Source organism: Pleuronectes platessa, chromosome 17 (genome assembly GCF_947347685.1).
Source record: "Pleuronectes platessa chromosome 17, fPlePla1.1, whole genome shotgun sequence".
NCBI classification, from domain to species: domain Eukaryota; kingdom Metazoa; phylum Chordata; class Actinopteri; order Pleuronectiformes; family Pleuronectidae; genus Pleuronectes; species Pleuronectes platessa.
The window spans coordinates 11,669,821-11,787,458 of NC_070642.1; the positions used below are offsets into that span (position 1 = coordinate 11,669,821).

The 117,638-nt window shown below is 41.8% G+C and overlaps 3 protein-coding genes and 1 long non-coding RNA gene across 10 annotated transcripts; 3 read left to right on the forward strand and 1 right to left on the reverse strand.

Annotated features, from left to right (window-relative positions):
* Positions 1–1,719: 1,719 nt before the first annotated feature.
* Positions 1,720–6,742, forward strand: LOC128460664 (uncharacterized). The gene is made up of 3 exons (XR_008342230.1): positions 1,720–2,306; positions 3,658–3,845; positions 6,031–6,742. It is a non-coding gene; the product is annotated as an uncharacterized LOC128460664 (long non-coding RNA).
* Positions 6,743–8,345: 1,603 nt separating this feature from the next.
* epb41l2 (erythrocyte membrane protein band 4.1 like 2) lies at positions 8,346–55,002 on the reverse strand. 5 transcript variants are annotated; one of them, XM_053445907.1, is made up of 23 exons: positions 54,833–55,002; positions 39,417–39,640; positions 39,059–39,244; positions 37,858–38,115; positions 34,437–34,541; positions 34,257–34,299; positions 29,983–30,058; positions 28,528–28,624; positions 28,296–28,420; positions 28,022–28,109; positions 25,723–25,875; positions 25,259–25,356; positions 24,685–24,857; positions 23,508–23,593; positions 18,947–19,006; positions 16,721–16,888; positions 14,835–14,903; positions 13,812–14,456; positions 12,455–12,583; positions 12,087–12,185; positions 11,690–11,770; positions 10,208–10,322; positions 8,346–9,870 (listed from the first exon to the last, which is right to left on the reverse strand). In XM_053445907.1, exons 2-22 carry the CDS (start codon positions 39,624–39,626, stop codon positions 10,218–10,220), a joined length of 3,054 nt encoding a protein of 1,017 aa, XP_053301882.1. In that variant the 5' UTR covers positions 39,627–39,640; positions 54,833–55,002; the 3' UTR covers positions 8,346–9,870; positions 10,208–10,217. The 5 variants fall into 5 exon arrangements, with proteins under 5 accessions (XP_053301882.1, XP_053301883.1, XP_053301884.1 ...); XM_053445908.1 differs by lacking the exon at positions 18,947–19,006 and adding an exon at positions 19,717–19,749; XM_053445909.1 differs by lacking the exon at positions 18,947–19,006.
* An 8,257-nt stretch (positions 55,003–63,259) lies between these two features.
* On the forward strand, positions 63,260–91,344 carry itpkb (inositol-trisphosphate 3-kinase B). 2 transcript variants are annotated; one of them, XM_053444848.1, is made up of 12 exons: positions 63,260–63,861; positions 68,219–68,417; positions 68,792–68,939; positions 69,274–69,558; positions 70,718–71,662; positions 82,034–82,133; positions 82,253–82,290; positions 82,437–82,612; positions 83,906–84,110; positions 86,027–86,128; positions 86,674–86,745; positions 87,994–91,344. In XM_053444848.1, exons 2-12 carry the CDS (start codon positions 68,371–68,373, stop codon positions 88,201–88,203), a joined length of 2,328 nt encoding a protein of 775 aa, XP_053300823.1. In that variant the 5' UTR covers positions 63,260–63,861; positions 68,219–68,370; the 3' UTR covers positions 88,204–91,344. The 2 variants fall into 2 exon arrangements, with proteins under 2 accessions (XP_053300823.1, XP_053300822.1); XM_053444847.1 differs by having other exon boundaries at positions 63,261–63,861; positions 68,789–68,939.
* Positions 91,345–96,079: 4,735 nt separating this feature from the next.
* coq8aa (coenzyme Q8A, genome duplicate a) lies at positions 96,080–111,655 on the forward strand. Of its 2 annotated transcripts, none has more exons than XM_053445207.1 (17): positions 96,080–96,314; positions 99,710–99,809; positions 101,008–101,090; positions 101,190–101,443; positions 101,549–101,744; positions 101,860–101,926; positions 104,333–104,407; positions 105,382–105,510; positions 107,456–107,541; positions 107,726–107,866; positions 108,147–108,228; positions 108,323–108,416; positions 108,660–108,801; positions 109,439–109,546; positions 109,630–109,695; positions 109,881–109,967; positions 110,117–111,655. In XM_053445207.1, the coding sequence occupies exons 2-17, from the start codon at positions 99,713–99,715 to the stop codon at positions 110,411–110,413; spliced, it is 2,004 nt and encodes a 667-aa protein (XP_053301182.1). In that variant the 5' UTR covers positions 96,080–96,314; positions 99,710–99,712; the 3' UTR covers positions 110,414–111,655. The 2 variants fall into 2 exon arrangements, with proteins under 2 accessions (XP_053301182.1, XP_053301183.1); XM_053445208.1 differs by lacking the exon at positions 96,080–96,314 and adding an exon at positions 99,398–99,542.
* Positions 111,656–117,638: the final 5,983 nt, after the last annotated feature.

The window sequence follows — 117,638 nt, forward strand, 5'->3', positions numbered from 1 at the left end:
TTGACAGCATCACTCAATTAGCGGGCACTTCCCACCAACCGGAGCCAAAGTAGGTCTGTGATTTTATCACCCAAAGCCGTCTTCTTTTCCTCCCGTGAGAAAACACGGCTGGTGCGTCTAAATGAGTCTCCGCCTGACGAGAGATGTTGAGATCTGAGTAAGCAAGAGTCGAACTGCACAGGAGACACGGATACTTCCAACTCGGCCAATTAGGAACAAACGTGTTGGCTTCAAAAGAATAACAACAACAGCCTCCCGATGATGCTGTGGTGATGATGTCCAACAGCGAAGCCAGAGCAAAGATGACCTGCCTTTGGGTTAAAGCTTGTTAGGATCCATCATTTGGTTTGACCAGTGGCTGCTGTGGCAGCATCTGGAGACACTATGAGCTTCATTTCATCTTCTCAGACCATTGTTGTCAGTTTTGTTCCACAAAAACTACTTAATAGATTTCCATGAAACTTGGTGGAAGGATGGGACAAGGGCCAAGACATGACCCATTAAGTGTTAGCACAGAATTCATCTCTTTCTTTGACTTAACATTCAACCAATTTCCCAGGGGCTAATTCTCTGGTCTTGATGAAACCAGATCTATGGGTGTGGGCAGCTTTGGGCAGCTTGATTTAATTTGAAGCAGGGGTACTGTTACTTTGGGCGAGTTCTGTTAGTGTAGTTCCAGTTATTATACAGCAAAAACAAAACTACCTTTTTTTCAGATCTCTCTATTACTGCTTTTATAAATGCGGCCGATGATTAGGTGAAAACACATTTTGTACTCCAGTCTCAACCCTTTAGTCTGCACATTTTGAAAGGAGACACTTTATGAACTGAAATTGAAACAAAAACAGAAGAGTTGGGATAAAAATAAACCAAAAACTGAATTTTACATCAGTGTTCATAAACTTCCCTGAGGTAAAAGCTCAGTTTTTATATAAACATTAGAATAATTGGCCAGGTGTAATGAGAAAAAAATTACTCATACATCCATGAGCAGTTTCTGCAGTTAGGCTCATCTCTCCATGTTTGCCCCACTATTCCCATTACTTTGGCAACATAGCAGGCAGCTGTTTTCAATGGGAAGGCTCTAAAACCCATTGTGCTAATAGCTGTACTAAACAAATGGAAGACTAACTGGTGAACATTAAGCGAGTAAAGACAGACATTTCCCTCAGGGGCTGGTGAAGACCAAACACTGGTAAAAATGAGAGTGTATATCTGATTAAGTTAACAAGTGGGTGAGAAACTCAGATGTAAATGTTGCTTCATATCTGCTGGAATGAAATAATCAACTGCTTATCGAACTAAAAACCTGGATGTGTGTCCTTCCAACAGGGGCCACACGACACACTGGGGATTTCAGCATCGATACTTCCCTTTGTAGTCATTCTTCAATTAGTCGTGACAACACATTCAGGGTTATCAGTTCCTGATTAACCTGATCAGCACCGCCAGTGATCGAAGGCAGACAGAGACAGAAGAGACAGAGAGAAAAGACAGCGGGAGATAACACAAAGTAGAAACCGGCTGAGTAAAAGACAGTGTGTGTGTCTCTGTGTGTGTGTGTGTGTGTTGTGACACAGTGACACAGGTCTAAGGTTCAACAGTCGTGACATTACTGGAGCCCCAAAGTACACACTCGCAGGATGAAAAGGTATTACCACATTTTCATGTTTCAAATACCCTGAAACCTGCAGTAAACCCTCACACACTACACTATATCTCATTGTGACACATAAAACACACACACACACACACACACACACACACACACACACACACACACACACACACACACACACACACACACACACACACACACACACACACACACACACACACACACACACACACACACACAAGGCCAGTGTAGCTAATCTTCTTAGTAATCACAAGGTTTGACTGTTGGAACAGAACAAAGTTCACATCGTCAACAACAACTAAGGTGGTACGTCGACCAATAGGAGAGAGCGACAGAGAGAGAAAACACAAAGGGAAAGATAGAAATGAAAGACAGACACAGATGAAGAGACAGAGACTTTGACTTCTGGGCTGAAACGACCGTCTTTTCTCACGGAGGAATTGTTCTTTGGATTATTTCCCTGCGTGGACACGTGATGGGATTGAACTCGAAACTAAATGTGAAGTTTATGTGACGGTCACCTTTGACTGCTGCTTCAATCCGAAAGACAATCCAGCGTCTAGGAGGACGACTGTTGGGGCGACGATGCAAGTAGCTCAGTGAGAACGTCCAGCAGCTGTCTCCACATATGTTCAGTCATATCTGCATTTAAGGGAACCTGGAAACTGTGAGTAGACATTTTGAAATATCTCCCTGTTCATGTGATCTCTGACACATCAAGTTCGAACTTCAGGCTGCAAGTTGTTGTCCGACTTTTCTGCAAATGCAAGCATGTTCTCACCTTTTGGCCTCGTGGCTTGTGATTTAACCAACTGTTTTTAATCCTATTATAATGTTCTTATTTAGTTTTTTGCTCTTTTGCTGTCTGTAACAATTTTTTTCTTATATTTGTGCCCTAATGTTGTTTAACCCTGTTTTTATTTGTTTAAACCCGTGAAACACCTTGTAGCTGTTTTTTGAAAAGTGCTTTTTAGATGTTTCGACTTTTTTTTATAAAATTCATTATTATATAAGTATTATTATACTTGGTAGTGTGGATAACTTTGTTTCAGAGCTAAAAAAAACAAACAAACATATTTCTTCAACCAGGGCTGGGCCACAAAACAAGAATAATAATTATTACAATTCCAACACGAAAGTTCAAAATATAATAATGAATTGGTGATGCAGAGTGGTGAGTCTTTAAAGGTCCAGTGTGTAAGATATAGGTGACAGGGATCTATTGGCAGAAATTGAATATAAACAAATCTAACGCACACTGTCATTATGTTCTGCATTTTTTATCGACTGGCCACAGGATCCAAGATGAGCCAGTGTGAACATTACAGCATGTTTCTTTTTAATTTGTAAAAATAAAACGGGCCATCTCTCTTCTTGGTGCCAATCGATAGTAATTAAAGGATTTTTCCTTCCTCTATTGAAATCACATCAATTATTTAACATAGTTTCGAACAATGTGAAAAACACCGGGCTTATTAGTAAAACATGGGCTTCAGATAAATCAACCCAGTCGACCCATGACTTAAAAGCCTGGAAATCCCAGTCATTTGGTGGTTCGAAGAAATAACGGACATTTGCCATGTTATTGGTATTTCACCGTATTCTCAAAAGACTGTTTTTTAATGAGCTACCTCTCGCTCCGCAGCCCCTTTTACAAAGAGATCCAGCTCTACTGACATTAAGATGACCCTTCGTTCCACACCAAACTAGCTTCAATAACGCCCCCCCCCCCCCCCAGTGTGTGACTGTCAGTAGCTGGTGTTCCAGAATCAGATGCGTGGAGTGTAACACGACAGCATCCCTCCACACTGGCTCTATATTTTACACAGCCATTAATCTGGCTCTGTGACCACCTTGGCTGTTCCCGGCATAGAGGGGGCAATGCCTCCCCATTCATGTTCATGCCATTAATGTAGAAGTTCAAGGTTGAACCTGCTCATGTCCTGCAAATACCTGCTATAACATGTCGTTTTGAAATATGGTCATTTCCTGACTTCCTCCTGCTTTCTCCCGTGCAGGAGCAGCATGGAGGTGCTGAGCGGCCCCTGGGCTGATCTGGCTCTGCTCCTGCGACAGACCCTCATGCACACAGACAGAGCCACAGACAGCTTTGTTCCTCTGTGGCTCTTCGGCCTGCTGCTGTTCCTGTCCGTCTCTCTGCTGCTGCTGCAACTGATTATCTATTTCAGCTGGAAGCTCAGACAGGGTACGCAACGCTATTAGCTTTTCATGTCCAGCCCATGTCCAGACAACTTGGCTGTGTTCTGTTTACTATGCGGCCGTGTAGCTGAGTGGACGCATTGAGGAGGAGTCACTCTGCAGGGCTGCACGCACCATCATACTAAATACACAAAACGTAGCACTTCATAAGCTGTACTACAAAGGGGAAAAAAAGGGAGAGAACGTTTTTGTTCCATATTTATAGAAGATAAAACACGAGGTCCACCTGGCATCTGCAAACACACGCACAGACAACCAGCTGTGTCTCGTCAGCTCATGTTGTTCCCGAATAGAAAAGAAATGTCCACGGGCTTTGAAACTAAGGTTCACTCTAAATAATGAAAAACATCCAAAATAGACTAAACAAGAAAAAAGTTGGCAAAAGGATATTTGAAGTCTCAAGTGTGGGTGAGCGTGACAGTGTGTGTGTTCGGGAGGGCTACAGCAGCTACTTCATCTGTCTCCCTCTGTTTGTGTGTGTGTGTGTGTGTGTGTGTGTGTGTGTGTGTGTGTGTGTGTTCTTAAAGCTCGCCCCTTTGCTCTTTACATTGACATCAAATCCTGAAAAGGTCACAGCTCCGCTTATATCACCTGCTCCCTCTCTCACAGCATAAGTGAAAATAAAAATTTGTTATGGAGACTTTATTTAGTAAAGTTCACATTTCGGATTAAAAAGAAAACCATAAATAATAACATTATAATATATAACAAATCCCAGCCTGATTAACATCACAGTTTGTTCTGATATCTGATTATGATTGTGTCACCATCAAGACCAGTCGGATCTTTAAATCCAAACTGAACATGTCCAGGGATTTTCATTTCAACTTTTGATACATCCAATTAAAAACCAATAACAAATGGATCCCACTAATAACAAGGGATTATCTGTGTCTGAAATAGCTCTTTCCCTTTTGCCACAAACCACCATTGTCGTCCAAACACTCCTAAAAACAGACACTGGGGCTGTTTGGTCATTTGTTCCCTCATTAGCACAAACCAAAGTTTATTTTCAGTCACTCCCACACACTGACATAAATAGAAGAAAAGAAAAAAAAATGTGCACTAATCCACATCTGAAAGAAATCACCAGCAAATGATCCTGTTTGCTCAGAACTACAGTGTTTGACTGTTTTAGTAAATTATTTAACATTGTTTTTGAAGATCTGTGACTTCAGTCAAATTAATGAGCTGGGGGTAGCCTTTGTGTGTGTGTGTGTGTGTGTGTGTGTGTGTGTGGGTGCATCATCTGCTGTTTCTGAGGCCAATTACAATCAGTTACAGCTAATCTCACACCTGCAGTTCAGTGTGTCATTTGTAAACTAAACACAAACACACTGTGTATCATAGTAATGCTTCTGACAGCACAAGCACACAGGAGCTGAAGGTGCATCTGCTGGGGCCGACTGCTGTGGATGTACGAGTGTGCTGCATATGAACAGATCTTAGATCAGGAGCTGTAAGTGTCATCTGAACAACCTTGAGATCCAGGCAGGAGGATGGTGTAGGAGTCGGTGAAGAGCTGCTGGGCTTTTCATAGTGTCCCAACAGATTCAACCTTAAACTGAGATAATGTCCCATTTACAAGCTCTAAATTCACCGAGTGACAATGATCACCTGAAACTTTAATTACTTAAAAGGTTCAGTGTGTAAGATCTAGGTGAATTTGATCTATTGAATTTACAATGATCCTGGGATGTTTTTAATAGCGTTTCATCTTAATTGTACAACTTGTTTTCTTTACACTAGAATGGGCCCTTTATATTGAAATACTATATTTACATTGGGACCGGGTCATCTTTATGGAAGTTAGTCTTTATGACAACTGAAGCTACCACAAGTTCTCTTTCATGTTTGGAAGGAGAGGTTGAGGTGAGGGGTTATTCAGCTGCAACATGCAACTTCACCACTAGATGTCACTAAATTCCACACACTGCACCTTTAAAACAGTGCCTCATCAATGAAGAAACACACTGCATCCCTTCCCACAATTTATATTTCCATGCTGCCTTTATTCCCAAACCTAGACCACCTGAATAACTGAAAAAAGAACAACAAAAAAAATAACTTTGGTAATAAGTGTATGACTGTCAATGAGCTACTCCACATGTGGTTTGTACTTAACGACCCATATTATGTTTTCTCACTCTTCCTCTCTCTCCTCCCCTCAGTTGAGGATGATCAGTCGGGATTTCCGCAGAACAGAAGCGCCATCCACAGGCAGATGGACGGAGCTACAAACCTGAGGAGCAGGAGCGCTGGCTCCCACTGTCACACCTGACCGGACAGACTCTTTTAGAGATATGGACCCTTCACTACATTTCAGTAATACAAAACTGAATGAGCTGCCTTAAACAGTATGGAAGCTGAAGGTGTTTGGATGTCAGATGATGTGTGGAAACGTCTTGAAACACTCAGGGAAATCTGTGTTGAGAAAATGTGTTTACAACTTTTCTACAATTTGGGAAAACAACTTTATCGGCTATTTTTGTTAAACCAAACTCACTGTTCTGGAGTGAAAGCTCAAACTTACAAGTTTTAATATCAACCAATGAAAAGAGTGAACGACAGAGGACCAATGAGAGTATAACAATCCTTTATTCAAACAGTGTTACACGGGGGAGGAGTGGCTGTGTGGGGAGACAAGACAGTTAAGCTGCTAGATAGAAAAAACCCTACCAGTGATCATTGGTTGTGCTACGGGAGCGCAAGGTGGGAGCGGGTTGCTTTTTCCAAAATTTGTTTCTTTATAAAGTTTTGTTGAAAGTGAGTTTTTTTTACTTTGTTAAAAATACAAAATGATGCTGGTTTTAACGGACTGTAAATTTATCTCATTTGTCCAAACTGTTCAATAAAGCCTGAGATTGAAAGTAAAGAACAGACGCCAATTGTGAAACGCGTGTTTCATCGGACCACACAACGCGCTCCATGATGACAGTTTAAAAATCAGCTGGCGTAGAATCATCGGTTTCTTATCCACGAGTTTCATTGTGGCATTGCCGTGGTAACTACTGTCTGATGCAGCCTTTTTTTTTTCTTGCGTTAAAATGACTCGTGCAAACATTTTAGAAAAAACAACCTCGCGGCCCCACAGCCCCTGTGACCAGACAGACGAGAGCCCAGACGCCCGAGAGGAGGCTCAATCTGTGGCTCAAAGCAAAACAGAAAGAAAGAACAGGAAATGGTGGCAGAACATTTGATTTGTAATGGTGCTCCTTCAGTGATCCCAATAAAACACGATGTGACAATCTCATAAATATCCCGCCTTTCAACATCTAGATCAGTTTCACAGAAAAAAAGAAAAATGATGAGAAAAAGCTGCTGATGTTTAAACAGTGAAAGCTTACAAAGCTGCCCAGCGTTACACGTTTATTTCTTCCTCTGCCACTTTGGCTCTTTGCAAGAGGGCTCCAGGTTAAAGGTTCGCCCTCATGTAGAATGTCATTGAACTGCAAATCAGAGGTCAAACGGGTGTTTCCCGGCCTAGACCATCTTCACCGCTCCGCCATCTGGAGGAAGTTTGAAAGGTTTTCAAATTGAGAGGTACGCGCTACTTCAAATGTCAATATGTCTTCATTTAAAAGGAGATCCTGTTGAATCTAATGTGAAATGCCACTATATCCAGAATGGAGGGTTCAGAGAGATCTAGGCGGGTCCAGGTGGAATGTTTTTGTAAATCTGTACCACTTCTTTGTTCACAAATCGATCAGGTTTTTTGCAGAATCCTTTCGCTGCTCACACAAATCCGGGTCGAAACTAAACGCAGCAGAGCAGGTTTCTCGGTTAAACCCATTTAATGCCACCAATATTTATAACACGGTCACATTTTTTTGTGGAATTCAGATGCACATGTGGGTGAAAAGGACACAGGAAATGAATAAAACATCATGAGATTCCATTCAGAAGGTTTCAAGAACACTTCAACCCCTCTGGTACCCTCTTCCCCTTCAGCTGCGTTTTACTGTTTGTGCTGTAACTGTTTCCGCGTGTATCCGTTTGTGTAGTGCACCGGGAGATACGGAGGGTTGCTCGTGTGGGAGACAAATGTAAGTCTTGAAATTGAAACGTATATAAAAATCACATTACCACGGCAGAATGATTTGGTTGCAGTGAAACAGTTACTACACAGCGAGCACCACGTCGAAAATAATCGGATCTAGACTTGCTGTATGAGCCGAGATAATCTGTTAACTACACACTCTCAAACCAGTCGACACAGTGGCCTCTATCTAAACTCGCTCAAAGTTAAAAACATGAAGAGATGCCAATTCCAATTCCAGATGTTGCAACGTTTTTGCAGATTTTGTCGGTACGAAAAGAACCCGGGAGTGAAATGAAGTGCAGAGTTAACAAACTGGTAGAAATTTTCTGGGTTATTCTGGATTGGGCACAGACACTGGTTTCAAGTTGTTCCTGCTGCATGTCCTCATTTTGGTACCTCTGCTGGCAGTAGCACAAAACTCCTTTTGAATTATTTAAATGTGTATTAAGCATCGTCCCAAGAATATTAAAACAGCTTTAACTCACTGCAGAATGCAAAAAAATAAATAAAAAGAGGCCGACATGCACCAGTAATCAAATTATTTTGTATTCTCATGTAGACGATGCGCGGCGCCTCTTCTATCTCCCAATTTCCCCTCTGTTCACTGGTCCTCTCTCTCTCCCAATCAAGCGTCAGTCTGCTCCCTCGCTCCCCTGAGGCCCAGCAGGAATGGTCAATGTCGTACAGTGGGCGGGCCCAGGGATAGCGTTGAGCTAATTCAAATCTGGATTACGGCTCCCATTGTTAAACCTTCATTAAGTTTTACTGTACAGAAAGTTGCATACACCGGCGTTTCAGTCAGTTCACTTTCGGTTCTAATTTCCTTTCAGTAAAAATGTATTATAAACGTCCAACAGCTCAATTAAGATTCATTCACCTGCTGTAAATGTAAAAACGTCTCGGTGAAAGTGAACTCACTCAGCCGCTGGGCGACACACAAGGAATGTGGATGAATTAGAACTATACTTACAGAACAAGAGACAGAATAAAAAAAGAAAAGAAAATTACTGGTTGATTGTTTTGTGGCTGCGATATTTTACCTAACAGCTCCCTAGTTTCTGTCATCATTAGTAACAAAAGGTGATAATGTGACACAGTTGATTTCTTTAATCTGACTCTGACCATGATTGTGTTACAGTGAGTGATACAGTTTGTTTGTGTTATGTTTTGATAAAGAGTTTCAAACCAAGTTGTGTCTCCGTGATTCTTGCAGTTGTAGTTGTTACTGTAAAGTCTTTAGAAAGGACTGAGTTACATTGAGTTACTCACCGATTAAAGACGTGAGGGAGGGAGCTGTGAAATATCAAATAACCTTTTGTCTTGTTTAGGAATGCACCAAAACCACTTTAACTCTGATACAGATTCCAAGCTAAGAACCTCAGTGTCAATTTACTTTTCAGGAAAATACAAATTAAGATAACGATTAAAAAAAACCTGTCTCCATTCGACAGCTTCCTGTTTGTAGAAATATCTAAAAATTTGCTTTGAATCTTGCAGCTTCGTTGACGGTCACTGGTACTGGTGAAATATTCAGTACATGATACAGTATATTAGCTGTGTGTCACCAGAACTGGTTATCAGTGCATCCCTAAAAATCCTAGTTTTCGCAATATATGACAAACTCATTATCTTCTCTCTATTTGTAAAACAAATCAGTTAAAAAAAAAAAAAAAGGCTCTATTAAAAAATAAAAACACGCTACAAATGTTAATCTAACAAAGTGGTTTCGTTTTTGTTCCCTCGGGAAGAGTGAAGAGATGATTTTTTTTCCTTTTACTTGGTTTTTGGAGTGAGGGATTTAGATGCACCACAGAAATGTTAGAAAAGACTGGTGACTTCTCTCCGTCCATCTTTCTCTTCTTCATGTTCTTCAGCTCCTCCTCATCGGTCAGTCAAGGTCGGTCGTCGTCGGGTGATGAAGGTCGTTCAACGTCAACAGAGGAGAACAGTCATGATGGGCCCTTCAGCTCTGGGACAATAAGAGTTGAAGACAATCAGAGTCTATGCTGTGATGACCAGCGCTCAACGCTACTGTAATTTCCAATTCTAAATATTTTTTCTTGATCTAAAAACACACAAACACAGTCACCATCTAAATGAAATATCTCCTCCTCTTCCTCGATTTCCTGTTTGATGATTGGCTGATGGGTTTAGCAGCTTCACGTGTGGTCGATTCCGTTTCTTTACATTTTTATCTTTAGCAAATAACACCCTAATGGCACTTACACACTTGAATATCTATAATATCACCTTCACCTTGAATAATAATAATAATAATAATAATTAGCTACTATTATTATTATTACCTGAGTTCAGTCAATCCTCCTCCTCCGCCAGTTCAGTTTCTTTATGAACCACCACTCTGGTAACAGACATGTCAGGATGTTGCTCTTTGGCCTCCTTAATGGCCTGGGCCAGTGCCTGCAGTACCAAGAGGCAGCCACATGGGAGCAGCACCGAGCACAGCAAGCAGTGAGGGGGAGGTGGGGGGGGGGGAGAGGAGATGATTGAGTTAAATGAAAAATTAACAAAAAGAAGCATTACAAAAATAACAAAAATGCTGGATTCACAATTAATGTGCATCATTTTACTTCTGGAGGTTAAACTGGGATGTAAATCGTATGTAAGTAAAATGACTTCAGATGGAGCAGTGACATCAAGTGGAAAAAAGAATAATCATTTCCAACTCGATGTGACACAAATCTGTTGGTCTTGTGTGAATCCAGCAAATAAGAACAGACATGCAACTTAAAACAGCGGATGAGGGATCATGCGGATCCAAACCGGGGCAAAAATAGATAAAACAGAATACCTTTTCAAATATTTGAAATATTCTGATGGTGCTACATGAAACCTGGTACCTTGAACCTCATGTTGTACAGGTTACAAGATCATATCATCTCTCATTAGTCCCACAACGGGGAAGAGAGTTTGTGGCATGAGTCAAAGTCTCATTAGGGAAATAAATATAAATTGATAATCCCTTTCAAATATCTGAAAGGTGTAGAAATGTGTTTTATCACATCAGGAGACCGATATTTCAATGAAGGCCAGAACAGGCTGTACGTATATGGACAATGTGACACTTTGTTTAGTGTTCACATTCATATTAGTGGAACATGGATGACTAGAGGAACTTATCAGAATGTAAACATCCTCAAAAGCTGAAAGTCTGCACTTAGACCTCACGGTCACTGTTTCATATCAAATCCTCCCAGCGTGTTGGGCTGCACTAACTCAGCTGTCGTCTCCTCCATGTAGCTTTAGCATGTAGCAGTTTTATCACATCAGCAAATATTTGATTTCCTCACAGGTAAAGACAGAATATCAAATTAACCAAAAACAAGCAACAAAATGAGACACCGCAGCAAAGAAAGGTCACGGCAGTTCTCTCGACGTATGGATGTGATGGAGGTGAAGAGACTGATGAAGCAGCCAATGAGTTATGACTTGCAGGCATTTCTTTGTTAAGTGGATAATAAATTAAATTGTGCACTCAGACTTCAAGCAACATGTTCAACATGTCACCAGATGTGCATTTGTTCCCTTCAATCTAGTCAACCAGATAACAACCTCTGTAAAGCACAATAAAATAGACTGACTGCAGCCACCTTCCTCGTTTCCCTATCACCATTTTTATTCTAAGAAAAGAAATCCCACATTGAAGCTTCAGAATCTGAAGGAGCAGCTGATTCCACACCACACATACACATCTGGACAGAATACAGGGACCCATAGACCCAGCTGCTGAAACAGCTGGATGATCAGCTGTGTGACTGAGATCTGACCTGGTCGTGGTCGATGTCGCAGTCGCCAGTGATGACTATGCGTTTCTCAATCCTCGTCTCTGATAGGCCACCCTTTAACGTCTGGAAGATAAATGTAAAGCAATACTTTGATATGTGATATGATGGATTCTTCAGGAACAGTCAAGGGCTGACCTGAGTGCAGTTGAGACACAGCTGAGGCCAGTATTGACTAAACAGTCCAACAAGTCAAATCAGATTAACCAATTATCGGATGTGAGCACCACTGCTTAACCAAGATAAATGAGGGCACAGAACACAAAGCATGAACACTGTATTAGGGTACTGTTACACAGCATGCACAGTTGCCATGGAGATCTAGGCTGTAGAGTTTCATGAACATGATTTAAAGTGAGTAAATGTCTGTAGTTGTGAGTACCTTGGTAATGTGTGTGGTTGTAGTAGTACACAGAGATTCAGAGGTGATCGTCTGAGCAGTCATCAACACTCCGGGCTCACCGTCGCCGTTCCCATCCAACTGATGACAGGGAGACAGAGAGGAATAATCAGCTGAGGATACACACCAGGAAATCCCTCCTACGTCTTTGAGGAATGAATGATGGCGGCATGCACTGTTGCTAGAAAAGAAGGACTTAGGAACATTATCATTAATACGCTTTTAAAATATAACAAGGTCTAAATGATTCACACAAGTACAACATGGACTCTGAATGCTAAAACACAAACACACACACACAAATGAGAATAAAAGAAAATAAAAGCTCCCTGTGGCTCGTAAGTGTGCACCTGTGCGGCTTCGTAAGTGATGGTCTTGGTTTCCGTGTGTACGATGGGCACTTCTTTTGTGGCTATCTCAGTTTTCTGGGCTGCGAACGTGTCTGATATAGTCACCATTTCTGTCTTTACCACAGGTGGCTGGGGAGGGAGGAGAGAGAGACGTGAGGGGGGGGGGGGGAGAGAGGGTTAATACATTAGAGCTGAGACAGTTAGGGAAACACACAAACAGGTCTAGGTCTATGAATTTAGCTCGAAATGTGTATTTAATCATCATCAAATTAACTGTAGCTGTCAGATACATTAGAATTCATTGTTTTGAAAGAGAGGTGCCATGTGCCAGTGGTACACAGCATTAGATGTGGATGTATAAACACAGCGTATGCAAGTGAATGCAGCAAACGTCATGCAAGAAAACAGGAGCTCCCCAACTCGCACATCGAAACTCACAACAGGACAACGGCTATTTAACGCCAGGTGAGAGCAACAGCTACAACAGCAGCACAACTACATCAACAAAGATCTTTGGTGTCGACATGCAGCTCGGAGGACGACACGGCACGAACACGCATACAACATGAGCCGGCAACACAAACGACACTCGAGTGGCTGGCAAACAGGCCGGCAATTAAAATGTAAACAACAACATGCACGAGATGACATTCAAATGGGGGGGTTGGTATTTCAAAAGTGTTTGGCAATGACGATTTCCTACAGTGCTGTTGCCGCGGTGACTGCGACAAGCCAATTAAAACGCCAACAAAGATAAGAGAAGCGTCACCGCCAAAGCACACGGAGGAAACACACACACACACAAACACACACACGCATGCAAACACACCAAAAAGGTGAAATACAGCATGCATAAGAAGATTTTACAATCTAAAAGCAACATGCATTTCCCAGCTTAGGCCCCATTTACTTCACAACACTGAATTACAATGGAGAGTAGGAGGCGGTCACACTGTGCACAGCAGGAGTGGACTAGTCATGTTGGTTGTGATATGAAGGATGATGATAGTAGTTGACAGAAACTTTAAAATATATGAATATGGTGAAAATCAAAATAAAGACAAATCAATTATATAACGTGTGATATCTTGACACAGACCGTGGTGGTAAATTGTGTGTTTACGATTATCTTTTGTCTGATTTACTGGGATTGGACTGTGACTCCTAAAGAGGTTTCATTTTCACAGGACAAAGATGAGTGTGAGGATGTACATGGGGCTTAAATATTCACACAAGCAGGAAGGAAACCGGCACTGTGGAAAGCAGGAGGAAGGAAAAAGAAGTGGGTGTTTCTACAGTTGGCAGGAGAGGGTCAAGGCCCAGGGAAGCTCCAAAGCCGGCCCAGTGAAGACTTTACCTCAGAGCAACAAATAACATGTGGCCGGGGTTCTGCTTCAGCCAATGAGGCTTGTCCGTTCATTTTGGGTTCCACCTCCTCGTCTGGGTGGGTGGCCAACCCGCTCACGGCCTCCTCAGCTGGGTTGAGGCCATTAGGAGCTTCGTCTGGTGCCGTCATCAGATCGTTGGTGCTTTCCTCCCTCTCACCTTCTTTCTCCTCCTCTGCGTTCTTGTCCCCTGCCTCTGACTCCTCTACCGCTCGGCTGGTTTCTTCTGCAGAATGAAGGACTTCAGCTGGCGGGAAGGAAACTTCTGGAGTGTCCTGCTCCGTTGTCTTGTCTTCCTGTTGGTCAACCTGGTCTTCCTCCTCCTCCTCTTCTTCTTTCTCCTCCAGTATTTGTGTATGAGAGATGGACACAGGGACATTTGGGTGGTACTCGGCTTCTTCCTCGCTCTCGCTTTCAGATGAAACGCTCGCCTGCTTCGCCGCTTTAGCTTCCTCTGTCACCACTACTTTTTCCTCAACCTTCACTTCCTGTTCTCTTGTTTCCTGCTCTGTGGTTGGGACAGCAGGAGAAGTGGCTGTAACTGTGACAAATCCCGGTTTGGTTGCTTTGGAAACCTCTTCCACGACAACGATTTCTTCAATTTCGACTTCGGCCGTCTATACACAAGCACGCATGTACACATAGTGCACAACCACACACGCACACAGATTTAAGTGCGCACACATACACAACAAACGCATGGAGACAAAAACAAAAAAACAAAACATGATCATTGAACATAAAAAAAATGAGACATCTTAACTCAAAATAAATAAATACGAAGCGAAATCAGAAAGACGATGAAGATGTTCAACTGTTGACAAAAAGACGTGAGAATGTGAGAACATGTTGGAAAACAGATGAAAAGCCAAGGAATGGACGGCTGTAGGAAGAGGAGGAGATCTGAAGCTGAAAGTGACAAATGAATGAAGGAATGAAGAAAACGGTGGATCGATGGACGGCTGGATGGATTAATAGAAGAAAGTTAGGACCACCTTTGCAGGTTCTTTGGTATCAGGGATCGAACTATCAGCCGCGGCCGCTTCCACATCGGGCACACTCACCTGCGTGACAGGGGGGTTACCATGACAATCATCAATCAAACAGCAGCAGTGACATCATCAGTGTTAGCAGTTAGTTATAGGACGATGCTATTTATTGCATCAGGCAATAAAGAGCAGATGAGATAAAGAGCAGAAAGGAGAAAAATAAGATGGATTGAAGTGAATTTCCCATGGAGGAACAGAAAAACTCATCTTCACTCATATAGAAGCAGTATTGAAGTTAGCAATGTGTTTGAATGGCAGCAAAACATGTCATGATGTAATAAATTTAGGTCAAAGTCCACTCTTTACAGTGTCTTCTGAGCTATTTTTAAAGCTCATGTAAACACATTACGTTTCCTAATGATGGAAACTGCTGCTTCAATACCTGCTGCTTTTAGCACTTTAGTTTTTCTTTCCTGAAGTTGCGGATGAAGCAAAGATAAGAGCACAGAGCCGATCGTCACATTTACATTCGGACCACACTCATTGGCCTTCACTGAACAAACACATTAACAAACACCACCATTCACATCTGTGAGTTGTTTTTGAGAAGCATCGTCATGCCCATTCTGCATCTGCAGTTCATTCGGCCTCAGAATAACATTCATCTACAGCAGCCATCGATATAAAGCATCTGTTCAAGCAGCCTCCGTTAACAGAAGCAATGCAGGATGTCAGATTACTTTCAAGGTGATCAATCAACATAAGAAGCAGCTAAAAAGTGAAATGGTGGACTAATGACTGATTGATCAAACAAATGTAAAGTATGTATGGATTGAGAATGAAAGTAAACAGACTCCTAAATGCTCAGCAGCAGCACCTCGGTGGCAGAGAGCGCAGTAGAACATGTGGTAAGAGCAGCATCTAGTGTCAGTTCAGGGGTACTGCCGCAGACAGCGTCAGCAGCTGAGTAAAAGCCAGTGCATGAGTGTCTACTTAGAAGTATAGAAGCTATCTCCTCTTCAAGGCTCTACAGCAAAACACAAACAGACACATACACAAAGAGGGAAAACAAACAAAGAAAAGTAGAAAACACAAGAACACATCGTGTGAAACGCACATACAGACGAGGCTCAGCAGAAATAAAAGAAAGCGCAGCCGTGCACATCTTATGACCACACTAAAGGAAAGAAGTAAGATCTGTTTAGGAGAGCGAAGTGGAGACTCAGCAAAATACACAGGAGAATAAAAACGATATATACTTGAAAAACTACAAAAATAATATGTACCCAGCTGAAAATGGAAGAACAGTAGGTGATGGTAGAAGTTAGGATGGTTTTACAGGAAGAATTCCCACAGAAGATTCAGTCAGTGGTTCTCAACCTTTACGAGTCACGACCCTGCAATATATTCAGGGTAATGCACCCCCCCACCCATACCCGATAACTATTAAGCAGATGTTATGACTTGCCAATCTATAATATGTTTATTTTGATTATATAAATGTTATTTTTTTCAACAACCACCTAGCGACCCCTAGAAATTATCTTGTGACCCCAATGGGGTAATGGGACCCCGAGGTTGGAAACCACTGCATTATGAATCATGATCAACAGGTCTTGGAAACCCACCAAGGCAAAAGCATCAAATGAAAAAGCCCTCTTAAGACTAAGAAAAATAAACTTTTCTCCGCCAAAAGAAATCTAAGGTATGATTCAATCATGTTCAAACTAAATTGATCCTCCCGTTGTACAGACTGCATGCTGCTTTCTTTGCAGCAAGATATGACATCGATTGTGAATCACTGCTAAATATAATTTAACCTGAAACAAGAGCAGCAGGAAAGATGCTGTGTAACTCAAGTTGCCGAGACATGATCATTCAGGCGGACATACCACTTGTTGCTGTTGAACACGTATTGTTGTGGCGGGGGAGGAGGTGAGACGTTTCTCCCACTGGTTGAGCTGAGGAGGAGAGGGAGGTGGCGCCTCCATAAAGGAGCGTTTTAGCTGGCTAATGCTAGCTTGATGTTTCAGAACCTCGTCTTGGGTCTTATCATGGTCCTGATGGGTAGGGGGATGAATAAGAGGGGAGGTGGGGTAAGGGAGATGAGGAAGGGGAAAGAGAGGGAATGAGATGAGTACGGTTGAATAAGGGAGGGGTGGGGGTGAAGATGGGATAGAAATGAGAGGTGTGGGGCAGAGATGGGGAGGGGAAGAAGGTAGGACCAGGTGGTAGATAAAGGAGAAGAAAAGAATGATGGGTAAGAAATGAGCAGAGACGAGAGGGTTGGAAGTATGGATGGGAGCATGAAATAAGAGAAAAGAGAGAAAGAAATGGTAAAATGAATACAGAAATGATGGATGTGGGGAGGGAGGGAGAAAAAAACAGAGGGAAGGAGAGAAGGAGAAGGGGGAGGGGAAAACTTTGGTTCAACAGGAGACAGGAACATTAGTCTGTCAATCACAAGGGGAACAAGAAAGATGCCCTGTCTCAATGCAGCCTCCAATTAACTCTTAGATTAGACCGTTAACATGTATTGTGTTGAAGTGTGTGTGTGTGTGTGTGTGTGTGTGTGTGTGTGTGTGTAAACAGGCTGCAGTGAAGCAGGGCGTCGCCATCTTGTTGAGGTGCTTTTCCTTCAGTAGGTCAAAACATGGGGTTGATAGTGGTGAACACCTGCTCTCTCACTCTGACTGTTGACTGCAGTATAGGTCATAAACCCTGTTACCTCCATGTGAGAGGATGGGATTTGGATCAAAGTAAAAGTCAAAATACAAATCAGTTAATTTTTCTCCAACAGAGTTTCTTGCATTTAGGTTCTTATCACACTGATGTATGTTAAGAAGCTATTCCTCTAAAAATGTGTTATTCTTGTAATGCTCTCTTTAATTAACTATACTGGGTTTAGTAATCTAAACTCAGTGAGTACTACAGAGTACTACATGCCATGTAGGCTTCTGTTCTCCTACAAATACCACCTGGCAAAGCATCACTATCAGTCCCATGTTGCACACAATTTAATTTTGTTGTTGTTTTAGTGAGTTATCAAACCACATGTCACACGACGCTAGCAGCCAATCACCAGAAAAGAGGAACAGAGCTCCTCATACATGTTAGGGAGGCCGGATTAGTCAGGTTAGATGCAGCTGCCTGGAAATAATCAAACTCTTTGAAACCAGTCAAGGATTGGAAACACATCGAGATCAAACTGTCACGAAACAGCATTCGACATGCAAAAAGCATGCATGAAAGACACACACACACACCACTGAACCTATTCACAAAGCAGCCACTCTGAACACCAAGGCAGGGAAATATCCTGGAGGAGCTATAGTCTATCTTTTACTGTTGTGAAAAAGATTAACAACAAATATGTGATTTGAATTTCACAGACTCAATGCAGAAAATATCTTAGTTGTTCACATGGTTAAGGGTTAAGTGCTCCCACCCCTCAGGAAACTTTGGTTATAAACATAACCTCCAGTTAACGTTCCTGATCAAATCAATTAAAATGTAATATGCATTATTTGTATGTTTAGCGATATAAACGCAGAACTCCAAAACAAGCTAAAAACCGTCTGACATATTAAGACCTTGGAAAGTTGGTAAAGTTAACATTCTAAAAAGTTAAATCCAACATTCATTATCCCCTGGCTCTTTTTTCTATTTTTATATCTACAACTCCAGAGGGAAAAGTCTTCGCCTGCAAAATGTCCCACTATGATTGATTTAGCGCTGGGTGGTATGCTGTGTTCAAATCTCAGGGCTATTTTAAACATTGATTGGTTGAGCTTTAAATAACACATGATTTATATTTTATAACATCTTCGTAAAATGTTCTAGCCCACCTGTGCAGAATGGCTGCCACGTGAATGTGAATTGATCAAAACACATTTTTTTTAAATAACAAACGACAAGAACAATTTCCAATAGCTGGAATGAAGGTCGACCTGATGGACAAACATCCACACGCATAAACCAACACATGCATGCACACAGAGCTTGAGAGTGCGAGAGGGCAGCAGTCTTGTACAGAGGAACTTGTAGTTCTGATGGCGTCAGAGTACAAAGAGACATGTAGTTCTTATTTCCAGCCATCAGACGACGCCAGTACCAACCTCCAACATTAAATTACTGTGCCTCACATAAATATTGGCCCCATGCACTCTCAATGGACTCTGGAAAGGCAGACATACAGCAAAAAATGAAATGGAGAAAATTAATTTTATAATTGTAATAAAGTTTATCACTGCTTTTAAACTGTACAGATTAAAAAAACTAAAGTTATAATAAATTAATTCTAAATACTTTCATAAACAAAAGTTTAAACATGTGGTGACCAGGCTGGAGGTACAAACACCATGATAAACATTTTGGGTTTTCTAATGGTAATAAAATGGGATTAGCACTCACACTCATGTTAAGAATTCAAAGCATTCAAAACACAAACATTAACACAGACCCCAAAGTGCTTGCAGTGATCACCATTATACATTTCAAGCAGAACCACAGAAACGGACCAGAAAATAAACTCAATCGGTGAAACCAGAAGCCGTGGCGGTTGCAAACGAAAGTGCAGATTTTAGGTGAAAGTGCCCGTTCAGAATCAGTTTTTATTCTCAGACCCAATCTGAAATCCACATGTAACGAATAAGGCTTATAACTTAACAGTCTTACATTTTTGCATGTTTTAAATGTTGTTTAATGCAACATATTCCAGATTGGGTCTTTAGTAAGTGAGAAATTGAAAAACTGACTCAATGTCTTCGCATTAGGGCAACTCCCCCCTGTAAGAGTGAACCACACCAACAGACCAACCAACACAGGCAGAGCAAATGATTGACAGACCAAATACGCACAATCAAATAACCAATAGCTTTGTATGAACCTGGGAGGGGGTAACCTCATCGGCTCCAAGCGACTGCGGGTGGGTTAAAGTTAGGGAGGGAGAGAGCAAGGACAGGTTAGGTTTGCTACACATGGGTGCTCCACTATTCACCACCATCTTTACACTCCTATATTTTATTACCGTTACATTATTTTTCTGAAGAATTTGAAAAGCATGCTGGGAGAAGACAGGCCCTACCGACCTGGGCAGATGTGGCTTCAACATCACCAGGGCTTAAGTCCACCTCCTTAACCTTCAATGTGGCAGCCATGGAGGTGGTAGTCATGACAAAATGGATATAGGGGCCCACAGAAAGAAAGACATGTGAAATGGATAATGGAAACGTTCTTCTCCCAGCAACCTCGGCGTTAGGGACGCCTGCTGGTCATGTGGCTTTAGCACCACACCAACAAACCCATTTAACATGGCAGGAGCACTGGAGGGTCTGTAACAGGAGACAGCTACTGACTGCTATTGCACAATATCTAAAAAGATCGTTTTTAAAGTCTATTTTAAAGTCTATTCTTATCCTATGATACAAATTTAGAACATATTAAAAACCAGGTAACATTGATTGTATGCATTCCAAAGTAAAATGCAACGACAGCTCCTGTGCAGCTCTTTAGGACACCAGATCATGGAGCAATCTTCTTGGAGCTAAGTGCAACGAAATTTTTTGTCAAAGATACGGCTTTCATTTAGAGAGACTTCTACTTAGTAACTCTGACAATGAGAAAAATGGGCCTGTATTCTTTGACATGTGCCCGCCTCATAAATGCCACTATACATTTACTTAAAACAAAGCAAACAGGGGTTGGGAGAGAGGCCTGAACCACGGGGATTAGAGTGTAACACTGTTTACTCTTAATATTCATTAGCAACAATATACAAATTCAATACGCCTCACGGGTGTTTAGGGTATTTATCTGTATGTACAGTTGCAACATCTAATATACAACTAATCTTTTCTCTACACGACAAAGGCCAAATGCAGTAACTGATTAATTTTGTTTAAAAATAAGCATTTTACCAGTAAATACCATTATGTTACATCATTTGATGAGCGCAATATTAATCTGCAGCACTGAGGCGGGATACCTTTTAAGCATGAAAGCGGAAACTTCTCCCAAAATATGTTCTCCACAACATTGCATGTTGTTGTATTTAGCGTTTGTAACTTAAATTTGAAATCTCTCATTCACATTCTCTGTATGATATTTACATTTCTTGATATACTTTTCTTATATAGCTATATTAACAACATAAACATAGTTTCTCTATTTCATTATTAATCATATTATATTAACTCTTAATCTTGCGTATTTTATTCTATACTCTTCATTATAAACACCACAGTGGGGCTGGGAGGGCGGACAGGTGAGAAAAATAAATTCAAGTCAGGTAAAGGACGTGTTGGTGACAGATATAAAGTTAAGACATTCAAACATAGAAGAGGAGTGGGAGAGGGTGGTGGGTGAGATATCAGGTTGTATGAGTGGGCGTGTTTATGCGGCGGGATCGCACATCTCTTGCGTCCAGGTGGAACTTGTGTGAGCGTGGTGCCTGATGCGAGGAGGCGTGTGCGTCTGCGTCAGAGGAGACGCCTGCCTGCCGAAACCAGAGCTTAACTGATCGTCAGCCTGATCATTCGACCGTTCAGTGACCAACCTGGGCAAAACAGCCCTCCGCTGACTGGAGACCATGTTCTCTAGGTAACAGAGGGTCAGGCCGAGGGGCGCGGCTAAGATCAGGGCCAAGACCAACGACTGGCTCGCTGTCAGCATCACAACCAAGAGGAAGACGACTAACAGGCAAGGGAGGAGCAGAGGGGACGGGTTTAAAAGGTAGCGATGCACCGATGCTGTTAGCTTAGAGCGAGAGAAGGTGGACAGGAGGGAGAACAGGTAGGAAGTGAAGGACAGAGAAGAGAGGGGGGATACGGAAGAGACAGCTAGAGGACAGGGGAGAGAAGACACTAAGGGCAAACGCAGCTGTGTTGGGTACAAAGGACAAGCCGGCACCAAACTAATGAACTTAGCAGGGAACTGATTTGTAACAAGGGTCATGAAATGATTACTTTTTGTTGCCATACCGTTAAGAATTTGGTGTAATCGGGACGTCGTTATTCGGGGGAGACTAAGGGTGAAAATCTTTAGTTTCTCTGCAGACTGGTACATCACCTTAGACACAGACAGGGTCAAAAATCGCAATTTCTTTAGTAATCCTGAAAATAGCTTTGTGGGATGAAACATGTTTACGTTCTTTCTCGACACGGAGAGAAAACACAGGACGAACGAAACATAATTCACCACCCCTCGCAGAGAGAACCACATTCGCCAATTTGATGTTGCTCTGGTTTCGGCCTGGCAGCTCTCCTCAACTCCTGAAACCTCAGTAGTGCATGTTTGGGAGTTGGTGAGTGGGCTAAAGGCTTGAGGGTTTAGTGCAAGATGTTTAGAATCAGCCAATTGCTGTTCGGACGCGATGGAAACGCAAGACGGAGGGGCCAAGGGTGTGTGTGAGGCGGCCGTGTCGTCGGTATGGTCCTCGTCTTCGGAGATGTCTGACAGGCCGTTGTCGAGCTCAGAGATGGAGTCGAGGGATGGGGGCATGGAGGAGAGTGAGGACGATGAGGAGAAGGAGAGAGGAAACATGAAGATTGACTGGAGGAGGAGGAAGAAGAAGGAAAAAGAGGGGAAGAAGGATTCAACGAGACAGGGGAAGAGATAAAAAAAAAACAGCCAGGAGACATGGGAAAAGACGAGAGACCCGTGCAGACACACACCCACGAAGTGAAGCAAGCAGCAGCGAAGTGAAATACGTTAAAAAGAAAACACCCGATGTTCCATTTTCATGAAATGGTGGCAAAAATGACGGCATGCAAGAGGGGAGTGAACAAAAGCAAAAATAAAATGTGTGAAGGAAAAAAGAGAGAGGGGAAGAGACATAACATTAGTCAGTGCACAGCACAACACAGTAGGTTAAAAGTGAACACAGCATAGTGCAGAGTACAGTCGTGTGCAGAAACGGTGTCAACAGGGGGCCGCCACTACAGGAAGGTTCAGATAGAGATCCACAGTGCACAGGTGCTGGGGTGTGAGCGAGGGTGGGGAGGGGAAAGGGCAGGTGGGGGACAGGAGGCATGCATCGCAAACTGTTGTAATCCACATTATAGTCCTGCGCTGGGCAGAGACTGGATTAGTTCAGGACTGGACACTGATCCTCAGTACAGGAATTAAGAGTAGATCTAGAGGTTTGCAGCCTAGGGGTTGTGATGAATTGCTACTTTAGCTGCTGTAGTAAAAACCAAAGTTTGAAATACTAAGATATGTTCTCGGTCAGTCTAGTAAGTCTGTGCTCCCTCTTTGTTTATGTATGTATTCACATATTAAAAAGACAAACACGGAGGGTGGCTAGGTATTCCACCTAATAGAGGAGAATCAGGAGAAAACAGAAATGACTGAAGCACATGACTCTTATTGTCCACACCCTCAGACCAGAGGGCATCAGTGTATCACATAACAGAACTTTAAGTCTATTTGATACAAGTTCTGCATCAAAACAAATACAGATCGTCTCTCTGACATAAAAAGACCTGAGTAGAACCTGTGGGAAAATGTGAAGTCACTGTAATGACAACAAATAGACAAATAAAAAAGACTTGATCTACAACTTTCTTACTGGTCATGTTGTCCTGACACGCTAATATTTACCCACACCTTTTATCCACCCTTTATGTACGCACACACACACATATACAAACCCACATTTGCACACACACGCCCACACACCTTTGAATCAGAGTGGAGCTCCAGGTGCGGCTCACGTCCGTTCTCAGCTGTGTCCCTTCCAGCCTCAGTTATGCTGATCATTGGGGCTGAAGGAAAAATAAATACACAAACAAAATCATATTTTAATAAAGACCGCAAATGTTGCCTGATTCTTGCACACACACAGGTCTGATCTTTGACCACTTATTCATCATTGGCATAAAACCAGTAGTATGCATGGGGGTCAGAGTCAGCTGTCAATTTAATCCCAATACAAGGGCAAATAGCAATGACAACAGAAGTTTGAATTGAGGTTATAGCCATGATACTTCAAAAACTAAATATGGGAATTTCCTGGATTTTATTCCATAACAATGATGATGCTTTGTAATGGAGTAAAGTGTCCAGCAGGGGGCATTGTCAGTCAGTGGAATATATCATCAGATCACATAGGAAACAGAGGCACAGCTTCATGAGGGGCGCTGTTACTCGAATCCGGAACACCCCGCCCCCCAAAAAAGACAATCAAATATGTGTTTGATATAACGAGAACACTGATTTTAAGCACTATGAAATATATAAAGTATAATGATTCTGTAGAAATATAGACAGAATTAGTCCCAGGTATTTTGACAGCACATGAGATCACTTCACAGTTTGGAGTCATTGTGTACTTCTCAATTTTTGTGTTGGAGTTTGTGATCCGTGCTTATCTCCCCCATGTTTTTCATCATGAAATGTGTGTGTGTCACAGAATGAACTGCTGTGTATCTACATGAGGCATTTCTTTCATTACAGGGGCCTCTTTCTTTGACAAACACATGACATGCTCTCTTTTCATTTCTTTCTTTCTCCTTCTGTCTCTCTTTGTGTGACAGGAAACATATGCTGCAGCTATTTCCTGTATCTGGTCAGACTGAGCATTTTACACACACACACACACACACACACACACACACACACACACACACACACACACACACACACACACACACACACACACACACACACACACACACACACACACACACACACACACACACACACACACACACACACACACACACACACGACCCTGCTTCCACTTGCCCATCATTCCTTCCATTCCTCTTTCCGTCCCTCTGTCCATTCATTAAATATTGTTCAGAGTGAAGCTGGTGGAATGCAGTGTTTTGAGTGTTGTGCGAGTCTGTGTTACCTCCGTCCAGACTGCGGCTGATGCGTTTCGATGAGGTGCGTTCAAAGTTGGGTGCGGGTCGGTCTATGAGGGAGCTGGCCACGCGGGTCTGGGCCTGGGTGCGTCCGCTGTAGCGGAACTTGGAGCCCAGGGTCAAGAAGCGGGCCTTGGTAGGAGGCTCTGGTGCGTTTAACCTACAGGGACGAGAAACAGATGGAGGAAGGAAAACAGAGACGAGGGAATACACCAGAGGTGAATACATTGGAAATCATATTCAGTCATTTACTTGGCAATAAAACTAAATGGCTGCAGTTATGTATCCATGTGGAAGAGAAACAAAATATTTCCAGGCAACGCATCCTGCAACAGGATATTAAAGCTTATTCCTCTCGCTCTTCCAAACACGCAGACGGAGCACACACTACAAACACAGCAACACAGCACTTTTTTCATTTTTGTGCATTATTGTGTATGTTTTGCTCCAGAGCATTAGACTTGTTTCGATACGACAAACACAATAGGTAAATCTCTGAAGTCCATGTCCATATACAATACATGTGCTCTTCATATTGTGTGTGTGTGTTTGCACTTCTACCTGAAGAAACTGTGATTCTCAACGCAGACTTTCCACAGCTTTTTGGCAGATCGATGGTTCTGGAGTTTGAATCCCACCGTGCTCTCGAACTGCTCCGTCTATCGAAGACAAAAATGAGAAGCCACAATCAAGATATTTTAACCACCACGGGAAGAAAATCACATTTCCACCACACAACAGACACTGCGTGGTATTCTTTTTCAAAACTGAAAAAATTTAATAATACATTAGACATGCCCCGTCTCCGGCATGTTTTACACAGGCGCCACTCCTCCTGTAATCAAATAGCACTTCTAGTCTTGATGCACACTCAAAGTGCTTTACGGCACAGTTTAAATAACCTGCCCAAGGACACTCTAGCATTCGGACTGGGGAAGACAGGGATCGAAACCGCTGACCTCCTGGTTAGAGGTCGACCGCTCTAACCCCTGAGCCACAGCATGTGTATGTGTCTGGTCACACACCTCTCCTGGTCTGATCTTGATGTAGAAGTTGTTCCTCTTGTATGAAATCTTCAGTATTTTGGGCCAAGCGAAACGATTTATCCGAAGCCTGTCTTTGTAAACCAGGAGTCCGTTGGCACACACACCAAGCATGATGTCCACACCCTCAGAATCCTGAGAAAAAACACACAGATCAAATGTACTTTAAAGTTATTTCATTATCAAATTCTTGAGTAGTTACGTAATCAGATCACACCGTACATCAATTGATTTCTAAAGCAGTCTGCTTATAGTCAACAAACTCAATTGCACCACACACGCGCACGCACACAGTTGTACAGCACAGTAACACAGCAGACTAGCTCACTTACAAAGCTTTTAAGTCCAAAGCCATCTGGTAATGGTAAGGGGGGTATTGATTATAGTGGTGAATGAACAGAGGAAAAATCTGTTGGCCTAATGGTGGAGGCAATATGTTGATAATGGACTGTTTTACTGGGACACACACACACATGTCACATGGCCTCGCCATGCTATTAGCCGCTCATCGATCTCTGTCCTGGAGCTTTCACTACAGACACATTTCAGCACTCAGACTGGGACACACTGACATGTTACATGGAGTAGTAAACTGTTTTCCATTTGCTTTCTGTTGTTTCAGTGAATAAACATTGACTCTTCAGTGTCTGCAGGAAGTAACATGTTGTGTTTGAAGCTGAGTTTACTGGTGATCACTATCACTGGGTCGCTCACTTTGGAGGAGAGTGCCTCAGTTTTTAAGGTTTTGCCAACAATCTGCTATAGACGTCCATTTGTCCAATATAACTCAACATTTTATAGCCAAAAAAAGGTGGCCGCCATCAATTATTGTCGCGATAAAGGTTGACTTTGAATAAATACTTAAAACTAATGCAGAAAGTGCGTTCAATGATCCTGTAAAAAACATTAATCAAGTTTCTTTATAATCTGTCATCTACAATCAGGTCTTTTGTCCCTGCTGTCAGTATATTTAAACTACTGTTTTCAACAGACCAAAAACAACTGCTGAAATTGAATGCACTAATCAACTGTTACCTTCTTCACTAATACTACTCGGCTTGTATTTCTGACAAGGCAATTTGGATTTGAATTCAATTCCATTCCCTGAAGAGTCATTTTTGTATTTCATTTGTTTTTAAGTCCCTTGTTGCAATTTCTGTCTAAAAAAAACTGTAAACAATTACTATTAAATGTTAACGTCTATAAAATAATTTTAAGGTTTTCTTTTGAGCCTTTCCCATTGTGGGTTGAATAAAGTTCATATATACTTTTTTTTAGCTTTGTTGACAATGCAAATAAGTCATATATAAATGAATAATACAAATGATATTGCCCTTTTATATTGTTTAACATCAACAATAAATCAAGTTTTTATTTCTAATTCTGATGGACTGACACAAAATGTAGCATTCACCATTCTACCATACTAAGCTCCACAATTATTCTGTTGATAGAGGGAAACTATCAAACACCACCCTTGAAAAGCCTTGCACACAATAATGAATGGCTGAAATGTGTGACATTTCCCTTTTCATAAAAAAAATAATTAATTTGCGTTTATTCAACGTGATTGGGATAATTCTGTGTTTTTAAAGGGGGTTTCTTTTTGGATTTCACGGAGCAATGAAAATAGCACAAGGAATTAATGGAGCAGGACAGAAATAGATCTGCTGCTTGAATTCCCACAACATTGGTATGCCATAAAAAAAAGATCTTCAACTTTCCAAACGCTCTCTGTGCTGCTGCCTCCACTTTTCCTCTGGTTCTCTGTGCGGCAAACAAGTGGAGCATGTCCTTAAAGGGGACTCGCCACTTTCTGTCTTTAAAGGATCTGTCCCCATCTCACTCCAACTATATCTGTACCCCATTCCTCTGCCTCCTCTCCATGTCTTCAATCCCACATCCTCCCTTTCTATTTAAAGACTCCTCTCCCTTTCTCTCATGCATTTTGACCCATCTTTTCTGCCCATCCTGCACAAAGACACACAAACATTCTCAGACACACATGGAAAAAATGCACACTCTCTGTGGATGACCTGCTATCCCAGTGAGAGAGACAAAATGTTCCCATGGCAATGGCCTGCCTAAGTGTTTGCACAGCTGACACACACACACAGACACACACGTATAAAGATACAGTCACACAGACGTTAAAACACACCAGCAAACGTGTCCCACATCAAAGAAACTCTGTTAATCCTCAGAGGTCAACAATGGAGAGAAGAGGAGAAGAAAAGAGATGAAAGGAAAGGTAGAGGGAGAGGAGAGAACTCTTCCGTACCTTAGCATGGTGTAGGTCCACTCCGTACATGGAGAGTTTCTTGGCATTTTCTAGAAACTGGGCATCAGCCTGTGCAGGTGTCATTCCCCTAAACACACCGAAAGGACACTACATTACTTCAAACACTCTTAGATGAAAAACTTGTTCAGTGGTATAAATCCATAATGGTCAGATTATACAGTAAATCCCTTCACTACAGGGTTTACAGCTTTTAATGAAAAAAAAAGAAGGCATAGGTAACGCTGTTGGATTGCATGGCTGTGTCCTCCCTGACCTGTGAGACTTGTGGAGTTCAAATATCTTCTCCTCCATCTCTTTGTTCTGATTGGGCGCAAAGGTGAGCTGGCCAATGTTGTCCAGAGGGCGAGGCTGCTCTGGTTCATAGTCACCAAATTCTGCCTGAAAAAAACAATTTAAAAAGGACATGTCACCTCAATAATTCTGAGACAAATGAGCAAAGTGAGTCACATCCGGAAACACCCACTTGCACAGACAAAGTATTTTACCTGCAATGTGTATGACCCCAGCAGGGCGTGAGTAACGAATGAGCAAGGCAGTCGACCAGAAGCCACGTCTTCACGGAGCTGCAGGCACAACAGGTACCTGTCAGAGAAAGAATTTAGAAAAAAAGAACTGGATATTAGTTCAATCTGAGTATTCACACGGAGCAGATTAAATATCTTTGTTCGGTGCTGGATTTGTTGTGCACTTTTCTTAGTGTCCTCGCACACTGGTATGTTGGAATAACCTCATGTCTAATCCTCTCCATCACGTACACAAACTCAGTTGCATAACATGTAGATTTGCAGTTAGTGAACTGTTGAACTGCTGATTTTGGACAGAGTAAGCTGTCCTCTACGGAAGAATTGATGATGTGAATGGAGCTTGTGTGAGTGACTAATGCGGACACCTCAAGGTGCTGCTGACTGTCATTCAGAGTCACTTAGGCAGGACGGACACTTCATGGTGACATGGAGGCTTAAACCCCAGGCATCCAGTTACAGGGCTCCTCTTCACTGAAGCCAAACTCAGCCGCAGGACAATAATGCATTCATGTGAGTGAGCATTGTCGTACAGTCTGTGGTATTAGGAGGTCTACTGAAACTTTAAAAAAGAGATGAATAGGCAGAACTATGCCTCTATAATGCTGCAGGACAAACAGAAACCAGTACGTCCTTTGTTGGTACTTGTCTGAGTAATTATATGCGTGTTGGTGAATGCATGTGTTTGTGTGTCCTCAATTAGCCTTTAGCTACAACCATCAGAGAAGTTGTCCGCTCCATTAGACATACACTTCACCCTAAATGGGATGTGCTCTGAGCATGCCCGCGTGTGGGTGTGCATATGTATAAATGGGGCCGGATGAATCAACTGTACAACACCTGCCCAACACCAAGGCAGGCAAAGTTAAAGACAAGCTGATGAACAAACAGTAGAGGAATATGTGGAGAGACTCGGATATTGTTGTCAGATGCTGGTGAAGACCACAAACTAAGTTAAATAGAGACGATGAGGTCTTATTTGTCAAGGGACCAGAAAGACCAGTTAATGCTGATTCCACTGTGCCGGTGTAAATATGAAACTGTGCTAAAACATTTGCTGAACCATTTTAAAAAGGTGATAATATGCCACTGTGTATATAGCTTGTTCCATTTCCCCAATGGCCATAGCAAATAAATGAATGCAGATCTATGTGAACATTAGTACTTCTTGTAATCTTGTAGGGCTGTGTGGGGGTGTGTGTGTATACTTGTACTTATATATTTGTGAGGACCAGTTTAAGTATAGACCTTAGGTAGTGAGGACATTTTTTGAAAATGATGATATTTTGCCGGTCCTCACCTTTTCAGAAACTGGTTTGAGTGTTAAGACCTGGTTTCAAGGTTGGGGTTAAAATTAGCTTTAGTTGTGATGATTTGGTTGGGCTGCTAAATGCATTATGCCAATGAGTGTGTGTGTACCTGGTAATGTCTTCAGTGAGCAGTGAGGGGTCTGGAGGGTAGAACTTGGCATTGAATGAAAACTGCCAGTTGTTACCTAGAGAAAAGGAGATTCATTATTATTTAGTGTAATTTTAAAACACAATAGCATTGTAAATGTATTCAAATTGCACACAAAAATATGAAAAACATGAAACGCAAGATTTCCATCTCAGCATCACGCCAGTCTGCATTGATATGGATTTATCTATACATTTCTCTTTAATGCCATCCATTCCATCTGTCAGTGTGTTTGAGAGACAGAGAAAATCGAGTATGATCGAGGGCAACTAATACAGAGCTGCTTTTAGAAAGCATTAAGCTTGGTACATCACACACACACACACACAAATACAAGTATTACATAACCCCATTTTAGCTTACGTAAATACCGAACTGTAATCTTTATCATCATCATCAGAAACAAAAACATGTTCATCACCAACAACGGCTTCATGATTGCTACTCTCTGTTTCCTTTTGCATCGGACAAATTTCATTACAGTCTCCATTCGGCTCCAATTTCCTATTCTCATCCCTGCAGGACGCCATACTGCCCACCATGCCTGCTGCCCTTTTCTATCTCCACCCTTTCTGTACTGCTGGGCTAAAACATAGATATCGCATCATCTGGAAAATTCAATTGGGGCGAAGCTGACGTCACGTCACGACTACTTCCTCACCCAAGGTCATGACACAGGCATGTATACACACACGTGAACATACAGTGATAAAAGCTCACATGCAGCGATGCAGGCGTCCCTGAGGAGCAGGAAGGACGGCGGACACTGTGGATTCCATTCAGGAAATTTAACAATAACACTCTTTCACTGCAAAATGTGAAGAAGATTTATTGTTTTTTCCGGCTGATAACAATTCAGTCACCTATTGTAAACACATAGTACAACAACATCTGGAGCAGATATTTCTGCTTCCTAATTTTTGTGTGTGTGTGTTGGTGAGTGAATATCGCCATGTGTTAAGTGTTCTGAGGGTCTCTTGTGACCGTTGCTTCCTTCTACACAACTATTACTCCGCACGACCCAAAGAATATATGCACAAACATACAATTTATATTTATACAGTCAGACACACCCAATCCCTTACAACAGGACCACTACACTCTCCCTGGCAGCAATCTCTCCAATCACTTCATATTGACAGTTTCTATTGACCAACCCTAACCCCACCATTTTCAGGGGGTAAGCAATTTCTTTAAAGGAGACATGTTTTTTTTCCATATAGGTTTTTGGTGTATATAAGCGGTGTGCAAACTTAAAATGCTTAAAGTATAGCGAGCTCTTCTCCCCCACAGAAAATATGCATTTTCTGACCATAAGAGCATGTAAAAGGTTTCAAGTAATAACTCAAATTAAAATTATGAGCATAACTGCAGAACTGAACAACTTTCTAGCAATGTTTGTGCAACAGCAGCTAGGGAAGCTCAATTTGAATTTCATCTCAGGTCTTCTCTTCATTACTTATTTGTTAAACCGATAAGAATCAAAGCATCTGTCTATTAGCTCACAACAGAGGAACTGAATTGAATTGGCTGGAAATGTATAATGACAGTGCACTGATAGTATCACAGCAGTGAGACACCCAAAGGTTAGTTTGATTATGTGAAGAACATGAGTGCTGCTGTTCAACATAACATAATGCGCTGCAGAGGGCAACAGACTGGACTGAGGAAATACTTCAACTTTTCCGCTCGGCTTCAAGTGAAATTGGGCATGAAGTGGGACGCAATGTTGTTCCTATTATCGGCAGCAGTGAAATCTAAGAAGCTCACTCAGTACCACAGGTTTTTTTTAACTTTCAGTTTCATTGCTGATGTCCATGCATGGTTTTCATACAATGGAAAGAGTTTTGCCTTCAGATGGATCCGTTTTCAAAGTTTTCCACTCTTGTTTTTCTCAGTTGATCTCAATTGCCGTCACATTCTCCCAACTTTCTTTAAATCGTCCAGCTGGCATGTTTTTGTCCTTCTTTCCCTCCACAAACACTTTAAGAATTTGTCCTAATACAGACGTTTTCAGTATATTTTTGTTGAGCAGATTTCACCCATTACAGTGCCTAGAATCTACTGACATTTATTGAAATACAACAAGCAATCACACCCACACTGCGCTGGTCAAAGTAACCTGCAGGAACCTGAGATGTAGAGCTTCACCATAGATATAACTTCCATTCCAACACCACTAATGAACAGCCCCAAGGAAATCAGTGAGGCAAACTTGATCTTCCAAGTTACTGACCGTTCATATTATGCTTTTTGTGTCTTTTTTACAAGTGACATTCATTCGCAGCACCTCTATTGTAGATTTTACACTTTATTTCAAAGGCTGGACAAGACTTTAAGAACACAACCATCAGCTGCTTAAATTTCACCGCTCGTTGTGCTATGTCCACACTACTACATTTTAGTTATCAAACGCATCACTGTGGCTAAGTTTACGCGTGTTTTGTGTTTTACATCATTTTTAAATTAAAACATAGTAGTACGGATGTAGCCATGTAAACTTCTCAGAATCCCTGTCCAAGTCTTCCATGTAGTGAGGTTAAGTTATGACGGCCAAGTGTAGACTGAAGGTAGTTTAGAGCCAAACAGAGTCAAGTCTGTCATTTGTGCTGCATTTTGTCCACTCACACACAGAGAGACATCCAGCTCACATGATGACAGATGCACATGATCATACAGTCTCTCTTCCTCTGTATAAACATTCACACGCACAGAAAAAATGTAAACCAATGAACACATGCAGCCAGAAGCGCACACACCACTCATCCATGAACCACAGGCGCACACAGCAACACAGCCACAAAAACACAGGCATGTACTCTCACCACAGTCTGAGAGCCTCACACACAGTCCTCACACACCCAGACATAACTACCTCACATGAACTAATTCTAAAATAACCCTTTATGAGCCAAAATTATATGTTTTTTTCCTGAATCTTCCTCTTAAAAGTGTGACTCCACTTTTCAGACTATGTTTTGAAGCCAGTTTTGACCTACAATGAAGGTAAAGGGTGCGAGAACTAAAAGCAATTTTTTGGGGGTTATTTGAAAGTTATGTACATATTCTTCAAAAAGAAAATATTCAGACACTCTGCGACATCCCTCCACTCTTTCCTCAGACTCATATTGATGTTGCTGCTCTATCTGTTCTTCCTCTTCCTTGCATTCCTCAACTTCTCGTGGCTCTTCCTCTGCTCCTGCTGCCACAACATCTTCCCCATCTCTCTTACTGGGTAGACTGGGTGTGAAATTGCTGTGGTCAGTCTAACAATAACTGAAGGTTAACATGTTTGGAAAACATAATGCCCCTAGAGTTGTTCAAGCTAAAGTTAACCGTGTGTGAGGGTTGAATCTTCCTAGTGAACCCAGTTCTTGAACTTGCATGAAGCGCACTTTAATACATGCCTTGAATGACACACAGAGGGGGCCGGTAAAAACTTTAAAAAAAACATTTTGATAGCCCATTGCCAAACTGATGCAACAGCCCACAAGGATGTGTCTTTGGACGCCTCAATGGCCAGTCTGACTATGACACAAAGGAAGGAGAGGTTGGGAGGAGGAGGAGGAGCCAATTTCCTTGTGTCTTATTATAGAGAAGACGCCCCAACTTTCTAGCATTAGCTGCCACTTATTTGTTTGGAGTATGAATTCAACAGTTGGCCAAGTTCTTACAGATTGCTCCTTTAATGACCACAATCTATAGGTAACACCCAATGCTTATTAGATGCAAACCAAATTAATTTGACAGAAGAAATAGTGGCAATAATTAGGTAACCTGAGCTCCATCAACACCTTGTGTTGACTAAAAAACAATTGAGGACGCCTCTTCCACTGCAACAGACAGGGTGCCTGCTTCCAAAGGTCAGTAGAGAAAAGATGGGCTGCCACACCTGGCCCTACATTTATAAATTAACACCGTTAATAAAGAGATTGATGAATAATGAAACAGTGTGATCACACGCTTGTAACTTCGTCCAGGTTGCCATACTGTTGTTCTTTGGCTTCAGATTTCGCTGCTTTTGTTTGAACCGTGACGCAGTTTGTTTCTCTTTTGGTATGAGGATACTTGTTATCTTTTATTAATTGAACATTCATCTATTTATTGTCTTTACTTTTCATGTGAGCCACCTTGTACTGTTGGTGGATGGATGGATGGATGGATGGTCAAACATCCTTTTCTTTGAGTCAGAATCAAAACCCAAGAGTGTGATTTGAGAATAAAATAAAACTTACTACGTATCTGACGCTTGATTTCCTTAGTGGGATCCAACCAACACTGGAAACGGGAGATAAAACACAGAGCAAGAACACAATTTGTGAGACACTCTCCAGACATACAGTACATGTCTGAAGTTTACATTACACACTTACAGACAATACATCCTGTGTGTAAGCTTGTGTGCGGATACATACTCTCTGTTCATGGCTGTCCTTGTAAGTCAGTCCAAAGTAGTCTTTTTCCATTAGATTAAGATGCTCACACACCTTAAAGAATAAGTACTGGCCCTTTGCACGTTTCTGTAAGCGAGAGAGAGATGAACACAAAGATTATAATATGTACATTAAATTTGGATGGCAGAACAATCTTAACAGCAACTACATAACGTTTCCAGTTGTCAAGCTTTTAATTTCATTATAGAACTTGAAAAATGTGACAGAAAGAGTATTCCCTGGAAAAACATATTTAAGTTCCTGTCCATAGCTTTCAACCAAAGCATCTCTCCATTCCTTCTTTGATCAAAATCATTTTTATATTGATCTTTTCTTCAGTCTCTCCGTCTGTGCCTGGGCAACACATTCTTTCATAATCCCAGAAGGGACCCTTGGCCATAAAATCCTCCACACTCAAGTATGACAATGACATTTGGCACACATTCGTGGATGCATACTCGAGCGTGCAAGCGCACAAACGCATAACGGCGCCCTTTGGACAGAAAGAAGGTCAGACAGAGAGAGGGAGGGTGGAAACAACGATGAGAAAGAATGAAATAATTTAATAATGCCAGTTTCTTTTCAGTGGGCCTTCGCAGCCCCGGACTGGCGCTGGTGCACAGACTGTGAGAATGGCATTGCACAGACAGTGTGGTGAAATTGGAATGAGAGGGGGGATGAAAGAGGGCATTTTGCTCCTTGTCCTGGGACAACTGGAAAAATCTGCAGACACATGCGCCGCATAGATGCACTCAGTGTGGCTGCAATTCGGAAAACCCAAACAATGCGACCTTTAAGGGTTTCGCCGTCTGGGCTGATGCACTTCCGAGCAAGGCACTACCTACAGGCAACAGGCTAACATCCTCAGGCAATTACAAAGATCTGGAATTTAAAAAATGCCTCATCCAAACATTTGCCCGTGTCTGTAAGACAAAAAACTGTACAACAATGATTTGAGAGACTTTTACAAATAAGCATAGATGGAATAAAAAAAAAGGTGAAGAAAATACCTCCTATTTGCATAGCTTGTATCCTCAGCAATATACACAAACATATGAATTGTTTTAAGTCAATATGCGCCAAACATCTATTCTGCAAGATTCAGAGGAAAGAACTCATGAATTTAAATGATCAACACCTATGAAACTAGATAATCTATAAAATAATATTTAGTATAAGAGCTATGGTGATGAAATTATTGTTTGAATCTTGTGTTAACATGAGTCAGTAAAGGCGAAACCCACAGCAACCGGGCCTAATATTTAAAAATACCTTTGGTCTCATGTCTGACTAAAACCTAATGGATTCCTACGAAACGCTGCTTAAACCGTGTGACACTAAATCCCTGTTGAAACCAATACTAATGAAATTCTTAGAAACAGCATTAAGACCATGTGACACAGAGGCTCCCCTTTGAAACTCGCCACTGAAAAGAGTTAGGCCAAGGTTCTCATCCAAGGCACGGCAACTAATAAATTATGTATTAAGCTGTGTCATCGTAATAAATTTGATGCAATCAGTTAATAAATAAGACAGATGGATGATGGAAGAATGGACAGGGAGTTAGAGTCTGAGTGTCTCTGTGTGTGTGTGTGCGTGTGTGTTGAAGGCAGACTGGGCAAAAGAGAAAATGTAATCTCTGGAATGCATTGTGCATCTCTCCCTCTCCCAAACTGACTATGCCAGTGTGGGGAGGGAGGTGTGTGTGTGTGTGTGTGTGTGTGTGTGTGTGTGTGTGTGTGTGTGTGATAGAGTACTTTTGGACAATAGCAGCTAGTTGCAGTATCAGCGTTATCTGTTGTCAGACAAAGCAGCTACTGTTCAAACAGACGCAGACACTAACAGGCATGCGGTTGGGCAGTGGCATACAGTAGATTAGGAAGCGGGTTCACCGTGGTAAAGATGCCATTTCAAATTCCCAGATTAAATGTGAAAATGTAGACCTGGAAAACACTCGTTGTTCTGTTGAGGGGCTGATGAACCAGGCACCCACTGGACCTGCACGGTGGTTATTCCGGGCAGTTTCCCACTGACTGTCAGTGAGCGTGGGACTATGAGGAGCAGAACAACTAAAAATGTGTTTGCCACTTGGGAAATACACATTTATGACATTGTGATTCTAACATGGAGAAAAACACACATGTAGAATAACAAATGGAGCCGATTGCATAAAATTATTAAGTCTCTTTATCCAAAATGACAAACATCTAGTCAGAAAAATTACAGCTTCATTACTATTGTAAATCATCTGGTTTCTTTTTTCTTTTAAACAATCTATATTTGCAACAGACCCTGTGACAACAATGTGGGGGATATGTGGTTTTGTGAATACCTAACATATGTACGAGTGTGTGTCAGGGGTTGGAGGGCACGTGTGTTGTTAGAGTAGCAGATGCAGAACAGTAATCTGGTGGGACCCCCATAATCTGCCCGGTTTATGTGTGTGGTGGTGGGGGTGGTTGGGGGTCAGCAGACAAGCCCCCGCAGCGTGCTCTGCATTTATCCTCTCAACCACGGCCCAGCACTGTGAGTGGGTGCTTCTGCCATAACTGCAGTTTGAGTCAGAAAGTTGAATAGCGCCACAAACAACACACACACGATCCTATTAGCCATTACATCATTGCCACACTGCCAAGCACGTGTGGCCTACATGACAAGCAAAGGAACTTAAGACAGACAATGAGCCAAGCCTTTGTCAGTAGCCAGTTAAAACTTCCATCCTATGAAAAGACAACTTGTGGATTTTCACAGTGACGTGTGGGTTGTATGTCAGCGAATCAGTCTCCCATAGAGAATTGCTGGCCGTTCCAGGGACTATTTTTATCTTACACCATCACACGTTTGCAGGAAAGTGGAAACATTATCCACGTTCTGCAATTTTCCCTCCAGGACATTGCGACAGTTGACGAAAGTTTGACCCATCTTCAAAGTTTCCTGTGAGTTTCATCAATTACCCCCCGCGCAAGAATCATGAGTCTCGTGAAGATCCAGATGTGTGAAATGAAGGTCTCAAATTTACAAACAACAAAGTATTGCTTCCATGCAACGCAATTCTTTGATGTTCCACATAAAAGCAATATTGTAGTGGAACACAAACGCATGAATGAAAGTCCCTTTTCTAGCCTGTAAGATCCTGGAGAGATTGAATTACATGACTCATTGGTTTGATCCCGTGTGATCAAAACAGAACTAAAACTCTTGGCACTTGTTTGTTTTATCTAAACAGATGTCAGGGAAATGTGCAGCAGCTGCTCTTACAATTAGCAGCAGCATGACAAAACACTGTGGCATCAATGAAATACACTGACAAACAGAAAGAAAGATTTATCAAAACAGTGTTTGTAAAATACTTAAATGAGCTTAATCGAAATACTCCAATTAAATAAATACTCCAATTCCTTACCTCCACCTCACAAGTGAAGTCAGTCCCGTCCAGTAGGATCACATGACAGACCACCAGTTTCATCTTGGTCTTCCTCACAAGACGAAGAGGTGACTGAAAAATGGAGGTCTGGCCTTCCTCTCCTTCACCTTGCACCTCTCCTTCCTGCTCCTGCTCCTTCTTCTCCTCCTCCTCCTCTGCGCCCTCTCCCTCTGTTGTCTCCTTGGTCTCTTCGGGACTTTTCTCAGCACTCTCGTCCACCTTCTCTTCCTTGGCAGGCTGATGGAGTTTGCAAGGAGCGAGGGGGGAAAATAAAGTTACTTCACAAATGGTCGCAGGGTCTCCCACTGTCGCCCCTTACATAAAAACTACCAGTCCTCCTTGAAAAGTCCCCATTAGTTCAGTAGCATGAGGGAGATCCCCTAAAATCTGCTCGACTGAAGCATGTTAGAGAGAACACTCTGAAGGAGCTGTTAGAAGCTACAGGCGTTTCTTTTGGCCTGATAACTAAAAGGTTGATGTCACTGGGTGGAACCGGGTGGCTTAATGTGATCACTGGATGGAATCGTTTATGTGTGTGTTCATGTGGCTGAGCAGCATTTTTAAACAGTCTGAGTGCACTGCAAACTACTGCAGTATACTTTCACAAGAGGTGATGCTCCTTTGTGTTTAGGGAGTAGTCCAACATTTTAGAAGTATCCTTATCTAACTGTCTTGGCTGAATAAGTTAAGTTAATTGAGAGGATCAATAATGCGGCACTGTTTGCAGGACTGTTTCTTGGCTGGGATCAGTAACATCCTGTCCCAGCAGGTTCCCTGGTCACATCATGCTCACGAAAGGCTCCAGAGTGCCAAGCACTTAATGTCCCAAAACGAAATGTAACCTGTTTTATTTACACTATGGCTTTTGTAAGAGTAAAAAAAAAATTTTTTAGATTTGGTGAATGTGCTGCAAGTTGAATTATTGCTTGGAGTGTGGGTGTTTTTCCACTGTGTGCCTTCCGTTCAGAGGTTCCAAACCCCCAGGCCACAGACTGCTTTTATGTGTGTGCTCTCTATAATCTTCTAATTCATATCAAGGTTCATTTGTATGCTGGCAGAATAACCAAATAGACCTCGGCCTGAGTCGAAAAAACATGTACGTCATCCCACAACCAGACCAATGGAAGACCACCTGCCTACTTCATCTCTCAGAGTGTGTACTGTTACATCTGACCGGTACCTCTGTGTCTGCGCTGGCGTTGGAATGAGATTCTGCTTCTTTTTCTTTCACTTGCTCCGACTTTACTGCCTCCTTCTCTTCCACTTCCTCTGCGTGACCGTTAACTTCTGGGGCAGGCCCCTCCTCTTCCTGATCCACAGTGATATTGGCTTCCTCTGTGGGTGGCACCTCCTTGGTTGGAGAGGTCTTCATGGATCAAGAGGGGGAAAAACCACAGAGAATTAAAAACCCAATATGGATATTCATTAATTTATTCCCAGTTATGATAGGAATACTAAACATTTTCTGCTAAATAATATAAACAGGGTTTTCTACTCTGCCATGACAATATAATTACATCAGTGTGAATTCACTGCACCTGGCTTTGAGACTTCTGCTTCTTAAGCCATGTTGGCAGGTATCGAGATATTCCTTTCCCCTCTTTCTCCTTCTCTTTCTCCTTCTCGTCACCCTCCGCGCTCACTACTTCCTGGGTTTCCTCTGTTGCCTTCTCCGATTGGTCCGGCTGAGCAGCTGACTCCTCTGCTTTCTCCTTCACCTCTGTCTCAGATCCCACTTCTGTTGTCATGGTGACGGGTCAATCTGCAGAGAGAGGGAGAGGCGAGTAATGGAGGAGCGATGGATGAGATTAAGTAAATAAACATTTTAATAGTAAAATGAATGAAGCTGACATTATGAGGATGATAATTACATTTTATCTAGGGAATACTTCATTGGCTCATATGGATACAGTTTCACGTGCACACTGAAAATGATATAACTTGAATAAGACTGCATTTTGTCTTGACTGTGGGTATTTGAGAGCTGGATAAAAACTGACTGCGCCACCGATTTTGGCTCCAACATTAATTTTTGATGGCCCGCAGCTTGGATTTTAGCCTAAGTATCTTTTATAAATGAGCCCGTGGTTGCATGGTTTTTAGCTTTGAGTGCTTTCAATGTTTTCTTAACAATTGGAAATAGACAGAGTAGTACACTTAAAAGAATATCTGAAATCTTTTGGGTACTGTGGCTATGTAATGAAAGCAATAAAACACCAAGACTAAATATATTAGGATTTCATATGTAAGGGAGTCTTGGTCCTTTGTCACACAGATGTTAGCGAATGAGATCATAGATGTTTGAAACATTAGCTCTTGGGCTGGGCAGTCTGCTTTACCAAAGCGCACAAAAACACAAGAGTTTAGGATGTCATTATGTCACAGAGCGAGCTTCATCTGGGTCAACGGCTCAGCAGCTGGATACAAGAAGTTGTGCACATTAGTGCTCACAACTCGACGCGGTGAAGGAAGGCAACTTACTCAATTCTTAATATCTGAGTCACTGGTTTTTACCCTGCAGCTGCGGTCAACACACACGCATGCGCACGCGCACACATACAGGCTCTCTTCAACCCAAATAATCTTTGGCAGCACTGTCTACACACGGCCAATCAACACAACACACATCGTTATTCAGCGTGACACTAATTTGCTGATAACACTAGATGGCCATGACATTGGTCTTGAGGGCAAGTTGAGGGCAGGATGTGCAGTGTACCTGCATAAACAGACACACACATAAACACGACATCCCAACAGGCTTTGTTTGTCTGACTTTTTGTACAGAGCCTTGGGCAGAGGTTCAGGCATGATTCATACACTATTAAGTCATTGTTATCCGCTGTCCTTGTAACTGCTCTGAATCTCTCTAACCCTGTTTTTCTTCATCACCCACACTCTCTGTCTCTGGCCTCCTCCCTCTGATTCTATTATTCATTACATCATCTCGTTTTTACTTCCTGACCATCTCACCAGTTCTCGACTTTCTATTTCCTGCCATGCCACCTTCAATAAGAGAGAACAAACACACGTGCACAGATTTGCAGTTCAGCAGCGGTGTGTTGGGAGAGGCTGGGGGTAAAAATAGAACAGGTCTCCGTATGCATGATAGGCTAATGAGGTAGGGAGGGGAGCAGGAGAGATGGCTACAGATGTGCGTATGTTGCTGTGTGCAAATGTTAGAAAGGTAATACATTTTGTAACAAAAACAAATACCTCTGTTGTATCTCTTATAAATGATCGAATCCAAGTGAAATTACACAGCAAACACACTGGATCAATCATCATATTATGTCCCTATGATTGAGGCAAAAGATTCCATTCATCCTCTATGTCTCTTTCAATTTACCCACCGCTATAGTAGTCCTCAAAATAGGTCCGGTGCAGGAACCTAATAACTGCAGTTCCCTCTGAGACCTATGTTTCTCATTAGACTAGCTCAGGGTGGAGAACCTCAGAGGGTCCCTGCAGATTTGGTATGCTTGTCCAGTCACAGTCAAGGTGAAACACACACAAGCAGCAGTTAAGCTACATCGCTGACAATGATTCATGGCGACTGTATAGAAAAGAAAAATAGACTCATAATGTCGTGCTCTCCGGGAGAAATGGATACATTTATTCGGTTGTTGTTGAAGTAAAAAAACAAAACCAGTGTGCCAGCAGTTAACATGGACAGGCCATAACTGATGAAAAAGGGCCAAGCAAAAGTGTTTAGTAAAAGTTAAATCTAATCAGCAGAGTTTGTGTTCCCAATAAGCAGCTTTATGATCACATTCTGTAACAGACACTATTATACAGGCAAGTCTTTGGGTGAGTGAGCTCATAGCTAAGAAGCCGAAACCTTATTCAGAAGGGGAATTAGTGAAGAAGTGCTTTGTTGCCGCCGTGGAACTTTTGCATTGTGTGCAAACACTACATTTTCCTAATCTGTAAGAACAAGTTTGACACGACATCTAAATATCCTGGGGACTTTGCAAAACTCCCATTAGGCATTTGGCATAGGTTTTCAGGACATGTAAAGTCAACAGAGCTGAACATATTCAATAGGCTGTTAAATGTGGATCCAACTGGGGTGTATTTAAAAACCTACACACAGGATCATTGAGCTGCAAAGCAACAGCGAGATCGAAGCTGCAACAACCTTGCTCTGTTTCAGTTCTACAAACTGTAGGATTTTCAGGTTCTGCTCAAGACTGACTGACCCAAACATGGTAAACCAGCTGTGAGTAGAAACATCATCATCACTACCATTTGACAACCGACGCCTCACCAAAGCAGTTCCACAAAGGTTAGTGTGATATGTGTTTAATAATTTTGTATGGCCTTCGGGGGATGTTATAAAAATTGAAGTGGCCCATGTGAGGAAAAAGGTTCCCCACCGCTGGATTAACTACTAGTTGTGTGAGGATGAATGTGTGTATGTGTGTGTGTGTGTGTGTGTGTGTGTGTGAGAGTTGGCATCACAGAGCAGCTTTTTGTCACGGCCACTTAGCTATGCTTTAAACCTTACCTCTCTCTCTACAACTGTTAAAACACCAGCAACATTGTTCTAACTCTCTTAAAACTTTGTTCATCTCCTACTCATCTCGTCTTCCTCTCTCCCTCTCTCTCAATCCCTTTCTTCCGGGCCCCCTTTCAATCCCCTCCAATCGCCCACTCGCATTATGCCCCCCTAACGCCCCCACCTCTTTCCCTCTTCTTCCCACAGTCCATATAAACAATAGCAGTGACATCATTAAAGCTTCGACTCATAGATGACATATATACACACACACACACACACACACATCATCTACGCAGTGAGCAATTTACGACAGGAACTGCGTCGGTGTTGGAAACCGTATATCTTCACAGTCAAGTATTCAACTTAGCATGATCTGTGACAGAAGAGCCGGGTCAAACATGGGTTGAACGTACTTGCAGCCTCCCTGCGTAACAAACTCACCTCCTGCACCGAGAAACTTTCAAATGTGATCAGATGTTATGTTTTGCAGTTTCATCAAGAGAATAGGTCTTCACACAGAATTTGCCTTGAGGCCAGTACGACAAGTGGTTAAGTTTTATCTGACAATTTCGTTGTCGATTAGTAGTGTTTAACTGACCCAGTTTTACAAACTGGCAAGACAGAAAAGCCTGCGGATCCATGATAAACAAAAACTCAGACACAGCTACCAGCGCCAGTAGAATTAGATGAGGTATTCGTGTGTGAACACACAAGAGGGAAGTTTTTTCTTATTCAGCTTCACCAATCCTTCCCACCATCTCAGTTTCCCTCTAAAACGCACTCAGTATATCTCAACTTACTTCCTCATGTTATCATTATCTATGAGTGTACATGTTTGCTTGCTACTGGCCACTGAAAGTGGCTGTGTCATTATTTGGTTCAGTCATTTTAATCCTATTATTTGAGTCAGTTCCTCCATTCAATACTTTGCTTTTCAGTGGAAAGATGTAGCACATGACCGTTATCGCTGTAGACATGAACCAAAGACAAGTGGACAAGCACAAATGAGCTTGATAAGACCTTTAAAACACCAGTTCTCATATTATACCTGCTCTATATTTAAATGAGTGGTTGAATGAAATGTTAAATGAGCTGATGGACACAACTAAGTGCCTTACCTATTGTTGCTTCTGTCGCTCTCTCTTCACCTGTTACTCCTTTCTTTCTGCCACTCCCCTTTACTTTTTCTCAACTCTTTTTTTCCCCTCCTTTCTCTCACGTTCTTTTTGCTCTTCGATCTCCTGCTGCCTATATCGCTCTGTTCATGTTCCTTTCCTTCACCTTTACAGTTCCCAACCCTTAGCAAACGCCTGTCTTACAAACTGTCATTGCCATCTTCTCTCCTCCATCCCCCATGTCTCCCTCAGAGCTCTGTCTCCCCCCGGGGACGATCGCTCTCGGAAATGAGGGCAGAAAACCAGAGAGAGAGAGAGAGAGAGAGAGAGAGAGAGAGAGAGAGAGAGAGAGAGAGAGAGAGAGAGAGAGAGGAGAGCGTGGCCAGAGAGGCGGAGGAGAGTTGTAACATGGAGGGGTGTAGAAGAAAAGGAGAGAGATAGAGACTCCACCTACTGTGCCTCCCTACTGTGCCAGATTAGTGATGGAGAGCGACACACAGCATTAGAATGGAAATAAAAAAACATAGTCAAATTTTCATGAACATTTCTGGAAGGGCTGACTGTGAGAAAGCAAATGTTGGATATAGTTGATCAGGACATGTTCCACTACATGGAAAATGTCAGACTGATCCCATGTGAGAATATACAGTAGGAATAGGAACATTTACAGTGAGCAAGTGGGTGGGTGTGCCGACGACGTTTCTGACACGCGGCGGATGTAAAAGTGAAAAGAAAAGCGACACAAAGAATACAAATCTCTCAAGATGCAAAAAAGAAGCCATACATAGAAATGAATCAACAAAGATGTCAAGTTGGAGACACCCCCCTTCGCCTCAATTTCACTGTTGATATGTAAATGTATATATACCATCTAAAGCTGAATTTGTCTTATTTGAAAAGGTAACTGTCTGGACTTAATTTTGCTGACATTTACCAGAGTTCGTGTCTGAAAGCAGCATGGGATTCAATCATCTATTAACATCTTTCAATTAATCAGCCGTAAACTATTCAATCTTTCACTTAAGTCTTTAAATTATCAAAATACTAGGTAGGACATAATTCATTATTAAAAATTCTTGGCTTGCAAATCTCAAGTTTACATCCTACAATAACAGAGCAACAATGACCTCATGAAGATGCTGAACCAACAATTAGATTTTATTTCACTAGATTCCCTACAGGATACTCATTTCCACATTTAGTGTTCTGCTGTTTTTATTCTTCACATATTGCAGCTGCCTGAGTGTCACACACACACACGCGCACACACTCCACTTACAACTTTATTGCTGTCTGACTGGGCTTTAGGGTTTGTCGTCATAGCAACAATTTCATGACCTGGTCTGTGGCTAGGAGATAACATTTTATGACAAACAGAGGATTAGTGCAAAATTTAAAAGAGCGAGAGGGGATAGGTTTAACTTTCTGGCTTTGGTGTTTTCATATATTTTTGTTTATTAACAACCCGATATATAAGCAGCTATGACAACACTGATCTAATTGGAATAAGATACAGCATCTCACTCTATGGGGCAGAGTGGGAGTAAAGAGGGGACTACAACAATAAACCCAAATGGAAACAAGAGATTATCACAGCACAAATACAGATTAGTGGACATAAAAGTGACAAAAGAGAATATGACTTTGTCTAAAACCCATTTCAAACCACATCAGATATTACATTGTGAACCAACAGGAACTGCCGCAGCTACTTTTCCCTCGGCTCTCATCACTGAGGCACCACACCCAACAGAAGAGGGTGCTTGGTTCACAGCAGATCTGCATCTCAATTGTTCCATAATTGTGAGGCGCTACTTCAGTACTGTACAGGAGTACTGTGCAGGTGATCCTCTATTTGAAAGAGGGGAACAACTATAAGCACTACATCACTGCAATCCACTCCCCAAGTACCAGAGGGGCCAATATTTTCACAAAGCTAGTGGGCAGAGAACAGCAGAAAATCTAGTCCATCTAATGGGCTCGATGACATTTCAAAATATCACTTAGTAGAGAGCATACCTCTGCCATGGTCGAACAGCAAAACCATATTTAAATTCATTACATTCAGAACACATCCTCTGAACACAAACAGGGCCTCATTTAATATCGGTTTGTTTATAATGTCATGCATTAAGAAGCAGTTGCTGTGTTTCAATTGAGTTACAGAGTTGGTTTCTGACAGCTGGTGTACACAGAGTGCAATGAGTTCAAATAAACAAAGCACTGGAAATCAATTGGCCTTCATACAGCCCAGACTAATGAATAAAAAAAAAAAAACGCGCACATGGGACATCCCAAACGTTGCACACTGATGCGCCGGGCTAAGCTTGTTGCACCAGCGCAGTCCAACAGCTGACAGTTTGGTTTTGAAACAAACCACCACGCCCATCCACAGAGGGCACAATCCTAATCTGTGCTGTCCTCTTGTGCGATCTGTCCATCTGTCACGCAATGAGGCTCCCATACACACACGCTGAGATATACCACACACACACACACACAGATATGTCTGCGCAGATGAGCACACACAAACACACATTGAACAGATTCTTAAACATATGTAAACGTGCACTAACAGATGCACTGATGCACCAGCTATGGGTTTGTGTTTTCAATCATATAGATACACACACACATGCACACGCACACTGCTGGTGTGAAAACTCAGAGCATGTCCGTCGCTTCACACTGCACTCCGAAACGGAGGATTACACAAAGGATAATCCCTGTGTATGTTTGTGTGTCTGTCTGCATGCTATCCATTTATCCCTTCATCTTTCTCTCTGGGTACGGCCACACTAATACGTTTTATACATCTCTTTTCTTTTTTTCTAAGGATGCATTTTCATCTGGCGACCGCAGCTTTTAAAGCCCCTAAAAAAATGATCTTTGGAGAAACTGTTTGCCTCGTTATAAAACTCAAGGGTTGCACCGCTTGGTCTGGACGGGCAGAAACTTCTGAAAAACAATGAAGCAGACACCTACACAGCTTCCTGTTTGTTTCCTATGAGTCACAGCTCCACTACCAGTGCTTAATGTAAAGAGCTACATTCTACAGATAGATGGATATACTTTACTGATCCTTGGGGACATTTAGGAACAGTACCACCTTATCATGAGGTTATGAAAAGACGTCCCTGGTCTTACTTGACACCATTTCTATTCTTTATTTATTATATTATTTGCATTTGAACAACCAACTGCAGAATAGACAATGGTTGCGTGATCTTTACAGGTGTGTTAGTAAGGACAGATCATTCCAGATATAGATTCAATTTGTTTTTATACAAAACCGTATCAGTGTCTCTGCCTCTACTCTGGTCTTCACCTGACAGAAACCTTTCACTGCCCTGTAACCTAACAGAGACTCCAAACTGTCTCTTCACTGCATTAGCTTTGAGCTCAGCGAATGAAAGTCACCTTATAAGTGACCACCACTATATCATTACTTCTGTTACTGTGTTATTACTGTCAGCTCCAAAGTGCCATTGTCAGCAGTAAAACTCTTACTCTTAAACAACACAAGGACCTTCCATTTGATGCTGATGCCCTTTAGCCCAACTTCTCCCAGCCCCAGACCCCTGAAAGTTGGACATTTTGAAACTGTGGTGAGACAAATGAGAATATGGCAGGCCACCACAGCCTAGATAATAATGGGAAACACCACAATTTACAATGCCATTCAACAGATCAAAGCACATATTTGCTTTTGCCATCTTAATTTCAGTTTGTTTGATTTGCATGTTAAATACACAGATCCGGGTAATGATAATTTTCCTCATCAACAAACGGAGAAAGATAAACTATCCTAAGTACTTCAAACTGTTGATGCCAAAAAAAAAATATTAATCGTGAAAACTAAACTAAATTAAATTGAATATAGTTCATGTTCTCTCTCTTTATCCCTGTGTGTGTGAGAATAATGGGTCAGCTCATAACCACTATTGTTGACCGCTCAACTCCCCTATTCAGCGATTAAAGCAGTCAGGCGCAAGCTCCCGTCTGTGTGAAAGTGCGAGTGATTGAGAGACAAAAAGTGAAAGTATGGGTGGGTCACATGAGTGAACGCAAGGAGAAGGGAGATAAAATAAAAGGCAGATGAGAGGGGGGGAAATAAAGCAGGCATTAGCTGGAGGAATAGAATGAAAGGCAAAGAAAGACGGTGAAACCTGCAGTGAAACTTCACAGTTCTCTCTGGTAGCAGTGGGTGTGGTGTTTCTATGGCAACATACATCCCATAGAGGGTGGTAGCAAGCAACAGGTGCTTCGGCAAAACAAATGACTTCATGGGCATTAGGGCTCATTATTACAGCTGCCTGGTGTGGCAACCCGATGCGGACGGAGTGAAAAGCCTCTCATCGTCTGGCACGGAGAAGAAAGAGGATGTGTGGATCATCAAGTATTGATAAGAACAGACTGGAAGCTTTGCAATCTGTTAGCGATTTGCAATTGCACGGTATTTCTCAAATCGTGAGAGTCACTGCCAAAGTCATTCTGGGGCAGCATGATTCAGGGGAAAAGAGAAAAAAATACTTTCTTGCTTCGAGTTGAGAGATCAAACGTTTCTTCTGGTTTCATTTGGGACTTTTAATTCATATTCATCTGTCTTTAAAACACACATCTCTTCGCTTTGCTCTCACTCGATATTTTCACCGCAGGGTTTCTGTCACTCTGCGTCATGTGAGTTCTTGAGTTGTTATTGGCGGAGGTACAAAGCAAAGACTATGTAGCATCATGTGAGGAGATTATACACCGGTGTGTGATCACAAGTCATTCAAAGAGACTTCTCGCCTTCTCTCCTCATAACAGTGATCGCAAAGGGGCGAGTCCACGCGACATCAACACATCAGTAGCTCTGATTAGAGCTGATCGGTAGCACTCATTCTTTGTGATGCAATCATGACACAGCAAAGCTCATCACCAACTCACAGCCATTCATTTTGTAACTACTGACCTTAACCTCTAACACTCAAATTAGGCAGCCCCCCTTGAGAACACCATGTCCTCATTTTTTACAACATCGCTCTGTTTTCACTTTCCTTTGTGTGAAAAATATCAGAGTGGCAACCAGCTCTTCTCCGGCAGTGGCCAATGACATGGCCAGACAAATTATTTAGGCCCCTTGTATCAGTTAATCCCAGACCAGTGACCCCTGACCTCAAACCAGGAAACAGGAAGTTTGGCGATGAGGCCACTTCTCCTTTTTCTCTTAGTTAATCTACCATCTCTTCATCGTTATCTCCATCTCTTATTTTAGTCCCAAAAACCATTTGTGTCTGTCAATATGAAAACCGGAAACAACCATGTAAAGAGCAAATCCACTACCATGCTCTCATTGATCAAAAGGAAAAGTTAAGTGTTTCTCACACGTGGGTTGCATGTCAGAAAGCAGAGAGATGAAGTCTGGCCTCTTCTACTCGCTGGCCTTTGTTTGACTTACTTCTGTAACTTAATATGTTCTCCTCTAAAAGGTTTCTTTATTCAGTCTTTGAGAAAGGAGAGGGTGTGCTCCTTGAGCTTTCCCTACATGCTGCTGGGAGGGAAAAACTTAAGACTCTTGGAAATATCTGCCGTTGTACGCACTTTATTTACAAATGCATGAAAATAACAACTTATTGCTTAGTGTCGGGAATTTTTTCTGAGTGTCTGAATTCTGAAAGTATTAATTTATTGATTCCTAGAACTGTGTCCACAGCCTGTTAACTACCATCAAAAATGTTAAATTAATCTTTTGCTACTCTACAGCACCGACACCAGGTACACAAAGATATATTATTAGTCAGTGACCAAATTCTCAATTTGCCTCCCTGATCCATCTAACTACACAATGTCTTTCATGTTGGGGGTAGTGGATGAGTGAATGAGGGGATTGATTTCAGACACAGCACCTGTTTTAAGTCCCAATACAAGCTAGCTTTGCTGTGCTAAATGTGTTAGTATTAGCTTACCTAAAATACATTGTGACATGGTGTAGCTATATTCGGGTTTGCTATTTTCCTTTGTGATACTTTGCTTTTGAGGAATTACACAGTGATGCCAGTTGTAAACAGCTTTGACATCAGTGGTCTGCGTGGTGTCTGAGCTGCATATGACCACATTGTTTGAGCAGTGTAAACACAAATGTGTCCTCTGTGTTTAGCTGCTGGCGTTTTCTGTTAAGCAAGCCAGCCACTCAGTCCCCTAAGTTGTCCCATTAGCATTGAACACACAGACACCGTTACCACATCCTTAGGGTGGACATGCATGTCTACGCCCAGGTCCTTATCAAAACAAGAAAGCAAAGAAAACTAGAATTCTGGTCCGAAAATGGGGCAATTTTGACCCGGGAAATGGATTTCCAAAATTACTAATATTGATAAATATTGAAAATGTATAATAAGAAATAAAATAAATAAAAACAGTCAAATAAATCACTTTGTCAAACGAGTAGTGACAAAGGAATATCAATTAATTGATAATTTATTATCATTTATTATTTGTTTATAATTATAAAAAAAAAATTTTATTAAATTGTTGGTATTTTGGCGGTCCAGCTCACCGCCCTTGTGCTTTATATTTTTGACCTGTGGGAAAAACCATCTATTGATGGTGCTTTGAATCACAACCTCACACATACACACGGTTCATTGGGTTCTTTACGTTCTTTCCAAAATGTTTTACTAAATACGAAGCCCCTGAAAAGCGATTAATGAGAGCAAGCCAGCAAGTCCACTCTCCCTCTCAACCTTCTTGCCCCAGACACTCCTCTTACTTCCTTTTCCTCCCCTTTGCCTGTGAATCCTCTCTTCTCTTACACATGAGCCTTTCAGACCTTTATCTTGACAGCCTGAATGAATGAACTAATTAACGAAGAGTCCACACATGATGAATGAATTAAATGCTTGGCTAAATAAATGAATGACCGGATGGATGAATCGATAAATCAAAGAATGTGTGACAATAAATAAATTGAAAAACATAATTATCACTTCATTATAGTTTTTGCTTCATGTTGGCTCAACATATATTGGAATTTGCTTTCAAAAGTATTTCCACAATGGATCGGTTTCCTAATTGCTTTCTAGGTCAAACCGATCTAAAGCACTTTTTTTGCTGATCAACCCTCTGTACCAACATTTCCTACAGATACAGCCTCTAAAAGATGAAGGCTTGGCCGTGTTCTGCTCAGCCTCTCTCTGTGAGAATGTGACCCTATGCTGATTAATCTGTTTTTAACTATGTTCGGCCCCCTGCCAAAGCCACAGGGCCACACTCCCCCCCTCTGTTTTTATTCTATCGCTTCTTTCAGAGCAGGACACTTGCTGGGGAAGGCATTTTGCCTCCTCTTGATATAAAGTGTTAGCCTTTTCTTCTTGTCTACCCAAATGGAGCATTGACACTCGACTACACACAATTCAAGACATACAGTCAAACTCGAGGCTAATTGACTTTGTTGCTTCAACACAATTAGGATCACATTTTATTCTTAAAAACAACTACAACAATAACTATTTTTCATTACACCTTTTTTTGTATGAACTTGTTTGAGCCATTCAGCCGAGCTCCTCCATCACACACATCCTCAACATCTCTATCCTCCTTTCTTTTTTCTACCCCTCATTCCCCCCCGTCTCTGTACCAGTAATAAGCTGAGCATTGCATTGCAGTTTCTATTCATCCACGCCTCTCTGATCTTCCCTGTGTGAATCTGAATCCTGCTGGCCAAGCTGCCCACAAAGCAACAGGCTAATACTCAGCGGTCACGGCTGATCGCTACACTGTAGAATATGTCCACTTTGGTAATTCTTGTGACCATCCCAATCTTACAACAATGGGGGAGATATTAAAGCCTTGAAGTGAGCTTTGTGCTTATATGAGACCACTTTCACAGCCCGGGACAAAGCGGAGAAACTGTGAAAAACTGCATTTGTGGCTTTGTGCCTTGTAGGATGGATTTTTAATCCCGTACACACCACTTTTCTGAAAACACAGTCCCCGCCGGTCATTCACACTGATGTGGGACAGTAGGACTATGTCTGTGACCCTGAGCTGATGTGACACTTTTTGCTCCTGTTGAACTCACAGGGTCAGGATGAAAATACACACACACACACAGGGATGTTCCCATAGCCTTTCCGAATGATTAAGCAATATCTCTCACCCTCTCTGTCGCTCTAACTCACTCTCTGTTTCACTCGTGCTGGCTTCCTCTCCATTTGTTTCTGCCTTCCTCTCTCTTTCTCCTTTGATCAATTTATCTCAACTTTCCCAATTTCCTATTTTTGCCTATGTAGTGGTTTGAAACAGATGTGGCAACACATACCAAACTGCTACGTGATAAAACATTTAACGGTTATTTTAATTCGTTGAAAAAACGAATTCAAGCTACCTTCTTTTCATTTTAATTTACAGTGCTCTGACACCAAAGTGTAAGACAAACATTTAGACTGGGAAGAACCAAACCAAACCATCAAACCATTAAAAAATACAAAAGATTCACAGATCCACACATGAACCGATACGTTGATGACAATGTTGAGGAAAAACACTTGATTGTACTCTGATTCTAGCAAACCCAGGGTTAATCCAGCTACGATTAATGAGCGGATTCTCCCACCAGAACAAGCAATTAAGGCTTCTCATTAGCGGGTTCCACAGAGCTGCCACTGTTCTGCTCATCCCCGGAGTCTGAGAATAAACATGGCACTGAAGATCACAGATTAACTATACACACAGAGAGAGATAGAGACAAGCCTAACAGGAAAAATACACCAGAGTGATACGATGTACCGCAAGCTTCACCTAACCCTTTATACTACATGACAATGCACAAAGATAGGTGTAACCTGTATGGAAGTGGATTTTCTTTCTTGACTTAGAGTGCACTCACATGTGCTGCTGCTGTACTAACCTGAACCTGTAACACAATATGAAATAAAATACAAAGCCCATGTGAGGCAAATCATGTTAGTTGCTAATGAGACTGTGCAAGAAGAAGCATTAAATAAACCGCGTGGTAACTGGCTGTTCCACATTCTGTGCTGTTGTTGCATTTACTGCATTATATTGTACAGGTATTAGGATTTAGGATCCATGTTTCAACAATTTCTCACTCTGTACTTTCGTCTCTATGGTCAAACGTGATAACACTTTTGTAATGTCAACATACTTGAGTAAATACTCCCACAGAAATAGTAGAAGTGTGGCCATGTTTGACACATGCCCATGTCAATAATCCTCACAAACGGAAAACGATAAGACAAGCGAAAACTGGCGTTAATGTAGTTCGTTGGCTGGGCGGCCATCTGGATGATGGCTCCCTTATATAATTCGGTCAGATCCACAAGGCTCCAAACTCGGTCTTTTAGGGTCATAGCATAACCCATGGGATAAGCCTGATGCAGAGGGTTTATAGTCCCATACTTCATATCCAATGTCCAACCATCACGACAGAAAATAAACCACAAGCAGACGCTTTATCTCAAAGTCTCTCAAACTGTGCTCCACCATCGTTCCTACTCTCGTGTCCTTTATATCTATCTAACCTACCTTCCCTTCTCTCAAGGGAAGACAAGAAGGCCAACAGGCAGCAACAGGCTGAGCTGCACTGATTAAGGTGATGAGTACTTAGCCACACAGCCATATAATTAGAGGAAGATATAAATGCATGGCTAGGTGCCCCAATATTAGTCTGCCTGTGTCAGCCTCAGTAATGCTATGGCACACATCGAACACCTGTTGGGATAGTTATTATTAAAGTTCAAAAAGAGAAACTGCTACCAAAGTATCAGACTGCATAAAGACTGACAGTGGCACCATGCAGTGTATTGATTCAATGCATTAGAGGGAAATTAGTTAATGCAATCAATATGTTTTTACACACATCAGCACAACCTCAGCTCAAACAAGTTTGCCGATAGTTAGTTGGTCCAACTGCCTGTGAAGCACTTGAGGCCTTGGCTTCTGTCAATATATGACTTCTATGTATGTGTGTGTGTGTGTGGGAAACCCACATATGTTGAGTACTCGATGTACTGTATGTCAGCAGGCAAATAGTATGATGTGCGCACAGAAACTGGGAAGCGGACAGGGGAGGACCCCTCAAAGCTGAAACAATATTTACTGTAGAAAAAACATGCATTATATGGTAAACATCATCCTTTACATGCATGGGCAGTTAAGTGGCTTCGAGAGTTTATAAGGTTTCTGGTTAAAACTTGAAAAAGAAGTTGCTTCACACTCAAAATCTGTGATGTGGTAATAATCACATTTTATTTGCAAGTGACTTAAAAAAGGCCAAAAAGTTTCTGATCACAAACCCGAGAGAAAAGAAGAAGTTGCTTCTCCCTTCTTTCTGTTTTGTGTCTTTATAAATAGAAATCTACTTTTCTGGATGGTGGTCAGCCTGCACAGCTCATCACAGAATTTCTGAATTCTCTTAGTACGAGAAACGTCCTCAGTCTCTTAGACATATGTTGATTATGAAACTGACACCCAACACATGCTGTTTTTCCCCTTCATTCTAATGGGAGCTCTCTTTTGCCCTCGGGCCATGTTGTTGTAACCAGCACATCGCCTTGTGAAACTAAACCTTCCGAGACTCTAATCAAACAGGACTGCATTTCCCGGCCATCTATGTAAACACTCCTCCAACCACACTAAACCATAAGAAAACGAACACCACTGGTTTATACGTAGTAAAAACAACGTGCCCTGGTTCGGCTGCAGCTGCACGACGCTCTGCACGCAAACGTGAAAAGAAGTAAAATCAAACGTTGAAAGTCCCAAAACCATATAGAGAAAAAACTACTGTTTGTTTACTTAAACGAGCTAAATGAATGGCCCCGCACGAAGCGTGGACGTGCGTTCGACTCGAAACGGAACTACCGCGTTGGCGTGGTGAAGGAAAACAACCGGTGGAATTCACCTACACCAGGAAATGCAGCGTAAGGCAACACCGCGATGTTTAAAAACAAGAATACCGTTGAAAACACGCTCGTTTCAGAAAAGAGCTAGCTCGCGTTCCGTGATGCTAACCACATGAAAGCGAACCCCGAGCGAGGGAGCGGAGCTGAGGTGATCATAACCGGGATAACGTGGGAGAAGAGAGGCGCCATGAAGGCATGACCACAACCTGGGGAGTAACGGGTGCCACGGGGAACCATTGTGTTAGCGTTGCCGCTCCACGAACCCGCCCCGAGTCGGGGTGGTTGTCGGCGCAGGTTCGAGCACCTACCTACCTGAGATTTGAAAAAAAAATACTCTTCACGCAAAAAAACACACCGAAAGCGTTGGAGCAGCGGCCGATGCGCCAATCACGTGATGATAAATGGGTTTAAAAGGAAGCGTGCGTTACCTGTAGCGAGGTCCGAAGATGCGTGTGGGGGGAACTTTTCCAGAAAAAACGTGGCCTCTCTCTCGGTTCTCCTCCAGAAAAACACACACTCCCTCAGTCACTCTCCAGAAAAAAAGCTCCAGTCCTCAATCTGAGCAGCGCAGAGAGCAGACGTGTCCATCATCCCCCAACGCCCGCCCCATACAGTGCAAAACATCACTTCGCCGCCTCTCATTGGCTCAGAGGGATTACTGTATTAAGGTGGTGGGATGTGATTGGTTGTCCGCGCTGTCCACTGGCGTCTGAGGGACGTTCGACGCGGATGTAGAAGCGGTTGTGTTGCGAGGCAGCGCCCTCTACAGATTGAACCTAGCCACTGCAGTGTGTTGATGGTTTTTTGTATTTGCTCAGATTGTGTTTCCTCTTCTTCTGTTGTAAACTTAAGCGCCTTTTGAGGGCCTGAATAAATTCCGTAACTCAGCAAATTAAACGGGAAGCTGGCGATGTTAATTGTAATATAAGTTTTGCTAGGTTTTTGCTATTTACAGGTATTCTTGACGGTGGCCGAGAGGTCTCAACGCACTGCAAATTAAGAAAACACGTGCAAATAGAAGACACACGTGCAAGTTAAGAAAAGAGCTTCATCAATTTGAGGACACGTGCGTTTCAAAACCTCTCAGCACATGCATATATGGAAATGTACTGCAAAAAGTCAGAACACGTACAAATGTAGAAATGCGTTGCAAAAAGTCACAATACATGCAAATATAGAAATGTGATGCAAAAAGTCACAATAAATGCAGTTATAGAAACATGCTGCAAATTGTGAAAATGACATAGGACATTTTTTCTAGGGTACCCAGAAAAGTGATGAACCTGGCTGTAGTTCAATGCTTTGCAAAGTTCCATCACCACTGAAGAGTAGCAGACTTCATATCTTCACAAATTGATGAAGATGTTTTGTCATTTTAACTTCAAACTTGGTTCGCGCAATCAAAAGACATTGAAGTTCATCTGAGTTTTGTGAGACATTTTTGCTTAGAAATAGTAACAAGTTGTCATGCTTTAATCGCACAAAGACGCATCAGAACTGTTTTTCATTTCTTTCTTTTGGCTTTTGTTTTCCATTTTGCAAACTTTTGTAATCATATTTTCTCAGCCTAGTCATTTCAAACATGCAAGCTTTGGACAAACTGGTGATTACTACACAGTGTTGGCTCTTATTTAAATAATATAAGTATTTTAACTGCGACCACAGAGTTTGAGATACACTGCAGTACTGTCATGTTAATATTAAAGGCTTCTGATGAAGCCAAATTCATTAACTGCTCTGTAGCATTAAAGAATTTTTCCTTTCTCAGCACTGATCAGATTGACAGCCGCTTGTCATGACTGATTTTAATTTGAGTGCACCTGTAAGAGAGTCCTGCCACATATAATGACATGTATATGGACTATTTATCTGGTCAAAGTGTTTGTATGTAAGTGACCAAATTACAGCTAATGCTTAACATCGATGTTAAGAATTCTTAATGATACTGGACTCATTAAGTGATTATTTGATAATGTTAATTACCTCTTCCACACACACACAAAGAACACTCTGGTCATTGATTTACATTAGACACGGCTACTGTGCACACACAAAAACAGACACCCTCCCATCTTTGTATACACACCCGCACCCAGATTAGAGAAGCTCAACTAATTGGCTTATAGTGTAAGACAGCATGGAGATTGTACATCTACGAAAGAGGAGTAAACAACCATAAACTAACAATGCCTGTGTTGTCATTGAATAAAACAACTGTAGTTAGCAGGAGAAGTTTTAACAAGTGAAATACTGATATTAAAACCTTTTGTGACGTAAACAGACCACAGAAGGGAATATATTTACGATGGTAACGAATCAGTTATCATATTTTGCACCCTGATGTGGATCCACAGCCACGAATCAAGTAGACATGAAGTGTGTTTGAGTGAACTCACCACAAGCAGAGGGTCCAGTAGAGAAGCAGGTCACAGTGGCCCAGCGGAGCGTTCACACACAAACACAAAGAGGGGCACAAGCACAGGAAATCAGACATTGCTTTGAACCCTTGTTTTTTTTTTCACATCGCATCCATCAACATATTCATTTCATCGTACAGCGGCGAATCCGATGAAAATCAAGGTTAAGAGATGAGGGACTATAACAATATGCCATGCAAAGACATAACATACATAATACTGCTTTTTACTACTGTTATGATCCCGACATTGTGATGAGAATGACGGTTGGAGAATAAAATCCAATGGATTTTAATTGGTGACTGTGTTCATCCAATTTGCTCATCTGTGAAAGTGACACAGCTAATTCCTGTTCACCCCTGACTCCTGCACTCCTGGGCATCCACAGCAGCACAAACAACACAGTGGCGCACAGCTGATCGCCCTCCATGGCGTGACAGAGGCTAGCATTAATCTAATTCCATCTATTCTATCTACGGGTTCGCAGAATGACCCGCACAAGAAGTTTAATCACACAAATGAAACAGAGCTAAGAGAATTAAAGTCACCTCCCTCCCACCTTTTGGCCTCGTCAGTCCTTAAATTGAATTGCAACCCTCTGAAGAGGATGTAGCCAGAACAGATTGACCTTTGTCAGCCTCCGTTTGGACCGTAGTAAACATCCTCGGAGGACAATCTGTTCTCCATTTACAAACGGTCAGATCTGCTCTTGCACCTGCATGTAACTAACTGTAGAGTAAAGCGATTATCTCTTTGACAGTTTGAATGCTACAACACAAACATACAGTTACAGCTTCACACTTTTCTAGATCTCTAATAACAAATAAAAGAAGACAGAAAAATGTACCTGATTATAAAAGGTCCCATGTTGTGGAAATACACTGAGGTCAACACACGTCTTGACTCTACACCTAATCAGGCTGATCTGCTGTCTCTCGCTCCCTCTCCTCGCTCGCTCTATTCTGCTATGTCTATCCACTTCTGTGACTCCTGCTCTGTATTGCACTATACTGTGTAATACTAAGCCAATATATATATATAAGATAACCCTGACTGCCTGCAGGCCCAAAGTGTGGAGCTGACCAACCCTGGCTACCAGGTTAACACCAACAGAACTGGCTCTCAGAAACAAGTGTCCTGTACAGCCGGGAAGCTACAGAGGGCTAGCTGTCCGGTCTCCTCCATGCAGGCATGAGATCAAGCCAGTACAGATTCTGCGGAGGATTAGCAGCGAGTCCTCCTGAGGGGAATTACCCTGACACAGCCATCTGGCATGGCCAAACATTGTCCAGAACAACTATCGTCCTGCAGAAGCTCTGAGCTCTGTTCTGAGGAACAGTAAGCAGAACTCAGTCACCACTTGACCCTGAAAACCTGCGTCCTGGTGTAAATGCAGTTAATTATGACCCAAGCAGCGGGTACCTCTTATCTGTGGTCAGCAATGGAAGAGGTTGCAAATGCTAGAATGCTATTTCTAATGCCAATAAACCTCTTAAGATTAAGTTGTATTTAAAACAATCGTATGCACAAACCCATTGTTTGTGCCACTATTCAACCATATATTTAGAAATAGATCTGAACAGTTGCCCTCAGTATACAGGCTGTAAACACATAAACACATGCATAAATGTGCACACCCAGTCAGAAGGTATGCACAGGCTTTTGCACTAAGAACAATATAATGCACATCATACACATCAAGCTGCATCTTACCCGATGACAAGTTGATAATGTGGAACAAGCTGCCTCAGAGGACAAAGTATTCTCCTGCATGTCCCTCTTCACGTGTCAAACAAACACAAAGATATTGGACAAATACACATCTCCCATAGCTCACATTTTAGTTTTTTTTAAATGTCAGCCAGCTGCTCCCTCTCTGCCCAAGGCGTCTTTTTGTGTTGTTGTAACTCTAAACTGCAGCATCAGGTGTCAGGTGAGGAACGGAGGAAGAGAGAGGTGGAGGCAGGACCTCTCACACATAAACAACCTGATGGACAGATCGATAAGAAACAGGTTGATGATTGTCATGGGTGGCATAATTACCTTCTCACTAATAAGAGGATGCTTGTGCACGAGTGTCCAGGGTTTTAGCCGTATGTGTGTGCGTGTGTGTGTGTGTGTGTGTGTGTGTGTGTGTGTGCGTGTGTGTGTGTGTGTGTGTGTGTGTTTATATTTGTCTTCAATTAAGAAAGCTCAAACAGGGTAATACACTTTTGTTTGTTTTGTGTGAGTGCGAAATATTTATTACTTCACACTCAGGCAAACCCATAAATTATGAACACAGACTGCTCTGTGTTGTTGTATTGACTCTATAAATGGAAAGTATCACATGATCTCATGCAGAATAATTGGGGAAGAGGTCCTTGTCTCTTGCATAAATTCTCCTCAGGAAACATTAAATCTGAACCATAAAAAAAGCAGAAATCAACACAATTCAACACTTTCTTTCATATTTAGCCATCGTTCCATTGAAGAGCCTGAATTAAAATGGTAAACTCAAGTAAAACAACATGTGTTACAAATATCCGCATAGGTTAGAAAAACCCATAATGCACTGCAAAACAATTCAAGTCAAATCATGCAAAATATTTCTTTGGAGAATTATTTTTTTTATAATATTTTCATATTATATATCATTTATAAATCTTACTACACACGTCATATAGTGTGTTTAGGCACATAGTAAGATTTTTAATTCATTTTTTTCCCATTTATTATTTTAACAGTTTGTTTTTCTTTTACAAGTCGAGAACTCATTATTCCTAACCCCCGAGAACATTAGCTGCCAATATTTGATGCTTAATACTTAGTTACCACTAGATGGCAGCATCCGCTCTTTGCATCACCAGAGTCACATTTGAATCTATGACAGAAGAGGGAAAAGCTGAACTTCAGCTTCCTTTCAGTTTGGCCATGTGTTTAAAAATTTTTTATAATCTTGAAAACATTGTGATATATGTGATGAAGAAGAGGAAGATTATTTTAATTTCCCCAAAAATTAGTTTTAAACAAGTTTATTTGTGAGACGAGCTCCATTCGACTCTGGTTGGGATCTTCTTTACATTCTTTCACACTAGACACAAAGTTCCCCAATCATGTTGAAGCCTTCCCGGAAAAAATGTGAGGAATTTTGTGTTTTTCATACCAGCTGAGCAGAGAGGAAAGTTCATAGCTCACGCCCAGTTTAGTACAATAACTGATTATGAAACGAGTGTAAGACATCCTCAGAACATATCAAGAAATGTCTCCGTTACAAAATAAAATCTTAAAAATGTTTGTGTACAATTGCTTTACAGCTGATTTGAAAAACTATCCCAACATCACACTACTTCATTACTGTGGCAAAATTATCCTTACTAAATTATATGAATGTAATAACTCAAACCAACATAGAATATGACAAGAAACAAGTAGGCTATACATCCCTGGTATAGTGTTCAATGTGCAGGATTTCACACATCAATGAAAAAATTATCGTTGATATTATTTTCCATTTCTGTCACTTGAATCTTACACATGGAACCTTTAAAATAACGGTTAAAATGTATTCCGATCTTTAAAATGTCTTTTGTTCTAACTTTATTTAGTCTATTTTCAGTTTCACTATGACTGCTTTGGTTATACTGGGCAGATGTAGGCAGATGCAACACCAGTTCCTCAACATGTGGATATAATTACTGATCAGCAGATTAATGACACTGTCCAGTTCTGTTTATTTCACTTGGGAGATATTTCGCAGTTGCGGTTTCCGTCGTTTTTTTATTCCAAATCATCTCAGAGGTCGAGGGCAGATTTTTCCCAGCAGCCACCTGCCGTCCAGACTCTGCCCCCGCACATAACAGACAAACTTGACATGAGTGTTTCCTGTCTCAAGTGGAAACACTGGAGAGAAGCTTATGCTCCGGTATCCATGGTAACCAGCTGATCCTTTGCTGTGATGTCCACACTCAGAGCATTCACCATCTCAGAATGAATATTACTCATCAAGTTCCTCAAACTGCTCCTTTTTCATTACAGTTTTTTTCGATTGCATAAACACTCAAATCAAAAGCATAACACAATTATCAAACCTGGCACTCAAGGTGCAAAACATGGGCCCAGATCTGCACCACTATAGGCACAATGTCAGCTTCACACTTTTTGCAAAACAATACACACAGTGATCTGCAAAACACTAAACACACTTGTATACATTAGACACAGAAGTATATCAAGATGTCACTTCCTTGCAATTCCTAAGCACTGCCTGTCAAATGACCACCCCTATGGGCCAATTGGTTAAACACAGCCATCAGGTGTGCAAACACATGATTGCTTAATTGTAGACACACCAATCAGGTTTAAGCACTTTAAAAATGCATCAGCATTTGTTTTCAAATGTTGAAAACAAATGCTGTTTTCAACCAAAATGGAGCTTGTGCTCAAAAAAGAAGAAGAGTGAGGGTGAGAGGGGGAATCCACGGAGGAGGAGAAGGCTGCGGCTGCGGCATTAGTAATGATGTTGTGTGTGATGTTGCATACTGCACACATAACTTTCATAATGTAAATGTACTGTATTCCAGACCTATGCTGAACTACACAATCTTGTCTTTCACTGTATTTCTGAGAGTTTTACAGATGAATGAGGAAATCCCTCATGAATTAATATTCATAGATGAGGCAGGGTTCATAGGACAAAATCAAAAAGGAGAGGCAGAAATATCATTGGCCACGTGGGCTATAATCCATGTCCCAGGGCAACATGGGGGTAACATCACCCTTTGCGCTACCACTACACAGAATGGGGTCCTCCTCCGTCACGCCAACATGGGCCCTTACAACACACCTCACATTCTCAAATGTTTGGACCGATGACACAACATCGTCACAGCAGTAAACCACAGGCACCAGATGCAATACATTGTCATCTGGGACAATGAGTCATTCCAACGCTCTGCTCTGGTCCAGAACTGGTTTCAACACCATCCACAGTTTACAGTACCATACCTTCCACCATACTCTCCGTCTCTAAACCCAATCAAAGAGTTTTTCTCGGCATGGCGGTGGAGGGTTTACGATCTCCAGCCCCAGGTTCAGGTACCCCTCATTGAAACTCTACTGGATACAGAAATTTCTGTTGTCTGATATTTGTCGAGCTTACAGTGTTATGCACACTCCTGTAGTAGCATGACAACTGGGACATGTTTTGTTGTGATTCTCCACGTTGACATGTTGACTCACATGTTGATTCAATCTTCATGGGACTGCAGCATTGGTCTTGTGTAGTGTTTGGTGAATTTATTGTATATTTGCACTTTCTCAGAGTACTTCACTTATAGTACTCTAATCACTGAGAACTGGAATTGCTAAAAGTGTTTAAGGTTAGCAACAGCTGTGTGCAACTGGCTAAAGCAGAATTAAGTCATATGAGGCATGTGTGTTTCATATGGTAAAAAAATATGGTTTTGATAAATAAGTGTATAGCTTTTACAAGAGTGTTTAGTTTTGCAAAGGATCTGAGGTGTTCCTCCACCTGTAGTCAACATCTCCACCCCCAAACTCCTTCTCATCTGGGCTGTTTCTCCTCTGGCTTTCTGGAGTCCTAGTGTCCTTTGAGTTAAACCCTGGAAGACCTGATGGTTGCCCCCATCTTATATCAGTAGTGGTTTGAATTGCAGTCACTCGCATTCAGCTGCATTAAAGCTATTGAATAATATGTAATAAATCTGTTTTAAGATAGTATTGAAGCTCCCTCTTGATTTTCCAGCCAATTACATTTCTGTTGAACAAATATCACTGTTCAACAGAGGAGCATAACAATCTCATCTCATGTCATCTTATCAGAATCAGAATCTGGTTTATTGCCAAGTAGGTTTACAGTACTTGGAATTTGCTGTGGGGAGTTTAGCAATCTAAATATAGAAAATATTAAAAAAAAGATAGGAAACTAAAATAGAAAGACAAATAAAATGTAAAATACTATGGGCAAATCAAATATATACTATCGGGGTGGGTTTGTGCAAATGTAAAGTTATTGTTTTTTGTAAAGTGTCAAGTGTCAAAGTCACAGGTAGGCTACAGGGACATCAGGGCATTGGAACATATTTCATCTTATCTCATTTTATCTTATCTGATCTCAACTTATCTCATCTCATCTTATCTCATCTTATCTCACAAATACATTCAAATTCTTCTGATTTCAGTAATAGAAAAAACAGAACACGTAAACAGACCGATTGCATAATCAAATATATATATATATAAAGGCTATCACAGATGAGTTAATGGACAGTAATGTACACTATCATTTCACAATTTATATTGACATTGTTAGTCCTGTAAATCAGGCTTGTGCACGCGCTTGTGCGTATGTGTGAGGGCTTCCCCGCACGTGCATGTGTGAGCACGAGAGAGAGAGCGAGAGAGAGAGAGAGAGAGAGAGAGAGAGAGACTGTCCTGTCGCTTCCGGCTTCACGCGCAGACCAACTCTTTACTACGAGCTGAAAGGAGCTCGAGCGGCGCGTGTCAACAGAAAACTCCGGTAAAAACAAAACAAAAAACAACTTTATTTCTCCAGAGAACACAGTGGGACCCGAGTGTGACAGGACCTCTCGGCTCGGCTCGGCTCGGCTCCGACCCCCTCCGAAGTTCACCCCAGAGAAAGAGAGTTAGAGAGAGAGAAGAGAAGAGAAGAGAAGAGAAGAGAAGAGAAGAGAAGAGAAGAGAAGAGAAGAGAAGAGAAGAGAAGAGAAGAGAAGAGAAGAGACGAGTTGCTGGAGAGGGAGAGAGACATTTTGTGGAGTAGGAGGAGAAGAAGAAGTCAGAAGAACCGACAGCAGCGTCGAAACAAGTTTATCTTTCTGTTGATAATGGGAGAAAAGGGCCGAGTGAGAAGGAGAGAGTGAGATGCTGTCGGTGAACTAGTGGCTCTCGCACAGACAGAAAGAGAAGAGGGGCCCGCGGGTTATTTTGGTTTCTGCCTCCAACATCACTCACACCAGGAAAGAGAAGAAGAAGGAGAAGAAGAAGGAGAAGAAGCTCTGCAGGGGGACGAGGCTCAGGTAAGAAACCCCAGCTCCTCCGGGTCCTTGTATTTCTTGATGAAGTTCAGTGAAGTGTATGAAACTTTCTCAGCACGCGCCTGCGGTGCACATGCAGAGGCAGCAGCAGTGCGAGTTGCCAGGAGGTGTTTGATAGACCTGCTCTTTGTCTTGTACTATGTGTGGAAACCTGAGCCATAAGAGGAGTTTATCATTTCCAACACCTCATCTTATCTCGGTGAGCTCTCAGCTCGGGAGGGAACTGAACTCCAATATTTACTTTCAAATAACTGAAGCTCAGGTTTTTCCAGATTTTCTGCAAATTCTCCCCTCGGCCGAGCCAAGGTTTATGGCAGTTTGCTTCTAAAACACAGAAAACAGGAGGAGACACAAACACAAGGAGTTTGATAGAATCAACAAATTGTTTATTTTGTTTCCAACTTGCAGCCAAAACAGGAGCAGCTGCAGCGACCCATTTGCATTGTTAGGACTAGGTAATTAGATCACATTGTTTTGAAGGCCCCAAGAAATAATAATTTGCATTAAGAAACATTCTGCTGGTGGTTTTTCTTGATTAGAGCCGGGCGTACAGCCACTAATGTTATTGAGATTCAAATAAATTATATAAAAAATATCATCACATATATGTATAAATATAAAAGACTTCATCACAATAATTATTTTGATTGTTTATCGCCCAGCCCTATTTTCCATTACTCATAATTAAGTTGTGTCAGTCTATAAAATGTCCTTCACATTCTTTACAGACGTCATGAGATGTCTGCTTGTTTTGTCCGTCCTATCTCAAACATTCACTTAAAGTGCACATAAGGGGAAAAACAGCACATCATCATAGGAAGAAGGAACATTCAATTTTTTTCCGTTAATTAACTTAAAAATTACTTGGAAATAATAATCAAAACAGTGGCAGATAACTTTTCTGTCAATAATCGATAAATTAATTGAAATTGACCATGTTACTGCAGCCCTATATAATAATCCTTCTTTGTCGTTTTCTCCATTTTTGTAACCCCTGAGCTTTAACTTTTATTTTGATTTAGGCCATCTAATTAGAATGAGCGACATGGAAATCCTCTGTTGAAGTGGCTGTAATTTTTTTATGCAATATTTATAAACAATGTGATCATAGTCAAGTTTCCAGAGCTTCCTGTGATATGGTTTTATTACCAGACAGATCTGTTGAACTTTATTTCTAATAAACTATGCTAACAATGATGCAATAATCACATAAAACAATGACTTAACGTAATGTAATACTCCCAGCGAGAGAAATTCACATCATGTAATATTAATCAAATCTCTTTAGATGTACAAGTAACAATCTTCAACGTCTTCCAAACGTTTTAGTCATGTGAGTTGTTTTTTATTCCGTGTACTGTACGTAGGTTTGTTGCCCACTTGTGTAGGCAAGTGGACAGTTTGAATAATCACACAGTCCCACTCAATCTGACCTTAGGCTGCACTGAAACACACAACATTTTGAGCTAGTTAGAATATCTGCAGTTATTCCAGTGATTGTTTATATTTTGCCCCGTTTTTATCACAGTTTCCTCTTTTGTTCTGCTAAGGAGAGTATTTTCTTTTTGGTTTGTGATAATGACACATCAGCACAGTCATGGTCAGAGTGATGGTTCGTTTCCCTGCATCATGGCTGTTGTTGTTACGGGTTTATATATGTAATGTCTGAATAATAATGTTAGGATGTCATCAAGTTATCTTAATGGAAACTACTATTATGTTAAAGGGAGGTGGATACACACATATACATTTGGTTGCAGCTTTTCTAATGCCTTTCTCTTTTCCTCTATGTCCAAGAAATATACTGCACCCGTTTCAAAGCTGCAGCAGTGAAATTAACATTCTCTGTTGTATTTGGCCCTATTGTTTTAAGCCCTAATGAAGATTGACTTTAAAGCTAAGCCCAGTGTTTAAACACTTTAGAGAAATATCTCAGTTTAAACCCTTTTATAAATGTGTTATTCTGTGCAACTTTGATGATTTCTCTGTGAGAAAATAGTTCTTCAGTGCACAGAGAGAGAAAAAAAGGTCTTTGTGATGTAGTTCAACAGTTTTCTGGTGGCTGGTGCTGTTCTACTGCAACAACTGAGCCATTTCACAGAAAGTAAATCCACTACTTCTGCATGAAAGACTCAGAATAGACAACTGAACCAAAATAGCCTGTATACACCTCTCTTTCCTCTCTCTCGCTCTTTATTCCTCCACCCAGCTCTCTCAGTTCTCTCCTGCACTCCCTCTCCCTCTTTTTGTCCCTGTTTTTCCCTCTCTCTCTCTCTCTCTCTCTCTCTCTCTCTCTCTCTCTCTCTCTCTCTCTCTCTCAGATCACCATCAATCCTCTTGTGGCCTCTGCTTGTTTCTTTTTCTTTGAATCTTTTTGGTTGTTTACGTCTTATAAGCGTGGAGAAGTGATTATGCAGTGTGAAAGAAGCAGCACTTTTGAGCCACGAGAGAGACGGAACCATTCAGACGGTTTCCTGCCTCTGTCTCTCTGCGTCAGTCCCCCAACAAGGAAATCCCATGTTTACCCCCGAAGTTCTTGGCCCAATGTCTTAAGTGCAGTCAGAACACGTCCCAGGACCGTTTGCTAGAAGCTCAGCACATGACAAGGCAACTGGTAGGTTTGAACAAACTGGAGGTCTGAGCTGGAAAACAACTTCAAAACCTCTTGCTCCAGTTTAGTGATCACATTGTGGTAAATACATACATGACATCTCTACTATGTTTGATAGTGAATCAACTGACTCAGATGCAACACATTTCAACGTCTGTTTACTGAAATACTTAACAGTAGGCTGAAAACACGAGAACGTTCTCAGTGTTTACCCGAATGATGAGAGGATGACTGTCCATTGAAATTTCCTATTATAAAAACTGCACAAAGCTAATTAGCATCTTTCTCATGCTTTTTACCTCCAACAAGGATGTTATGAGTGATATTCAAGTTACACGTTAAATGAAACATATTGTCCGGCAAGTAAAGTTTATTTGTTCAGCACATTTTATACGACAAGGGAATTAAAAATTTGGAAAGATATAAATGTCATCAAGACAAATCGTAAGGTCAACATAAGGCGATACAAAAAGAAGCATTAAAAAAATAAATAAAAAAGAGTTACACAGAGATTTAAAAGAGGATACATATAATATAAGCAATAAGAGAGTTAAATTAAGAGTAAAGTGTAAGAAATGGAAAGAATTGGACTCTTAATGCTTTGAATGAATATGCGAACTCTTTATTGGAATATGAGTTTCTAAGCGCTGTCAATCTCCGAGTATCACACACCAGCTTTTAGCTCCTCTTCCATAGCACAGTGAATTCTATTTTCATAACTTATAATTCTACAACCCTTTGCTCTTGCTCATAAACAAATAGAAAATTAACCTAATCACTAAACGCACTAAAATGAGGATCAACAGTTGCATGCAGTTGCATTATTACTGGAGCCTGAATGTGACATTTTGATTTACAGTAATGTTGGAGTAACGTTTTGATTCAGGGGTCAAAATGACGAGTTTTGGTTCCTGAATGTGACTGACAAAAACACTATGCCTACGGCTTCACGGAAAACTAAGAAGCAAATTGTTCCACCCTAATAAAGCAGCTACCAATGTTCTACCAAAGTACAAGCACCTCTCCTTAAGCACAACAAAGAACTTGAATCTAAGTACAAAGGTTGAGGAGAATCTGTAGCATTTCTTCTTCTTCTGCTGCAACTTGTTTTACATGTTTGTCTCACAGCGTCTTGGCCTCATTATCTTGCTCTCTTGCATCTGCCTCCCTCATTCACATTCTCCAAGGAAGAACGTTACCTTAAAAGAGTTCGTTCAAGCTGAACCTCGACCACTGTCTTGCTGGGTCTTTTAGAATAAAGACATGTTAGGGATGTGTTGAAGGGAGAGAAAAAACGTGTATCCAGTGAAATGTTGGATAGGAAGGAAGATGACTACAGCTGAGAAGGCTCTAATAAAACAGCTGTATCATTCAAGTAAGCATTGTAAAAAATCTCTGCTTTTATGGAGCATTGACAGAGAAGACGAGAAAATGTTTCTAGCGAAGCATTACCTCACCATTACCTTATTCACCCTTCTCCTCCTCTCCACCTCACTGGCTTGCTCTTTTGTTTTTTTCTCGGTATGAACAATGATATCTTTTATTTTGGGATAACAGCAGGACAAAGTGAATAATCTCCTTTTTCCATGATGGACTTCCAGTGTCTGTTCCAAGTGTCTTGAAACTCACTCTACCAACTTTCCAGCTCATTTGCCTCACTGTCTTTAAATACTCCGACAGGCACATTATTGTATAACAAACTTTCCTGCCCTCTTTTTCATTTTCCAGTGGTGGGCACAGATTTTCTGGCCGTGTGGAGCTCCAGCTGCTGACTGAATGCAGAGGAAAAACTGAAAGCTGATCTCCAGACCTCCCTGCCGCGTTAGGGGAGATTGTTAGATGTGTACCCAACACTCTAAGCCCCTGGCCTGGCCGTGGGGATGGCAGCTTCTGCCCTGAACCTGAACGTCCTAGGAGTCATGAACAGGTCAGTTGTTGTTTTTAGAGCTTTAGTTGATGAAATGCTTTAAATATGTTTGCCTCTTATGGTCGGACTGGGCTTTATTTTTAATACACTTCAGAGGGATTAACAAAGCTTTTTTGATGATTTACATTACAGTCAGACATTTTCACTTGTAAGGATGCATAAAAGTGTCGTCTTTTATCTGCAATCCAAGCTTTGAGTCTAGTTTATCATAATCAGATAACATATGGCCCATGTGATTAATTCCCAGTCCTATCGCTTAGACATGGCCTCTTTTAATAGGACATTAACATTGTAACATTTTATATATAACTTACTGCCATTTTATATCTATAGGTTTATTATTTGTGCATTTTGTCCTCTCCTCTTTGCAGCAGTAATCAGTTTCACACCCCGTCAGGCTCCTCCAGCACCACCGCCCGAACTAGAACCAGCCCCGTCGCCCGGCCGGTGCTGCCGGTTCCAGATCGAAGCACCTTCTGCCAGCTACTGGGTGGAGGTCTCTACAGCCCCACCAGCCCCGGGGTAACTTAATCACCTTCTCCTTAACTAACACACATTTAACCATCAGACATTTCCTGTTCTTCATCATCTGTGCTAAAGTAAAGTAAACCACGTATGTCTTTTATATTTGTAATACTAAAACTACAGTAAGTGACTGAGGTTTTCAAGTTCTATTGCGATCTATCTTAGTGTGAAATACAGGCCAACCTTTATTAATTGTAAAATGTATGTAATTCTATCCATGCAATTTCAATATTTCAATATATGTGCAGTACTGTCACACCATATATAATTTGTTTACATTGTACATGTCAGTTGATATGAATGACTAATTTCTTTCTTGTCTGTCTGCTAGACGAGCCCCCCACCCCTCGGTCAAACCTTTGCCCTTCCCAGTCCATCCTCGCTCTTCCCAAGCCCCTCCCCTCGTGCTCGCTCCCCCTCCCCGCGGAGCCCGGAGCTTCTCGGAGTCAATGTGGGCCAGCGGGTCCGACGCCTGAGTTCGTCCGGCGGTGAGGAGAGCAGGGAAGGAGACGGGCTGGACGAGAGAGGAGGAGAGTCGGGAGAGGGGGGCAGGCGAGAGGAGAGGAGACGCCAAGCGCAGCTGCTGCAAATCCACCGAGAGCTGCAGAACGTTGAGGTTGGTCTACACAACTGTATCTTCTCTACTCCTATGTGTCTGTCTTACTCTCTACATCATATGGCTTTATCTAAAAATACAATCACTGAGCAAACTCCCTAGGATTTCCTTCTTTATCTCAATTTACTGGGCAAGTAAGAACAGCAACTCTCACCCAGCACACGTGTGATGATCCCAAAACACAACTGTCAGTCAAGCTTTAAAAGCTGCGAAGGATCAAATCCATGTAAACCAGTTTATTTCATACCCAGCTGTGCCTTTTACAGCAGGTTTGTATGAATGCAAGTCGATTTTAATGTCATTTGAGGTTTTACTATCGTGGAAACTCCAGAAATCGTGTAATCAAGTTTATGTGACTTTTTAATGAGGCCTGGATTGTTTGAACTTTTGTAATGTTAGTAATATGTTAATAATAATTTCCAATAGGCGGCATTGAAATATTGTATTATCTTAAGTAGGGCAGTGCCTGTTCAAAACATGCCTGTTTGGAATGGGCTCTTTTCTTGGCCTGTGGTGATGCTGGTTGGAATTTTCTTTCTGAAACTGTAAAAAGTGACCTGCAGTAATTCAGACCGGCTGCAGGACTCAGCCCACAGAACCCTGAAGCTGCCCCCCCGCTGCTGCACAAAGAGCTGTTCACCTTTTTTATTCAAAGTTCAGTGGAGCTCCACTCAGTACACAGAACACAGAAGTGGAGAATCTGTCGTTGTTTCCGTGGTCATGAATGCCCCCATTGTCGCGAACATGCTGTTGTCATGATTGACAATGCCACTTATGTCAGTGAGTTGAGGAGCTGCTGCGACAGAGCGCTGGTCGTCTGTTTATCCAAGCGTGAAGCTGATAAGATGAACCATTCTCAAAATATGTGAGGTACATTCAGACAGACAGACTTTGGAATTCCTGGAACTGGTAGACAGATATGTGTATTACATTATAGTTCGGGTTAATTGATTTCATTTTAGTTACATACTTGAATATTTTTTTGTGTTGAGCTGAAAGCCAACCCCACTTTACTTTCTGTAAAACTGCAGACGGTCCCACACTGAGTTTCTGTCCTTCCAACTGTTCTCTTTTCAAAACAGTCTCTTCATTGCCAAACAAGGGAAAAAGCCAGAAACAGCAGCTGTGTCTCTACAATAATTCTCCATGTGTCTTTCAGGTCAGGGGAAAAGTTGGCATTTTCGAGGCCCACATTTCCGGGATTCGTGCCCAGGTGCTTAACAACGAGCTCCAGCGCAGCCCTCGATCTCCGAGACGATCAACATCCCATCCCGGCCAAGGGAACACAGCTCTTACATGCCCAATGACCCAGCCGCAAGAGAGGCCCTCTGTTGTCCAAAATGGGGGAGAAAAGGGAGAAGAAGTAACAGCAGGAGAAAGGAGAGAAGGGGAAAGGAACGACAGCCCTGCAACAAAAATGAACACTGAGAATAAGACGCTGATTGGTCTAAATGGCCGCCTTTCAAAACCTGTGATGCAAACTCCTTGCTTAGATGGGTTTGTTGTTCAGGGTTCCCTTGAGGCTCTCGACCCAAATGCAAAAACAGACCGAGAGAAGCAGGAGGGAGTAATTCTGGGAGCAAGTGAGGGAGAAAAAGACAGAGGGGCGGGTGAAAACCAACAAATTCTGGAAGTTGAAAGAGAACGGACAGAGGGAGAGGTGAGAGATGAGAAAGAGAACTGGTTGTGTCCCGAGATGCTCCACACAGAGGCGAACAGGCCGGAGGTTAACCCTGAAGCCGCTGCTGTGGGTGAGGCGCAGAGCAGTAAGAGCACCCGTTGTTTGGACATCACTGATCAGACCTACAACCACTCTCCCTCCATCCCTGCAGTCATCATAACTGACCACGGATTGGAGAGCCAGCTTCAAACTTCCGATGGCCCCGGCTCAGACCAGGGAATATGCTGCACCCCGAGTCCCGGTTCCAGCCCTGTCCCTGGGCCAAACTTCTCCACACGCTCCCTCAGGAAGCTTTCATCCTCCTCTGCCTCGTCGGCCGGGTTCTCCTCATCTTGGGAGGAGTCGGAGGAGGATATTTCCAGTGATACAGAGAAAGGGGAGCAGCTCCTCAACCCTGCCGTCCTCAGTTCTCAACAGAAAGCAGTAAGTAGAGTGCGTTTGTTAGTGTGATGAATGGCGGTAACTATTTTGCACATGGAAATACTTAATATTAATTATCTCTAATCACAACTGAAATATCGGGATATGGATTATCATGAAATTCAGTACAGAGATTCATCCAGGAAGCCTACAGATTTCAGCTTTCTCCCAGAGCCACCAGTAGACCGGACTCTTACCCATCTTGTTTGTCCCGGTGCCCGGCAGAAGCAACATCATGAAGAAATCTGTAGTTTCGCCCACACTCTCAAAGTCTCTCCACTTCCTCCATTGTCGAAATTTCTTCCTGGTGTCCGATGATCGTCTCACTTGGAACAATTGGCAACGCTGCCCCCCCCCCCCTCCCCCCACAGTTTTGCATTGGCACTACTCTATTTAGTCTGTTCCAAACATTTATGTTAGCTTTCAGAAGACAGGAACAAACGTGGATGAAATGAACGCAGAGAACGGACAGAATGCTCCACATACGCTCAGTCTGAGGGAGCCGTTAAGTCCTGTAACTTAAAATAATTTGAGTAATTTACAAAGGTCAGGTGTCAAATGTCCAAATATAGGAACTGCAGCCGTAGAAGCTGATTTTGCAGCCAATTGGTGAAGATCTGGGTAAAGATTCGTCTTGACATAGGTCTCTGTTATCAATTGCACCTCAGAATGTGTGTCTGGCAGTGTGTATATTCGAGTCGTGTGTTTGAATGTGCCCGTACATGTTGGCGGGGGATCCTGTGTCAAATTGGCCCGAGCTCTCTCTTCCTTAGTAATGGTTGACATTCACAGTAACAAAGCTTGCTCTGTGCCTTGACCTGTGTTAGCGTATGTGTGTGTGAGTGTAGGTGTGTGTTGTTGTTGTTTTTTTGCACTGTGTGGTTAATGGAAGGGTGTGTGTGTGTGTGAGAGAGAAATAGACTGCGGGTGATAGAAAAAGGGAAAGCAAGAGAATTTGCCAGTCACACACACTTAAGCTTTGCCTGCATTTGGATGCAGTTCAAAGAGGAGGCTGAGACCTGTTTGGGTATGTGTGTAGGTGGGTTGGATGTGTTTTCATTTGTAGCCAGCATGAGTTCACGATGCCATCTCACTTCTGCTTTGAAACATTTGATTTAATGCAGGTTTGTATAACTGATTTTTAAAGTGTATCTAATCATTGTGTCAACAAGTGCCCCTCTTTTTTTTTGCTACTTCTTGCTACAGAAATCTTTTCTTCCTGGAATTAAAGTGCTCATGTTTGCACTGTATAATTCGAGTCCACATGAATATTGTATGAGCTTAAAACACATTCAGATACTCGCCCGGCAATCAACACAGCATATTTGGAGACGTGACATTTTTTAACAATTGCATTTTCAGATTTTACTATGAGCAGCAGCAGCAAAGATGACTGAAAAACATGGAGTAGAATACATGGCAAGCCAATCTACTCAAGATTAATTTGTTGATGGATGCAGATTTCTTGCATCTTTATTCGAATGATTCATCCCTGAATCAAAGTCCCTGCTCTCCCTTGGGACACAGAGGAAAGACAATTTGTTTAAAATACTTTGGCTGTGAATTTGAATAGTGTTTGTGTCCCTCTTTGCATATTTCCAGGATTTTTTTCCGTCGCTTTATGCAGGAGACAGACGCTCCTGATGGAAGCTGCAGGTGACAGGACAGGGTTTATAGCAAAGCCAGGTTGAGCCCCGTCACAGCACATACATGTCAAACATGCTGGTTATTCATGTTCTTGTCTGTAGCTTGTCACAGTTCCTGATCCGTGTAGTTTAAGGACGCCTGTGGTGTTCGGTGTATGTGTGTGTGTGTGTGTCTGCAAGAGGCAAACATGCAGAAACACATAAAGCATGCTCGCTCGTGTGGGAGGTATGTAGGAGCGAGAAGAGGGAGAAGAGGAGTGATACTGAGAGACGGAGAGAAGAATAGAGTGTGAGAGAAAGAAAATGCAGGGACATGTTGTTCAATATATACTGCAGCCATGTTGTCTTTATAATGACGTAAAGGAGACAAGTTGCATCTTCTCATGGCTTTTATCACAGGAGCGACGCAATCAATCAATTGAAGGATATTTGTCATTCTATCAGACATTTAAAGATATAATAACAAGTCTTCATTAGAATGTCTAAAAACAACTCAACCTCAACAGTTTCATTCAAGGTAATGGGGCGTTTCCTTTTGGTCGCTTTTTCATTTAGTCATATCCTCTTTACCCGTGGCTTTGTCCATCTTTACTATGACTCTCAATGTGTTGTATGACGGAGGAGAAACACACTCGTATCAAGTTAGCTGCCTTTTCCTTCTATCCTTTGTATTGGTCACGATTAACCATTGCCGTTTGCTGGATAACGGGATTAAAACTTTAATACATGACCTCATCCGTGAACATTATTTGCACCAGGTCGCGTCAGGTAGATTTTCTGCAAAGACAACAACTCCCATAAGCCATGGCGATGACACATGCTCAGAGGTTTACAGTTTGTATCACAGAGTTCACTGTGGATGCGTTTGACTGACTTCACCATTCACAGTAATGTTCCTCTGTCACAGTCAAACACGTGCGCTTTGTTATGGCCATTAGTATGGGATTAAATCAACTAATTCTTTTTCAGAAGGGTTCATGTTTAACTGGTGGAGGCTTGGACCTGAGCACCGCCATATATAGACAGTAACTGGCTGATCTTTTGACTGTTGGGCAAATTTCCAAGGCAAGAAGGCACATATGTGATGTCAGTGTTTTTCTAGTTCGGGCAAATTGCTTGCAAAAGGGCACCTGCGATAGATTGGCATCTGTGTTTTTCTTTTTTTCCTCTAAAATATCAGTTGACGTCTGTGGAATGAAAAGAACCTGCCAGTAGAGGTGATACTCAGCTGTTTGCTTCTCTGAGAAATGGATCTTAAAGCTTCCACACCCACACTTACAGATCTGACACAAATGAAAAACTCTCAGCTATATTATCAACCATGGTGATATAACAGAATGTTACATTGTAGGATTTAAGACAGGAAAGCAAGTCTGACAACTTAAATGCCTAAACAAAACTTTATCAAAACATCTGTGTGGCTGAGGAACATTTGAATAATGGTATATTTGGATCAATTCACTTGTTTGTAAAGATCAAGTAACATACTGGTTCCAGCTTATGACTATTGTCTGTTTGTTATCACAATAAATTCAATCCTCATTCAAAAATTCGGGCTTTGATTTTGCATTGCATAATTGCAATTTATGTTGGCATTCCATTGTTGAGGCCATTTCTCTTAATTCACAGTCGATTGTCAGTTGTAGATCTAAAGCAATTCTCAGAACTTTGTACACATATACAATAAAGCTTTGATTATTCTTCTAATATAAACCTTGCGGTAGCTGTGGTTTGTTTAAACCGAGACGATGCTCAGAAAACTCCAGCATCATGCTTTCAGTGAAAGACTGACGCGAGTTGGAGCTGAAGCTACAGCGGAGTGGAGGTGGGGCAGGACTTCTGACGATGGTTCTAAAAAGGATGCAGGAAGTTTGTTGTTACTCACTGCGTCTTTATTCTAAGTAAAGCATTTAAGTGTTGGACGCATTTCAAAGGAGCTCCGGTCCAGGAAAGGATTCATTCATTAAATAAACAGGTCCATTATATAAACTGATGCGTCTTCTGGAATGAAGTCTACAGTCATTCTTCTCAAAACACACACACACACAAATTATACTGACACACCCTCTGCACACACCACAGTACAGCTTTGGCTTGTTTGCTTCTACAGAACAGCATAGCTAATAGTTTACACACAAAAACAACACACACAAGCAACAGTGTACACACACAAGCATATTTTCACTCACGAACACAACTTAGTGTCTCACAGCCCTTTTTGTGACCTGACCCGAAAAATCACTATCTCAGTTTCATCGTCCGTTAAACTCTGAAAACTCTGAAACTTACTTCATCTCCAGCAACAGATGAATTGTTTTTGTGGTGGACTGCACTGACCGACAATTCATTACTGTAACCCAAGTGGGTCAGCACAGACTATCTCACACACACACACACACACACACACATACTGACACACACACACACACACACACACACACACACACTGTTTGTACTGCAGTGGAAAATCTTCACCACCACGGCGGCTAGTTGCCTAGCAACCCTGTGACGTCAAACCCGAGTTTCCCTCTCACAGCTGTACGTGTGTGTGTGTATGTGTGCGTGCGTGTGACAGAAAGTCTGCAAGATTATCGGTGTGTGTCTAATTCCTGTTTGTGCGTCCGTGTGTGCGTGTGCCGCCTTGTTTTACTATGAGAGGGGAAACACCGGTCAATTCTTTATTTGGTGTTTCTGTGCTAGCTCGTCTGTGAAAGTGTGTGTGTGTGTGTGTGTGTGTGTGTGTGTGTGTGTGTGTGTGTGCATGTGCTGTGTCGGAGTTGCCCCGGCCACGGAGGAGCGAGGGCAGCCTGACGTTACTGAAGCTGACAATTTGGCTCAAAGTAAATCTTTGGAGTTGAATCCAGTGCAGAATTGAATTGTGGTTTCACTTGGTTTCACAGTCGTAACGGGGGAAACCTCGATGTTATGCGTGAACTCAGAAAAGGGGATGTAATGCTAGCGTGGAGATCCAGCTCTGAAAGTAATAGCTTTTAAACAATACTGGTTATTGATCTGTTTTCATAGATAAGATTTGCATTAACTTTTACCTGTTTATACTTTTTTTGCTGGTTAGTTTGCAAGCTCACCACTGTCGAGTAAGATTCAGGGGGTTTCAGAGTCGACGTTGGAAACAACTCTTCCTTACCAGACAGCAGCTTTTCTACAACGTATCTGAACAGCCACATCACAAACGTCTTACACTTTTTTTAAAAACTTTTTTAGTTTTTTCAGGCCTTTTGTGTAGCTGTCAATTTCGCAGAGCTAATTCTCCACAAACCAGCCCTGGTTGCTATAGAGATTAATCATGCACTCTGTAAGCATGTTGTTTTGCCCTGCATCACACTCCCTGCAGTTTAATTTTGTCTCGGTGTGTGTGTGTGTGTGTGTGTCCTCCAGTCTCAACTTTTGCAGATTCAGACAGTTGCAGTGTATTTGTATCTGTGAAGGGGACCTTGTGGTGAGCGATATCAGGCTCGTAGCTTCCTCTGTTGAAAACATCAGCATGCATCAGTGTTTCCCCTGCCTTTGCACACTGCACACTTGTAACCCAGAGTTACCCTTTGCCCAAGTTGTTTCCCCCCCCCCCCCTTACCCATTCTCTCCACTCTCAGCCTCCTTTCACTCCTTTCCTGTGTGCTAATGAGTGATAGTCGGTCACCATGTGTAGCCCGAGTTCTCAGGGTCAAAAGAAATCCTCACATTTCCATACGTCTGATGCTTTTTGTTTGTGGTTAACCCCTTTCTTTTGCAAATGCAAATGATTCTGATGATTGCGCAATTTGTTTTGTAATAAAACTTCTTCACATGCATGTTGTCGTAAACCCTGTCTGCAAATGTGTGTGCTGAAAAAACATGATGCACATTCAAAAGATGCAGCCAATAAAAACTCTTTGCCTCAGGTCTTCTTTTTTTTCCCTCCGAGCTTCTTCTGTTGTTTACAGAGGGCAAGGCCTCTTTTTTTTTTCTTCTTCTCTCTTTTGTTTGTAGTCAGCGGAGGATGTGGAAAATACTGTCGCTGAGGCAAGCGGCACCCCCCCCCCCCCCCCCCCCCAACTTCCTGTCTGCAAGAAGTTCCTTCGCTTACCATTTCCTCTCTCTCTCTCTCTCTCTCTCTCTCTCTCTCTCTCTCTCTCTCTCTCTCTCTCTCTCTCTCTCTCTCTCTCAATGGAAACTTTACTGCCCTCTTGTCATCCAGCTCGTCTGGGGGTAGAGATAGGAGAGACGGGGGGAGAGAGGGAGTCAGAGAGACAGGCGCAAAAGAAACGAGCCAGAAAAAAAGATGAAAAAGAGACCCGGAGACTTTGATGGAATTTGCCGACTCAAACACCTCCTTGAGTTGTGTTTCAGCTTCATGTGCGGCTTTGCTAATAAAAAAAATTACAGTAATTAGTTAAATTACAAACTGGACAAATTAAAATCTTATTGACAAAGAGAACACGCACAAACACTTAGCACTTCAACACCCATGCAGCAGAAGGAGATTAATTTCGAACTGCTTGTTTTGAGGAATTTTTTTTCTGGCAGAGACGTCCATTTCCTCCTGTGGGTGCCTGATGATTGATAGTGTAAAACATAATGCACACCCTAATGTGGAAAAACACTCAAACACTGACACTAAATGTACAGAGGAAAAGCAATATGGAGGCTGTGATGAATCATGTAACACACATGATCTTCGAGTCTGTCAAAACAGTTTTTTGTAATAGACAGGAATGAATATTTCTCGATAGACTTTACCTTGACTGTTATGGATATAATCACTACATCACTGATGTTATGGAAGACAGTGTAGATTAGTGCTGAAACAAGCAACTGATTAATAGATCAACATATATGCATTATTACCTTCGCCAGTGAGGTCATAATTTCATGCTAATAGTCAGGTAATAGAATTACACAAAAGCGACTGAGCTGATTTTATTGAAACTTGGAGAGAGTGTTGGGAATCGGTCGAGGAAAAACATGGAGCAGATTAGATTGTGAGGGTTGACCCAGGGATCTTTTGACATTTCACCAATATCCGAAAGAATAATGCATGAAAACAATAGAAACAAACTGATACAGAACTGGTATATAAGAGAACTTAGATTAATTTAATTTAATTATATCACTGTTATCATATTTGTGTTCAATCACTTGTAGTTTTACATGTAGCCTACTTATGTGCACGACTCTAGTTTTTATGGTAGTGAAGCAGAGGTTGACTTCCAACATTGTGGCTTCATACTTTTCTTCTCTACTCTTTGATGCTCTTGTACACGAAAAACACAAACATTCATACACACTCAAATAATAGTGCGTATTTTGTTTTATTTTTCCACAAAGTCCTCACATTTTCATTTCCCTTCACACTCGTGCACCCACTCACACACACTCGGCTCCATCTGCGTCTTCCAAACGCTGTGACCTGTGCAGAGATTTGCATGCCCAGATTATGTTGGTCTCCTGTTTTGCCAATCAAATTCGCCACAATTGTTTTTTCCGCCGCACAAACCGACTCACACAAACACACACACAAACACACACATGAAATCGGGATTGTGTGAGGCCGAGGTTGCAGAGAAGGACCGGGGTGTGTCGCGGGAGAGCTGCACAGACCATCAGACTCCCCGGCTGACTGACAACCCATCGGTCACCATGTGGTCGTCCTGGCTCTATTCATTGATGAGCGTTGTTGTGTCGGTCGGAGCCATTTTTATCATTACCGTCATCCACCTGCGCACCAGCCACCTCCAGGTACCGTCACCTACTCTGCCAGCGTTACACTGACTTGCCTTTACTGTCGCTAAATGCTTTTAATACGTCGATTTAGTCCTTGTTTAGGGATGTTAGACAGCTTTACTCTCAGATTTTATTGAGCTATAATAACACTGCTAACATCAACGTGATAGTTGAAGCCTTTAGTGTGTTTTTTTTTAAGTTGGACACAAACCAACCGCCCCCTGCTCTTGTCATCTCCTCGCCTGCCCTCGTCTGATTGCATTTTAATGTCTCCAGCTCCTAAAGCTACAAACCCAGACAACGGCTGGAATTACTCACACTTGAAGTAGTCCAGACTTTCCCTTACTTGCCCTCCACATCTCTCCCCCCTCTCAAACACACACACACACACACACACACACACACACACACACAAACACACACACACACACACACACACCAGCTATAAGTAGGCATCACGGTCGATGGATGACAGTCTGAGTTGATGGAGAAAGCACAGGCCCTGGCTACTTACCAAGCCGTAGCCTGATACTGTTTCTTCTCTCACTAACTGACTAAAGATGGTGGGGAAAAAATGAGAGGGGGGAATACCACTTGATTCAATTTATTTTGTCTCTCTGGTGGTCTGAAAAAGCTCAATCACTCTTGCATTTCCTGTAACCACAACCGACAGTTGTGATAGAGATGTGTTGTGTGAATTTCCTTAGAAGCTTTGTGTAGTAACCCGTTATTAAAACTTTAAAACAACATCAAAGCAGAAAATGGCTCTGACCAAGAGAATACAAAGATGGTTTTGGTTGGTTAGGAAGAACCCAGTCTGGTTCTGACATGTTTACAACATAACAGAGAAGCTCAGTGTACTTTTTAACCATCAAAACCTGTGGCTGAGGGGTAGAGTTGTTGTCCTCCAACCTGAGGGTTGGCAGTTTGATCCCCAATCTTCCCCATCTGCATGCCGAAGTGTCCTTGGGCAAGATGCTGAACCCTGAATTGCCCCAGATAAATCAACAGTGCTGCTAATAAATGCACCGTATGAATGTGTGTGAATGGGTGAATGTAAAACTGTACCGTAAAGAGCTTTGAGTGGTCATCAAGAATAGAAAAGTGCTTTATAAATAAAAAAACTTTTACCGGTTGCTCAAGGGATGAAGATGAGGATTGTTGAAGATCAATGTGGCCTTTTTTCCTCCAGGCTGCCGTCATCTCACTTTGAGAAAATATTGAATCTTTTGTTTTTGATTCTGAATTTGCACAGAAAGAATTCTGTTATTATACGAGCCGAACCATAGCATGTCAAAGGATCTGTAGCCTTTTAATTTGATGTGCGTCTTGTGGTTGTTCCGTTTAATAACACAAATCCTAATAAACCCAATGATATCACAGGGTCAAGCTACTCATCTCTGCCGTTCCACCACCTAGCCCAGAGTTAGTTTCCAACATGTGATCTGTACACGTGTTTTTTTCTCTATCCTCCACTGGGTCAGAGAAAAAACCCTCATGTGACTTTGTATGTGTGTGTGTGTGCGCACAACTAACCATAGATAGACATGCTATCAGCTGATCCAGAAAATGTGACAAGGGTTATATATCTCCTTCTATGGTCTCTTTTCTCTCCTCTTTTCTCTTATCTCATCCTCCTCTCCTCTCCTTTCCTCGTTCTCGCCTCTCCTCTCCTCCGCTGGTCACCATCGGTTACGCTGCAGCAAAGCGAGGCATTGTTTAAACCCACAGAACATCTGTAATTTTTCCTTCTGAAATGCTGTAGGCAGAAAACGTCATTATGAATTTTTTACTCAGTAGATAGTGATTTATTGTATCTTGGTGTTGCAACACGCAGCAAAATTAGCTCATGTTGTCTAAATCTATTTATAGGACAGTCCAGGAGAATGTTCGTGCTGAAGGGGATAAAAGGGATATTTACCCCAGGAAATGAAGGGACAACAGAGAGTATTCCATTTAAATAATTAACTTTCACCTTATTTTTTTGCTCATCTCATTATGTCCAAATTCAAGTCCTTTTACCAAACTTTTCTCATCCTTCGTTGCAGTTAAGGGCTGTTGTCCACCAAAGAAAATATATTTCTCTTCAGCCAGTGAATTTGTTGTCGGGGATTATCTTTTTGTGAATGACCGAGTGTTTGTTTGAGTGTATGGCAGGAGTCCCGCAGTTCAATGTGTCCCTGCCAGGGACAGAGAGAGCCTTTGGGGAAACATTCACTCTCTCTGTGTGTATATGTGTGTGTGTGTGTGTGTATATGTGTGTGTATATGTGTGTGTGTGAGGACCATTTTATGCATAGAACTTACAGAGTGAGGACATTTTAGGAAAGTGAGGACATTTTGACCGGTCCTCAATTTTTCAATGGGATGTTTGAGGCTTGGGTTTAGGGTTAGGGTTACAATTCGGTTTAGGTTAGGGTTAGGCATTTAGTTTGGACAGTTAATGTTAGGGTAATGGGCTAGGGAATGTATTATGTCATTAAGTGTCCTCAATAAGAATAAGAAATACAAACTTGAGTGTGTCTGTGTGTGTATATGTGTATATGTGTGTGTGTGTGTGTGTGTGTGTGTGTGTGTGTGTGTGTGTGTGTGTGTGTGTGTGTGTGTGTGTGTGTGTGTGTGTGTGTGTGTGTGTGTGTGTTTGTTACCAGGGGAAACCCCAGCTTGATCCTGAGCTCAGTTGGAAAGAGTGTGGGAGAGCCAGACAGAGCGAGATTGAGGACAGAACCCCCAGGGTCACTGATGCTCCACTTTTGTGTTTTAACAGTGAATCATCCAGATGCTTCAGATGAACGCAGACAGAGTTAGAATTTAGGAGACTGACCTAAATTCACATTTTACAAAGCATGCATAAACTCTGGCGACCTGTCCAGGGTGTGCCACTCCTCTCTCCCAATGTCAGCAACCTTTCACCACTCAACTAATAAGGGGTATAGACAATGCATGGATGGATGGATAGGGTAAGGGGTTCATCACTGAAGGATAATTTCTTATGTTTCTGTTTGTAGCATAAGTCTTGGAAGAAGATTAAGAACATGGTCCACTGGTCTCCGTTTGTCATGTCCTTCAAGAAGAAATATCCCTGGATACAACTGGCAGGGCACGCAGGTATTGTGGAGACAAAAACACACAAATAACAAGTTTCAAATATTATAAAAAAATGTGTTTAAGGTTCAGCTGAAGAGAAATAAGGGGCCTGCAGCGACTAAAAGAGTTTGTTTTTACAGGGAGTTTCAAGGCGGGAGCCAACGGCCGCATTTTAAAAGTGAGTCAAACTTTCGCATCACTCACACCCTTCTTTGTCATTGCACAGAAAATAAATCCACTTACATTCTGACTACATCCTGACACTGAATAAGTGCAGCCAAGGCTACGTATTAACGATGACAACTTGTTGATGATACTCTGTAGAAACACTGTGAATGTGAGCAGCGCTGCTTGTCCCTCCTGATGAGGGACGTGCTGCGCCCCTACGTCCCCGGTTACCATGGAGACGTAGAGAAGGACGGCCAGAAGTACAACCAGATGGAGGATCTGCTGGCCGAGTTCGACTTTCCATGTGTGATGGACTGTAAGATGGGAGTGAGGTGAGAAAACATCCCGTCAGACAGCTTCATGTTAACCTTCAGCCAGCTGAGGAGTCAGTGAGTAGATGAAGAGCTCTGTTGACTCATACAGTTTGGCTAGATGTGTAGGTCTTATACCAGGTGACTTTAATTATGAAACATAAACTGTTTTGAGATTTTAAAATGTTAAAACATCGTATCCACAAAGTAGGAACTTTATTCTCTTCGCCAAGGACGTCATGTTTTCATCTGTGTTTGTTAGTTAGTTTGTTTGTTCACAGGGTAACGCATAAACTAATTTCCATGAAAGGTTTTGGGATGGAAGAGGCATTACCTAAGGAAGAATCCATTAAGTTTTTATAAGGATACATATCAGGGGGCAGATCCAGGAATCTTTGAGCTTTTTCTTAGAGTCTTTAATGCTGGCAAAAAATGATCGTAAAGAAAAAATCAAACTTACTTAAGGCACTGATATTTATGAGTGTGTGTAGTTTGGTGAAGATCTGAATACAAATCTGGATATAGTGAATATAAATGTGTTTTCATAAGTTTGGTTCTTAGTGAACTCTATTGAGTGCCATTCTAGTTTGGAAGTAAAATCCAGGTAAAATCGCTCACACACCTCAACTGTCCTCTTATGACACGAGGAAGCAGTGGTTTGACACCTTTCACATGCCTGAACTCCACCTCACCCTATTTGTAAGGCTGGGCCCAGCAACCTGATGGAGGAAACTTATTTCGGCTGCTTGTATTCTACAACCCAGAGCTTGTGACCATAGGTGAGGGTTAAAAATCTTTACTTTTAGGGTCGATGTGCCGTTATGCATCATAAATTTACTAGATGCAGATTTCTATTTGGATCTACACCAAATCCGACTAAACAGATTTAAGATTTATGCATTTTTCACTGGGACTGATGAGACGGTTAAAATGCCCTGTATCAGGTTTTTCTGGATCTGCTCCCTGATCCAGATCTGCACTAAAACAACCTTCACATCCTTACACCAAGTTCCGTGTAAATCGGTTGTGGGAGGCTATAATCCCTCGTTGCACATCAAATCAATGAGGGATTGCAAATAACTCTCTCCTAAATACTGCATGTTTGGCTTTGAGGATTTGTTTAAAGTCCATATAATCATCTCATTGCTCACGTTTCTTGCCCTGTCACATTTTTTGTGATTCTCACACATTCCTACAGCTGGTGAACAGCTGTATCCTGCTGTTTGAGCAGAGACATCGCCCCGGCTCTCTCAGCCCCTCCGCTCATCTTTCTCACCTTTTCTTCTGTCACCTGTTTCTTCTCCCTCGCTCCAGGACCTACCTTGAGGAAGAACTGACCAAGGCTCGTAAGAAGCCTTCTCCGAGACCTGACATGTATCAGAAAATGATCGAGGTTGACCCTGCGGCGGCTACACTCGAGGAAAACGAGCAGAAAGCGGTGACCAAACCCAGATACATGCAGTGGAGGGAGACCATAAGCTCGACGGCCACCCTGGGATTCAGGATAGAGGGAGTCAAGGTAACACTCACCGAACCTTCCTTCCCTTCTTTCTTCTGGTGTATAGTGTGTGTCTGTGTGTGGGTGTGCATGTGTCCTTCAGGGGCGTGATCTAACTTCCTGTTTTGAGCAGAAACTTCCTCTGAAGTATATGAACGTGTATGAGCTCCTTTGTCGTACACGAAGCCTGTTTGTGGCACCTCTATAGGCCTCGGCATCTGGGACTGACATCGCATCCACATGCACACGCAAATCCCCCTCTCTGTCTTTATTTGAGGGTCGTGGCTATATAAGGACATTCACGGCCTCCCGGTGGTCTGTTGCCATGACACCAAAGGTTATCCCCAAAAACACACACAGAGACACGTGTGTGTGTGTGTGTGTGTGCGTGTGGGTGTGCGTGTGTGTCTTTATCTGTGTCTGTGTGTGTGCACAGTATAGCTCTTGTAAGCTCAAATCTAATGTGAAAATCTGTAAGTTTTAATTAGTATGATAGCTTATGTGTGTGTGTGTGTGTGTGTGTGTGTGTGTGTGTGTGCGAGTGTGAACTTGAGAGTGGTGCTCAGACTTGAACCATAAAGGGGAAAAATACTTTTGTCTTCAAATAGTTCCTTGTTGCCAGGCAGCCATAACAATAGGAAAAGCTCATTTATTTCACAGTGAACCCACCGACTGCTTTGACTTCCACTGAGAGTTCTGCTCCTGATGCTAATCTACTGCACTTCCACTGATAATATAACACCTCAAATACTGAACCGATGTATAAAAACATCTATTGTTATCGCGATATCAACGTGCACGATAGACGTATCACAAAAGACGGCAAAAAACTGTGAGTAAGAAGAGAATAGAGAGAAAACGGAGAATTTGAATACAGAGATTTGACGGAGCCGCTTCGCTCTGTCTCTCTCTCCCTCAGCTGACGTCTCTTATTAGCTACAGCTTAACAGTTGATTAGTTTGTCGCCACACTATCAACACTGATCATCACATAATGATTGATTCTTCAGAGCGGCGCGCGCATTCATCAGCCGCTCGCTCCCTCTTTTCCTCTCTCTATCTCCCCCCCCCACACACACACACACAGTGTGATCTGACACATGTATAAACTCAGTCTGAGTAAAAACCACAGAATTTATAAACTGAGACAATGTATGGAGCTGGAGGAGATGGCAACGCGCTCCGTTTGGTTTGACGCTGTTGCCGCAGCACACAGCGCAAATGACAGAGACAGAAAAGAGGATGTAAAATATGGACAGAGCCGCTAAACACATTTTAGAAAAAATTACTTTTCACAGTCCAAACATGTAAAGACCCAAATTAACACTGTGAGTGGACTTAGTTGAGCTTTGCATGGCTCCCTGGTGTCTGCCCAGGAACCGGTGGCACTGCGGGGGGGCTGTGACCTTCTTCCGGCTGTGGAGCTGTCCGTGGTCTCTGCGTAGCCAGGGACTGTTAATGTTTATTATTCGCAAATCATATCGTCATCGCGTGATTAAACAACGTTATCCCACATCGCATGTTTTCCTCATATCCTGCAGCCCTAGAAAAAAAAAGAATTTCAATGTATCACCTGGAATTCTGGGTAAATGGGAAGGTCTTCCTCTGTCACAGTAATCTGTCATGACAATAATATTGTGAGATTGAAATATGTTTGCCTCGGTTTCCTTCTTTAAAGCTCTAAATATATATTTCCGTCTGTACTTCATTTCCTCTTTCCATTGTTTTTCCTGTTGTTTTTTTTTGTCCATTCTCTCCTCTACCCTTTTCCTTCCTCGCCTCCCTTCCTCTGCCTCAGCCCCATCCTTCCCATCAGTACCAGAAGTCTGGAAGTTGTAGATATTATACAACTTTTAAGTCGCAAACTTTGGTCCTCACATTGATGGTCTCCTCTCCTCTCCTCTCCTCTCCTCTCCTCTCCTCTCCTCTCCTCTGTAGAAGGAGGACGGGACCGTGAACAGAGATTTTAAGAAGACAAAGACGAGAGAGCAAGTTACTACGGCCTTTCACGACTTTGTCAAAGGAAATAAGGACATTCTGGTAAGTGTCGTTGTATGTGTGTGTGTATGTATTGTGTGTGTTTGTCAATGGCCTTGACTACTGTATGGAACTGAAAAACGGATGTGGAATGGAATTTTGTTGAACTGCACACACACACACACACACACACATACACACACACACACACACACACACACACATACACACACACAATCACACACAAACACACATATGGAAACATGTGTTCATAGATGCACAACGTGACCTCATGTTTCCAGGGTCAAACAAAAAGGGAAGTCCTTGGGCTTCTATGCAAACACGCACACACACAAAACATTCAGATGCGTACAGTAAGTATAGGAAACCATTCATGAGTGTGTTGTGTTTTTATTGTGTAATGATTTAAGGGATTATTTAGATTATCAAATGATAAGGCATGAAGTTGTTTGAATTTAGCACATTTTTGAGAATGTAAATCATAAACAGTTGTTGTGGAGTTTTCAAGTTGAATCGCTCAGCAGCCCAGATGTGAGCAGAACTTGGTGATCAAAATGTAACTAAGACTTTGTGTGTTTTCTTTACAGAAGAGTTATCTGGCCAGGCTGAACGAAATCAGAGACACTCTAGATACCTCCCCGTTCTTCAAAACCCACGAGGTAAAGGCACATGTGCAGTGACTGAAACCGTGTTTTACTGCTGCTCTCTGTACAGCTGCTGCTCATGATGGTGCTGCTACAAATACAAACATCTACCTTTATCTTAAAACTGATCATATCTTTTATTTATAAACTTAATTTAAATGGGACATATTATGCCCATTTTAACACAAGTTGATATGGTTCCTTGGGGTCTTAATGAAATGTCTGTAACATATTTTGGTCAAAATACCACAAGAATCATTTAAAACAGCACCTTTTTACCCTGTCTAAAACAGCCCTCCTCAGATTGACCTGTTTTGAGGGTTTTTTTCCAGAGTTTTTGTGACGGTATACATGACAGAGACCCAAATTAACGTGTAGAAGCACTACAAAAGTGTAATTTTCATCATATCTCCCCTTTGAGTGAAATAAAGCTGCACGAAATTTGACGAAAAAAAGAAAAAAAATTGCATTAATTATTCCGTTGGAAATTGTAGAAAAGGCAAAAAAACTACCGGATCTTCTAATGTTAAAGAAAGTGGAAAACTAAATTCCTTGATCTGCTCCTTTGCCCCTCCTGTTGCACACTTAAATAGGTTCTTTGAGCCATAAACTAAATGATATGAATGTTCTTTGATGAAATACATTAATGCTGGTTGTAATATCACACAAAAAATCTACATTCATGGGTTGAACAAGCCTCATAATGCAAGCGTTTCTAAACCACCTTGCACCTTGCAGGACCAGCGCTTTCATAGCATCAACCGCTTGAGTCGTCTCTACTTCATGACATTTATATTCATATATTTAAAAATATTAACCGTTTGCTGTAATCCCTCGTGAGTGGAAATGTGGAAGGATGCGCTCATTTTCAAATCGATGCTGAAACTAAACCCCTATGTGAGAATTTCCATGTTCTGTAGAACTAACACTACATGAAATCTTTATATTTTTTACTGTTGATCCATCTTTTAATTCTCTTATTTAGTATTTTAGTGTAAGTTAGTGAAAGTGACTTGCTCTAGCAGACACACCAGTCCTCGTGTTGCATCTACCGAGACACAGCAGGCTCTGTCATGGAAATTGGGCAGCAACAGTCCTGACCACACAGTCAGTTTCACACTTAAGATTGCACGCACACACAATTATACAACACCAGTACACTTGAATGTAAACAGAAAACACAGAAAACAGGAAGCGAACAATGTGGAGTGGAAAATTAAAATACAGTTCAGTATTTATTTCTTATCTTTGTGTTTCCTGCAGGTGATCGGCAGCTCCTTGTTATTCGTTCACGACAGTAAAGGGCGGGCCAAAATCTGGATGATTGACTTTGGGAAAACCACGCCTCTCCCCGACGGAGAGGAACTCACCCACCGAGCATTGTGGGAAGAGGGCAACAGAGAAGATGGCTACTTTTCTGGACTTGAAAGTTTGGTGGACATCATTTCAACCATGTTGAACTCTGAAACTTGAAGTCTCAAGAGTTTTGAATTGAACATTTGGACTCACAACAGCAATGTGGATTGCTCTCAGACATTTGTCCTCATGTTGGTAAACACATCAACACCACAACAACCACTGGCCAATTCACTGACGAATGCATTGTCTTTATTCTTATCCAGTGGAGGTTGAGGATCTCCACCATTCACAGCCTTCTGGTGTTTTCCATAACCCCTTCAGGGTTTTTTCCATCAGTCATTTTAACTTGTCACAGCAGGAGACACTCAGTAACATTAACAATGCCCCTGTAATACATGCACAACATGTGCTTCTTCTCCTGGGACTTGTTAAAATGACTGCTGCGAGAAAAAGTGTATTTTTCATATAATAGTATAGTTCTCAATACAAATTCAAGGACTAGGCAAGAACTATTCTATGTTTCTATATATTCTAAGTTTCTCAAAGCCTATGAATCTCTCATTTCTTTTAAACTCGTATGTGGGTCTCAACCCCAAACACATTTTTTCTTTTAAGATAGATTTTTTTAGCATGTTACAAATATTTATTTGTAAAATATATCAAGATATGTTTTGTCTTTTCATTGAATTTGTTTGACACTAGGAAAAATATAGAATACCATCTGACTTGAAAACAACTGTGCAAAATCAAACAATGGCGCCCCCAGGTGGTGAAACATAAAAGTAAATTATAATTAGAGTCAAATATTTCATTAACAAACAACTATTCTTTCATAATTTGTGATCCTAGTTTGACAGATGCTTCAATTCCATAAAACAGTTTGCATCAGGATTTTAAAATGGCAGGGGTTCAACAATTTTAGTGCCAATTAAGAATTTTAAACGACAACCTTGTTCCCAGCACCTTTGTATAATCTGCTACACTCTTTAATTTGTGTACCTGAAATACATTTTACTTTTCATTTTTTAAACACAACCTCCGCTCATGTCGGTTTTCTTAAAAAAACACGTACAGTAATTATATTTACACCATTAGAGACTGTACAGTTGCATGTGTTGTTACGCATTAGAACATGATTTTAGGTTTGTTTTTACAGTGGAACAACTAAACTAGTCTCTTTTTCAAGCCATAATCAGAGTTTAGACACTGTCGATTGGTCGTCTATGTTTTCGAACTGTTGTCGAAGTCATTGTTTCAAATGGAGACATCGAACGTTTGTGGCCACACACTCTTCACCCTCCTCACACGTTGTTGGGATTGTTCACGATGTACAGACAGATTGAATATGTCAGACGTAGGTTTTTTGTTTTCGATGTAACATGACTTTAGTCAAACTCCGTGGAACACTCACAGCCATGAACAATCGTATTTAAGCTATACAGTGCCTTGACGTTACAAAGCCAAGTAACTGAAAACACGTCTCTGGATGTTATTGTCATAGTCTTAATGATCAGTTCCTGGGTGCATGTTTATTATCCTATCTTAATTTTGTAGTTCATCTTGTTTTTATTTATAACATTATATTGTGTTTGTTTTTTGTTAATGGGAAACTGTGACATTTTCAATCCTGGGCTGTTGTGTTGTTTTGTCTTCAAGCATGTTTAACAGTAGGGGTCAGGTTGCTGGCATTGTGGACGACTATTGATAGATTGATTTACAATCAGAGGATGAGACCCATCCACTGTAATGGGAAAACAGTCACTTAGAATCTAACTTAGCTATAACAGGTTCTTGATGAACTGTAAGAACATGGTAGTCCATGCAGTGCCTTCTTAAAGAGATGGTCCCACATGTTTGGGAGACGGACTTGTGAGTGTTCTTGTTGGGAGTTAAATGAGAAAAAGATCGACAACACCGTTGTGGGCGAAATGTTTCAACCTTCTAAACAAACCCTCAGCAAGAAAGACAACAGGTGGGTTTGCCAACATGTCCAACGGTTCCTTTCAGACCAAACATCTTAGTGGTTTGCTTATGCTCCCCAATGTGCACTTAAGAGTCGTGTCTTAGTAGGTAGGATGTTGTTCTTGGTTTTTCTATTTATTTGGATTGTCCTTTGAAATAGTTTGTATCTGGTGAGAAAGGTCCTGCTTCCATGTGTGACTTTGGGATCTCTTTATCTATATAACTATGTATCTATCTATTAGGGGTGTAGCGATTCTCCAACTCCATGGTTCAGTGCAGACCTTAGCTTTACGCCAGGATAAGATTCAAAAGTAAAACTCCTCTGCCAAGGCACCAGATCTCATACACTCATAAATACCAGTTCCCTTAATGTGCCTGATTTTTATCATCAAGATCCATGAATTATTCTGTGAGAAAATGGGGGAAATGGTGTTTGAGAAAGTGGGAAAGAACCAAAACACTCTTGGATCCAACCTCTGATCCAGATCCCATCAAAGGTTTATGGCTTCTTTTGTGACACACACGCATTCTTCCAGCCAGTTTGGTGGAAATCCGTGCAGTTGCTTTCAAGGTATGAAAACATAACCTCCTTGGTGGCTATAAAAGATCTGGTAGAGCAGTAGACGTAAATATACATGTGGCTCTAACTCTAAATAGATTTTTACATCAATAAATGAACAAGAGATCAACAGGCTGTTGCTGAAGTGGAGACAGAGGGTCGGGGGTTAACAGTTCAGTCCTCCTGTATCCTAACACTAGAATGTGGACGTGTGTGTGACGGGTTTGGTCTCGTTTTCAGAATCGTTACAGCCCTGATAGAACATTTCTCCTCATAATCTTCACTCACAACAAGCTCATTGTCCCACAGGACGAGGGGATAAGAGCCCATCCTGTACAAAGTTCTGTGGAGCTGTGGATTCAAACCCCTGAACTTAATATTGAATCATTCCACCTGATAGTACTGATTTGGGGGTTTGGGCTCTGGTACAAAAACGACTGTTATCATCAGGATTTGATCACACACAGAAAGACCCCGACGTGTTTCTAGTTCATCACCACTTTGCCACAACAACCACACACAACTTGGGAAATTGTGTGTCCACCTGAAACTTGCATATGATATTCTACCTTAGGATCCTGACGTGACTTTTTTCCACTTGTGTGTAAAATATTTCCATGCACTGCTGGAGGCTGAAAATCCAAAAGTTCGAGACAAAAAGTTGCTTATGCAAGAATTGTTCGCCCCCCCGACATTCATGCCAATAAAGCATCCTGAATGGAAAAGAAACCGAACTGTCTTGTGTGTAGCATCGGGTTTCTTACAAATCAGCATCATTGTACATGTTGTGTTAGTAGGTTGGTGTGTCACGGTCCTGTCATCCCTTATCTCGATATTAGATTGTGGATGTTTGTATCGCAGCTTCCATCTCAGCATCATTACAGCCCTAGTAAATAATGTCTCTACATAACTGACGGTGACACATTAGCTCCATTGTTGTCGCTGTTTGCTTTGCAACAAACCTACAATCTTCTCTCCCGTCCCATGAAGGAGCACTGAAGGGAGGGGTGTGTATTTGTTGTACTGTTGAGTCAAAGTGTCAACAAAAATACTTAGTTGCGCCCTGAAGTGCTTATATCGACAAGAAGTCTGCTGAGGCTCAGGTTTGAAAAGAGTAGAAATGCATGTGGCACTACAGACATGACAATACTGCTTGTGTATAACTGGTGGAAAGAGCCGGGAGATAATTTCCATCCCAACTGACAGAGAACCCAGCGACGGCCGGGAGTCGACCCCAGGTCAACACCCTAGAGGTGTAGAGGAGAAGGTAGTTTACCAGGAAGTAAAGAGAAGAGACATCCATCAATCATCTTAACCACTTATCCTCTGAGGGTCATATGTTGGGAGATGGAGCCAATCCCAGCTGACGTGGGCCGAGGGGGAGTTGTTCACTCTGGACAGGACGCCAGCAAATCACAGGAAGGTAAGAGACAGTTTAACCCTAATTTCAGTAACTCATTAAAGTCACAATAGTGTTGAATTTACATATCTCTCTACAAAGGCGAAGATGGATCAAATACATTACAAAGTTATGTGGAACATTTTTACTTTTCCACTGGGCTGTACTGAAGTAATGACGTAATGGATGTTTTTTTATATAGTCCCCAATGGATTTCAAGATCCCAGATGTTAACCCTGAGGCCTCTACATATTCTAACCCACTTTGCTTTTTGTAAATAATTTAACAAATATCTTGCAGCTATTCATTCTGTGTCAGCTAAAAACAAAGGGGATGTTGCATGACACAGGTTTTACACCTAGTTTTACACAGCTCTGTGTATTTCCCTCATCCGGACTAAACCTCCTCTGAACCTGACCTGAGGAAACTCCCTCTGACCTCCTGCTGCTGCCGCCGCTGCCTCGTGGCCACATTAATGCTGTGTTTGCATGGGAGAGGGGGGGGGGCATTTGCCATCCAAATTACACCTGCCCACAGCAGCAGTGTCCGGAGCTGGTCGGAAACAGAGGTTTGGATTCAGACTCGTCAGAGGTTGTGAAATGTGAAACAGTGAAGAACATGAAGCTCCTATACTTTTAAAAGATGTTTACGAATTTGTAAAGCATTTGCCCACTTGTTTCTTATTTGCACTTTTTTGATTATATACTGGGATTTCTATGTTGAAATTATATTTTAAAATACATGTAATGACTCAAATAGCATATGTGTTCACTTGAGGGCACCAGTGAGTTATTACTGTGGGGGAAAGAAGTCTTGACCTCATTTAACACACAACAACATGGTGCTGATGTGTGATGTCATTCTACTGTCTCGTCTCAGAAAGTCTGTCAACCCTCAAACTTGCAACACAATAGCGTTTTACAATAAAGTTTTATTTTTAAATATAGTTTTAACAATGCCGTTGGACTTGTAATCATGTATATTTATTGCAGTTGGACTTTGCATTGATACTAATGCAAATTCTACACCAGACAAAGCATAAAAGAATAAGATCAATCTAATAAGTAATAAAAATCAGGGTAGTGTTGATGTGGTGTACTCTCTTCACCAGTAGGTGGCAGCAGAGGCCGGTTTCACCCCCACGGTCCTTGTTAGTTTATTATTGACTCACGCGTGTTGTTTGCATCTGAACGTGTCAGTCATTGCCACGGTTCCGTGTTTATTGTTGCCAAGAACATTGTGTCAAGCTTCATAACGCAACACACACCTGCACGTTCTTTCCCTTATCCCCTTGGACCAATCAGGAAGCGCCTTTTGACCCCACCTCCTGTCAACAGACGCCGATGACCAATGGGAGCAGAGGATGAAGCTGAGCGGAAGAGCAAAACCAGAGCCGCGCAGAGTTGAAGTTGAGTAAACCTCGTGGCGCATGTTTGCGTGGGTGGGATGAATGTGAGCACCACCTGCTGGTGAAATGAGGTCACATTGAAGAGGATTTAGAGTCCAGAGGAGAAAGCTTGTTGAAGAGAAATGATCATGATGAACATAAACCACCCTCAGCTCATATTATGTGATCTTTTCCTGCCTGATAAGAATAAATAATTCATTCTAGTCGTTCTAATGTCAACTTGTCAACGAGCTCTTAACACCATACTTATACAATACAAAGTAAAAACATTCAGCTAAACTTAGACGTCTCTCATGTACGCACCGATATTGGCAGACCTGGATGCAGTTAATATGCACCTGCTAAATGAAGTGATTTACAAACGTCCTTCAAACCACAGTCTTATGTTCCCCTTGGAGATTTTAATTCCTTACTATATGATATTTTATTAGTTTATTTGAATTGTGTTGTTTTGTTGTTGCTCTTGTTTAATAGTTTGTTGCTGATTGTGAATGTTTCTGTTCTCAAGACTCATCTTAGAAAAGAGATCCTTGTCTTCATGTGACTGCTTGATTAAATAAAGATTAAACAAAACAAATCCAAAAGAATATTCACTAAACAAAACTATGCACATTTTGTTTAATATTAATACATACAAATTCGTATTATTGTTGTTGTCATTGTTATTATTGCTACCACAGTATTCTCATCACAACAATAATGTTACAAAATAATAATAATGATAATGATAAAATATGATAGTAAAATACAATATAGAGATAAACTATAGACAAAAGTGTATAAACCCTCGTTTAGTCGCCACTTATGTTATACTACTAATGATACTACTACTACTGATAATAATAATAATAATAATAATAGGAACTTATCTAAACAAGGTTACAAGGTGCTTCACAAAATGGCAAAAAAATTAATGAACTAATTAAAAGTTATTCAATTCAGTTAAATTTTAAACGCCAAATCATAATAACATAACAATAGCCATAACTGATATGACTGCCATCACCAATAATAATAATAAATATAAATTATAAGCACTTACACAAATGTAGATTCTAACTTTTAAAACCACTTGAAAATATATTGAAGAAAAGTAATGATACAGATAGTGGCTTGTTGAGTACATTTGTATTTTTCTTTTATAAATCTTGATTGGTCTGTATTGGAAATTAACCAAGTACACACCCTCAAATATTGTGCTCATCAGTTCTGAGGTGTACTTTTCTTGAGTATTTTCCATTTTCTGCTTCAGATATTTATTCATTATACTATATTATATTACTTTTATTTATTCAAAAGGGACAATTTACATTACAATCAAGGAGACAGAGAACAAACAACCGACAAATGGACAAGAAACTTACATAAATATTCTATCTTAAAGGTATTTCATAGCTTCAGTACGGCCACTGCTAACTTTGCCAATTCAGAATTTGAAAACACATACAATACAAAATATGATGCATTGTTATAAAAGTCATAAAATCAGTAGTATATGATTACAACATTAAATAAAAGCTAATTTTCCCCTGCTACTTAGTCTAAAGGGTTTTCATATTGTGTTTTATTTATATTGTATATATTGGTTTATTTTTGTCGTGCACTGATTGCTGGTTGTACATCAAATTGCCCTTGAAGGATAATAAAGTTTTTCTTTTATGGACAACTTTAATTAATCACAAACTGCGCAAACAAAGCAAGAGCAGCAGAGGAACCGAGCAGCCAGCAGGGGGCAGCCTCAGGACATCACATGGAAACAAGCAGCAGCAGACTGCTTGGAAATTAAGCAGCAAAGATCCAGGGATTTGTTGTTGATGTGGATTCGTGCAGTAGTGAGGCCTCACCTGGTCTGTGCATGAAGTGGAAGTCAACCTGAGAAGCTAAACTTGAACGAGGACATCTAGAGAGGGACAGAGAGACAGCTCACCTTCAAAGTAAAAGTTCAGGAGGCCGGAGGTTTGATTTGATTAATGAGTAATGAGTGACCCTTACTCCTTGTGCTAGTTGATGGGAACAATATGTCTTTTATTTGATCACCGAATATAAACTAGAAGGTTTTGCATGAATATTCTGAATTATATTAAATTAAATGTGTCCCACACTGTGATTCTTGTAAGGCATCAGAAGCCAAGGTTGGAAACTACTAGGTTGTTCTCTAACAGTGGGTTTTTACAGCATGTTAAATCATCCAGTATCTAAAATCCAAAAATATATAAGTTACTTTTAAGTAAGGCTGTCAAATATATGTAGTAAAGTAGAAAATGCAATGGTTTTCTCTGAAATGTGTATAAAAATCAGAATCAGAATCAGAAAAGCAGCATAGAAAGACACAGAAACACACAATAATTTGTCCATCTTCTTCCTGTGCTTGAAAAAAAAAAAAATAATCCTTACAATTTCAATAGTCTAGACACTGTCTGTCTCGGTCCTAAAAATCATCCAGACTCAATGTCATAAAAGTCTTTCAACAGTTTAAACACATGAAACAACACATTAGTCGGAACCACAGGTCGGAACCATGGGTCAGAGCGACGACTTCAGAGCTCGGAGGAAATTCCAAGGAGCACTTGCGTGGGTTGCGTCGCTGCGTGGCTCTGGCTGCGGAGTGAAGTTGGTAAATAAGGTTTGACCTCCCTCGCTGTGTGGAGGGAGGGAGGGAGGGAGAGAGAGGGAGGCAAAGAGAGAGAGAAATAGAGATAGAGGGAAGGGGGAGGTAAAGTGGATTACACGCTGACCGTCAGCAGCAGCAGCGGGAGGACCACATACAGACACCCCGCAGCTCCCGGTGCCTTCAGTCCGACCTCTGTGCAGCTGGCGTGGGGGAGAACAGGGAGAGAAGCCCCGCTGAACAAAGTTCGATCTGCCCTCAGCCCACCACACTGTGACCCCCCGTGGTGGTGAGTATCTGCGACGCTAGCGCGGCTAATCACGCTCGTGCTGATAAATGTGCGCTGGTAGATGGAAGTGGCGCATGTTTGGGTTCGCCATCTCCGTAATCCCCCGTTTGTTTTTGCACGAATCCTCTGCAGCGCGTGCACGTGTCTGACCTCCACCACTGTTATTCACTTCTGCAAACTTCATCGCGCGACCTTCAACTCAGATCGGTGCACATGGGGGAAAAAACAACAACAATCCATTCTAAACACGTTGATTCTCGAGGGGGCTCGTCCGTTTAGCGCAGTTGTTATTGTTGCTTTTAATCGTTTAACGTAAAGAAACAAAACAAGGCGCGAGTTTTGTTGTGGCGGAGTCTCGTGGCCACACGCCCACGAGGAAGTTGACAGCCAGATTTAAAAAGCGTAACAGACGATGGCGGTCGTGTGGGATTTACGTCAAACTGTTTCACGTATAACCTGCGTATTTATATGTCTTCATTGTGGGTATTATACTGAGTAGTTAGCGAACACTTTTTTAATTCGCTCTTTCCTACTAAGAAGTACTGGTTTGATTCGAGTCAAATAATTGTGTTGGACTTATAAAGTTGATTTAATCAACAGGTCATAAAATGTGTACAAATAAGCCTCGTGGCATATTGGCACGTTCTCTCTCTCTCACCCCGCCTCCACATGCGCGTGCACATCATAGATTGTATATACAAAAGTGTACATTAACCCTGTATGTGAGTGTATATAATGTGTGAATGAAGAGTGGTTTGTAAAATATTATACATAAGGTCAGATAAAAGAGAAGATAAACTTTGTTGATCTCACGCAGGGGAAATTCACTCATTGCAGCACTCATCATATAGTCAGAACCAGGAAGTCAATGAAAACATTTGAAGGTATAGAAATTAAAATAAAATAGAGAGTAGAAAAAGAAATACAGAGAATATCCCCATGATATGCTACGTCCACGAGAGATTGAAGAAAAATGGACCTGAGTAAAGTGGCACATTACGGTTACCCGAGGCTGCATGTGGGCATTATGCTGGAGATAACAGATCTATAGATGATAGAAATAGACATGTGCATATACGATATTTATGTTATATGATTTGATGTATGATATACCAACTGATCCAAGCTCACCATAGCTGGTTGTATACAACAGCCAATAAGCTGCCATAATGTATGTTTCAGCTCTTATTGCATCAATAAGTCTTTTACACACATGGCCAATTGAAGATATACACACAAACACACACACACACTTGGGTCTCAATCTTTATATGATCAAATGTGTGGAAGCCTCATCTGAAAGGTTTGTTCTTCTGTTTGGACAAGGCACTCGTTGAGTTTTAAAATTGCTCAAATATTGATATTAGAATAAAAAGCCTGGTTTTCAGTGGCCGGTGGCGATGCCAGTTTCTATTATTATAGTATTATTCACTTAAACACAGAAAATCAAAAAACAAAAGTATGAGAAAATCGTAATGTGCACAGTCTATTTGCTTAAATATAACAAATAATCATTATCTTTTAAAGTACAATAAAGCAGAAATTGTAATTAAATGAATTCATCCATCACTCTCTTATCATGATTCATCTCAAGCAACTGTTTGTGACTGGATTCCTTTAATCCAAGAAACCACTGACTAGCAGGAGACATGTTTCCCCTCACGTCTCCCCTGCTGTCGGTGGTGACGCTGCTGCTGCTGCGGCGGCGGCCTCACCACTGCCCAGCCGACGAGGGGGAAACATTTTTCCAGTCTGTCGGCAGGATCAGTGGTGAAGGTTAGTGCCGGGAAGCATGTCAGTAAACCACAAGGTTCACAGAACAGAAGGCCCAAACTCTCACTCGGGCTATTTTCATTGCAGTGAGTCAACAGCTTTTGTAGAGAGGGGGCCGCAGAGCTGAGACAACAGCTGAGGAGTGCGCACGTGTGTGTGTGTGTGTGTGTGTGTGTGTGTGCGAGCGCGTGTGTTTGTGTGTGTGTATTCCAAACTACCATGTGTAATTACAGTTGGTGTGAGTTTTCAGAAACTAGCCTGCAGTGACCTCTGACCAACTAGGCAACACATCAGACCCTCTATCTCCTCTCCTCGCCTGATACACACTGACAAATGGGAAGTTGCTCAATAGATTACATTTGGCAATAAACCATAACATCTGCCCAATAGTCTGAGATTTTGCAAGTGAAATGCATTGGTGTTGGAAATTCCGTAGAAATGAAAGTCAAAACTTTTCAGAGGCTAGGTACAATATTTAGATCGTGCACATTTTACACGATTCAGGATTCAGGTAGGATTATATCTGCAGGCTTTATTTCTTTGCTATAATAACAATCCTAACATGATGTCTAAATTGGCCGATTACTGTTGATATGTTTCCAGTCAGGGTTTGTAATATTCCTAAATAATCCATGTCCACAAGTATTTGGTGTCTTTTGTCCGGTGGGCCCTTTGTGTCACTCCTGTGTCTGCAAAACACAGAGTGGCCCGACAGGACAGATGACCCACTTACTGACTCAGTGTGTGTATGCATGCTGCAGTGCACACACACACACACACACACACACACACACACACACACACACACACACACTCCCAAATTGCTTAGACTCTTTCAGCAACGCTTTTTTCCATTGGCCCGAATCCCAGTTCAGCTGTGTTGAAGCATGTTGTCATCCACAAAAACAGCACCTGTAACAAACACACAGCTACAGAGACTCTGCAGACTTAACAGAGGAATGCAGCACAGCCGCTGTTATTGGGATAAGATTAACTTTGAATGGCAGGTTATATTCAAAAGCAGGTTTCAATCTGTAACGGGCCAACTCTCTCCGTTTGTGATCTGGTTGAAAGGTGAAGCAGATTATTAGAAAGAGATGGTGCAATGATTTAGATGGACCTTGAGTAGAAAACAGGCTGGCAGCACTGTCGGTTACAGATAGAAACGGGGAGAGGTTTGACGGCTAACCTTGTATGTGAACCAAACACGTGCACAGAAATAGCTGGAACAGGCAGCGGCCGACAGCTCCGGCACGAGCCCCTCCCACCTCAGTTCCCTGTGACATTTTCATGCACAGCGCTCCCCTCTCCTTTTCTTGTGTGTCTGTGCGGCGAACACAGGCAAAGGGAGGTCACGGGTATTTTTAGGCTGAGGACTGAAGTTATTCGAAGATGTGACAGCTGTGTTTGTTTGTGCCTGTTTCTGTCGAGCAGCGGACAATGTGTTGACGACAGGTTATGTTTCCTCTTTCCCCTCGCCTCATCGTCCATCTGCTTTTATCTCTGTCTCCGTGTGCCTCGCCTCCACCAGGCCTACCAAGGAGAGATGGGGATGTAGTGAAACTAAAACATTTTCTGTATTTCTTCCCTTTCCTGTCCTCTTTTTCTGTCTCTATCTTTAGACCATGATGGCCGGCGATATGATGCTACTGATGCGCGGCTTGGCGAAGCTAAGCCAGGCGGTTGTGGAGACGCAGGCCAATACCATGCGCAGTGGGACAGGTACCTCAGCCACCTACACACCTATTCACCTATTCTCTCCCAAAAAGAGAAAACTACTGTAATAGATTGTCATGTATTGTAAATAAAAGTTAAATAATTTGTCTTGGAGCTCAACTGCCTGGTTAGTGTCTGCAGTTTTCTTTATTATGACATGACAGCTCCCATAAGTGAAACCAAATCATCTTGATCACCCCCTATTGGCTGGCTGCAGTATATGTCTTATAGACTATTCATTTCACCAAGATGGTTTTCTGTCATTTTATGAAGTTCTTATCATGCGCATGTTTGAGTGTTATATTGTTCTTATACGTTTACGACTCTACACATATTCTATGTTGACTCTGGCTCCAAATTGCATCCAAAGTACAAGTGGTAGGGAGCTAATGATGTGAGGCTAGCATGTGATTAGCTTTAGATGTTGTTTGAAAAGTAAATAAAAAGTTCTAATACATTATTATATCCCAGTCAAAGGGTTTTGTTACATTAGCCAATAGCTTTTGAGTCATAACTGCATTAAAGGGATAGTTCACCAAAAAATTTAAATCCACTCATCAACTACTCACTACCAAGCCAATGGAGGGGTGGGTGAAGTGTTTGATTCCACAAAACCCTTTTGGAGTTCCAGGAGTAAACAGCGTTGCAGTCAAATCTATTACAGTGGATGTAAATGGCAACCAATTCTTCATCCAAGTGTCCGTAAGCCCCGACATTCAGATTCAACTCGAAACAAGATCATTTACACCACGTTTTTAAATGTCCTCTTAGATCCTCCTCCTAGTTACTATTGCAGCAACTGCAGCTACATGTGAGTTATTGAGAGAACTCCGGCCTAACTTGTGTTTATAACAAAGCTGTGGCTCAGTTTAAAGACATGATGATGAGGTTTATGTTATATCCTTTTATTTTTTTTACAAAGACAGTAAATTAAACAACTCTTTTAGCACAACGGTGTCTGATTGTATGTTTGGGATTTCACACCTGCTAACAATACATTGTTAAGCCTATAGAAAGTCCTAATTTGCCTCCACTTTATTGGCCTTTCCTCGTTGAAATAGCAAGCTAACAAAAACAAAATTTGACTATTCATATAATTTGATTGCCAGGCGTATATTTTCTGTACGGTATAATCTAAATTCTCAATGGACCTTAGAGCTAATAAAGCTAACAAATGCCCTCTCTGGTGTTTGGTGTCACCCAGGAATCTCAGGTGTTGGTGCTGCAGTGCAGAGTGTCCAGTCGGCTGCAGAGCAAGGCCTCTCTGTGGCCATGATGAAAATGCAGGTGTGTGAACATTCACAAAGTTTTTGAATCAATAACTGTATATTTAGAGGGCGCTGTGACTGTAAAAGGGGGTTTATGCTTGTATGATTGTCTTTACAGGAGATGTCCGGCCAGCAGCAAATGTCTTATTCCGAGTCGGAGTTTGACTTCCCTCAGGATGACGGCACGTTCGCAGCTTCAGAGTTCAGCGAGGAGGGCGGGGCCTTCACGGAGAGTAGCTCTGACACGGCAGCTCATCCCAATGAGGCCGTGGGGGGGAGCCATGTCAGCGGGAAGCGGTCTCTGTTCGACGGCTACAAAGATCCAAGCAAACAGTTCAGTGGCGACACCAGGTCTTACCACCAAGATGCCAGGTATTCACCGTCTCTCATTCAATTACAATTCGCCTTACACGTGTTGGCCTCTGTTTGAGACACTGAGATGATGGTTTCTGTGGTTGGTTGGTTGGTTTGTGGCAGACATTACATCGGGCAGCATCATCTCTACCATCACAGTGTGAATAGGCACATGTGGTCACAGCTATACTGTCAGCATCAGGGCACGCAGACCAGAAGCTATCACCAGGACCCGTCTACAGTCGGAGGTCTGACGGCCGAGGACATTGAGAAAGCCCGGCAGAGCAAGAGGGCGGAGATCAAACCACACAAGCAGATGGTGACATTTATTCCTTGGATCCTGAACCTACACACAAATGCAAAAAGACACTGATAATAAACATGAACACTTTGACAATCTAATAAGAAAAAGTATCCGTCTGTTCTGCCTTTAGTTGAGTGAGCGAGCCAGAGAGAGGAAAGTGCCTGTGACTCGGCTCAGCAGACTCGCCAACTTTGGAGGTACGGTGATGCAACTCTGAGTTTCTGTGTCTGATTCACTGGCTGCTTGTGTGACTGTGTCTTCTGACGTGTGTCTGCGTGCAGGGCTGCATGCACACCATTCAGACTCCTGCCTGTCTGTGCACACAAACTCTACTCTGTGCAGAAAACGTTAACTTATCGGTGTTAATCTTAACAAGACAACATTAAATCGTTATTGGTTCCACCCTCATTAGGTTGTTAGACATTGTCAAAGTTAAACACATCATGGAATCTTCTTAACCTGGTAATCTTCTGGCTAACTCTTCCCACACGCCCCCTCTTGTAAGCTGGGGTCACCCCAGTGCAGGGCAGTTGTTGCAGTTGTTCCATGACCTTCTCACACTCATAAAACATCACAGAACACACATCTGGAGGCAAATTTAAATCCGACTGAAGATAGAGTTCTCAGTTCGAGGGGGAATTAGAGATAAACACGGAATAAAGATGATTATCATGAGAGCTGGTGAAGTGTCGGCCCCTGGACCTCCAGCTAAACAAACACTGCAATTAGGTCAAGCTTAGTCAGTGCTTATTAATGGACTGGTGTTCTTGTTCAGATAAAAACAAACCTTTGTAATCAGACCGGCCGGTGGAGTCAAAGTGCAGCAGCGTTATATACGGCTGCATTAAAAACAGCTTGACTGTGTGTTTCTGTGTGTGCTCGTAACGCCGGTTTCTTTATTTTGCTCAAACGTGATCCGTCAGAATATTAGTTGTGACGTATTTCCGGCTAATATGAAAATCAAGGAAGTTCACATCTGAAAGCCAGGGATTTAAAATTCACAAATGACCTCGTATATGGCAGTAAAACCCAAGTTGTAGCAGATTTAACAGTGATCATTTAGTTTAAGAAGCATTTAGGGTTCCTTCCCTTTACATGTATATATCTACACATATGGTTGGACAGCGATTTTATAAGTACAGAGTGAATATAAGTAAACTGAGAACACATCGGGAATCATCAGCTCCACTGCAAACACAAGTATATGCAGCAGAATTAAGCCTCAGCTCATAAACACATGTCACAGTGAGAGAGTCAGAGCTGATTCAGCTTGTTGACAGTGGTAACATGAAGAAGGTGTTGAAAGCTGGGGAGTGGGGGGGGGGGGGGCGGAGGAGGAGGAGGAATGTTTCCTTGGTCTGTCCTTCACTGTCCTGTTGTTATTTACTGACCAAGTGAGTCTATCTGAACCCCGTCATGTTTAGGTAGTAGGTTTTATGCAGTTAAGGTTGGAAACGTGGTTCATAGTATCATGGATGTGTCGGCGTGTTTCCCAGCAGCAGCGATTTATGACAGCTTAGTTGCTGTTGCTATGCCTTTCACTGCTTTCAAAGGATTGGCTGAGGTTTGTGGGGAAACAGGATTTTATCTGATTTATATATTTCTGTTTTTTCTGGTTTAGAATAGTAAATAAAAGAAGAGGGATCGTGTTGTGCACATCGGGCACAGAGCTGTCGGGAATGATGGACAGACACTTGTGCTTGGTCTGGAAAGATTTGAAATGCTGATCTGTTTGACTGGGGGTTACACACACACACACACACACACACACACACGGACTGAAATCATGCAAATGCATCTATTCTGTACACTATACAGCTGGTGTGCGTGTGTATGTGTGTGTGTAAATTTGTCCATCTACCCTTGCATCTCGGATTTGTCGCTTCAGAAATTGCTGACTAACTGATTATGTAATCTTCAGTTATGTAAGGCGGAGCTTAGGCCTGGAGGAACCCACACACACACACTCACACACACTCAAAGATCCCCAACTCGTTCTGTCTTGTTGTTCCTTTGCACTATCTTTCAAAATTACCCTTAGCTCTAAAGGAGATGTTCTTCATCATCTGAATAGCGTCATGATTTAAAGAATGATAAGATTTCCATGTGAGCTGTCGGATGGAAGAAGTGGAGCTGTAACAGTTTTGTCTCTGGACGATGCTGAACAATCACAGTTCTTGTCTGACTGATTTTGGGTCACATATGTTGTTTTGATTGTATCTGACTGCTTCACTTAGTCAGATGATTAACACTCTAACAGAAGCATACATAGTGAATAATTCTGGTTAATGGTGATCGACCCAATGATGATAATTTACATAGCACCTTTTATAACTTGAATTGCTTTACAAGAGGAAGAAGGACGAAAACACAACATATTAGGTCAATAAGTAATGTTAAAATAATGAAACACATTGTGGAAGTTGCCTGTTGATCACTGAAAGTATATCTTTATTGGTATGGTTTTTGTGTGTTTTGTTTTTTCAATTTGTTTTCACAGGTCCTTACACACTGAGCGTATTCATATATTAGTGTTTGTGTAACAATGTACTCTAATTGTGTTCTTCTTGTTACTTTTTTGCCTGTGTGTGTGTGTCCTTCAGGTCTGGCTGTAGGGTTGGGTATTGGAGCTCTGGCAGAAGTTGCCAAGAAGACCATGAGACACAGTGGTATAGTAGGTAATACATCAACTGCACACTGCAACACTCTAATACTATTACTATTACTACTACTGCATCTACTCTGTATGATGCTACTACAGCATTTTGTGAGACTCACCCACTCAAGTTTGTTTTGGACATTTTTAAGTCTAACAACTGTCTTTTATCATTCTTGAATCAGAAAACGTGGGAGGTTTAATCACTATCAAACTGAAAGTACATTTACCTCGTTCTGAATTCATTGTAGTATGTAGTAGATTATCAACAATCTGCCTCAACATACCTATTTTCTAATACAGTAATTAGTAAGGCCTCGTCTGTACCTGTTAAGACAGGCGTTGTGTGTCTTCCTCTTTTCTTTGGCTCATAGCAAGAACACAGTGATTTTGCAACTGCCTCCCTGTTGTAATAAGGGATGTGTTGTCAGTACCCCTCCTTCATTCACGTTGTTACATGCTTCAGACCTTTGTAATGCTAACAGAGTGCACAAAAGTACGCCACCTCCCTCACTAACTGGTCATCCTCGTCATTCCTGCTCTGCATCACGATCCTGCTAAGCTGAAACGAGCATTCGGGTTTAAATCTGTGTCATTTGTGCGTCTGTTTGTTGGTGTTGTGTGTGTGTGTGTATGTTTATTAATCATGCAGCGACGTCTTGAACACATTGTAAGTACGTTTGTGTGTGTGTGTGGTAAATCCACCAAAGCCCCTGAAGGCAGCAGCCAACACCAAAACACATTACCTGCCGAACTACTGACACATATACACACATGGAGTATGTTTACATACACACCCACATACCACGTTTACACCCAACTTTAAACTACTCTTGATTTTGATTCCTGCAGAAAGACCTGTTAAATAGCTAATTAGCTCCTGTTGAGAAAGAGAAAGATTCACTCTGGAGTTGAGTCTCTGAAATATAATCATCAGTTGTATTGCACCGTTTTGACCGGTTGTCCTCTGTGTGTTTTTCTCTCTTGCTGCTGCAGGTGAAAATAAGAAAGCCGTTCTGGACTCCAGCCCCTTCCTGTCCGAGGCGAACGCCGAGCGCATCGTCAGGACCCTCTGCAAAGTCCGAGGAGCCGCACTCAAACTGGGACAGATGCTCAGCATTCAAGGTGGGCGGCAATCTCAGACAAAAGGAATGAAGGGTCTCTGTCCTTTCTCTGTGTGGACTGACTACTGATTGAATTGCTCTAGAAACCCTGAATCACATCTGTGTCCAAAGAGATTTGGCCCTGACACATGTTGGAAGTTTGTTTCAGCTCAACTCTTTTTTGCTGGAGAAGAAAAAACGGGTGACTTAGCTCCACAGAGTCAACACAGAGCAGATATTGTAGAAATGTAGAAATTTTGATGAGCCGTTGATTATCTCCCCCCCCCCCCCCCGTCAGCCTTTTATCATAAAAACTGACCCGTATGTGAGCCAGCACTTGTTTGTCTCGATGCACATACGGCGGAGAATACATGAGCAGGAGAGGCCAGCTGCAGGAAACATCCCGGGACAGAGTTAGCCCCCCCAGTTCGGGTAACATCAGTAAACACGTCATTAATTATGTTTGTTGCTGCTGCTCTACCCTCCGCCCGACCTTGTCTGCTGAACTTTGTCCTTTGTCATTCACGCACAGAGTTTCAAATATGTCCGGGCAAACCTGACAGAGACGTTCAAGTGTAGCAGATGTTTTAAACCACAAAAAAAAACAATCATTGGAGACAGAAAGGACGTTGGCTGACATTGACCTTGTGTGCATGTATGTGTTTATTTGCAGACCTTGGTAGAACTTGGCTCTGTCTGTAAAGTGGTGACAGGGTGATTCTTAAATTCTGGACGAAAGGTCACTGCCCTCGCTTGTTCTTTTAGAGACTTAAATAATAGTGTGACTGAGCGGAGTTGTGTAAATGTGGAGGATGAACGTTCCTGCAGCGGTGACATTTATCTGTCATGGCAGGAACGCAGTTGAGGCCGGCTGATGGTGCATCCAGCCATTGTAACCTTTCGCTCAGTCCAAAATAGTGTCAACCTTGATGGGTCTGAAACTATTTCCAAACTCATAATAATAAAGTTTGTAACCATGAATCCTCTTTATCGTAATCCAGAATCCATCCCAGTTAATCCCAGTGTTACGATGGCAATTAAAACTGGGATCTAAGTAATTTCACTTGACTTTATCAAACGTTTAAATTTATCCAAGTTGAGCACTGACGCAAGCAACACGATCGGTCAGAGGTCGAACATAACAGTGCATCTGTCAGGGCTGTAACATAACATCAAAATCACAGTTCAGCACAGACCAAGGTTTTGACCTCGCGTTTTTGCAAAGCGAAAACAATAAATGAAAAAACATCAAACTACAGTAGTTTCCGAATGATAGCCCGGGTCTGTTTGGTAAAGTCTGTAATCCTCCTGCAACCGGCTGCAGCCTGCTTGTTAACAGGATCTTCAAAGGTAAACCAAACAATTGCTATCAGGGCCAGATAACTTTCAGCGTGCATTTAATCCCCATGTTCTGGCTTCTTATCTGCTGCTATAAAAAGCCGTATGGCATTTGTTGCCAGATTGTGGACACTCAACCTTGTCGAGCCGGGTTCTATTTTGAATTTTGAAATGATATTTGGGTTGGCGGTCGGGCGGTACTGAGCCATAATGCTGTGGTCAATTGTTAGCAAGAGGCAGCTTGAATGCAGAGAGGAGCTGGCTCAGCAGTGCAATTGCTCAACACAGGATTGCACCCCTGTGTTGCTTAAATTATACTTGCCCAACTATCAAACAATATAGTTACAGGATGTGTGTTATGTAATATGTGAAATGTTTTTACAGGTCATTTCCAGATTACCTCTAGGCCAGAGATACACTTGTTTTTAACTGCAACATGTGTACATGTAAACAACATGGCTGCCCTCCTGTGTATCCTGTGTCTGTTTGGTGTGTCAGAATTGAAGGCTTCATACTCGCAAGATGTAATGTTCACATGAACCGTCGGGGTCAATACTCACCATTGTCCCGTTGTCATTTAGATTTGGTTGAAACAAACCCTGGTGTGTTTCTGTGTTTCTGTGTTTCAGACGATGCATTCATCAATCCTCAGCTCGCCAAGATCTTCGAGCGTGTCAGACAGAGTGCTGACTTCATGCCCATCAAACAAATGACTGTAAGGACCCTTGTTTTTCTGTGACTTGATCGAACGGTTATAACAAAATACATTATTGTCTTCAAATTCACTTTAAGTCCCCTTTAAACTTTACATCTTTCACCAACCGGGACTAGTTTATTAATAAGATATCAAGTTGAATATATCACAGGCTAAATATCAGTGATCTGTGTCTGTGCTATAGAAAGCATTGAACACTGACTTGGGTCCAAACTGGAGAGACAAACTGGAGTCGTTTGAGGAGCGTCCGTTTGCCGCAGCGTCCATCGGACAAGTTCACTTGGCGAGGATGAAGGATGGCAGGGAAGTAGCCATGAAAATACAGGTAGGCTGTGACTGTGTGTGTTTATGTGTGTGTGTGTGTGTGTGTGTGTGTGTGTTTACACTGTACATTCTCTTGTTATTAATACAAACACTGCCACTGGAGACGTATTTGTTTGTCTCAAGCACTCATACAGAGAGAACCCACAGGTAACCTGTTCTCTGGATCAGTTCCTGATCTGAGTAAAAATAAGATGTTTTAAAGTGAAATCAGGATTTAAAAAAGCTGAAAATATGTTGTTTGTTGTTTCTCCTAAACTGGTGATCTTTTTGTTTGTCCCCAGTACCCCGGTGTGGCTCAGAGTATCAACAGTGACGTCAACAACCTGATGACGGTGCTGAGCATGAGCAATGCTCTGCCTGACGGTGAGCACCCGACTGAGCGTCCACACCGACAGTCCTGTGATCTCCTCCGTCTCACTCATTCCCCTCTGCCGTTTGTGTCCTTGTGCGTCGACAGGTTTGTTTCCAGAGCATCTGATCGACGTCATGAGGAAAGAGTTGGCGCTGGAGTGCGACTATGTTAGAGAAGCTCAGTGTGCAAAGAAATTCAGGTAGAAAGCCAACATTCCTGTTTCTCTCCATTTTACTATTGAATTTGTGTTATTGTTATGATTTGTGTTCACTGTGAGATATGTTTTACACTCGAATCACACAGCTAACACCTTTCCCTCATTCAATGTTTAGCTCTTTGGTTCAAGGTCAGACCTGCCCGGCAGCTATATATAGATTTTAATACCTGACATGGACTCTCTACCTACTGACCGTGTGTCTGTGTCCCTGTACGTGTGCTTCAGTGTGCTGCTGAAGGACCATCCATTCTTCTATGTGCCAGAGGTGATAGACGAGCTGAGCAACAAACTGGTCCTGACCACGGAGCTCTGCTCTGGGTTTCCTCTGGACCAGGCCGAGAGCCTCTCACAGGAGCTGAAAAACGAGGTAGAGCAGGCGCCGGGCACAGGGACCAACGTCTTTGTGTGTCACTTTCTCTTTTGAATCCATTTATATTTCTCTCTTTCTAAGTAAACCCCTATGGAGGACGAATGTAGAACGATAAATGAACAATACATAAATAAATATGCCAGCAAATGAACAAGAAACATAACAAAATAAATGAAGGAATTAATTAATTTATAGAAATGCTTCATAAATCGACATCTCTACTCTTTAATTTGCCTCTGTATTCATCCACCTTGTGTTAATCACCTTATTTTTTTATTTATCTTATTAAAAAATGTAAATATATTCATTCAATCTGGAAGGAAAATCAGGAAATGAATAATTTTTATACTTTAATCAAACTATAACTCAATTACAAAAAGTTACAAAAGTTTGTTATTATTTGAAAAATATTAAGCATGGGAATTAATTCAAAACTGAAATACTTTTTATTAAATAATATAAGCTGACATGGATTTTTGTTATATATATTTGTCATATATTTGGCCGATATGGTTCTTTGTAGTCCTCAGTGTTGTGAACTTCACAGGCTGGACCCAGCCAATCATTGAGATGCAGGAAGACTAAATAACCTGTTGAGCGGTGAATAAAAACAATCTATGTATCTGTGTTTCAGATCTGTGAGAACATCTTGACATTGTGCCTCCGAGAGTTGTTTGAGTTCAGATTCATGCAGACCGACCCAAACTGGTCCAACTTCTTCTACGATCCAAACACACACAAGGTGAGTTCTTCTCCTGTCACTGCAGTAACCTCTCTTACACATTCTACAGACTGGCAGTTACAGTGAGTATATGACTCCTTTAGGTGGCGCTGTTGGACTTCGGTGCCACTAGAGGATTTGACCTGGCTTTCACCGACCTCTACATAGAGGTAAGACCACTGAGCCTCCTTCTCACTTTTTAGTGTTTTATAAAACGTAACCTCTGCTGTGTGATATAATCAAACAGTTGACCTACAGTAGATTGACTTTACATATACATTTTTGAGGTAAGGAATTAAAATGTGTATCTGAACAGAAGGAGGGAAGGTGACTGTGATAACATTTGTGATTTCAGGTAATCCGTTCAGCTGCCGAGGGCGACAGTGAGGGAGTTCTGAAGAAATCTATCGAGATGAAGTTCCTAACTGGTTACGAGTCCAAGGTAATGAAGTCTTTATCTGTCACGCTTTTCATCTGAAACTTTTGCCGTTAAAGTATTTATGAAATTGCTGAAAATGGACAATAAGTTACTTACAGGTTGTACATAGATGGAAGTATTCAGTGTTTTTTACCCCCCCTCTCTGCGTCCAGGCGATGATCAACGCCCACGTGGATGCCGTGATGATCCTCGGCGAGGCCTTCGCCTCCACGGAGCCCTTCGACTTCAGCGCTCAGTCCACCACGGAGAGAATCCACAACCTGATCCCCGTGATGCTCAAACACCGGCTCACCCCGCCCCCGGAGGAAACGTACTCGCTCCACCGCAAGATGGGCGGCTCCTTCCTCATCTGCTCGCGGCTGAACGCCAAGCTGCAGTGTAATGAGATGTTCCAAGCGGCGTGTAAGAAGTACTGGGAAGGCCGCACACCGCCCCCTCGCTCAGCGTAAGCCAGTTTCAAGCATCAAGTGCTTTGATTGACAGTTCCTGGGGCCAACGGTTCAGTGACCGTCGGGTTGTGAAGATGCAGACGTGCAGAGCGGAGGCCGTGTTTCCTGACCTTAACTGGTCACTGAGCACTTATATTTCCCACTTTGGGCATCCCACTACAATGAGGCTTTGGGAGGCACTTCTACCTATTTCCCGCCGCCACTTCTGAAAGGGAAAGGCTGCAGCAACCTGGCGTCTGAGATGTTGAGCTCTTGGCTACATCCGGCCCTGAGAGGACAGACTGAGGAAAGGCTAAGAAGAGGGAACGGTCCTGTTCAGGTGTAAAATGAATGTTTGAAATGTCTCTCCTCTTTCAAGATGATTCTTCTTTTGTTTTGATTTTTTTTTGCGTTGCTGTGCTTTGTTGAACTTCCGGAGAATCACCAGTGTCCAGAAATGTCATGAGTGGAAACATTGATTGTGTCAACGTAGGGGACTAAAGGTTTTACTCTGAGGTCACAAGAAGATAACAGGGTGAATTCAGTATCCGGGCTGTATGAGTCACTGTGTCGACCAGGACCAACTTGACTGGCTCACAAAGGTTTTTGCATCTAATTGTTTTTCTGGGAGGTTCGACTAGTTTGTTTGGTTTGAACAATTTAGGCTCGATCTAAATTTAGACCACATATTTAATGCAGGAGCTGTGACATGAAACCAAATAGTTTAGAATCAGACTCAGTGTTAAAGTTCAGAAGCCAAGCGAGTTCAGGTTTATTTAGCCAGTTACAGGAGATGTGACATACTCTAATTTGTCGGCATTTAAACTCAGAGAGGTGTGAGATTTCACTTGTGTATAGTTTGTGTAGTACAGTTTCTTCTGTATCATCGTAGCCACATTACTGAATCATGTCTTTGATCTAAATCTGTTGCTGTTTTTAGCTTTTATTCTCTGAGGGGAAAACCCTTCGGGGCAATGAAACTGATCCGTGCATTTTAACAAACTTCATGATTTTACTCTGTGTGTGTCTCGGGATGAGAATGTGCAGAGCTCCTGCTCAAGATGTTTGTCCTTTTAGGGAATCAAGGTGCCTGCAATTTCCGGCGGATGTTTGTTTTGTTTCTTTTGCTCGAAATCTCTACTTTATATTTCATATCAAGGATGGTTCAAATTTTCTAATCAAAAAAAAGAATTCTTAACTGAAAGATGTGATGGGAGATATTCCAATGAAAAAAAGAGTAAAGGTTTGATCTGCTCCGGTCAAGTGGCTCTGTGTGATCTTTTTTTTTTTCCATGTGTGACGTCTTTACCTCTTGAGTCCATTTCAGGGGACTTGGGCTCGGGGATCTCAATGTATACACGGTGATGAGAATTAACGTGTTCAGAATGGTAAAGAAACAGAGAGACAGTCTGGCGTCCTTATTTAGCGATGTCTTGGCCGGTGGTGGAGGAGCTGGCAGCGAGCCCGGGGAATAAGCACACACAGGCAAATATTCAGAAAATGTACTCGTGATGTATACACGTATTCAGTCACAGGAACTCCAGGCTCTGAGTGCATGTAGACAGATATTTTCTTCTTTCTATGACGCTTTTCATCCATGCTGGGAAAATCCAGTAACCACACATTTCTTATTCCCCCCCCCCTAATTCACTATAGTGTCCAGCAGATGTCCGTGTTGTGCTTTTTCACACAACTACAGAAAAGAACTGAATCATCATCCCAATAAAAGAAGAGAAACACACCCAGCCTGAAGCCAAGTGTATATATATATTTGTATGATATCAAACCCGCACCTTATATGTCCGTTCTGCTTGATGACACAGTTGGTGGAGGTGTGAGGAATTGGAGTGGAGGATGATTACTCCGAGCTACATCTGTCATTGGGTGTAAGTGCCAAGCTGGCATCTCATACGCTCAAGCATTTATTAATATTATTTTACACTGCAAGAATTTTCCAGTGTTGATCTCTCAAGCAGCTTCATGCTATTTCTGTGATTCCAATCAAAATACAATCATGTGTTTTCCCAGAATTCTTAGTATTCTAGAGACTCCCAGCCTGATGCCTGATAAACACAGACTGCCCTCAGAATATCTCAACCACCAAAGGTCAGGACCCGAGACACTTCACAGGTCGACATTCATAAAAATAATTTGCAAATAAATAACTGTTTGTTTTCCTAATCAGGTGAATGTGGCTGAGTTCATGACATTGCATCTTTGCTTAAACGAGATGGAAACAACTCGCCTGTGGTTGGGTTTATACTGGGGAGAGGATGGAGGCAGCGAAGTGGACTGGTCTGAACGAGCAAGCAACCAGAAATCCTTATTTGGTGAGAGGGGACAGTTAGGAAGTCGGGGCTCAAACCTTAATGACAAACACGTTCATACACACACAACACAACACAAACTCCACACTTTAACATCACCGTACAGGTTAAGGAGACTTTTTTTTTATATTGCCATGGAAACACTGGTGTTGTACATTTTTAGAGAAGAGTACTGAGGAGACAAATTAGGTGAACTGACTTCCTGACTGGAGAAGAAACCTGAACAAAGGTGACACTCAACTGCAATAGTTTCACCCGAAAAACTTTTCCTCTTTCTTCTGCTTCATTAGTTTTCACAGAGTTAACGTTGTCTCAACTGGTGATGACTGTGGCATTTAATTGAAATCTACGGGGGGAGTTTCGTGGAAAATTGTCTTCAAAGTCACACAGCTCTTAATGAGGAGCTATCACTCTCTAAGCAGATTGAAAAATAGAATGATGAACATTTTTAAAGTAGCATTTCTTCTTGCCCCATGATAAAACACGGGGTAATTTAAGTCATCCCGTGTTTACTGTTAGCTTTGACTTAGGATTCACATGATTGAGTATATTTTATCATTTTACTTCAAAAAACCTTTAAAAATGTTTTTAAATAGACCAACATATACATTTTTAATGCTATTGGTGGGACAAGTGGACTCCAGATTTCACCTGGGGCCAGGGCCCCCCTGGATCCGCCCCTGAATGGGCCGAATGTCATGGCAGTAAGTGAAACATTTCACAAACATCAGCTTGATGGTGCATTAGGTAGATACATATAGCTATAGAGGGTTGATTATCATAGCTATTCATTTTAATGAAAAAAACATGCACCATTTATTGACAAGTATTAAGTTATTACAACAAAAACTTGTTTTAATTTGTATCAGTCACCTCAGATGGCTTAAGAAACAATTATCAGTGAATGAAACGATAGTTGTAGTTTGTGTGTGTTACTCTATACATTTGACACCATACATATGCATGCAGAAAACTGTATATTGAAGTCCAAAAGAAAAATCACCATCCTCCTCATTGAAGAAAAACAAAAGATATTACAAATACGAATACGAATCAATGTGTCTTCATAACAATTATTACAGATCTATAAATGTCACCCAAGCAAAGTAGAGAAGCTCTAGCACCACTGCTTCAAAAACACTCATGACAGAATACACTGGTCATTTGTAAGGCATAAAATATCATCAGATTTTTCACTCATCATCTTCATCTTCCCCACACGCAAAAATCTGCACAGCATAGACACAGTTAGAACACGAAAGCATCGGTGTTGTCATCCCAAACACAGCAGTACTCTCCAGAAAGGCATTTGGCTGAGACCCGACGGAGATCCTTGGAGGAAAAACAAATAATCAAAGCGATACATCACCAGTCGAAAAATCTAATAAAGAAAAGTGAAAGAAGAAAGTTTGATTTCTGTCGAGGCACAAACACCATGAACGTTGCCTCACATTGGCAAGAATCCTCTCGTCATTACAAAAGATTTGACAGTCTGCGGTTTTCTTCTGTGTTGAGTTGGTTGCAGTTCATTGAAATAGCCCAGAGCCTGTTTAGTTTTCCAGCAGCAGCTGAGCCGAGCGCTCGACTCACTGCTCTCCATTAGAGTCCCGGCTCCTGCACGCCGCTTCCATTCATTTCATCTGAGGCTCTTTTTGACTTATGAAGCTCGTGGATGTTTGTCAGGGAAATAAGCCGGCAGGAAGCTGATTTGGCATCGTGGGAAAAGTTTAGAGCATGATAGAATTGGCAATCTTTATTTATGAGCACATGGTGATACTGAGTCCAAGGCATACTGTTCCCCGCTCTCCATATTGTACACATAACACCCACACGTTGATGCATAGACAACGCACACACTTTGACTTTATACTCCATACAACTGAATTCAACAACCTGAACGTTTTGTGAGTTTCATATTTCAACTAGAGCTGCTTATGGGAGCTGTTGACTTATTTTTTGTTATAAAAAAGACAGGAATAAGGACCCCGCCACAACAGTATGTGATTTAAAGGTTTTCATGGAAATTGATGTTGAGGATGTTGAGGAAAAAAGGACCGGACATTGAGGGAAAGGGTTGAGGTGAAGAAGGTCTGGTAGAGGTCACCAGTGCATCCTCCCGTGTGGGGGTAGAGTCCTGCCCCACAGAAATTAGAACAAGATATGCAAGATCTATGAGCCAAACTGAATAAGAAGGGATGAGGGAGGGAGGAGAGGATGAAGGGATGTGGTTAGGGATGAGGGACAGAGAGAAGAGAGGATGAAAGGGTGTAGTTAAGAGTGAGGGAAGGATGGAAGAGAGGATGAAGGCGTGTGAGCAGGGATGATGGAGGCAGGATAGAGAAGATGACGGGATGAGGGAAGGAAGAAAGGATGAATGGATCAGATATGGAAGAGTGAAGGAGGATGAAGGGATGTGAGTAGAGAGGAGCAGAGAGGGCCAAAGAATCTGAGTCAAAGAGGCTGTGATGTGTTCATGTACTCTCTTAGAAATATGGGTTCTTTACACGACTATGAGTTCTTCATTCAAAGAACCCACTAAGCACTATTATTTCTCAAAGTGTAAGGTGATTGGTGACGTTGTTGAGGCGTGGCCCTGCTCCTGAATCTAAATCAACATCAGGGTCTATCTCTGTCTTAATGTGACAGACAGGGTGATGAGAGTGCAGCTCCTCAAAGAGGGACTGAATGTGAGAGCTGATATCTTGAAACCTGCTAATTAGATACAAAGCTCTAACAGTGTGTAACATCATTTCGACGCTGATTTACTCATTGGAGAGGTACAACATGTATTTTGTGTATTCTCCGAGCAGCAAGCTGGTGTCGATATCACAATGAAAGGCCACTTCAACACACTGGAGATTAATGATAAGGTCAGTGTTTGTAACAGTAAATCCACTGAAGTCTAACACTGAAATACACGTCCTTCTCAGGGGCAGTGGAAATTGCTCTGAGCCCATTAACATGTACAATGCATCATTGAGCTAAATACACAGTCACAGCAACATTGTCACGGACAGCATTAGTACTGTTTCTTTTTTTTTTCAAAATGAATTCAGACAAGGCAAAAGCACAGAAATACAAAACTGCCAAATCTTGATTATCTCACACCCTCATGCAAATAAAATTGTCCTTAATAATGTCGCGTAGGAAATCTGCAGAGAACCTACAGTTTTTTTTTACAGACTTATGGTTTGAATTCGATAAAAAATATCAAAAGACAGAATTTGAATATCACTGCTTTTTTTTTACTAAATATAATACAGATAAAGAATTTGTATTTGAATGTTAGTCTCTTCTTCCCGTCCGATAAATCAAAACGTGGCCTGGTGTTGACCAATCGACAGCCGCCGATAATATAATCTCACAAAGACTGGATTCACTTTACGACAGAATCCTTTCCATCGGGTCTCTGCCCCATCCGCTCTGTTGTCAGCCACAGGTCATCAAAAGACGACGGGGATGTTACAGTGGTCAAACCGTCCGCGTGATCCATCAGGAGACGACAAGAGGGACGTCTCTCACACGTCCTGGGGAAGGCCCTGGTCTCTGCAGCCTGAGGAAGAGGAGGGAGAGGTCCACACAGAGGGAGGGGGGGGAAAGAAAAAGAGGATTGACTGTTTGTGGAAATAAACATTGTAAACTATTGTCTGGCTTTTATAGCCGAAGTTAAGACAGGTTTTAATGAGCTACATGCAATTACACAACTTTTATATTAAACTTCTGTCGGTAATTGGCTTTCTCTGTTTCATTTAAACGAGCAAACTGATAGAAATGAGGTTTGGAACCACCAAGACAGAACTATCGGCTGGCATCCATTACCCCAGCTTCCACATTGTGGCAAACAGCAAAAGTCTGCCTGGAAGTATGGTTTGTTTATGAGATGTCACATCACTGAAAACTAAAGTGTAACAGCCTCATAAAGCAAACAGGTTCCGTGTCAGTCGATGTGATCTGGTAAAGATCAACAGACGTTTGGCTGTTAACGATGATCAGATCCCTCTGTTCAATCTTTACCTCCTGAATGACCTGAAGCATTGGAGAACAGGGTTTTGCAAAGTCACCATCATCACATCTACATGCACGACGCTGCACATGCATTGATTGATCCATAAACCTGCAGACAGTTTCCCACTATCAACAGTTGGTGGTAAAGAAAACTGGTAGTGAGCTAATATTGATGTAGATAATGACATTTTATTTTTCTTTATTTTTAAGCCAACTCTCGAAAAATAACTCTGCCTGAAACGTTGACTGATGTATTTCAAATCACTCTCAAGTTATTTGATGTATTCACACAAACTTAACATGATGGAAAACACTTCACCGAATGGGACCCTTTACGTTGAGCTTTTGTTATAAAGTTACAGTGCCTTGCATAAGTATTCACCCCCCTTGGACTTTTTCCCATTATGTACTGTTACTAACTGGAATTCAAATAGACTTAAATAAACTTTTTCCCGTTTGATCAACAAAACATGCATAGTACTTTGGAGGTGCGAAATAAATTTTATTGTGACACAAACAATAATGAGAACAAAAAAGTTGACATCTGTTGGGTGCATAAGTATTCACCCCCCTGTGTCAATACTTGGTAGAACCCCCTTTCGCTGCAATTACAGCTGCAAGTCTTTTGGGGTATGTCTCTACCAGCTTTGCACATCTAGAGATGGAAAGGTTTGTCCATTCTTCTTGGCAAAAAAGATGAAGCTCAGTCAGATTGGATGGAGACCGTCTGTGAACCGCAATCTTCAAGTCTTGCCATAGATTCTCTATTGGATTGAGGTCTGGGCTTTGACTGGGCCATTTTAAGACATTAACATTCTTTAATCCAAACCATTCCTTTGTAGCTCTGGCTGTATGTTTAGGGTTATTGTCCTGCTGGAAGATGAACCTCCGCCCCAGTCTCAAGTCTTTTGCAG

Excerpts from the sequence above, each read along its gene's own strand:
- itpkb (XM_053444847.1), top strand. The coding sequence starts at position 68,371 with ATGGCAGCTTCTGCCCTGAACCTGAACGTCCTAGGAGTCATGAACAG. Across the intron at positions 69,559-70,717 it reads GAGAGCTGCAGAACGTTGAG|GTCAGGGGAAAAGTTGGCAT; the intron begins GTTGGTCTACAC and ends TGTGTCTTTCAG. Across the intron at positions 84,111-86,026 it reads TCAGGATAGAGGGAGTCAAG|AAGGAGGACGGGACCGTGAA; the intron begins GTAACACTCACC and ends TCTCCTCTGTAG.
- coq8aa (XM_053445207.1), top strand. The coding sequence starts at position 99,713 with ATGATGGCCGGCGATATGATGCTACTGATGCGCGGCTTGGCGAAGCTA. Across the intron at positions 104,408-105,381 it reads GAGACACAGTGGTATAGTAG|GTGAAAATAAGAAAGCCGTT; the intron begins GTAATACATCAA and ends TTGCTGCTGCAG. Across the intron at positions 108,229-108,322 it reads GAGCAATGCTCTGCCTGACG|GTTTGTTTCCAGAGCATCTG; the intron begins GTGAGCACCCGA and ends GTGCGTCGACAG.
- epb41l2 (XM_053445907.1), bottom strand. The coding sequence starts at position 39,626 with ATGACAACAGAAGTGGGATCTGAGACAGAGGTGAAGGAGAAAGCAGAG. Across the intron at positions 28,625-29,982 it reads CTCACTGAAGACATTACCAG|GTACCTGTTGTGCCTGCAGC; the intron begins GTACACACACAC and ends TTTCTCTGACAG. Across the intron at positions 11,771-12,086 it reads CAACCACACACATTACCAAG|ACGTTAAAGGGTGGCCTATC; the intron begins GTACTCACAACT and ends TTTATCTTCCAG.